At 34.9% G+C, this 121,896-nt stretch overlaps 17 protein-coding genes, 1 long non-coding RNA gene, 1 other non-coding gene and 1 pseudogene across 26 annotated transcripts in view; 12 read left to right on the top strand and 8 right to left on the bottom strand.

Annotated features, from left to right (window-relative positions):
• The window catches only part of LOC106366471 (sugar transport protein 10-like), a 5,007-nt gene extending 3,125 nt beyond the window's left edge, over window positions 1-1,882 (top strand). Inside the window, exon 3 of the mRNA XM_048737890.1 lies at window positions 244-1,882. Within this exon, the coding sequence (XP_048593847.1) occupies window positions 244-694 (451 nt within the window). The 3' untranslated portion in view covers window positions 695-1,882. The remainder of the gene's footprint in view (window positions 1-243) is intronic.
• Window positions 1,883-12,719: 10,837 nt separating this feature from the next.
• LOC125577115 lies at window positions 12,720-14,726 on the top strand. The gene is made up of 2 exons (XM_048737892.1): window positions 12,720-13,248; window positions 13,306-14,726. The coding sequence occupies exons 1-2, from the start codon at window positions 12,720-12,722 to the stop codon at window positions 14,370-14,372; spliced, it is 1,596 nt and encodes a 531-aa protein (XP_048593849.1). The 3' UTR covers window positions 14,373-14,726.
• A 189-nt stretch (window positions 14,727-14,915) lies between these two features.
• On the top strand, window positions 14,916-18,308 carry LOC106346286 (sugar transport protein 10). The gene is made up of 3 exons (XM_013785570.3): window positions 14,916-16,337; window positions 16,489-17,115; window positions 17,542-18,308. Exons 1-3 carry the CDS (start codon window positions 15,876-15,878, stop codon window positions 17,986-17,988), a joined length of 1,536 nt encoding a protein of 511 aa, XP_013641024.2. The 5' UTR covers window positions 14,916-15,875; the 3' UTR covers window positions 17,989-18,308.
• A 910-nt stretch (window positions 18,309-19,218) lies between these two features.
• Window positions 19,219-21,761, bottom strand: LOC106346273 (sugar transport protein 4-like). 2 transcript variants are annotated; one of them, XM_013785560.3, is made up of 5 exons: window positions 21,537-21,761; window positions 21,136-21,436; window positions 20,726-21,045; window positions 20,009-20,638; window positions 19,219-19,922 (listed from the first exon to the last, which is right to left on the bottom strand). In XM_013785560.3, exons 2-5 carry the CDS (start codon window positions 21,266-21,268, stop codon window positions 19,461-19,463), a joined length of 1,545 nt encoding a protein of 514 aa, XP_013641014.1. In that variant the 5' UTR covers window positions 21,269-21,436; window positions 21,537-21,761; the 3' UTR covers window positions 19,219-19,460. The 2 variants fall into 2 exon arrangements, with proteins under 2 accessions (XP_013641014.1, XP_048593854.1); XM_048737897.1 differs by having other exon boundaries at window positions 21,136-21,617.
• A 3,596-nt stretch (window positions 21,762-25,357) lies between these two features.
• LOC106366481 lies at window positions 25,358-28,780 on the top strand. The gene is made up of 4 exons (XM_013806085.2): window positions 25,358-25,672; window positions 25,750-25,930; window positions 25,991-26,519; window positions 26,617-28,780. Exons 1-4 carry the CDS (start codon window positions 25,358-25,360, stop codon window positions 28,778-28,780), a joined length of 3,189 nt encoding a protein of 1,062 aa, XP_013661539.2.
• A 1,839-nt stretch (window positions 28,781-30,619) lies between these two features.
• LOC106346296 (E3 ubiquitin ligase BIG BROTHER-related) lies at window positions 30,620-33,521 on the bottom strand. Its single transcript, XM_013785582.3, has 7 exons — window positions 33,094-33,521; window positions 32,709-33,024; window positions 32,588-32,625; window positions 31,815-31,856; window positions 31,498-31,619; window positions 31,302-31,410; window positions 30,620-30,816 (listed from the first exon to the last, which is right to left on the bottom strand). Exons 1-7 carry the CDS (start codon window positions 33,412-33,414, stop codon window positions 30,763-30,765), a joined length of 1,002 nt encoding a protein of 333 aa, XP_013641036.2. The 5' UTR covers window positions 33,415-33,521; the 3' UTR covers window positions 30,620-30,762.
• A 1,048-nt stretch (window positions 33,522-34,569) lies between these two features.
• LOC125577117 lies at window positions 34,570-35,697 on the bottom strand. Its single transcript, XR_007315429.1, has 3 exons — window positions 35,450-35,697; window positions 34,900-35,341; window positions 34,570-34,828 (listed from the first exon to the last, which is right to left on the bottom strand). It is a non-coding gene; the product is annotated as an uncharacterized LOC125577117 (long non-coding RNA).
• Window positions 35,698-36,115: 418 nt separating this feature from the next.
• BNAA01G25780D lies at window positions 36,116-38,232 on the top strand. Of its 2 annotated transcripts, none has more exons than XM_013785602.3 (6): window positions 36,116-36,281; window positions 36,496-36,771; window positions 37,050-37,184; window positions 37,469-37,525; window positions 37,707-37,841; window positions 37,996-38,232. In XM_013785602.3, the coding sequence occupies exons 2-6, from the start codon at window positions 36,499-36,501 to the stop codon at window positions 38,059-38,061; spliced, it is 666 nt and encodes a 221-aa protein (XP_013641056.2). In that variant the 5' UTR covers window positions 36,116-36,281; window positions 36,496-36,498; the 3' UTR covers window positions 38,062-38,232. The 2 variants fall into 2 exon arrangements, with proteins under 2 accessions (XP_013641056.2, XP_013641048.2); XM_013785594.3 differs by having other exon boundaries at window positions 36,122-36,310.
• A 1,854-nt stretch (window positions 38,233-40,086) lies between these two features.
• On the top strand, window positions 40,087-43,446 carry LOC106346318. Its single transcript, XM_013785615.3, has 12 exons — window positions 40,087-40,768; window positions 40,842-40,958; window positions 41,053-41,233; window positions 41,347-41,513; window positions 41,596-41,770; window positions 42,051-42,112; window positions 42,208-42,289; window positions 42,379-42,436; window positions 42,522-42,628; window positions 42,770-42,856; window positions 42,937-43,007; window positions 43,087-43,446. Exons 1-12 carry the CDS (start codon window positions 40,347-40,349, stop codon window positions 43,214-43,216), a joined length of 1,659 nt encoding a protein of 552 aa, XP_013641069.1. The 5' UTR covers window positions 40,087-40,346; the 3' UTR covers window positions 43,217-43,446.
• A 2,250-nt stretch (window positions 43,447-45,696) lies between these two features.
• LOC106346328 (AP-5 complex subunit beta-1) lies at window positions 45,697-52,078 on the bottom strand. Its single transcript, XM_048737920.1, has 3 exons — window positions 50,559-52,078; window positions 47,424-47,863; window positions 45,697-47,364 (listed from the first exon to the last, which is right to left on the bottom strand). Exons 1-3 carry the CDS (start codon window positions 51,939-51,941, stop codon window positions 45,876-45,878), a joined length of 3,312 nt encoding a protein of 1,103 aa, XP_048593877.1. The 5' UTR covers window positions 51,942-52,078; the 3' UTR covers window positions 45,697-45,875.
• Window positions 52,079-56,911: 4,833 nt separating this feature from the next.
• On the bottom strand, window positions 56,912-59,017 carry LOC106346338 (transcription factor bHLH121-like). Of its 2 annotated transcripts, none has more exons than XM_048737931.1 (5): window positions 58,819-59,017; window positions 58,245-58,353; window positions 58,035-58,162; window positions 57,393-57,842; window positions 56,912-57,310 (listed from the first exon to the last, which is right to left on the bottom strand). In XM_048737931.1, the coding sequence occupies exons 2-5, from the start codon at window positions 58,339-58,341 to the stop codon at window positions 57,137-57,139; spliced, it is 849 nt and encodes a 282-aa protein (XP_048593888.1). In that variant the 5' UTR covers window positions 58,342-58,353; window positions 58,819-59,017; the 3' UTR covers window positions 56,912-57,136. The 2 variants fall into 2 exon arrangements, with proteins under 2 accessions (XP_048593888.1, XP_013641091.2); XM_013785637.3 differs by having other exon boundaries at window positions 58,245-58,346; window positions 58,819-58,998.
• A 149-nt stretch (window positions 59,018-59,166) lies between these two features.
• On the bottom strand, window positions 59,167-72,630 carry LOC106346347 (cytosolic Fe-S cluster assembly factor NBP35-like). 2 transcript variants are annotated; one of them, XR_007315438.1, is made up of 5 exons: window positions 72,437-72,630; window positions 72,253-72,354; window positions 70,887-71,869; window positions 66,076-66,078; window positions 59,167-59,286 (listed from the first exon to the last, which is right to left on the bottom strand). XR_007315438.1 is itself a non-coding variant. In XM_013785649.3 (3 exons), the coding sequence occupies exons 1-3, from the start codon at window positions 72,471-72,473 to the stop codon at window positions 70,947-70,949; spliced, it is 1,062 nt and encodes a 353-aa protein (XP_013641103.2). In that variant the 5' UTR covers window positions 72,474-72,630; the 3' UTR covers window positions 70,762-70,946. The 2 variants fall into 2 exon arrangements, 1 of the variants encoding a protein (XP_013641103.2); XM_013785649.3 differs by lacking the exons at window positions 59,167-59,286; window positions 66,076-66,078 and having other exon boundaries at window positions 70,762-71,869.
• Window positions 65,381-65,487, top strand: LOC125579304. The gene has a single exon (XR_007317291.1). It is a non-coding gene; the product is annotated as a small nucleolar RNA R71 (small nucleolar RNA).
• A 6,823-nt stretch (window positions 72,631-79,453) lies between the features above and the next one.
• Window positions 79,454-82,444, top strand: LOC106346358 (BTB/POZ domain-containing protein At3g19850). 2 transcript variants are annotated; one of them, XM_013785660.3, is made up of 3 exons: window positions 79,454-79,705; window positions 79,782-80,963; window positions 81,872-82,444. In XM_013785660.3, the coding sequence occupies exons 1-3, from the start codon at window positions 79,643-79,645 to the stop codon at window positions 82,316-82,318; spliced, it is 1,692 nt and encodes a 563-aa protein (XP_013641114.2). In that variant the 5' UTR covers window positions 79,454-79,642; the 3' UTR covers window positions 82,319-82,444. The 2 variants fall into 2 exon arrangements, with proteins under 2 accessions (XP_013641114.2, XP_048593891.1); XM_048737934.1 differs by having other exon boundaries at window positions 79,529-79,705; window positions 79,795-80,963.
• Window positions 82,445-86,704: 4,260 nt separating this feature from the next.
• On the top strand, window positions 86,705-89,733 carry LOC106366490 (annotated as a pseudogene).
• A 2,438-nt stretch (window positions 89,734-92,171) lies between these two features.
• On the top strand, window positions 92,172-95,147 carry LOC106346367 (delta(24)-sterol reductase). The gene is made up of 3 exons (XM_013785673.3): window positions 92,172-92,411; window positions 92,850-94,113; window positions 94,523-95,147. The coding sequence occupies exons 1-3, from the start codon at window positions 92,284-92,286 to the stop codon at window positions 94,964-94,966; spliced, it is 1,836 nt and encodes a 611-aa protein (XP_013641127.3). The 5' UTR covers window positions 92,172-92,283; the 3' UTR covers window positions 94,967-95,147.
• Window positions 95,148-95,720: 573 nt separating this feature from the next.
• On the bottom strand, window positions 95,721-97,286 carry LOC106346409 (large ribosomal RNA subunit accumulation protein YCED homolog 2, chloroplastic-like). 2 transcript variants are annotated; one of them, XM_013785728.3, is made up of 7 exons: window positions 96,963-97,286; window positions 96,693-96,884; window positions 96,484-96,573; window positions 96,304-96,393; window positions 96,141-96,221; window positions 96,016-96,061; window positions 95,721-95,926 (listed from the first exon to the last, which is right to left on the bottom strand). In XM_013785728.3, the coding sequence occupies exons 1-7, from the start codon at window positions 97,095-97,097 to the stop codon at window positions 95,853-95,855; spliced, it is 708 nt and encodes a 235-aa protein (XP_013641182.2). In that variant the 5' UTR covers window positions 97,098-97,286; the 3' UTR covers window positions 95,721-95,852. The 2 variants fall into 2 exon arrangements, with proteins under 2 accessions (XP_013641182.2, XP_048593915.1); XM_048737958.1 differs by having other exon boundaries at window positions 96,478-96,573; window positions 96,963-97,240.
• A 285-nt stretch (window positions 97,287-97,571) lies between these two features.
• On the bottom strand, window positions 97,572-100,209 carry LOC106346393 (eukaryotic initiation factor 4A-III homolog). Its single transcript, XM_013785708.3, has 7 exons — window positions 99,819-100,209; window positions 99,431-99,752; window positions 99,144-99,251; window positions 98,920-99,039; window positions 98,356-98,523; window positions 98,121-98,207; window positions 97,572-98,002 (listed from the first exon to the last, which is right to left on the bottom strand). Exons 1-7 carry the CDS (start codon window positions 100,124-100,126, stop codon window positions 97,889-97,891), a joined length of 1,227 nt encoding a protein of 408 aa, XP_013641162.1. The 5' UTR covers window positions 100,127-100,209; the 3' UTR covers window positions 97,572-97,888.
• A 102-nt stretch (window positions 100,210-100,311) lies between these two features.
• Window positions 100,312-107,163, top strand: LOC106346416. The gene is made up of 24 exons (XM_013785741.3): window positions 100,312-100,521; window positions 100,730-101,300; window positions 101,382-101,506; window positions 101,585-101,679; window positions 101,777-102,001; window positions 102,173-102,263; window positions 102,440-102,491; window positions 103,392-103,543; window positions 103,653-103,723; window positions 103,909-104,103; window positions 104,178-104,216; window positions 104,306-104,413; window positions 104,500-104,589; window positions 104,681-104,756; window positions 105,127-105,223; window positions 105,303-105,372; window positions 105,449-105,625; window positions 105,706-105,828; window positions 105,922-106,005; window positions 106,103-106,287; window positions 106,379-106,517; window positions 106,598-106,657; window positions 106,747-106,821; window positions 106,946-107,163. The coding sequence occupies exons 2-24, from the start codon at window positions 100,762-100,764 to the stop codon at window positions 107,051-107,053; spliced, it is 2,976 nt and encodes a 991-aa protein (XP_013641195.1). The 5' UTR covers window positions 100,312-100,521; window positions 100,730-100,761; the 3' UTR covers window positions 107,054-107,163.
• A 328-nt stretch (window positions 107,164-107,491) lies between these two features.
• On the top strand, window positions 107,492-112,391 carry LOC106346425 (dynamin-like protein ARC5). Of its 2 annotated transcripts, XM_013785753.3 has the most exons (17): window positions 107,492-107,997; window positions 108,065-108,229; window positions 108,486-108,608; window positions 108,683-108,904; window positions 108,977-109,110; window positions 109,184-109,276; window positions 109,386-109,449; window positions 109,772-109,820; window positions 110,078-110,160; window positions 110,261-110,418; window positions 110,567-110,627; window positions 110,880-110,942; window positions 111,033-111,133; window positions 111,218-111,275; window positions 111,361-111,693; window positions 111,776-111,940; window positions 112,025-112,391. In XM_013785753.3, exons 1-17 carry the CDS (start codon window positions 107,629-107,631, stop codon window positions 112,142-112,144), a joined length of 2,361 nt encoding a protein of 786 aa, XP_013641207.1. In that variant the 5' UTR covers window positions 107,492-107,628; the 3' UTR covers window positions 112,145-112,391. The 2 variants fall into 2 exon arrangements, with proteins under 2 accessions (XP_013641207.1, XP_048593908.1); XM_048737951.1 differs by lacking the exon at window positions 110,880-110,942 and having other exon boundaries at window positions 107,534-107,997.
• The last annotated feature ends 9,505 nt before the right edge of the window (window positions 112,392-121,896 follow it).

Raw genomic sequence — 121,896 nt, forward strand, 5'->3', positions numbered from 1 at the left:
GGAAAGTGTTTTTTTTTCATAAAAACAATGACAAATTAACAACCATAATAATTTCTTGAATATTTAGATGATTAAATTAATTTTTTCTTTTTAAAAATCATAACAAACTGAACATGGAAACTGTAAAAAAAACAATAGTTTCTTGAAAATAATATGTAATTTATTAAGGTGTATATATAATTCTTTATTTCTTTTTCGTAAAAAAAGTCATACATATGATTGATGCATGTTTTGTTTATCTTTTCAGATTCTTGTTGGTTCATTTATCGGTTTAAAATTCGGAACCACGGGAACCGGAACCTTGACACCAGCAACAGCAGACTGGATTCTTGTTTTCATATGTGTGTACGTTGCTGGATTTGCATGGTCATGGGGTCCATTGGGTTGGTTAGTACCCAGTGAGATCTGTCCATTGGAAATCAGACCAGCGGGACAAGCCATCAACGTCTCAGTCAACATGTTCTTCACTTTCCTCATCGGTCAATTCTTCTTGACAATGCTTTGTCACATGAAGTTTGGTCTCTTCTACTTCTTTGCAGGCATGGTTGCCATCATGACCATCTTCATCTACTTTTTGTTTCCGGAGACCAGAGGTGTTCCCATTGAAGAGATGGGAAGAGTTTGGAAGCAACATTGGTTCTGGAAAAATTACATTCCAGATGATGCAGTTATTGGTGGAAATGATGAAAACTAAACCAATTAGTTTTAAGTGGAATTGGTTTGGGCATATATGTTTCTCAATTACGGGTTGTTGCGCTAGCCTTAATTTTTTATTATATCATTTCTTCCACTAATTTTACTCTCATTCTCTCTACGCTCGTTTTACCCAATCACACTCTATATGTTTATGGTTTAGGATTCCTCGAACTTGAATACTAACAATGAAACCATAAATCAAAATCCTATTAAATATACCCTAAACAGTATTCCTTAAAAGATAAATCTAAACCCTAAGCTCTAGACCCTAACAGAATAATCAGTAAAACCTAGACCATAAACATAATTAAAAAAGCATAAACTCAAACACTATCATGAATCCTAAACCCAAAGAAATAATCCCTAAACCATAAACCCAAACAAGATAATTATGCAGTTATATATCCGACTAATATAATATGTAGAGGTTAGAATATAACATTTCAAAGTACATATACTTTAATAGCCAGATTATTATCAAATGACTGGTGACATAAATTCATAAACTTTAAATACTAAACTCTTAGCAATATACCATAACCCTTGAAAGAAAATTATAAAACTCTAACCGTAAATCAGGAATCATAAACTCTAGATCCACAACATAATCCATAGGCTCAGTTATTGTTTTCAAATTAAGCATGAACATTACTTGTATAAATATGTTTTCTTGCTTAAAGCATGTATAAATTTTAAATGACAGATTATGTATAAATTAAGTATACTATATTTTTAATTACATAAAAACACTCAGACTAATAATAATGTGATATAGAAGGGGAAGGTGTGATGACTATATTTCCATAAAAAATTATTTACCATTTATTAGCTCAAACTGGTTTTGGTTTACCTTATTAACATCACCTATATCTTAATATGTACGATCTATTAAAACAGAATCACAAAATTTCATCTAACTTGATTCTAGGTAGAATATTTTTTTAAGAAACTATACTTTATATATTTCTCATAACTTATACTATTAGTCGATTATTAACTATTCACATTTAAATATAGGCTAACGATAGCTACAAATATCTGCAATTTTCTTTTTGAAATATTACAAACTTTCATATTTTACTAACTAAAGATTCTCAAATAGTCAATTAGATTTACTTAATCTCTAATATTATATTTCCTAAATCCTTTTAAAAACATTTCCAAAATGCGGTTAAAATGTTTACCACCAAATATTTAGTATATTTTAACATGAATATTTAATTAAAGTTTTCTAGTTTATACTCATATGATTTTATTAACATTTGTATATTTGATGTAACAAAACATTTTAAACCATTAATCACAAAATTTTTAATGTGAGATTTTTAATAGTTTTAGTAATTTATAATCGTTTTTAAAAATTCAATGCAAATTTCAAAATTAAAATATCCAGGTCTCAATATTTTTTTCAATGAAAATTTTGAAATTAGCATATTTATTTATTTTAATAGTATATAGTTTAATTTAAATAATATTAGTTTATACATATATATATATATATATATTTAATCTGAATATATATCAAATGATACTTCATATTCATATGATTTTTATGATCAATTGTATCTTTTTATAAAAAAAAATAAATAAAACCATTGTTCACAAAAAATTTCATTGTAAGATTTTTAAAAGTTTTAGTAATTTATAGTCATTTTTGAACATTCAAAATATAACTAATAAGAAAAAAATTGATTTTTTGTTATATGGTTAATGTGATTATTTAATTTTTTAATAATATATATTAAACGAAAAATGATGGAGGATACGAAAACTATTATCAAATTTTTATTATTCAAAATTATTAATTTTCATATATATATTAATCATATTATGTAATTTTGTATATGCACTTCTAATCAATTTGATAGCTAATTTAATAAAATGTACTTCTAATCAATTTGATAGTTAATTTAATAAAATGTATAATATATATTTATGTGGACCAACTTATTTTTCTAAGAATTTTTAAAATTATCTTAGTAATGATACGTGTTTATACTAAAAAGTTGTAATGTTTCTCATTTAATATATAAGTGATAAATCCAATTCTATATAAAGAGAAAGTCAGCGAAGAGAGTCGTTTGGATGATATAGTTGTCATTTGACTTTTTAATATTAATCGCTATTATAAAGTTTTCATCCGTTTCTAATAATCTATATACCAATTTTTTAGATCCATATTAAATGTATCATTGACGAAGTTCACATCACACCCATCCAGTAGACGAATCTTACCTTGCCTGATGGCGAGGAGGAAGATGGGTTGGTTTTTGTGTGTTTAGAGAGTCATACAAGGCTTAGTAATGTGCAAAAGTCTTTTAGAAAATGTTATCCAGTTGTGTCTCATTATCGGTTACGACAGATATTATCAGTCGGGTGTTTATGTATTCGTATTCATAAGTTACTAAAATACAACATGATTATATGTTTATGGTTTAGGATTCCAAGAACCTAAACACTAACAAATACACCCTAAACAGTATTCCATAAAAGATAAATCTAAACCCTAATTAAGCTCTAGACCTAACACAATAATCAGTAAACTCTAGACCATAAAAATTATTCGTAAAAACTAAACTCAAACACTAAACCATGAATCCTAAACTCCAAAAAATAATGCCTAAACCATAAACTCAAACTAGATAATTATGCAGTTATATATCCGACTGATATAATATGTAGAGGTTAGAATATAACATTTCAAGTACATATACTTTAGGACAATTGTCAATAATAGCACCTTTTGAAGTTTATGTCTCAAAAATAGCACTAGAAGGAGAAAGTCACAAAAATGACATTCATTAAAGGGTAAAATATCTATAATACCCTTGGTTTAAAATTAAATAAACAAATTAAAATAAAAATAAAAAAAATAATTTTTTTTTATAGTTTCAGATTATATGTTTTCAGATTCGAAATTTTTATAATTTTTTTTTTTTTAAAAAATTTCAATTTTTTTTTCAGATTTTCTTTTTATAATTTAAAAATACTTTTTGAAACTGTTTTTAAAATTTTTATTTTTTATTTTATTATTTATTATTTATAAAATTTTAAACCCTAATTCCAAAACCCCACCCCTTAACTCTAAACCCTAAGGTTTGGATTAATTAACCCTAGGGGTATAAGTGTACATTACCTCTTTAATGAAACCTATTTTTGTGACTTTGAGCCTTGAGTGCTACTTTGGGAACAAAAACTTGGTTTGGTGCTATTCTAGTCTTTTTCTCTATACTTTAATAGCCAGATTATTATCAAATGACTGGTGATGTCTAAAATCATACACTTTAAAGTCTAAACTCTTAGCAATATACCATAACCCTCAAAAGTAAATTATAAAATCTAACCCTAAAACAGGAATCATAAACTCTAAACCCATAACAATAATCCATACGCCCTAAACCGTTAATTTCATAGCTTAAGAGTTTTTGTTTTTGATTTGTTGATATATTTCAGTAAGATTACATATAAATTAATATATATTATTTAGAGAATCAAATAAAAATAAACTAAAGTATTGATCGATTTAAAATTACATAAATAAACATATAAATAACATTATAAAAAAAAATGTATATATATATTAATTTTACAAATGAACTTGATTTTAACAGTTTTTAATATTTAAATTTCAGTTATATATGTTTGAGCCCTTACATAATTTATATGTATAAAAATAAATATAATATACTTATAAACAAGAATATATTATTATTTTTTAGTTAAAGTTTTGATTTTGGGTATAACAATTTGGATCGTTCCGGCTACTCATTTTCTGGATTATATTGAAATCATTTATTTCTTCAGATTGAAGTATACTATTTTTATTTTAGTTAAGAAAATTTTGATTATTTTAATTCATTGCATTAGTTGAGTTCTTCATCTTAAATATGTAAACTATATTTTTGTAATTTCTTGGGTACAATTTGATGTATATTTGTAGAAAGTATATTAAAAAACCTAAAATAAGGATGAATACAAAGTTTCAAAAACGGATATAACCGATAAAATTTTGAAAGCAAATGAATATATAAAAATATTTATAAATAACTAAATATATTTTATAAATTTTAAATAATTTTACATTATTATTTATAAAAATTTAAACTTACAATATTGTAAATAATATTAAACATAAAAAATTATATTGTTTTACATATTATTGTTATATGTCTATTAGGTTGTAAAAATATATAATAAAATTATAAACCAAAAAAATGAAGACTTAATTAATATTTTATATTAAATTTAATTTAAGTTTGTATATTTTTTATTTATGTAGTTTGATAAACAAATATATATAAATCTCAATCAAAATAAATAATTTAACAAAACAAATTTAAGTAAAAATGACTAAACCATCTCAAAAATTGTAATTATGAATATTTTAATTCATCAAAGATATCTTGATTTATGTTATTTAAATTACTTTTAATATATATATATATATATATTAGTTTTTTAAAAGTATATTTTGAAGAGATGAGTAATTCTTTTTTAATAGTAGGATGGTTTCTTGTAAACTTTCCATTTTGTGAAATCATATTATAAATATTATATATTTTCATGCTCATGTATTTATAAAATAAAAAATTTTGTTTTGTAATATATTTTTCGTCTTTTATTTTATAAAATTTCCTTTTATTATATATATGTTATTTTGGAAATATTGAAAAGAAAACTAAAATTTAAAATCTTATTAACTGAATTAGTAAATAATTTTTAATAAAGGCAATCAGATATAATATTTTAAATTCACTAAGGTTACTTAGTAAATATGAATTGTAAGAATTAGTGTGATCAAAACATATAGTAAATTGACTTATCAAATAATATTATAAAGATTTTAAAATATTAAATATTAAAATAATATATTTTATCTTAAACATATATTTAGAGAAGTACACTAGAATAGCAATAAAAAATTTTTATCACAAAGTAGTTTCCAAATATCAAAATAACCAAAATAGGCTGCATTAAGGAGGTAAATAATAATTGACGACAAAAAAAAAGGAGGTAAATAATAATTATACTCATATTTTATAGATATATATACAAACAGGAAAATATTAATAAAAATTTGGAAATGAATATATTTTTGATTTTTTGAATTTCCTTTCAATTTGTTTTTAACATTTTTTGGAAAAGATTTTTATCAACAAAAATTTTAGGAATACCTTCTCGAATGTGTACGATATCCTTCTGAATTTGAGTTTATTAAGACATTCCTGAATAAATACAATATCATTCTAAGATTTAATAAAATATTGATAAATAAGTATAAAATTTTCAAAATATTTAGGAATTTTTTTATAAATATGTATTTAAAATACATTTAAATGCATATATAGTAAGACCTTTATGAATACAATACTTCACATGAATTATATGTATATTTTTGTCAGATATTCTTAAATATGTATAACATCTTGCCAAAATTTTTGAAAGGCCTTCCTATATTTGATATCCAAATTCTATAAAGATAATATACATATTTATAAGCATTTTTCGTAAGTTATTTAAAATGATATACTAAAGAATATTTTCCTAAATATGCATATACATCAAATATAGAAGATAACATACACATTTAGGAGAAACTTCTAAATTTATGTACAACTTTTATTCAATAAGTCTATTTACATAAAATTCAATCAAATGTAAAAGTAACCCAAAAGACTAGTGAAATTACAATAACCTCCTTATGACTAAACAAAAAAACATGTATTGAGTTTTAACATTATAACCCTCTGCGTGATAAGACTTACAAAGAAGTCTTCTCGTTTAGTAGATCTTAAAAATAATTTTATAAAAATTATTTTGAATGGGAAAAAATCAAAATCATGTAATAATAAACATTTCTAAATGATGTAAATTTATTTTTACTAAAATTTAATTATTTTCAACATAGATGAGTGAAAGTATATTAACTCATGATAGTCTTTTGTTTAGGGTTTGGTAACATATGTTATAATATTGTTGGTATATTTAGGGTTAGATTTTGAAATCTTATCTTTTGTTTTTTTTTACCTATATGTGTTTAGGGATTATCTAATAACTTGATTTAAACACTTTTTAAGTATCTTAAAAGCTTATGGAAGTGTTTTTTTTGTTTAGTTATTTGATTATAGGGTCTCGAAGACTCACATAAGTCTTCTGATATATCTCACCTAAATTTTAGTAGAATTTATGGTTCCCGCCTAAATTTTAGAAGAATTTAGGTTTCCCGTTTAAATTGAAGTCTTCCAGAAGTCTTCTAGGGGAAGTCTTCTCATGTATTAGATCTTAAAAGTAGTTAATCAATTTTATAAAAAAACTATTTTGAAAGAGAAAAAATCAAAATCATGTATTAATAAACATTTCTAAATGATGGAAATTTAGTTTTACTAAAATTAAATTATTTTTAACATAGATGAATGAATCTAGATTGAGTCATGATAGCCTTCGGTTTAGGGTTTGGTAACATATGTTATAGTATTGTTGGTATTTTTAGGGTTAGATATTGAAATATTATCTTTTCAATTTTTTTAATTTGACATATATATGACTATCTAATTACTTGATTTAAACACTTTTTAAGTTTCTTTTTAGTTTAAAAAAGAGTTTTTGCTTAGTTATTTGATTATAGAGTCTCGAAGACTCCTAGAAGACTTTGGTTTAGGGTTTAGTAACATATGTTATAGTATTGTTTGTATTTAGGGTTTAATTTTAGAATCTTAACTTTTTTTAAAAAAAATTGATCTACATGTGTTTAGTTTTGTGTATATTAAACGCTTTATAAGTTGGTTTTAAGTTTAATGAATTGTTTTTTTCTATCTTGTTAGTCATTTTATTAGGTTATGGTTTGAAAAACTTGTAGAAGACTTGTGGAAGTCTTCTGCCCAAGGTGCTACAAAAGAATGATGTCAAGTGGAGTCTAAGCTTATCTATGTGGAGGAATAATATATATCTCCATGTGTAATAGTTTTGTTTATGGTCTATTTTATAATTTGTATGTGTATTATTTTAGTTGTGAATTCTTTTGTAAACTTGAAGAAATGTTAATCAAAAAAATTTTGTATATATTTTCATGTTTTTCTCAAAGTACTTGACATTATTGAAGTTATTGATACAACATACAAAGAAAATTTTTAAACCATTCTACCCATTCATAACAAAACATAATAACACAAAAACATAGTCAAATTTACAAAAACTAAGAGAGAATACTTCACGAGAAAACTTAGTCAAATTCACAAAAGATCAAACTTGAATTTTAAGTGAAAGTTAAAATTTTAAATCTCATGTAAGTTAAAAATTATACCTTATAATCTAAGGAGACACATTAAACCACATGATTTTATATTCTTGAAGTTACTTAACACTTTTGAAAGTTAAAAGCATACCTTGAAGTTACTTAATACTTTTGAATAGGGGTGGGCGTTCGGATACCCGTTCGGGTTCGGGTTGGGTATTTTAGATTTTCGGGTATTTCGGTATAGGGATATAGAACCCGTTCGGGTATTTCTGTACTTCGGGTCGGGTTCGGATATTTTTAGTTCGGGTTCGGTTATTTCGGATCGGGTTTCGGATATTTAGATCTTAAAAGAAAAAAAATAAATTTTCATTTTTAAGTTTCTTGTATTTAAAAATATAGATTTCACTTCACTGATTTACTTTTATTTTTTATAAATTGAATGATTAATAGATTTGGAGATAATATCTCAAAAACAAATAGATATTAATTTGGCTATTGTTTTTAAACTTTAGATGTACCTTTTGTTAATACATTAAAAAAAAATTTGATATACGTTAAATTATTTTCTCCATAATTATAGATATACTATATGATCTAAAAGTATGTGTAACATTAATATAAATATTTTAAATAAAATGAGAGATGTAAACTAGAAATATAAGGGTAAGTATACATATGTTCGGTTATCTTTGGATATTCATTCGGATTCGGATATTACCCGTTCGGGTTCGGATATCCAATCTCTCCTAACTTAATACCCGTTCGGGTATTTTGCTACTTCAGTTTGGATTTCGGTTCGGGTTTTTCGGATCGGGCTCGGATGCGGCTTCGGGTATCGGGTAAAGTGCCCACCCCTACTTTTGAAAATCTTACATAGAAGACTTCTCCAAAAGTCATCTAGAGAAGATTTCTTAAAAAGTCTTCTCGGATTAACTAGAAATATTAGTAAACATAAATATTTGAAATCTCATAATTATCACCAAATAAGTTAAGAATTTCATCCAGAAGCCCTAATATTGACTAATAAACATGAATTAATAAGAAAATATTAAAAATTCGCTTTAATTGTAAAGAAAATGAAAGTTTATTAAACATTGACGTATAAGACTTCTTAAGAAGTATTCTATTTAGGTTATTTTTGCAATTGCAAATTTACGAAGGAAGACTTCTTAAGAAGTCTACTCTACATAAGACATCTTGAGAAGTCTTCCTTTGTAAATATTGGCTTAATTTTGAAGTTGAAAAATTCTCGAAAATGTCAGAGAAGACTTCTCGGATAAACATGCTAGTTTTGCAATTGACTGAAGTTTGTCAGAAACTTGACTTTTTATAGAAGACTTCTCGGAGAAGACTTCTATAGAAGTCTTCTCAATGTCGCAAGAAATCTACCTGGAATACTTTTGCAATTGACTATATATGATTTTTCCAGAGAAGACTTATGTCTTCTTTCGTAACCAAATGTTTGACCAAAAGCTGGAATAAAATTTGAGAAGAATTCTAAAAAAGTCTTCTTCGAGATCTTTTCATTAATATTAAATGTTTCACTATTATTTTTCAATTGCAAAGTAACCCACGCAGACTTCTTGCAACAATGAGAAGACTTTGGGAAAACTTTCTGAAGAATTCTATAGAAGTTTTTTCCGAGAAGATTTCTCGAGAAGTTTTATATAAAAAGTCAAATTTCTGACAAACTTCGGTCAATTGCAAAACTAACCTATTTATCCGAGAAGACTTCTCTGGGATTTTTTATTTTTTATTCTTAATAATGGAAAGTTAGAAAACTTTAAGAGAAGTCTTCTTGATGGAGAACATATCTAGCGAACTCTTCTGAAAGTCTTCCCAAAGTCTTCTGAAAGTCTTCGGGAACAGATTTGAGAAAAAAAATATTTCATATCTTGAGCCTGTGAGATTACTTGTTTTACTTCTCCAAGTACCCAGAACTTCACTACAAAATCTACCAAGTCGTTAATGACCACGAATCATGAGCTTCAATGTGTCTATGAACTTTACAAAGCTTGGAATCAAAATCTTAGTTTTTTTGGATGAATTTGAAAAGAAATGTGATTTGTGTGCATTAAGTAATGAGATATGAAGAGTAATCGAAACTTTGTGATATGATCATGGAAAGCACCAAGGACTGGAAGCATGAACCTGAACCTGAAGAGCTTGTAGCTGAGGATGCAACCTTGAAGAACATTTGGAAACAAGAAGAATACATTAGTCTTGGCCGAAGCTTGATCATCCAAGACACCTTAACCATCATTCAAGCTACTCCACCTTCAAGCTGATCATCATCTAGGCAAGTAGCTTGTGTGTGCTCTTTTCCTAACCTTTGGTTTTGTCCCACTGGGTTTTCCAAAGGAAGGTTTTTAACGAGGCCACAAGTCTACTTCTCCTATCTCCTAGATGATTGATCTTGGTCTGTCCACATGAAGACCTTATCTTATATTTTAAGCTATGCTTTTATGTTATTTAGTTTTCGAAAAACTCTAGTCTTTGTTGTGTTTCCAAGGGAGCCTTTGTCTTTATTTCCCTTGTATTTTCGAGACCTTGTGCATGTACAAGGCTTCTCCTTTATATTCTGGTCGTGGCCCCTTGTATCAGTATCCATCTTTTTATCAAAAACCTTTGTTTTCTCTTTTCTTCTTGCTTGTCGAGTTGATTGAGTGTTGGTGTGTAATATCCAACTTCTGGTGTGTAATATCCAGAGACTAAGGGCTCTAGTTTGGTGTGTCATATCCAATCTATTGCCTAGGAGTATCAAGGAGCCTTTCCGCAGCCTCTTGTGTCACCATTCGATCCACATACCTTGAGAAACTTGAGTCTTTTGATTCGTTTCTGCAAGGATTATCCCATCTGTTCCAGAGCATCATCCTAGGATCTCATCAAGTGGTATCAGAGCAACTCTGGAAGGGAAGTGTTTGATTTTTCTCTCTGATTTTCGATTTGATCTCTTCATATTCTGTTGAGATTTTGATCGATTTGTGTTTCTATTGTTGAAATCTGTTAGATCTAAGTGTTTTTGATCACGAATCTGGTGAAGTCTCTTCATATACTCTTTGATTTCGTGTTGATCTGTGTTCCTTGTGAAGAAATCTATCGAATTTGGGTTAATTAGATCTTGTTTTGGGTATTAGACTGTTCGGATCCTTGTTTATCAAGTTATCCGATTGCTTGATCTGAATCTGTTTGTTGATTGCAGTCGATCTGTTCTTATTGTTTTAGATCTGTTCTTGCTTGATCTAAATCTCATCATCTGTTATCATATCATCTCTGATCGTGTGTTGATTGATATTTTGAAACCTAATCCGTGTAGTGCAAGTTTGATTGATTTCGTTTTGATATTTTTGTTTTGAAAAATCTGTGCTTGAATCTGAAATCGAAATCTATCTCTCCATTTTTTTTGTTCTAGTTTCGAAATCAATCTGATCTGATAGGCTTAAGATTTCAATTCTGTTCTGATTAGTTTTGATCTCTTTTAAATCATTGGTTGAGTTTGAATTTGTTCTGAGAATTGTCTAAAGTTTTAAGCTTCAATTTGAATCTCTGATTTTGCAAATTGTTTTTTTGTTTTCTCTGTAGAACTATTTACTGGCTTAGTCTTTCTCTTGTCTCAGGTACCATGGCAGGAGATCAAAAAGGAGAACTCAGCAAGAAAGAAAAGCTTTTTCTTGAAGAATTCACAGCCAGTATGGATAAAGCCTGCAAAGATCAATTGAGAAAATTCAGACAAGACATACAGCAGCAAAGGAAAGGCAGATCATCCAGAGATGAGTACAAGAAAAAGGAGTTTGATCAGATGGACAGAAACTGGAAGCATGCTGGATTGAAATATCAAATTCCTTCTTTTCATGGCAAGGCTGATCCTGAAGCTTATGTGAAGTGGGAAAAGAAGATTGAGTTGATTTTCAGTAGTCAACACTATGCTGAAAAAAAGAAGATTCAAATGGCTACTGCTGAGTTTTGTGGTCATGCTTTAAGATGGTGGAATCAGTTGATAAAGTGCAGAAGACTTGATGGAAAAGAACCAGTGGAAACATGGCTTAAGCTGAGGGCTTTGATGCGTAGAGAGTACGTTCCAAGACAGTACCACAAGGAAGTTATTCAAAAGCAGCCTGAGACAAAGCTATGTTCTTCATTATCAGTTCAGAAACAACCAGACAGCAAGAGATCAAGTCCATCTAGTAACCTGGTTTCATCAAGCAAAACATCAACCTATTCCTTTGAAGATAGCATAAGGAAGGCAATTTCACAAGCGTTTAGGGATGTGGAGAAACAATTTAAACAGTCCAAGACTATATCTCCATCCTTAGAAGTACAGAACCAAGCGCCTTCCTCAACTGTCTCAGAACTCAAAGATGCAAAACCAGACTCAGTTGCACAATCAGACTTGGCTGCACTAGTTCAAGAAGATCAAACCGAGATTCCAACAATCACCATTCAGAAAGATGATCAACCCATCAAGGACGACCTGATTCTCTTCAAACGGGATGTAATAGAAGAAGAGGCACCCATGGCATCAAAATCAGACAGTGGAGTAGAGCATCTATTTGTCACTGATTCAAACGGTTTCCAAAGAACATTCTTGGGTACTTTTCTCATCAGTCCTTTTGTGTGGAACAAGACCAGAGCAGTAGAGCTTTCAAGACACGAACTGGGCATGGAACATGTTGTATTTGAGCCTGGATGAGAGTTGTGGAATCACAGGAACAATCCCATAGTGATTGAGAAGAAATCGGCAGCAACAACAATTGATTTTGGTGATCTTTTACCCTCTGAAGCTAAAGGGATGCACGTCTCAGCTCAGCAAGAGTTTCACTACGAAACCCATTGGAGAATGTTACACACTCTTTCCTGGATCCAACAAACCAGAAAACGCAGCAAATGGCCTCCTGATCATCAAGATATTATCAATTCCGCAAAACATATCGGTTTAGCCAAATTCTGTGAGCTGCTTATATCAGATTGGGGTGGAAGGATACAGTTCTACTTGTGGAAACTTGGAGCATATGCCAGCATACTTATCATCCTTGGAGAGTGCTCTGCACGTGGTAGAACCAGTTGGGGTAATAAAGAGTTGGAAGCTGATCAAAATGCCTTGCTTCTTGATCATGTTAAGGTGTGGAAGCCACCAGATTTGCAAAAGCTTCAATACCATTTCAGAGATTGTCAAACCAAGAGTGGAGATGGAGATTTCACTAGATTAAATGGTGAAGTGATTACTGGAATAGGAGGAGAACTCATGTTTTCTTCTAAAATCAAGGAGAAACCACCAGATGGACTCAGTCTACATCAATCTCCAAATAAACCAACCCGAGGTAATTATCTAGATTCAAAGAAACGCATGAAACCTGATTTGCTTTCTATTGGTACAGGTCAAACAGTTTTGAGTGCTATACTTTTCGAAAGGAGAGGCTATAGTAATGATCAGAGTATCAAGAATGGATCCTTGGCAAAGTTGGAGATGCAACAATCAAATCTTGGAAGCTGTCTAGCCGCCAACTCTGACATAGGAGCAGTCCGAGGATCATATCTCAGCAACCAGAAGGAATTAAGCAACAAACTCAACTGCAATGGAAACTACACTCATCAGGGTCTTACGTCGAACTGGAATCATGTCCAAAGCTTCTCAAATGAAAGAGTTATGGGTTCTACAAGACGGGTGATTCTGTGTTTGCTTTGTCTGAACTTTTCTGAGTGTAGAACATCTCAATCCTATCTATGGCGACCAGGTGAGCATGCTAAGGTAACTAATCATGTTTTCAAGAGTTATTTTATTGATTATACAGATATGATGCACTTGTTTTTGCCAAAAGAGTCATGTGCAGATTATATGGAAGCTTTGAAGAATGCAAAGAGAAAGAACAAGCGTGAGGAAGACAAACGTTTCAAGCCGCCTGATCTAAGCCAGGAGAGACATCATGACGTCACTTGCTTCATCCTCATCAAAGAAGCACCTCCAGATGCAGCATACAAGCCAAAACCGATAAAATACAACTTTGGGATAATACTCTTACTCTATGATGTTTTTGCTTGTGTTCACTTATCTTGTTTCAATGTATCAGGTTTAAGTAATGCCTCAGGAGTAAGGAGAGCCAAATGGATCAGTCCCTTCTATATAATAGAACCAGTCAGCGACAATGCCTATCAAAGAGGCTTGCAAGGTAAGTGTAATCTGATTATAAACTCTGATGTTACTGACTTGGTCCCTTCTATTGCAGGTAACACAGATTTGAGGACAAATCTTTTTGAAGTGGGAGGGGATGATATGATCATGGAAAGCACCAAGGACTGGAAGCATGAACCTGAACCTGAAGAGCTTGTAGCTGAGGATGCAACCTTGAAGAACATTTGGAAACAAGAAGAATACATTAGTCTTGGCCGAAGCTTGATCATCCAAGACACCTTAACCATCATTCAAGCTACTCCACCTTCAAGCTGATCATCATCTAGGCAAGTAGCTTGTGTGTGCTCTTTTCCTAACCTTTGGTTTTGTCCCACTGGGTTTTCCAAAGGAAGGTTTTTAACGAGGCCACAAGTCTACTTCTCCTATCTCCTAGATGATTGATCTTGGTCTGTCCACATGAAGACCTTATCTTATATTTTAAGCTATGCTTTTATGTTATTTAGTTTTCGAAAAACTCTAGTCTTTGTTGTGTTTCCAAGGGAGCCTTTGTCTTTATTTCCCTTGTATTTTCGAGACCTTGTGCATGTACAAGGCTTCTCCTTTATATTCTGGTCGTGGCCCCTTGTATCAGTATCCATCTTTTTATCAAAAACCTTTGTTTTCTCTTTTCTTCTTGCTTGTCGAGTTGATTGAGTGTTGGTGTGTAATATCCAACTTCTGGTGTGTAATATCCAGAGACTAAGGGCTCTAGTTTGGTGTGTCATATCCAATCTATTGCCTAGGAGTATCAAGGAGCCTTTCCGCAGCCTCTTGTGTCACCATTCGATCCACATACCTTGAGAAACTTGAGTCTTTTGATTCGTTTCTGCAAGGATTATCCCATCTGTTCCAGAGCATCATCCTAGGATCTCATCACTTTGGTGCATTAAGAGTTTCAAATTAGTTGTTCATGGTGGTTAATGTATTGATGGCAATGACAATATTGTAAAAAATTGGTGAAGATGAGGATGATAAGGTAAAAGAATCAATTGCAAAAAAAAAGAAAGAAAAAAAATGTAATGATATTTTCGTGAATTACTCAAAATTTTAGGGTGAATAGGGAAAAAAAGTTTCAAAAAAAAGCATGGTTATTTTTGTGTTTGACTTGAAATTTTAGGTCATATTTGAAAAAAACCCAAAAATATGTTTGAAAAACAAAAAAAAAATTAAAACAGATTTGATAACAGATTTTGAAAAAAAAATCGAAACAATTATCTTTAATTTTATCATTTTGAATTTTATAATATTTAATAATTTTCTTATTTAATAAATAATTAATTAAAATTATAAAATGAGGATTTAATTTTTATTTAACCATTAAATGAAATCTATTTTTTATCACTTTAACTTTCGAAAGCTATTTAACGAACAAAAACTAAAAAAGACTATTTAGTAGCACAACAAGAACAGTTGTAAGAAAGTAAAAGGCTAAAAGCCAATATTCTACTTTTCACGATCATTATGAATATATACTGTCTTATAATTTTATACAAATGAAAAGATAAATAGGTCTTAAAAACGGTATAACAGATAGTCAACTACAGTAAAAACTTGCATGAAACTTGGTGTCTAACGTTAACAAACTGTTGTTACTAACAAGCTACTTCTCCTAATCGTAAGCCAAACAAAGATAAGATCAAAATTTATTACACAATAAACGTAATCCAACCCCTAATTATAGTGTCATTACAATATCTATTTAAAGAATCGCAAAGTGAATCCCATTTTCAAATTAAGCCACACCATTCCTTCCTTCTAAGCACAAAAGAAAAAACAAAAATGGCAGGAGGAGCTTTTGTGTCAGAAGGAGGAAGTGGTGGAAGAGATTATGAAGGAGGAGTCACAGTTTTCGTTGTCATAACATGTATGGTTGCGGCCATGGGAGGTCTCCTCTTTGGTTATGACCTTGGAATCTCAGGAGGTGTGACATCAATGGATGAGTTTCTTAGCAAGTTCTTCCCACAATTAGAGAAGCAGAGGGTAAAGGCGAAGCACGAGACGGCTTACTGCAAATTTGATGACCAAAAGCTCCAATTGTTTACTTCTTCTCTCTACTTAGCAGCTTTGGCAGCTTCCTTTGTGGCTTCGGTTGTTACTAGGAAGTATGGACGAAAGGTTTCCATGTTTACCGGTGGACTTGCTTTCCTCACCGGTGCACTAATCAACGCCTTTGCCATTAATGTCACAATGCTCATCATCGGTAGACTTTTGCTCGGTGTAGGTGTGGGATTTGCTAATCAGGTTAGGTCTTAATTTGTTGTATATCATCTAAATATGTGATATGCCTCATGCAACATTATATAGACCAATGGTCCGGAACTTTGTGACCACAAAAATAAAATCATGTATATTGTCTAGGCTGATTCTCAATAATAATTGTTTTTCTTTTCAGTCTACTCCGGTCTACCTCTCGGAAATGGCTCCAGCAAAGATAAGAGGAGCGCTAAACATTTGTTTCCAGGTGGCTATTACGTCTGGAATCTTGGTGGCGAATCTGATCAACTATGGAACATCTAATATGGCTAAAAATGGGTGGAGGGTTTCTTTAGGTTTAGCAGCTGTTCCAGCAATTCTTATGGTGATCGGATCATTCTTTTTGCCCGATACACCAAACTCAATGCTTGAGAGAGGAAAATACGAGGAAGCAAAACAAATGTTGAAGAAAGTACGAGGAACAGAAAACGTTGACCATGAGTTTCAAGATATACGTGATGCATGTGAAGCTGCTAAAAAGGTAGAACATCCATGGAAAAACATCAGGCAGAGCAAATACAGACCAGCTTTAGTCTTCTGCTCGGCCATTCCCTTTTTCCAGCAGATTACTGGAATTAATGTCATTATGTTCTACGCTCCTGTTCTCTTCAAGACTCTTGGTTTTGGAGATGATGCTGCTCTTATGTCGGCTGTAATAACCGGTGTAGTTAACGTGCTCGCGACCTTTGTCTCCCTATACTCGGTTGATAGATTTGGAAGAAGGTTTCTTTTCCTTGAAGGTGGCATTCAAATGTTCATATGTCAGGTATACAAATCATTTTTACATTGCCTTCAATTCTTTCTTTTTTTATTTGTGTTTACATTAGCTTTTCCACTCTAATCATTACAACATCCGTTTCTATGCACAACAATCATAAATATAGCTGGTTCCGAGATTTAGGGGACCATAAATATTTTAGACATATGGAAAGTCTGTTTTTTGATAAAAAAAACAATGAAAAATTAACAACACATTTTTTTGAAGGACCATAATAATTTCTTGAATATTTAGATGATTAAATTACTTTTTTCTTTTTAAAAGTCATAACAAATTGAACATGGAAACTGTATAAAAAACAATAGTTTCTTGAAAATAATATGTAATTTATTAGGGTATATATTTACTTCTTTATTTCTTTTTCATAAAAAAAGTCATACATATGATTTATGCATGTTTTGTTTATCTTTTCAGATTCTTGTTGGTTCATTTATCGGTTTAAAATTCGGAACCACAGGAACCGGGACCTTGACACCAGCAACAGCAGACTGGATTCTTGTTTTCATATGTGTGTACGTTGCGGGATTTGCATGGTCATGGGGTCCATTGGGTTGGTTAGTACCCAGTGAAATCTGTCCATTGGAAATCAGACCAGCGGGACAAGCCATCAACGTCTCAGTCAACATGTTCTTCACTTTCCTCATCGGTCAATTCTTCTTGACAATGCTTTGTCACATGAAGTTTGGTCTCTTCTACTTCTTTGCAGGCATGGTTGCCATCATGACCATCTTCATCTACTTTTTGTTTCCGGAAACCAGAGGTGTTCCCATTGAAGAGATGGGAAGAGTTTGGAAGCAACATTGGTTCTGGAAAAATTACATTCCAGATGATGCAGTTATTGGTGGACATGATGAAAACTAAACCAATTCGGTTTAAGTGGAATTGGTTCGGTCATATATGTTGCTCAATTATAAGTTGTTTTCACTTTAATACTGTCTAGATAATTTGTTAATTACCCGATCCATTATCTAATATATACTATACCTTCTTTATAGTCTTTCAAAACCACAGCTAAGAAAGCCAAAGTCTAGATCTTAGAAAGAAAAAACACAAAGTCATAGATTCAACAAATCAAACCTTATAATCTAGAAAATGATAAAGTATGTATTTTTCTTTGAAAGTGTAATAATACTAGAAAATATTAATTGTAAAGCCGGCAAATCAATAAGATCTATTCAATACAAAATTTGAAGTAATTATATTTAAATAACATTTTTTTATTATTCACATATAAATTTGAAATCTCTTTTAAATTTTAATGCTACTAAATCTGAAATTTAAAATATGTTCTCCAGTCGCCTGCTATTAGAAATATTTTTAATAATATTTTTTTAAAGTGTAATTATTTTTAAAAAAATTGATGAAGTTTTTAGTTAAATACATAAAAATATAAATTTAATAGTTTTCCATAAGAAATTATGTTGTTTTGACTAAAATAATAGTAACTTATATAAATTTACTCAAAGTCATCTAAGACATCATTGAAAATTAAATCATTCAAATCATGCCAACAAAAATAGAATAAAGTCCAATATACAATATAAAATATATAAACTAATAGACACGATAAATTAGTTTTAAAAATCAGTCTCAAGTTAGACCAATGCAAAATATGATATAATTGATAAAATAATGAATTTGTAAAAATATCCCATGAGTTATAAGATTAGAATATTTTTTCTATATATATCAAATGAGAATTCATGCGTTGGATGTGATATAATATAAGGTTAGGTTGGTCAAAATTCTACTTGGTTCATTTTATGCACATCATAGTTTGTAACTTTTACAAGAAAATATTTTAGTTTAAACATATATCTTTCTCTTTTTCTAGTATTTCATAACTTTGTTTGGATAAACTGAAAATATATATTGATGACTTTAGTAATGAAATTTATTTCTAAACTGAAATATTTAGTTTAGAAACTTTAGTAAAGAAATTTATTTTGTGGTAATCCTTTTGGATAAACTGAAATATCTACTGTTGTATGGCTTTTTTAATCTTCTGATGACTAGTTTCTTGCTTTTGCATTATACCTCTTTAGTTCTAAAATAAAGATTCACAAAAATATTAAATAAGAATACAAAACATAAGATAAACTGATTTCACTTTTTATACGTATTTGTTGTTTTCTTAACTTTCTTTAGGCCCAACTTACAGTTGCAACAAAGAAAAATTGAACAAGAAGAAACTAAAATCTAAGTCTCTGCATAAAACAGCAGAGCAGCTTTCTTTCAGGAATAACATTTCATTATTATTTCATCCTCTTAATCATTACCTTTCTCTTTTCAATTTCTCCCTCTGTCATTTGCCCAAAGAAAATGATATTTCATCATACAGACTTTTGTTGCATCTCAGCAGCACTAACACCAACAGCTTCATCAGGTATAAACCTTCCCCAGAACCAGTGTGCCTTCCACACTCTGTTCATCTCTTCTATTGGTACATTCTTCGTCTCAGGCAACATCAAGTAGATAAATATCGTCATTATGAAGACAAACACCGCGAAGAAGAAGAATAGTCCGAACTTCATGTGACAGAGCATTGTGAGGAAGAGCTGAGCTACAAGGAATGTGAAGAACATGTTGACCGCTACGTTTGTGGCTTGAGCTGCTGATCGGATCTCTAGTGGAGATATCTCACTAGGTACCAGCCATCCCAACGGTCCCCATGACCAGGCGAAACCAGCTACATAGATGCAGATCAGTGCCACGATCAGATTAGCATCTGTTTTCCCTATGTCCCCTGTACCAACCGTTCCAAATTTGACTCCTATCATGACACCAATAGCAATCTGCAACAAATATGGTGATTTTTAAGATTGAGTGTTTGACAAGAAACATAAAATAGGGTTAGGGTTAGGTAGGGCTTTTGTGTTACCTGAGAGATAAGCATCTGGATACCTCCCTGGAGGAACAAGACTCTTCTTCCAAACCTATCCACTGTGAAAACAGAGACGAAGGTACACAAGAGCTCGATGATTCCCGTAACCATAGCCGATAAGAGCGAGGCTTTGCTACCGAACCCTAGGGTTTGGAACAGAACAGGCGCATAAAATGTAATGACATTGATTCCGGTAAGCTGCTGGAAGAAAGGAATGAAGCAAGTTATGATCAACTGTGGTCTGTAACGAGGGAGCAAGATGTTCTTCCACGGGTGTTTCACTTGCTTAGACTCTTCACTCGCATCAACGAGATCTTGAAACTCTTCATCGACTTCATTGGTTCCTCGGATAGATTGAAGCATTTGCTTAGCCTTGTCAGTGAAGCCACGTTCGATCAGCGAGTTGGGAGTGTCGGGAAGGATCAAAGCTCCGATCATAATCATCATTGCAGGGACACAAGCTAACCCTAGTGAGATTCTCCATCCGATGTTGCCTTTCAGCTGTGCAGTGAAGTAGTTGATGATGGTAGCAACAACGATACCGAATATAATCGCTACTTGAAACCCATTGTTGAACGCTCCTCTTAGATTCGGAGGGGCCATTTCGGACAGATAAACAGGAACAGACTGAAACCAACAAAACAAAAACAATTAGTACAAACCACACTGGTTGCTTCTTTGTCAAGTTACAAAAGAGAACGTTTTAAAGCTTACTTGGTTGGCGAATCCGACACCAAAACCAAGTAGAATACGACCGATGAGAAGCATGGCGATGTTTTGGGCAAAGCCATTGAAAGCAGAGCCGATGAAGAAGGTGAAACCACCGAGGAACATGGACCATTTCCTTCCGAAAACTCGGGTTATAGTGGAGGCGAACAAGGAAGAGACCAAAGCCGCTAAATAGAGAGATGAAGTGAAGAGAGTGAGGAGCTGACTATCGAAACGACAGTACTCGTTCTGGTGTGCGCTCTTCATCTTCCTGTGCACGTCAGGGAAAAACTCTTCCAAGAAGGGCTCCATTTGGGTTACCCCTCCTACAAGCAACAACAAACCCTATAATTACTCACCGATGATATTATCAGTAAAAAGAAAAGAGCAAGAGTTGTTGAATCTGAGAAAAAAACCTGAGATCCCGAGATCGTATCCAAAGATGAGACCACCAAAGGCACCGATGAAACATGTTACGAACACTTTCGGTGTCAGTTTGTAATTATAATTACGAACTCCGGGCGTTTGACTGACGAACCCTCCGGCCATTTCTTTGATTTTACAAAAGAGAGTTGATTTTACTTAAAACGACGTATTGCTGACTTCTCTGTTTAAGACAAGAGGAACAAACGGAGCCGATCTTGTTCTTCGTTGTCCTCTTCTTCTTCTTGGTGTTTGTATTATGTATCTCTCAGACAACTGGTGGTAGATCTGATTCTAAAAAAGAGCATTCGAGTAAGGAAAGAAAAGATTTGATTTTGAAAAATTGAGAAGGATAGTTGAAATTTATAGGATTGAAATTGAACTGTCGGCTTACTTTGTGGTCGGAAGAAAGAACAGCTGTTCTTTTTCTTCTACCACTTGCCTATTCCTCTGGATCTTATCTACTTCCACAAATCTCGTGTCTTTCTTTATACAGTTTTATTTCTTTATACAGTGTTATTTTTGTTGAAAAGTATATAGTATGAAGAAATAAATCAATTACTCAATTATACTTGGGACAGTTTACGAATTCAAATCCAGAAATACATAGTTATTACACAAAAGTCGTTATAAAGTCATAAACACTCTCTTTACTTTGTAACTAGAATTACAATCTTGACTCAGTTTGATTTAATTTTGATATTAATTGATTTTGTCGTAGTAAATGAGTAAACGCCCGCAAAACTCGGTCAATGGACAAGAAAGACCGCTACTAGTTTTGATTTTAGATAAGATTTGTTTTCTTTTTTGCTTGATAATAAACTCTCAACTTCCTTTTTGTCATTGAAATGAGGTAAAAGATCTTTGAATCAGATCTTCTTTTCCTTGTTGAATTACATTCAAAATATATTTTCGATTTTCTACCTAATAAAGATATCTTTTAGCTATTCTTTTTTTTTGAGCAACATATTTTAGCTACAGTATTTCTTTCTTATCTTTGCAGTTCAAAAAGTAGTACGGAATTGTCAAATCTCTATCCAGAACTTGAGGTCATTTGAAACGTAAATAACCTTTTTACTCGTGAACAGCCTTTCCATTCACATGCATGCATACGATCTCATTGAATGGTAACGCATTTGTATTATCCGGAATGGGACAAACTTTATTTTAAATATATATAATACATATTTCTTAATTATTAAGAGCAAATTGTACGTCATATTGTTGAAAGATAAAATTTGTGTGCCGGAGGATATTCAAACCTTGTAATTAAAAAGAGTTGGACCTACGGGGTTATTGATTACGACATGGAAACGAAATGTTGACGATCACTATTTTTTATGTGGAAAATTAATTATTTTGTAAACTAGTCGGACTGTCGTAGTCTTCGGTTGCTCTCTATTCCCATAGTGTACATTGAAAAGTCAGAAGTCGTCGCGTTACATTATTTTCATCATGTTTCCACAATCTTACGTCATATTTTTTATTTATGATGTAAAAGTTAATATTTTGTATATGCGATATTTTAAAAAACCTCTTCCTGTAAAACAGTGTGATATAGGCTTAAATTTGCCACATAGAATAAAGTGTATGGGTATAAAGTGTAGAGCTGATCCTTTTCAGTTTGCTTGCCGTCATGTACGATATACTGAACCCGGATCGGTCACAGTCGTCTTCGACTTATATCAGATATTGTTTCGTACTCCATTGACCATTTTCATAAGTATCAGCAAACTTTATACTCGGGTACATCTTTCATTTTATTATTATTGCTCTATATAGTGTTGATTGTTTATAATTTAAGCAGCTGATTTCAACACAAAGAGAAATCAGTTGAATTCGTTGATGCAAAGATTATATACGTAAAGCCTAGAACTAGACAAACTAGGGGTTCCAGTCGCATGGTAAAAGTCAACTTGTGTTCAAGTATTCCACCCATGTATCTCCTTTGGTGTAATGAACTATTACCAGTGAAATTAAGAAAAATATTTGCTGACAAGAAAAAACAGAAACTAAGAATAAAATAAAATAGGCAAACAAAAAATTAAGGGGAAGAACAATTTTTGAATGCGAGACAACTAAACAATCGTACGTGTATAATATATGCCCTTTTTAAACTAATTTGGATTGAAGTACCTTACCGAAAATAATAATAATAAACATGGGGTTTGGAGGTTAATTTTCCTTTTCTATATGCTACTAAGCAAACTTAGAACTTTCTCTCTCCTCTCTCTTAGGAGATTGCAAAGGCGATTAGGGATTTCTTATCCCCTTCTCGCACCGGCGGTTCTGGCCTCACGCCACCGCTGAGAATTCTCCCTTCCCTGTTCTTTACTCTCTCGTGTGCTCTCTTCTGTCATGGCAAAAGTCAAGAAAAAGAAAAAACAGTCCCTCCCTTTCGGTAAGGCTTCTTCGAGGCTCCTGTCTCTTATCTCCGGTGGGTTTTTCCGGAAATCTGCTCCTCCCTCCAGCGGATCCTCTGCTAGTGTGAAGGCTCCGGTGACTGTATCCCCTCCGGTGACTGTTACCCCTCCGGTGACTGTAGCTCCTCCGGTGACTGTAACTCCTCCATCTCCAACCTCGAAATCGGAATTGGTTTCATCTAAGCCTGATTTTTCAAAAACCAAGGTCTTAGCTACTGCTCAGGATTTCTGTGTCGTTGAAGGTTCATCCTCCGACACTGCCTCTCCTGAGGAATCGTCTCTTGCAACTGACGCTCCTCCTGTTGGCCCTACTCCTCAGGAACCTTCTCCGGTCCCTTCTCAGAAGCTTTCTAATATCATTCAGAAATCTGCTCAATTGGAGGAACTTGGCACTCCTACTACCCATGTTTCAGGGGCTCCTTTTGTCCTCATACCGGATGACAATATTGAAGAGGCTAAAGAAGAGTTTAAAGAATTCATCTTCGCTCGGTTCCGGGGGGATATCCCTTCTAAAGGGCGTATTATTGGAGTGGTGAATGCAATATGGGCACGCTCAGGACCGAGGATAATCGTTCACAAGGTCGGTGAAGGTTGTTTCCTCCTCAGGGTCACAAACTTGCGGACAAGGGAGATCCTGCTGAGCAGACCTGCTTGGATGATAGCGGGGAGTCCTATGTTCGTAGCCCCTTGGTCTTCTGACTTCTCTCATGATGAACCGCAGTTGACTACAGCGGTGGTTCCAGTGGAGATGCGTGGAGTTCCATACCTCCTCTTCAATCAGAAAAGCTTGAGTCGCTTATCAACGGCCATTGGCAAGCCCGTTTCCTTAGCTCCGGAAACGGAAAGGAAGGAAAACTTTGAAGTGGCTAAGATCTGGATCAAAGTGAGTCTTCTTGGTGAGCTTCCAAGTAGGATTGTTACAGGGTTCTCCAATGGGAAAGAAATCGAGATTGCTATCTCCTATCCCTGGCTTCCCACCAAATGCTCCCAATGTGACAAGTTTGGACATGATGTGGATCATTGCCCTCGCTCTGTTGCCTTATTGAGGAATGCTGACAGCAAGAAAGGTTCCTCATCACAGCGCTCGACTCCCCGCCCTAGAAGCAGAGAGTCAAAATCCAAGAGGCGCTTCACTCGTGATAAAACTCCTCCTCCATGCAATGACACTACTTTGCAATCTAGTGGTCCTAGCAATGAGGATGCTCCTGCTTCAAGCCGGGCTGTTGAGACTGGTAAACTTAATGAGCTGTCTTCTTCGCAATCACCGCACGAAGAAATCACCAATCTTGTAACTGCTGATCAGAGTGCGCCAGATGATGTTCTTTTATCTGAAACCTTGATCATCTCGGATTCTGCAGTAGAGGATGTTGTTCCCTCCCCAGTCTTCTGCCTCGACAGGCCTACGGGATATAATGCCTCTGTCATTGTGTTCCACGATGAGAAGGGTTCTTCTGCGGCTCAAATTCAGTCAGATGAGGACACCTCCAATAATCCTTTCTCCCTGGTACTGAACAGGAAGTGTAGCCGCAAGGCTACAACAAACTAATCCAACATTTTATAATGTTTTTTTGCGTGGAATGTAAGAGGGCTGAATAGCAACCAACGCCACATCTCGGTCAAACAGTGGATTACAACCCACGGGCCTCTTTTTGGTGCGTGTTTAGAAACACACATACAACCTAATAACTCAAGACGGATATCTAATGCTCTTCCAGTTGGTTGGAAGTTTTTTGAGAACTCAGCTCACCATGGTACGGCTAGAATTGTTGTTGTCTGGCATCCTTCGGTGATTATGACGCTTTATCAAGCATCAGCGCAGGCAGTTACTTGTGGTTTCTCTGTACTTGCGGAAGACATCAACCTCACAGTCACCTTTGTCTATGCATACAATGTGGCTGAGGAACGATGTTCACTATGGGAGGAATTATCTCTCCTAAATGCTTCTACTCCAGTCTCTCGCTTTCCCTGGGCTGTCATAGGAGACTTTAACCAAATTCTCAGATCGGATCAGCATTCAAACCACCCGGATATAGATGTTGATGCAGCAGGCATAGATGACTTCACACTCGCTATGCAGGAAGCTGAGCTTTTGAATCTCACACTAAGGGTCTCCCCTTCTCTTGGTGGAACAATCAGGATGATAACCCAATCTCTAAAAGGATTGATCACTTCTTTGTGAACCAGCACTGGGCTCAATCCTTCCCGAATGCCTTTGGGGAGTTCCTAGAACCTGAGCAATCGGATCATGCTCCATGCTTGGTCTCTATGCCTTCTCTCAGACGGCGGATAGTTAAACCATTCAAGTTCTTTGATCATATAGTTGATCATCCCAACTACTTGGATTCTGTGAAGGAAGCTTGGAACTGTGTCACTATCTGAGGAACCTACCAGTTTAAGCTCCAGAGATCCTTGAAATTGCTGAAAGGTGTTCTTCGTAGACTAAACAGGTCTCACTTCAGTGGAATCACACAGCGAGTAAAAGAGCAGACTGTCATTGTCACTGATCTTCAACGGCGACTGCTTACCAACCCTGATCCTATCACTGCCAGATCGGAGCATGATGAAAGAGCTAAGTGGCAGATGCTTCTCAAGGCGGAGGAGAAATTTTATAGACAGAAATCTCGTGTTAAATGGAACCACTTGGGTGATCGTGACACTGCTTTTTATCACAAAACTGTTATCCAAAGGGCGGCCAGTAACCACATACACTTCCTTCGTGATGCTGATGATGGTTACATTGGGTCGATAGACCAGATAAAGGCTCATTCTGCTACATACTTTGAGAACATCTTGGGCCACACGGACATGCCGGAATCTCCTACTACCATCAGAGAACTTCAGGAGCTCATGTCCTTCCGATGTTCTGATGCGCAATGTGAGGTGCTCAGTCGTCATGTCACTGCTGAGGAAATCACTAAATACGGTCTTTGCGATGCCACTAAGCAAAAGTCCCGGTCCTGATGGGTACTCTATTGAGTTCTTCAGATCGGCTTGGAGCATTGTGGGGCCTGATGTTATTGCTGCTGTGAATGAGTTCTTTCTAAACGGTAGGCTCTTAAAAGACCTGAACAACACGACCATTGCTCTCATCCCTAAGCTCCCTCGGGCCTGCAAGTTAGGTGATTTCCGGCCCATAAGCTGTTGTAATCTGATCTACAAGATTATATCCAAGATCATCTCAAACAGACTAAAAGGGGTGCTTCAAGACAGCATAAGCCCGAGCCAATCTGCCTTCCTTAAAGGTAGAAGTCTAGGTGAAAATGTTTTGCTTTCCTCTGAACTGATTAGAGACTATGGCAAGGCTAGTTGTGAAAAGAGCTCTATGCTGAAAGTGGATATCAAGAAAGCTTTTGACACTGTCTCTTGGGATTTCATTCTCAAGCTGCTTGAAGCACAGAATTTTCCTCCTATCTTCAGGCGTTGGGTCAGTGAATGCATCTCTTCCCCTCGATTTTCGGTGGCTATAAATGGTGAACTTGCTGGGTTTTTCCGGGGTAAAAAAGGCCTGCGCCAGGGTGACCCTCTATCTCCATACCTATTCCTCTTTGTGATGGAAGTGCTCTCTAATCTTCTCGTCATAGCTGCTAATGCAGGGCGCATCAGACTTCACCCGAGATGCTCAGATCCTAAAATCACTCATCTTCTATTTGCAGATGATCTCCTGATCTTCTCTAATGGATCTCGTTGGTCTATTAATGGGATCTGTTCAGTTATGGATAAATTTAAAAGGATGAGTGGTCTCAGCATTAATCCGGATAAATCTCACATCTTCTTTGGAGGGTATGCTGGAATCTCGGCTCAAGTGATTGCTGATATAAGCGGTTTCTCGATAGGCACATTTCCTACTCGCTACCTTGGCTTTCCTCTGAACCCGTCAAGGATAACGATGGCCACTTTGCAACCCTTTATTGACAAGATTATTGGGAAACTTCACTCATGGACGGTCAAGTTTCTATCCTTTGCAGGTAAAATTAGACTGGTGGCGTCTGAGATTTACGGCATGGTCAACTTTTGGAGTCAAGTATTTGTGCTCCCCAAAGCTTTCTATGCCAAGATTGACTCTCTCTGCGCTGCATTCCTATGGAAAAACAAGACCACTACTGCTGCGGGTTCTCGGGTAGCATGGAGAGATGTTTGTCGGCCTAAGGCCGAAGGTGGAGTAGGTATTCGGTTATTGGAGGATTTCCAGCTTGTATTCAGGCTCAAGCTAGTCTGGAACCTATTTTCTAACTCAGGGTCTCTTTGGGTAGCTTGGTTAAAAAAGAATGTCTTTGGGAGGAAGGGATTTTGGCTAATGCAAGATTCAAGCCGGTTATCTCCTACTGTAAGAAGTATGGTACAACTCAAGCCCATGCTGAATGATTTTTTGCGCTGTCAGGTTAGAGATGGGGCTTCTTGTTCCTTTTGGTATGACACTTGGACTCTTCTAGGCCCTCTGATCTCCGTTCTTGGCGATAATGGTCCTCGTACGATGAGAATTGGGAAGAATGCAACGGTCTCTAAGGCTGCACGAGAGGGCTCTTGGCTGCTACCACCAGCTCGATCTCCTGATGCAGAGACGGTTCAGATTGTTCTCACGACAATGGCCCCTCCAACTTCTAACAATGGTGCCGACCAATACCTTTGGCGGAAGCATGATGGAAGCTTTGGTCCTACCTTCTCTTCTAAGACTACTTGGGAGCATATAAGACAGACTTCTCCAACAGTATATTGGGCTAAGGTTGTGTGGTTTAAAGAGAACATTCCACGCAATGCTTTTATATCTTGGTTGGCTCTTCTAAGGAGACTTCCTACCCGTGATCGGCTGCGCCGTTGGGGAATGAATGTTCCTCAGGAATGTGTTCTATGTTCCACGGGTATTGAAACTCATCACCACCTCTTCTTTGAATGTGAGTACTCTTCCAGCATCTGGAAGCATTTTGCGCAGGCTATCCTACCTGCTACACCCCTTGATGTGCATTCAGCAGCTGCCATGATCTCTCACCTCCGCCACCCTTCCCAGGCTCCACCTGTCATCAAGCTTATCTTTCAGTCCGCCATCTACCTCATCTGGAAGGAACGCAACGCCCGGGTCTTTACCTCTGCCTCCACTTCTGCTGCTGCTCTTCGTTCCGCCTTAGACCGCCTGATACGAGATCGCTTGCTCTCCTTTCCATCCCCGGACCCCTCTCCGTCGCTGCTGCAGTTCTATTTTTCTGGCCCTAGGCCTCCTTGAGGTTGTTCTGTTCTTGAGTTAGGTTGTTTTGTTTCTTTTCTTTCCCCACAATAAGTTGTCCGCAACAGTTTAAAATCTCGAAAATGGTATAAATTTAACATTTTACCAAAAAAAAAAAAAAAAAAAAAACTTAGATTTGGTCTTCAATCATCACATTGTTTCAGCCTCCGACGTCTCTTCTCCGAAATTAATTTATCTAAAACGTTAGGATGCGAACGCTTCGCCGGTAAAAAGATGGAGAAGCGAGCATGTTTGTTGTTCCTCTTGTAGCTATCAGATATGCCATGTAGTCCACCACATGTGTTCAGGACCAGTTGTATACTTGCATCCCATACCCTAATTATTCGGAAAGACATCTTCTGAAAATTATTTGACCGTACCAAAAGATATCTCCAAACCAACAATTCATAATTATTCGAAAACATCCCAATTCCAAATCAATATGGTACTTAGAAAAATCAGTAAATAACCATTATCACAGAGCAGGAGGAAGGAGTGCGTTGGTGAGAGCCGGTGGTTCAGGAAAATAATGTTGAACTGGCGGTGGAGAAACTGGCTGAGGAGCTGTTGTGGATGACGGATAACCTAAGGCGTGATGGTGCGGTGGAGTTATTTCCGGCTTAGCTTCGTTGTCTCTCTCACGGCTGCTCCTAGGGTTATGGTTCCGGTTTCTGGAAGTATTTGCATTATTTATTCAATTGGACTTGGGTTTTATTTTCGACTTCGTGAGTTTTGGTTTCCTCGTTTGATGGTACTAAGACCATGCGCAATGGTGAGACTCATTGGAGTCCTTAGCACAAAGGTATTTCGGATTAATTTTGGATTTAAAAAAAAAAAAAAAAAGATGATCATTCACGGGCCGCCACGTAGTCAATGGGACCCGTGAACAGTGTAAGGATCAATCCTTACCAAAGGATTTTAAGGATTCTTTTTTGCACAAACTCTAAAAAAGTGGACTCCATGCCCTCTAAGTATTCCCTTAAGAGCTCCCATCGTGCATACCCTAAGTTTGGTTTCAGTGAACTTTTTTTTTTGAGCAACGGTTTCAGTTAACTAGAAATACACAGTAGTTCAGTTAGTTTGCAAATATAGTTTCAGTTCGATTGTTGTCTTAGACAAATTCATTTTAGTTTTGGTATGATAAATTTCCATAAGTTCACTTTTAATCTCAAAGTTCAACTTTCGTATACTCACACTCGACATGGTCCGTTGTTTTCTTACAAACCGTCACACAAGGCTTGCAGAATTGCAGCGCCTTTAATGGGAGATTTGGCAGGAGACAGCACACAACTTCCGACACAAGTGAAGTTCAGCCTCCTTTGCAAATTGGCTACCACTGTTCAGTCGCGCAAGGCTTGAGCTAGCATTTCCCGTTCTGACGGGTTATGAGAAGGTTGAGGTCGAACGAGCCATAGAAAAGTATATCTCGACATTGCCTGCATGGCTGCATTAGACCAAGAAAACTGGCTCCAAGATTTCTCAGTCACGGCCACTGAGTTGCCCCATCTCACCCCAGCTCACGACGGTTGGTGCCACTCAACTCGTCAGCTTGTCATGTAGACGACCAATACTATAGTCGGTATGTTCACGTGCCAAAGAGAACAACAGAACATGGATGCTTCCCGTAATAGCTTGGTGTCCAAACATTCATTTTAGGTAACAAGACTAGTTTCAATATAGTCAAAGATTCAGACCTAAACTTTTTTGATATCATCTCTCGAGTCTCTGAAGACCGAAGTTCTATAGATTAGATTTTCTTTCTAGCTACAAATAAAATAGACTGAGTCGTAGTTCCAATATCCCGATAGCGCAAATACAGAAACAGATGAAAGAAGATACTAGAGTGCAAGAAGATGAGATTCAGATTATTTGAAGGATCCACAGGAAATCTGATGATGGTTTTGTTTATAGTGTACAAACAGACAGCAAAGGTAATAGAGTTCTTAGCTTATGATCTTTTTCTGGATCTCTTCCTTGGCTCTTTAGCTTTGTCCAGCTGAGGATGTTGAAACTTCTGCGCTGCATACAGGGCAAATCTGCAGCAGGATCTCGTGTCAGTTGAGCAGATGATAATCCAATTTCTACAACTGCTTGTCTACAAGCTAAGAAACAAAAAAATGTTCCTAGCTCCCATGGAAGTTGATAACATGAGCGCATGCTGTAGGTAGTCTTAGTACTGTATTAACAAGTTCAAATCTCTGCTTACTAGCAACTAAACCCCTCTTCCAAGATGCTAATGAACACAATCGGCAATCCATAAACTCAACAACAACATGAGATTATAGTCTGTATGTAATACATTTCAACAGACCATAAAGTTTCCCGCTATACACAGTTGTTGTGGTATTATCAGCTGCTGTGGCGGTTTTCTAGCATGGATATATCTTATCAAAAAGGGTACATGTCAGTAGAAAAGACAGCCAAACAGTTCCTAATTGTGTTTTTCAGGTTTCCCATAGCTGACTACAATAACTGCATGATTTTATCTTTCTCTAACAGGATCCTTTTTTGAAAGACATACCTTGTTTATCTTCAACCAGTTATTAATGCACTCCGAGTGGTAAGAATGTTTGCATGGAAGCAGTATCAAGTCATCGTCATCCTCATAGTCTAGACGACATATAACACACCTGCATTAGCATCAGGAAAGTTAATTATCAGGCTACATGCATGAATTGTCGATGATTTACTTAAATTAGTTACAAAAAGGGCATTACGACTCATTGGTTCCGTTCTGGTTTTCTCCATCCTTATATCTTTTTGAAGGCAAAGATGCAATTGTATCAGCAGACAACCCTCTACTCTCCGTTCCCACAATGTCGCCAAGCGCAAGCAACTCCTACAAACATTGGATAGCGTAAAGACATAAGCCAACAGACGTGTTGGGCATCTAATTATTGAACATCGAAATGCATGACGGATGTTAACACTAGAGTCCCACTTTTTTAACAATAGTATTCACGTTAACTATAAATCGTTTCAGAAAATCATGAGAGGATTAAAAAAGGCATAGCACCTAAGAATGTTTTCATACCTCATACGAAAGCTCATCAGGATCCATCTCATCCCAGGCATCCTGCAACAAAATGAAAGTATACATAACGTGAGTGGAAGCAAATCAGATCACCTAAAAGAAACCTTACTTTATATGATTCTCTACCCTGAAATTATAATTTTTAGTTCCTTTTCCACAAAATGGACCAGACTCTATCTAACTTCAGTCCACCGCGAGGTCACATGCTGCAAGGTGTGAGCATAACTTTTGCGGATACCAGTGACAAATTAACGCTACCAGAATACAGTTGATTTGATTACCACACTGGTTAATGCATTTTGACCTCCAAACATACAGACAGTTGTGCAAAATTATAGTAAAATAAATAGTAAATAATTAGATACTACCTAGTACCAAAGCCCCAAACAATTTCATAGAGTAAGATTATCAAATGATTACATGGCACACAATAAGGTTGACTGGCTCAACTACAAACAATAAGTACCTTACATACACAGGGAAGAGTATCTAACTGGGCCTATGGACTAATAGGCTAGCACCAGACTAAACTGTCACGAAATCAAAACAAACTAATGCAAGGACAGAATGATAGCAGATATATTGAATCATGTATGATGTATCACTTCGATCATGTCACAACTTTTTCCTCTGGACACATATATGACTAAATAAAAAAGAAGGTTGGACAGTAGTTCTTTTCACATACTGAGGCAAAAAGGTTCATATTCTCAACAAGAAAAAGCTTACAGCTCAAGATCAAAAAGGGTAGTGTTGTAGAGTAAGGAGTTTACCTCAGAAGTATGATCATCATCCTCTAGAACTTCAACCCCTGCAATCAATAACAATTAGCACAATCCCAAACCAATTCTAAAACGCCCATCAAAGAGAAGTGACAGCAATAAGTGTACTCACGATTAGCTAACCCAGTCAAGGCAGACAACCTATCAGCCATTTCCCTTGCCTCAGCTTCCTGAATAGCTCTAGCAAAAGCTTCATCATCTGAATAACCAGCTTCCTCGGTCTCAGCGTTTCTGCCGCCATCTTCTTGATCGTCTCCATTCGCATTCACATCGGGCGCATCTTCCTGAGGATCATCATCTGTTTCATACTCGTCTTCATCGTCCTCGGGGTCATCAAACTCATCCTCCTCGTAGACATAGCTTCCAGTTTCCCAGCTCCCATAGTCACTGATTTCACTGTTCATCGTCAGCATCATATACGCCCGCTCCTGAGCAACAACAACAACATATTCAACAATCGAAGCCCTAAGATCAGATGCGAAAAGAAAGAGCCACACCTGTTCTTGTAGCGTGCGAGCGAGAGCAAGATCCGAATCGATTTGGCTCAGATTAGTGAACGGAACTCTAGCGGAGGAAGAAGATCGGGGAGGTAGCGGCTCGCCAACCGAATTCGATCCGCTCTCATCATCATCCACAGCCGCCGCCGCCGTTTCCGCACCTTCCTCTCCTTTCTCGCTGCTTCCGCTTCCGGATTCCGGTACGACGCCGGTCTGACGATTCTCCGGCGACCGTGCATCAGCGTCGTTGATCTTGGTCGCTTGCTCGGCGGTGACGGCGACGTTGCTAGCGTGGTCGCTGTTGTCCTTCTCCATGGCCATGATTGTAAGCTAGGGTTTTCGAATCGGGGATTTTCGTGGGGGCGATTGTTGTGTGGGGATTTGGTACAGAAAGGGGAAATTATTCAAGAATCGAAAGGCAAAATAGTGCTTCGAATTTTGAAATTATGCTATTTCTTTTAATTTGCAAGGATCCTACTTCTTTTTTGTTTCTTTCTAAAATCACCCAAAGTGTTTATTGTTATTTACACCTACCTCCCCCACATTTGTTTTTGATCATATCATCCCCCACTATTTTATTCTTGTTCTTCATTAGTTTTTTTATTTTGGCCTTTGAGACTTCGACAAATGTCACCACTAGGTAGTATGTATTAATCCAAAAAGCATGATTCAGATTGAGATTGATAAATTACTTTATAATACTTATATTATAACCTGCGAGTACTCGGTTAGCTTCAATTTCAACTTATCTATTATTTTCTGAAATGAACTTAGCTTACCGTGTATCCAAGTGAGCTAATACCCGATTCCAATTTGCTTCCGTGCACACTTGAATTTGGTTGAATATAACTCGAAGAAAAACAAGTTTATCAGTGTTGTTCTTTTTATAAGAAAAAAAAACGAGTCAAGCAAAGGCCAAACTGATATGGGAGACGTCACAACTTTACGCGGAAACGTGCAAGTAAACAAAACGTTGGCTTGATGAAAAAAAAACTTAGGCGTATTTTTTTTACAATCACTATAAGTTTTGGTTTTTTAAGTGTTAAAGATTAATTCATCATATATACTGCTTATTAGAATTAATATTTTAAAGTTTATATTGTTAGAATATAGAAACTTTGTTTTTAGTTTTTATATTGTTTTTATCAAGAATCTCAATGAGAAAAGTTTTTAGCTTTTATAACAACTAGATCTTTTGGCCGCGCTACGCGCGGCTACTATTTTAAATAAAATTTCCGATCATATTATTTATATATATAATATATTGAATTGTTAAACTTATAATTAAAAACAGAAGAAATAGAATTCTAAATTAAATAGAAAAAAAATAACGATTGAAAAAATCATTGTAGTTAATGCAAGTAAGAGTTTCATAAGTAATACTAATAATTAACAAAAGAAAATTACAAAATATAAATTTCTAGTTTTTTTAACAGAACCCTCATTTTATTTTTGGTATAAATAACTTACATAATAATTACTGGTTTAGGAAAAGAAGAAAGCATTAAGACTTTTCAGAGCATCATGATCTCTGCAACTAAATGATGTTAAGATTCAATTACCATTAGTGGTGATTCCACCAGCCGGAATGTGCATTCTTAAGGAGAAACACTGGTTTCTTTTTCAACAGTCAATTCTTGTCCGAACCAGACAGGTACTCAGTATCATTGATGAAACAACAGCTCTCAAGAGACGATGCAGGTGCACGGTAAATCGTACAACTTGTCTCAGACATCTAAAACACCATATAACAAAAACTTACATATACAGAACAACAGAAACCATATGATAAAAACAGTCTATTACCTTGTGTAATAGCATGGTTCTATCTCTTCCAAGAGTAAGTGCACGCTCCTTCCTCAGCGCATCAATGGCTAGGATCTCATCCTGGTGTCCGAAACTGTCTTGCACAAAAGCTCAACCTTGTACATTCCACGCCTTGACACTCCAATCAAAAGAACCAGAATAGACTTCTGAAATCCCGTGTCTGAAACATAGGCAAGAAACAGTGTTCATGTGACCTGGAAACGCCTGCAAACACATAACTATACAAAAAGCTGAGACTTGACGGAAGAAACCACAAAACAAAACAAAATAAGAAAAAACTCAGAACCATATGTTCCGAAAACATGATTATGATAATTGAATTAAACAAACTTTTACGGAAAACAATAGGATGTATCAATGACTATGAACAATTTGGGTCTTGATGGATCATGCGAACTGATAGAGCCACGATCCTAGATTCCTGCAAACAACACATGGCTTGACCAAATGAAGGTGTGAGTTTGAAAAAAGTAATCAGAAACAGATGATATATATATATATAAGGTTGTAGAGGGAATCTATATGTTACCAAAGTTAACAGACAGAGGATGCAGAAAGGTCGAGACTTGAAGCTTTCCAAGACGATGTGGGATTTCGCTGGTGTTTCAGTGCTCGAATTTTCTGGAGAAGTGGATCTGGCAATCATTGCTTTGGTTATATTAAAGCTGCATATTTGGCCACCGGCGATTAAGTACTCCCAAGTAGATGTGAATTTTCGAGAGGTTTGATTGCACAGAGATGGAGTAGTGTGTCAATTAGTTAGAGAAATTGAAACGACGAAGAACAATACTAAAGGGTCTGGAGTTCATCTTTCATCGTTTCTGGTTTTTAGGATTTTTTTTTATGATTGAGCTTAATGGGCAACATATATCAAACAAAACGGATTTTAAAAAATTAAAGCCCACAATACACAAACCAGTATGTGACGTGGCAAAACGAAATGTTTTGATTGGATGATTATTTATGCCGACGTGGATAGGTTCAATGGAGCTTATATCCAACTTTTAGTATTGTATTGATATTTATCTTCGACATTTATAAAAACAAAATATTTTTTTATAAAACAACCATGTCTCTTTTTTGTCTTCATATTTTGAGTCATGAATTTAAATTTTAGACGTTTTGGTTTTATAATTTTTAAAACAAGTATTATAATATGGCCGAAAGAAACTACTATTTAATAGGTTCTAGCAAAAAAAAAAAAAACTATTTAATAGGGAAATTTGCCTTGTTTAGAATTTCATATATATTTTTTTGTGGCTCCTCCTTCACCGTTCATTCACTGATTTTTTTTTTTATCTCTTGTTTCTCCTTCTCCTCATCTCCTCCTCCGCATCACCGTCGCACTCTTCCTCACGACGGTAAGCTTACGTGATCCCTCGACTTCTAGGTAAATTCTTAAAATGGTAATTTGTTCCCGTTTGATGAATCTCTCAAGAGATAAAAGCGAGTGTGTTAGGTTTCTCTGCTTAGTTTATGTATCACTGTGTTTACTGTTGGTTAGAGAATCATCTATGCTGATTCTTTAAAATTACAGAAAAAAACTTATGATTTGGCGTGTTTACCATTTAACAGGAGATGATGAGCATTGTTTCAAGTCACCATCATTGTCAACCATCGTTTACACACGAACAACGATGCGGTATAGGAACACTTTCGAAGGTTTCTTACTCGAGTCCGTGTTTCTCTGGAAGATTGGCTTTCTCTCATAGCCTCTGCATGAAAAGTACTTGTAAGGGACAAACTGGTAGGAGAAGATTTTCAAGAATCTGCAGTGTTGTGGATGATGGGATGAATCCAGATAGTTCAGATGACGAGGAAAATGAATCACCTGATGATAAATCTAAAAGGGTATGTTATTCTTATCACTGAAGTTATGAGTTGACGTTAAAGTGTTCAAGTGATGTGACTGAGACCTAGTTTCTTTGTGCTCAATGCTCATACGATAGAACTCTCTGTTCAATAGTCAAATAAAATGTTCATCGATTTCTGCTTGAACCTGAAAAAAAGGCGTGATCAGTTTGCTTTCTTGAGTTAGTTTGATGTTACAATCTCTGCCAATGCTTAAATACAGAACACACTAATAAGCATGCCTTTGTTTAGAGTTTATTGATTGCTTTTATTTTCAGGAAGCGAATGATATGAACCGGGCTAATCTTGAAAGAATGGTTGGGTCGGATGATTCTGCGTTTAACGGCTTAGATCTTGCAACTCTCATCAGGCAGAAGTATGGAAGATCTTATGATGTTCAGCTCATCAAGAAGGTATGCCCTTTCTGTTTCCAAGAGTGTTTTGTGATGAATGTCATGTCTTAAGAACTTCTGGATTTATACGCAAAAATGTTTTAAACGCCAAGAAGAAAGTTAGGACCTTTTCAATACTCTTCTTTTAAATGCATGAATATAGAACCAGCTTTTTCGAATTTCAAATTGTTCATGTTCCCTTTTGCATTTTCAGTTTCTTGATGTGCCCTCGATTATATTTGTGTGGAAAGATTCGTCTCTTTAGAAAATTATTAACTCATCTTTTCTAGATGTGATTAATGTAGGAGTTCATGGGGAGGAATCTTCTTGCAATGAATGTCATGTGGAAGTACAGAGAACAGGTAAAGATAATCACCATTTGCTATGTTTTTGATCGTAAAAGAAGCTTGTTGATATGATTACTATGATCTTTCGTTTTTCATATAAATTGCTATATCGTTGGAAAGTCTTTGCCACATAAAAGTGATAATCTTGTAAGCTAATTCACCAGACTATCTTTCTTTCGTCTTCCTCAATGCGTAGAGGTCTTTTCCTCTAACCGAAGAAGAATATATACTGAGACTTGACGATGTAGCCAACATGTTGAAATGCTGGGGAGCAGTCTCACATATCCGTAATAGCCTAGCAAAGTCCAAAGAGCGACCCAGGATAGGGAAGGTGAGCTTATTAAGCCTTAACCACAAACATATCAGTTAAATCACTTCAATGCATAGTATAAGACCTCTCTGAATCATTCAATTGTACTTAAAAAGGGCATTTTTGTGCGTTTGAAAGTCTCCGGTCTCAGGCTGATTTCTTTCTCTTCATGCAGGCTGTGAGCATTTTCATAGACATGGATTCAACAGGGGGACGAGCAAACGAATGGATTTACAAGTAGAAAGCCGACCGGTTTACCAATCCTAAACCAAAAAGCTTTTGTATCTAAACATAATATAGTCAGTCCATCAATTCATTTTCAAGGCTCTTCTCCTTCTTCTGTATTTGGTGTCTCAAATCATGTATTATATGTATTACATGTGTGTATAGCTTAAGTAGACACAAATCTTTACATGAACCCTCTCATCATCATCATCACTATACTTATCCACCCCTCCACGTCCTACATCATCATTTATTTGATCTCACAAATAGAAGAAAAAAGATTATCATCATTATCATAATTACTATTATTGATGATGTTGTCACATCACGATACACATCATGACAAGGTATGCTTCTTAACTTCATCATCAAAAGCATACATCCTCTCTCGCCTCATCACCACAACCACCAACAAGTAAAACATCATCATCATTATCATCATCACCCCTTATTGAGTGGTTTAATTGTTAAATTGTATTTGTCCACACGTTAATGCTACTAATTACTAAAAACTAATATTAGTCGATCATGATCAATAGCAAGCATATTCACCCCAGTTTGCAATTTCTTACAATTTCTAACACATGTTTTGTTTTATTTATTGCGCCGTGGAGTCATGAGAGAATTATTTTAAATGATAAATCAAATTTACATAAAACTAATTTACATTTGGGAAAATTGATTCTTTTTTTGTCAACGGAAAAATTGATTTTATAGCCAAAAAAAAATATTGTTCACGAACTCACCATATCATATCATCTCATATTTCCTCTTTTATCTTCCTACTAGGTTAAGACCCTCGCCTTGCGCGGGATAAATATTATATATAAATTATATTTAAGTATTATATATTTTTTACATATTATAAAATAATAAATATATATTGAATAATTAAAAATTTAGTAACTATTATGTATATAGTTAAATTGGTACAAATACTTAATAAATTTTATTTATCTAGACAAACACTTTTTTCTATTTTATATGTTATAAAATTAAGTTTAAATGATATTAACATAGATATATAGTACATTTTTAATATTGACATTTGTTAAAAAATATTTTATACTCATATTATTTTTGATTGTTTGTATTTCTGTATAACAAAAATTTTAAATCAATGATAACAGTAAAACATTTATGGGATGTTTAATAGTTTTAATAATTTATAATTTTAAAAACATTCAATGCAAAGTTTAAAATCTAAATATTAAGTTGTCAATAATTGTTCAAAATGTTTATCAAAAAATTTCTAATCAAATTCGAAATTAAAATACTATATATAATTTATTTTAAAAATAATAATAATATGCATATATATAATATTTATTAAATGAGACTTCCTACTTATGTAATTTTATAATCATTTATATCTTGTTATAACATAAATTTTAAACTATGGATCACAAAAATTTCAGTGTGAGATTTTTAACAACTTAGTCATTTATAATTCTTTTTTTAATTCAAAATATAACATATACGAGAAAATCTAAATTTTATTATATAGTTAATGTGGTTGTTTAATTTATTTTAAAATGAATTAAAAATGATAGAGAGTAGACTGATTTTTATCAAATCTTTATTATTCAAAATCATTAATTGTCATATATACTTTAGCCACATTAGGTAATTCCATAGTTTTTATTTAAGGAAACAATGAAGAACATTTATGATTAATTTATGGTTAGTTTAATAAAAAGCTTATTATATATTTATACGGACCAACATATTTTTCTAAGGATTCTAAGAATGATTGTGGTGATGACATGTGGCTACAAAAATATGTTGTAATGCTTCTCTTTTAATATATAGGGGATTTCTTTCTACTTTCTTACTACATATCTAAGTATTTTTTTCAATATGGTCATTCATAATTCGAATCCAAATATTTTGGCTGAAAAAAGAAAAGAAAAAAAAAATCCAAATCCAAATCGAATGAATGTATGTACGACTAACTAGTAAATCTTTGGAGTTAAGTTTGACCCAAAAAAGTAAAAAGTGAAAGTACAAAAAAGGCCTGCGCTTTTTATTACCTTACCCTCTCTGAACATTACAACAACACACCTAACAAAGCAAAAAAAAAAAACAGAGTCCCCCAACGTTCCCACCTTGAATCTCCACTCCATCGACTGCGATGAACCCATAAACATCGATTCCTCGTCTCAGTTCATCATCAAACTAGTCATCCCCCACCCATCACGGCCATCAGCAGAGAGAGAGAGAGAGAGAGAGTAAAAGTAAACCTTCCTTACAGTAAAAATTAAAAAAAAAAACCCAAATCCACCTCCGGAACGACGACGTATGATCGATTACCGCCACGTCTCGTCTCCGATCACGCCTCCAACCTTTATCCCCGCCCACTCTCCTTCTCCATCTCCCCGCTTGAACAAGCCCCATCTCATCACAGTGACGCCGCCGATCTCCGCTTCTCACCCCACCGGAGACTCCACGCCGATGATGTCGTCGTCGTCGGGGTGTCCTCTCGCTAGGGTTAGGTTATCAGACATTCTCCCTTACGAAGGAGCTCCTTCTCCCTCCTACGCGAAAGCCGTCGAGGCTCTGTCCGCGTCTCTGATGAGATACAACGCTTCCGTGATCGAGCTCGGGAGCGAAGACACCGCGCTGATGCGGTGTGGCCTCGAAGCTGCTCGCTTGTATTTCAGAACTCGAAGTAGCGTTTCTGGTAAACCCAATCGTGGCCTCTCTTTGTACAGAGCTGGAAGGTTAGGCTCTTTGATTGATTGTTAGTTATCACTTGTTATGTATATGTTGTTGTAATGTTTGACTTGTGAATAGATCTGTTGAGGATTTGGATTCGTCGCCTCCGTGTATGGCTGAGGTGTTCAGGTGTTTAGGTAAAGTAGCGAGAGCTGCTTTGTCTGCAGTTGCAAGGCATCTACGTCTAAGAAGCGAGTAGGATGGTGTTATGTTTACTACTATTACTATTATCATAGTATCACCTCTTTCCTTTTTTGGATGACAAGTGGGGTGGGGATCTGTTTTGCAGTGTGTTTAACCATATGCTCGATGACTTCCCACTAGCTCCGAACGAGGTTTCCTCCTCTGTGTTAGTGTCTTCCTATGCTCATGCGTCGATCCAAAATGGGAAACCTGCTTCTGGAGGTGGGAGTATTGAGATTGAGAAGGGTTTGTTGACACTGTTCTGCTCTGATGGCTCTGGCATCCAGGTCACCTTTCTATGAACTCTTTGTGTGTATCGAACAATACATATATATACGCTTTCAACAAGAGGATAGTTTCTCATATGAATCTGACATGATCAGCTTGAAAATACATTTAGGTATGTGACCCAAATGGTCGTTGGTACGCAGCAGATAGTGGATGTGGGATTGGTGATATCTTACTCATTACTGGCAAAGCGCTTAGTCATGCTACTGCAGGTCTCCGTCCAGCTGCCTCTTATAGAGCTACTTCTGATCATTTCTCTGGCACTGACACTCGCGGAAGGTATGTTTATAGAAGATAATATAACAAGACACGATTGCCTGCTTACATGTTTTAATTAGATCTCCGAACTTTTCACTTGCAGGGCATCACTAGCATTTAGGCTTATGCCGAAAAGTAATGCCATACTAGATTGTTCCCCAGTAGAAGCAGCTGGCCATGTAATTCCTCAAAGCTATGTGCCAGTATCTGTCAGTCAGTTTATGGATAACCTCTTGGCCGAGAATGAGACTCCAGTTACTCCGCCTGTGAAAACCAATGTAAGCTCATCTTCTCTTATAACAGTAGAGCTGATAGCCTAGATTGTTAAAGTACATTTAAACATGCAAAAATTCGATATCTGTGAATATCGATGCCAATAATACCCAAGTATAATGATATAAGTTTCTACGTTTGTGCAACGTACTGTACATATGTTTTGAGGATCTTATGATTGGCACTACCTCAATAGTATAATGGTATAAGTTTCTATGTTTGATGTTAACTTCTCTGAGCACAAGGTTTTATGTCAAGAGATCTTTTCTGAATTGTGGATATCAGGTTTCACGGGATGATGTTTGCAAAGAGCCTTCCTTAAGAAGCGTTCTCTCTGATCCAGTTTCGTGAGTACCAATTTTCCCTTCATATATTCTTATTTGTTCGTTTGGATGAAATCAGGGTTCTAATTCATATGTTCTGCAAACTCGTGGATGTTTAGCGGTGCGTTTCTTGAAGATGCGATTGTCGTCTCTTGTGGACATTCATTTGGTGGCCTCATGCTTAGAAGAGTCCTTGAAATGGTTGGTGTTTGTTTCCTTATGCTAGTTCCATGTGATGGTTCCTCTACATACCCAAGATTATTTCATAACCACGGTTATCTTCTGCACAGTCTAGATGTACGCTCTGCAATGCAGAAATCGAGCCTGGGTCTCTGGTCCCTAACCATGGTAATTCCCATTAAGCTTCACTCTCTTATTATCCAACAGTGTAGTCAAACAATCTTAACTGTTCTTTTTAATGTCAAACACCCAGCTCTTAGAGCTGCCGCTTCAGCTATAAAGCAACAAGATGATAAAAGACTTTTCCACAACGCAGCCATGCGAAGGCGTAGAAAAGAAATGAGTGATCAAATGGATGTGGTAAGATGATCTGACACTGCTCTGTATTGTTAATTGCTTTGTATGTCTTTGGTGGTTTCTAGTTACATAGTACTATCTCGAAACTTATCCCTCTATGTTCTGTTTACCTTAGCTTATATAATTGATGGACCTCCCCTGCAGGAACATGGAGATCCAGCTACGGATGATGGATTACAGCAGCGAGTGGTTCATTATCCATTTGCTGTAAATGAGAAAGTACTTATCAAGGTAGGCCATTATTGTTCATATCTTGGCTCTGATCTATTTCTTCCAGCATATACTCTATGAAACACATTTCACCATAGCAGGGAAACAGGAGAACACCGGAGAAGTATGTTGGAAAGGAAGCGATCGTGACATCTCAATGTCTCAATGGCTGGTAACTAAAACTACGCTTTGTAGGTTAAAAGAGACTTATTGAGTTCAGTTCCCAAGCTCATTTGTTTTCCTGATATTAGGTATCTATTAAAGATTGTGGAGAGTGGAGACAGTGTTCGGCTGCAATACAGATCCCTAAAAAAGATGACAAACGATGACAGAGGAGGAGGAGGGCTACCTGTTCAACCGGTTGAGAGCAATAGCTTGTAGAAATGTAATCATCATATTTGAGCCTTTCTATTTCTTCTAAATATTCTCTATTTCTAGAAAGAAAAAGAAAAAAAAGGTAATGTAGTTTGGGGTTTGAGACTGCTAAGTTTAAAATCATTTGGGTTAGAGAAGTAGTAAAAGACTGTTGAAAACTATATATAAGCCTCCCAAGTATTAGAGGTTTTGTACAGAACAGTGTTAAGATTATAAAGGAGAAGACTAGCCAACTACAAATTTGGTCTATGCATCAAGGAAAAAATTGTTCATTCATGACATTATCCACAAAGCTTTTATTGATCATCAGCAATGGAAGGAGGCCAAATCTTTAAATGACAAATCAGGGGAACAATATCAAAGAAAGTTTAATCGCTCTCTTACTTTGCCTCTTATGGACAGAGATAATGTTTACTTACTGTTACACAGATGGGTCATGGATTGATGAGAACTGCAGAAGAGGAATATGATGGTTCTCATAACAAACCAATTCCACAAAGCTCCACTTCGACATAAGCTACAAGTTCAGTACTTGAGATAGAGGTCTTGGCATTAAAAGAAGCTATCCTTCAGATGAACTGGTTAGCTTATCAAAATGTTATGTTCTACGGAGACTCAACTAACATTTATAAGGAATTGGAAAGAGCATCATCTGACCAACAATACATCTTTTCACTGAAACATGAATCTATCCAAACACATTTTGGACGACATCAGAAAGCTAATTGAATGCAGGAACTACACCTTCAAACATATAAGAAGAATGGAGAACTCTAATGCGGATAAGTGAGCATTTTTTTGGACAATAAAAGGTTTACAGCAAAAAGAAATAGAAAATTAATATAGCCGAGATACAACATAAGAATCATTGATATTCCTAGCTAAAGATGCTAACTTATCCACTTTGATAGTTCTTTTTGACAATATGGAATCATTGATTCCATAAATTCTTACGACATATTCGAGAGTTATTTTATTATTCTTACGACATATTCGAGAGTTATTTTATTTTACTTTTGATAATTTTGTGTGGAATAGTTATATCCGCGAATGTGTAACATCTTAGAGAGAAGAATTGTATTGGATAATTAATTTTTTTACATTGATATTGAATTCTTTCCCCTTTTTGTTAATTTTGTAATGAGGATTTGATATCCGTCTACTTGAGTATACTTTTAGCATTTTAAATCAATTAATGAGAATAGTTTTTTTTTTTTTTTTTTTTTGTGGATCTTTGAAATGGATGGTGATTTCTTGAACTAATAATATCTTTTCTTGTGCGGCACTTGGTCACATCATCACCGTATCAATAGATAGAATAACATGATTTCTGGAAGACTATTCAAATTTTAAGATACATTAAAACTACGACTGATTATACATATTTTTGTTAAATCAACTAATGATAATATTTTTTATTTAATTAAATTTTTCTTGATCTTTGAAATAGAAATAAATGGTGAGTTCTTGGACTAATAATTTTTTTCTTGTGCAGTTGTATTGGATCACACCATCACAGAAACACCATACATATGACCATCACCCCAGAAAATTATTAGAATATTAAGATTTCTGAAGCTCGGGCTATCGACATCTCAACTTTCAATTTGTGGTCATGCTAGACTCCATGTCTACAATACACTTCTATATAGTTAGTCAAAATATTTTTGTAAATTTAACTAACATTATATTGTAAGCAATGATAGACTGAAGAACAAAGGTTCTACATGATTGATTGCATGGCGAAGCCGTGTTGTTGGCAATCACACTGTTCTTATGGGTCAATCAAGAGGCTTAAAGAACTTGATGTAAGTTGGGCAATGGTGCACTACCGATATCTTTTGTAATTGGAGCTTATGAGTATAATTAATGAGTATGGTACTAATTATGTTTTGTGATTTTATATTTTAGTTTTTCATTTTCGGTTTTTATTCTGACTTTCATCTTGTGATTTTGGTCTTTGTTTTTTAGATTTAGATTTTAGTTTTTCATTTTTTATATTTAGCAAAAGAAGTAGATCATTACTCTTTTTTTTCTTTATATCATTTTTTTTTTTGCAATGTCTTTTGGACAAGACTAATTATATGGTGTTATTTCTCGTATTTGGTTTTAGTTGATCAAAAAATTGTTTTATTTTGCTCTCTATCTTCATTTTTTTTTAAATTTCAATCCCTTAGATACTTATTAAATAATCAAGTTTTAAACACTTGTTCAACTGCTCGTTTGGTCTCTATCTTCAAGGAACATATAGTAGCAATCTCTGGAACATTATATTACATAGTATAGTGAATTCTCCCAATGAAAACCCTAGTACTAATACAGTACATCAACACATCATCGAACCGGAAGCATCGTGGTTCTTGAATGGATTAACTATTATAAACATTCTTTTGTAGTATCAACAAGATAAAATCAATAATAGTGGTACAAACAGATGTAGAAGATACACATTAGCTTTAGAATCATTTCATAGGAAAAAACACATGTACAAGAAATGATAATTCACGACTTTACTTATTTTCTTCCAATAAAAAATAAATTTATCATTACAAACCAACACACTTATGGTTTTGTCTGTGTTCTGTGTTTGGGTTCATTTAGGCAACCTTTTATGTAGATGAGCACAAAAAGAATGAAAAGAGAGTTAAGAAAAAAAAAAACTCTCCTAAAGCAAGAACAAAGCTTCTAAGTAATCATCAACATAAGCTAAGCAAGGCCAATAATCTGTTCTTATATGCACCAATGTCGACCCTTCACCAACTTCCATTTCAAACAGCAGATGATATCTCGGCGGCAAAAACATCAGCATCTTTATCTTTCCCAACTTCCCTCTACTCCTACTCATCGGAACCTCTTGATCGTCTCCATAACCTATGTATGTAAGACGTAGAGGGTCTCGGTTAGATCCTGTTGGCCCTATCGAGGAAGAAGCAGTACCCTGACCTCTTCCTTCTTCTTCCTCCTCCTGCCACACAATGTTCTCGATGATTCCTCCTTCTCTTACAATGTTCACAAGCTGTTCTCCGGTGATAGCCACCACAAAGGGGGCTAAGTGAAGCTCGCTGGCTTGTATAACAGTTTCTGCAGGGATTTCGAGCAGTTTCACTGACCGTGTCCCGCTGATTGCTGCGGCGGTTTTGCCTCCTTTTAGTGCAAATGTTTCGTGTGCGGTGCTTGATGATGAACCGCACACTTCCCACAAAGCACTGAATAGATCTGAGTAGTAGCTCGGGATTGTATCTTCAGGTTCATCAGGTGGAGCAAGAGCTTTCAGGAACATATCTTCAATCCCCACAGGGACACTCTCGAGTTTCCCCTGAATCATCTGACCATTTTCTGCATTTGCTTCCATTGAAACCTCAACCAAACCAGGTGTTGGCTCTCTAGGTTCAAGTTCAACTGTTACAGATGCTCCTCCTCCCAAGCCATCTTTCTCCTCCTCTTTCGGCGCATCTCCTAACAAGACTATGTCCAAAGAGCCTTGTACATTCTTGTCCCAATGAGGCTCACCTAGAAGGAAAGGTATGCGGCAAGATGGAATAGAGCCATAAGGTGCTGAAGATGAGAATTTAACCACGGTTGCGAATAAAGCAGGAGGTGATGAGTCCACTTTATCCAACTCAGGACTCTGAGTTTGACTACCCCATATGCTGCTATATGGTTCAGCATCCAATCTCAAAGTACAGTTTATCCTCACCTTGATTCCAGGCATGTGTCTGAGATCAGGAACCACTGAGAAGTATCTCCTCAACCTTTCGAGAATCTCAGCTATCTTTGCATCCATCACTCTTAACGTGGGCTTTCCTGACTCAATCCTTCGAGACTCCGGCAAAAGCTGGAGGAGTTCTTGACTGCTACTATCCGTCTCAACTTCATCAACCTGAACTTTCCTTTCTATAACGCTATACCCATCGTTTCCAACGCCTAGTGATGGTAGAGACAAGGACCATGACTGTTTCACTAGTAGGGAAGTGACACGTTCAAGATGAATATATGATGAAAGGTTCCAAGATTTGTTAGGATCATGACGGAAACGAGGACTCTGGACAGTGAAGAATGCAGATGAATGTGTTGATGGAGAGACGGTATCTGCAGGTTTCAAAATGTTCTTCAACCTCCTTCCTGGTATACACACCAGCATCCTCAGATATATCCTGTAATTCACCAAGAGGTTCAGCTAATGCAATCATACAAGATTTGTTTAGGTCATTACCTGGCGTTGTCTCGGACATCTAGATCAGGGAAATAGAGACACATGAGAGAAAGAAGGCGAGAGAGTCCAAGAAACAGTCTAGAGCTCTTATGGTGACTCAACAGTGTTCGACAAATGCCAAGAACTTCAGTGCCTTGATCCCATAGTTTCAACCCCACATCAAACCCGCGCTTATCAACAAGTGTAAGGACAAACTTGGTGAGCAGCTCTATCAATCTAGAAGGAGGTATTGTATCGTTCTCCGCAATCCTATGGAGAAGCGGGAAGTACGCTGTTAATAAACAGCTTTTCTCAAGTTTGGGAAGCAGCTTCTCATCTATTGTCTGAAGAAACCTCTCTCCTAACCACTGGTGCTTTTCACAGTTTATCAACCGTTCTATAAATGACACAATGACAGGGACCAAGATTGGAAACTTTGAAGTCATGTCCACCAGCAACCCCTGAATCAAGTATAGAAGATAATCAAAACAAAGGAAGAGTAAATGTTCATGAAGCTCAGCAGATACATTATATCCATGATTAATGTTTTTTCCTATTGTCGTTAAAGGAAAATTTTCGTTACTGTGGTTTTAAAATTTCAATGCAAAATTTGTTAACGATATTCTCATGTTTATTTTCTTACTAGGATAAGATCCGCGCCTTGCGCGGGATTAAGTTATTATTTTTATTATATTTTGGAGAATGAAACAATAGTTTGGCTTCATTTGGACTACGGATGTTCAACTCGGATATCGGGTTGGTTTCGGTTCGGTTCGATTTTTTTCGGTATTTGGTTAGTAAAATATAACTACTATTCTAAATCCATATTTACTTTGACTTTAGTCTTTCACATACTTTTGAAAGATTTCAACTGGACGACTAAATTGATCAGCCAATCTTGTTGCTTTAAATCATTAGTGTTTATATATATATTATTTAGTTTGAATATTTATTAAATAAAAATTCATATGCGTTATATTTTATGATCATTTGTAACTTATTATAACAAAAAAATAATCTATTGATCACAAAATTTTCAGAGTGGGAATATTCAAATTTCTAATAATATATAGACGTTTTGAAAAATTCAAATATAACATATAAGAAAAAATATAAATGTTTTTATTATATATTTAATGTGATTTTTTAATATCTTTCAATAATATAAAATTAAAAAAAAAGAACTAAGATACCAAAATTGTTATCAAATATTTATTATTCATAATAATTAATTTTCATATATACGTTAATCATATTAGGTAATTTCGTAGCTTCTAATTAAGGAAAGTGCAAAAAAAATTTTGGTAGATTATTTATCAATTCGATAGTTAGTTTAATAAAAAATATAATGTAAGTCAAGATGGACCAACCTATTTTTCTAAGAATAGTATATCTTATATAGTCATTTATTAAATGAGAATTTATAATCATACAGTTCTATGATCATTCATATCATTTTATAACTGAATATTTAAATCATCGATAACAAAATTTTCAATGTGAAATCTTTAATAAGTTTATAATTTATAAATGTTTTTGAAAATTCATTGAAAGTTTTAATATTAAAATATTTATGTAATTTTATGGTATATAGTATAATCTATATATATATATATATATATATATATATATATAAATATATATGTTTTATTATTAAATGATATTTTTTACTCATATGGTTTTAAAATAAAGTGTATCTTCTTATAATATTAAATAAAAGTTCATATTAATACAATTTTATGATCATTTGTAACTTATTATGACAAAAAAAATAATCTATTGATCACAAAATTTTCAGAGTGGGGATCTTTAAATTTCTAATAATTTATAGACGTTTTGAAAAATTCAAAATATAACATATAAAAAAATTATAAATATTTTTATTATATATTTAATGTGATTTTTAAATATATTTTAATAATATAAAATTAAAAAAAGAACTAAGATACAAAAATTGTTATCAAATATTTATTATTCATTATAATTAATTTTTACATATACGTTAATCATATTAGGTAATTTTGTAGCTTTTATTTAAGGAAAGTGCAAAACATTTTTTGGTACGTTATTTATCAATTCGATAGTTAGTTTAATAAAAAGTGTAATATAAGTTAAGATGGACCAACCTATTTTTCTAAGAATAGTATATTTTGTATAGTTATTTATTAAATAAGAATTTATAATCATACGGTTCTATGATCGTTCATATCGTTTTATAAAAAAATATTTAAATCATCGATAACAAAATTTTCAATCTGAAATCTTTAATAAGTTTATAATTTATAAATGTTCTTGAAAATTCATTGAAAGTTTTAATATTAAAATATTTATGTAATCTTATGGTATATAGTGTTTGATATATATATATATATATTTATTTATTTATTTATTTTATTATTAAATGATATTTTTTACTCATATGGTTTTAAAATCATGTGTATCTTCTTATAATAAAAATGTTAAACCATTGATCATTAATTTTTAACATAATAATTTTAATAGTTTTAGTCATTTATTGTCGTTTTTAAAAATTCAAAATATAACATATACGAAAAAATCTAAATTTTATTTTTATAGCTAATTTGATTGTTTAATTTATTTTAATAATATAAAATTAAACAAAAAATGATGGAGGAGATATACATTGTTATCAAATCTTTATCATTAAACTCATTAATTGTCATATATATATTAGTCATTTATGGTAATTCCGTAGGTTTTATTTAAGGAAAGAAAATATCATATCATATCATTATATCATATAGTTTGACCAACTTATGTATCTAACAACATATAAAAATCGAATGTGGACCTACTTATTTTTCAATTGAAAGTAATTGACTACCTAATTGAGTGCCACCTATGCATTGGGGTCTCTTTTAATTAATACAAAATTGAGGTTACATCTTTTCAAATGTTCCTCAATTAATATATAAGGGATTGGTTGAAATATGGTTAGGTATATAGGTATCGAAGTTTTTATTTAGAAAGTATACAAAATTAAATGTTTTCTTAATCTTTATGCACAAATCTAAGACGACATTTCAAAATGAAACGGACGAAGTATACACCTTAAAAAAAAAAAGCTAAACAAGTTATGTTCCTTTCTCGAAAAATAATCAAAGTGAACCATCATCAAGCTAGATAGCAACAGACCTGCAAGTTTTGGAAGAGGCTAGACTCCATAAGGCTTCTAGTGGTGGAAGGGTCAGAGTCAGAATGCGTAGAAGCACTTAGCAGAAACTTGTGCAAAGTACGGAACGCTACACCAGTTTCTGAGCTCCAAGGAGGCAACCATTTGAAATCCGAAACAGAAACCAAACATTCCTGCAACAACTCCCCTGCAGATTTTCCGTTATCACCACCTCCACTCAAACCAACATAGCATTGTACCAACATATCAAGCTTCAAAGCCTTCAAAGCGAGCGGATCAAATACCCCAGGATGAAACTTTCGACCCATCTCGAGCACAGACTTCCTCTTCCCAACCTCCCCACTCAACATCACTTTATTAAACAAACCCATCAACCAGTGAAGCGCAAGCAAGCGGAAAGCAAGATAGATCTGAGTCTCCTTGGAGAGAAGCATGAGACGTCTCATGATATCTTTCTCTTGTCCCTCGAACGCATCAGGGAACTGAGTATACATAAGCAAGACAACATGACACAGCATCGGATCAAACGAATAAATCATCCCCAAGAACTGAACTTTCAACATAGAGGCTTGTAACTCCAATGCAGACGCAAGGGGCACCACCATCCCCATAAACTCCATCATAGCACAAGACGTGAATAGATACGGAGACTCCAACATAAACGCCAGCGTCCGTCTCAGCTCCTTCTGATCTGGCCCCAACCCCAGACTCTGACCCAGATTGGGAGGAGCATTGAAAGGAACCAAAGGCACAGAAGTACTAAGAAGCGAAACCTTGAGCTTCTGATTAACGACATTGTAAACAACGGTCGTGAACAAGAGAAGGTAAGCTTGCACGGCGTGTGTTCTCTCCGCTTGGCACAGCGACCAAAGATGCCCAGCGACGTCAGACAACAACCCAGGAAACGCTCTCTCGAGCTGACGTAAGCACTCGCACGCGACGGCACGTGCCTGTCTATCGAACCCGTGGTTAGGGCGATTCACAAGCGCGAGCAGCAAGTCAACGACGGCTTCCACGTGGCGCACGGAGAAAGAACCAACCGCCACAAGCACCGACGTGAAGGAGATCAAAGCCTGCTCCTTTAACCCGTTCGATCCGTCCGTCGGAGACTGCACGATCGCGCGGAGAGCGTCGACGAGGCGATCGAAGGTCTCGTCGCCGCGTTTGTGGAAGAGAGTCTCGGAGAATTCGTCGAGGAAGACGAGGATGGAGAGCTTCGATGGTAAAGGGAACTCCTTTTTGAGGAGGGAGGAGAGAGCGAGGTCGGGTAGAGAGTCGGTGGAGAAGACGGAGGTGAACCAGTCGCGAGGAGCGCCGGAGTCTTGGAAATCTTCGATGAGGACGTCCCAGTCGTGGACGGAGAGGGGTCTCGCCGGAGTCGTCATGCTCCGATCGAAGAGAGGATTTTGAATCTGTGGAGAAGTTTAAAAGGAAGACATTTGAGACGATAAGACAGCCTCTTGAGTCTTGTCGCCGGCAGGCAACAAGTACCACTCCGTGAAACAGAACAATTCACAGATGCTGACTCATTATTTACTTTCTTTATTCGTTTTTTCTTTATTTTATTTCAATTTTAATGTAAATCATTTTCTTGACAATATCTATTCTATTAAAAGGAAAACAGTCTTGATAAATCTAAAAGTTGTTTGGATATTTCCTTTTTAAATTTTTTGGTCTTCCTTATATATTATATGTTATCTCTATTTAATCTCACTTTGTTATCAGCAAAATAAATATTATTAATTGGGCTTTGGGTGTTTAACTTAAAAGGGATAATTTAACTGATACAACCTATTCAGAAAAGAAAATTATAAATATAATTAACTTTTGTTACAAGAAAAAAAAATTAACCAAATTAACTTTAGACCCTTTTTTTACAAAATCCCAAATTATGAAGACTATTTTATACATAAATACATATAAATGTAACATTATTTAAATTGTATGGATTTCTAATAATAAAATATCTGTCACAAACTGATTTTTTTTAAAAAAAATGATAATAGTTTGATAGAAAATTAAAAAGGGAAAAAAATAATACTTGCTTCACTATTTTGGTAGACTGATAATTAATATATTTATAAATAAACTTAACAATATTTGTTAAAAGAAATTTCTTATACAAGTGAAATATATATTAATATATCAAAAATTTATAAAACAAAAAACAAATTATATTTTTTCTCAGTGGGTTAATAACGGTCTTTTTGATTTTCAGATACTTTTATTATATTCATGTTATTATATTCTATTCCACTATATATGAGTTACTAAATCTTACGGTTCGACCACATGTCTCATTTGGATATGAAAACTCAATGAAAACACTGTACCCGACAAAAATAATAATAATAAAACAGCTTTAAATCTTTTAGATATCTAATAATAAACATAAATTCATTTAATATTTGAGTTTACGGTCACCAAAAAAATACCCGCGTTTCTTAAGTGCGGATCAAAATCTAGTATAATATTTAAATTATTTATTTTATTTTAAAATATTTGTTTTATATAATTTTCAGTATCTGTCAAGATAATTCATCATTTTATAGTGTTATTATCTATTCAGAGAATCTCCAAAAAAAAAACTCTATTTTGAAATTTTCAAAACTTAAAACCTAGCTTCAAAACTATTTATATTTTATCATTTGGTCCTTATATTTTTTATAACTAATTTGAATTCATAAAACTTTTATAAATAACTAGCACATATATAAACATATTACAATAATATTAATTAATAAAATATTATATTAAAATATAAAATTTTAAACGAAATAACTTAATTAATATTAAACTTCAAGAAAAATACCATATTATTCCATAAAGTGCATTTTGAAGTAAAATAGCTTTCATTATTTTTAATTTGTAGATTAGAGATAAAAATGGTTGAAATCGGATGATAATAATACTTTTAAATACATTAGATCAGAACAAGAAAGTAAAAGAGAAACATAAAATATTGTTAAAAGACTAATTTTTATCAATGATATTAATACTCGTGAATATATTCAATATGAACAAAAAAAAATTGTATGAAAAGACATCATTAACAACAACAACAACAACCATATTCAATTATACAAAAAAAAAGGGACAATATTTGGAAATTTTGAAGGTTTCGGATCATACTTACCTCACTATTAGTGCTGTTGTAATTTTTAAATATGTGTAATAGTTATGTCTTCAAATAATTTTTAAAAAGTTTTTTTGTTAATTTTCTTTTGTATATTTTTGTTATCTAAATCTAGTTTTAAATATTTTAAATCTTCTTTTAAAGTTTTATTTAATTTTATGTGTAAACTTAAATTTTGTAAACAAAACTTAAAATATTTATGAGATATAATTTTTATAAAGATTAAAAAAAAATGTATGAATTATAAATATGATGTGTAATTGTAGAGACCAAAATACAAATAAAAATATGAAACTTCAAATTTGAAGTTTTGAGTGGTAAAACTTCAAATATAGAGTTTCACTTTCTCAAAACTTCAAATTTGAAGCTTTGAAGTTCCTTTTTAGAGAACAAAAAGCTTCATAATCTGAATTTTTTTTTTGACATCCTTCATAATTGAAGTTATAGAGTATCTTTTGGAAAAACTCCCAATAACATAATCTACAGTTATTTGAATGGCGGTTCTAATTTCTATTTTAAAATCTACTAGATTTTTTAACCGCGCTACGCGCGGATAAGATATTATATGTATTTTTCAATTCTAAAAAAATAATGCCTAATATTGTATTATATTATTTAAAGAATATAAAATAAGACTACATAACATAATTATATTTTTTAATTTTTTTTGTGGAAATCATTATGTTGTTTGATTGTCGTACTTGATTCAAATATTTACATAGTTATTTGTGATGGATGAATAACTATATTTTTATTATCAGTACATAATATATATATTATATAATATAAGAAAAATAAAATTATTTACTTTTAAAACAAACTTGTCTCATGTTGGGGACTCGATTATAGACATATCATATTCAAATAAGACACTTTTACAGTTATCAATCTTCTTAACAGTCAAGAAACAAATTTGAATATTAAAACATTATCTCATACAATCTCTTTGTGAAATAACTGCTCTGAAAAAATTGAATTTAGGCATAAAAAAGGCTGGAAATGAATATGGAGATGTGTTATCTAAGTCAGCTTTACAAAATACTATTCATAGTTCATATATCATTTATGTCCATCCTATTTTTTTTGTCCATCCTTTCTTAAACATCTTGAAATAACTGATGCTAATTTATAATAAACTTTTGGCTGGAAAAAAAAATCAAATTTGTCTAATTATCACTTAATTTGTCTAACTGATATATATGTATTTCTCAATTCTAAAAAATAATGTATAATATTGTATTACATTATTTAAAGAATATAAAATAAGACTACCTAACATAAATATATTTTTTAATTTTTTTTTGTGGAAATCATTATGTTGTTTGATTGTTGTACTTGATTCACATATTTGCATAGATATTTGTGATAAATGAATAACTATATTTTTATTATCAGTAAATAATATATATTTATTATATAAAATAAGAAAAATGAAATTATTTATTTTTAAAGAAAGTTGTCTCATGTTGGGGATTCGGTTATAGACATATAATATTCGAATGAGACATTTTTACAGTTATCAATCTTCTTAAAAGTCAAGAAACAAATCTGAATATCAAAACAATATCTCATACGATCTCTTTGTGGAATAACTGCTCTGAAGAAATTAAATTTAGGCATCAAAAAAGACTGAAAATGATGTGCAGATGTATTATCTAAGTCAGTTTTACAAAGTACTACTATTCATAGTTCATGTATCATTTAAGTCCATCTTTTCTTAAACATCTTGAAATAACTGATGCTAATTAATAATAAACTTTTGGGTGAAAAAAATCAAATTTATCTAATTATCGCTTAAATATTTTATTAATATTGTCTAAGAAGCTTTCAATTGATATCATAGTTTAATTTTTATTAGTTTTTTTGTTAATTTTAGAGTTTTTGCATTTAAGATTTTTTCCATATTAAGCTTATATTTCTTTCGCATAATATATATATGTCATAAAAATTACCATCAAATCAAATTTACTTATTTATTATTTTGTTTTTAATGAAAATACACTTTTTAAATAATTTAATTTAAAATAAAATTATATATTAATTTGTTGTATTCTAACAATTTGATTGATTTAATTAATTTGCTTTGGTGGATAACTTAAAAAGTTTTCATATGAATTGGGGAAAGTAAGCTTATGTTGTTATATTATATTTATTTGTGTATATGGAATCTATATATAATGCTTGTGTAATAAAGGAAGAACAATATTTTTTTGTAACTTCAAAAAGATACATTATTACAGTATGAAATTATTCAAAATTGAATAAAATGATAATTAAATAAATCTAATGGTTTTTTAACCTGTTTAGTTGGATTCTCATGAAAAGAAATCGATAGGTTAAACAAATGTTTCAAAATTTGTTGTGTTATTCTTTTGTCTATAAATTACAAAATTTATTGAATTGATATATTTAATTATTACACCCTAAAATAATATTTTATTAAGACATTAGAGAACTATGTTTTGAGTTGTTTTGTCAAAATTGTACAAAAATCTATGCTTTTTCATATTTGTCACGAAAATTTAAATGTTAAACTTACTTTTACAAAATTCTTAGTTTTGTCACGAAAACAAAAATCTATGTTTTTTCATATTTGTCAATGTTCTAACACTTTCAAAGAATATATTAGCTTAGTCACTTATTTTTTTTTTTTTACAAAACAAAGTATCGGAGTCTTGAAAGTTGAATTCATATTATTGTAAATGTACATAAGAGTTTGTGATTACATATTTAGTGATTCTTGTATATGTGTTCAAGAAAGTTTCAATGGTTTAGTGGTATATGCCCTATATTTATATCATACTAACCCGGGTTCGATCATTTCCTTTGCATTGTTTTTTTATTTTTTACGAAAAAATAAATGAGATGACGTGGCAACTTCGGACTCTCTGATTGGACGATTTTTTGTGCTTATGTGGACACTCTAAAATGAGCTTATATCCCCTTTTAGTATAGTATAGATTGTTATTAGATATGATATTTATAAATTTTATTTAAAATCTGGAGAAATGAATGATTTATTTCCATTATTCTTTTCATCAATTTATTTGAAGTCTAGTATTACTCAACTTTGTAAAATTTAAAAATGGTTTGTCTTTTTGAATTGATTACAAACAATTTGAGGTAGAAACTAATGAATAAAAACTGATATCAAATCCCAAAATATTGCTGAGACTATCTTAAAATTTTGGTTTTGAATCACTGATTGAATAAACTTCCTAATGAACGATGTTTTTTAATGATACTATTTTTGTTACAATGTTTTAGTGATATTAACGTAATCTGACCTAATTTGAATATAAACCTTATTAAATTTATATAATTATAAACATCAGATGATATTACAAATCAGCTGTGTTTGTGGAACTAAGCATCAAAACGATGTTTCGGACAGCGAGCCCGGTTTTGTACTCGCATCATATACTCATCGAAACGTTTCGATCATCATTTTGCATCATCAGGTTTTAGGCCACCAGCTACGCTACTGGAAGAAGTGTTGTCTCGGACGCTCGGAGAAGATGAACACTTGCTTGAGTGGGAGCTTTCTTCTACAGAGTTGTTGTTGTTGTTGCTGTTTCTCTTACATCTCTTGCTCTTCTCTGGCCTTTGTGATGTATCCTACAAACACACAATTTTTCTAATAAATAACAGATGTCTAGCTTCTGACTGATCACAACTTCTTTTTCAATCTTTGTCTCACCTTGTCAGAAGTAGATCCAGGAGTCTTTAACTCTAACTGTGTTGCGACGTCATTTGAGTCCTCTGCTTTATCGGACCTGCTCTCTCTTGAAACCTTTGCTCTAGGCTCCCTGGAACGGTTGCTCTGTGGTATGTGCACGGACTGTTGCTCAACGACGGTATTAGGAGGCATATAGGGCATATAAGGCGCTGGCATCATGCTAGGGTTCTGGTTGCCAAAGTAAGTGTAAGATGGCATTGGTGGATGATGCATTGGGATTGAACCGGGAGGCATAGCCATTGGCATTGGGTATGGGAAAGAAGGCGGTGGAGCCATCATGACAGTGTGATCCATTGCAGCTCCCCATGGAGACATTGACCTTAGTCTCTGCTGGTATTGGAGATTGAGATTCTCTATATCTGACTTGAGCGACGTCTTTTCTTCTCTCAGGTCGTTTTTCTCCTGTGTCAGCTACATAAAAAACCATTGTTATACAAGCAACCACCAGTAGATTTTTGCCATTGATTAAAAAAAAAAAGTCCTATAAGCAGTTAGGTATCCTGATGAGTTTGCATCTTATGATCTAGGCTACATCATTAAAAGACAGAACACAAGTACATATCTATATATATATATAGGTGAGTAATGGATAAGAAAATGAACCTCGCGGGACTCATCTGTTAAAGCGGTGTACTCAGATTTGAGTTTGTTGACTTCTGAAGTGAGCTCTTTCAGCAACTGAAGAGTATCAGTGAGAATGGTAGCTTTGTCATTCTTGGGTCTTTCTGGATCTGCAAACAGAAGAGGGTATGTGAGGAGGATGTTAATGAAAATCATGTAATAAAACCATATGGAAAAAATAGAATAATTTACCGAGTACATTCCCAAGTTCAACAAAATGCTCATTCAGTTTCTCCCTCCTCAACTTCTCACGGCCTGCTTTCTGAGACTTTCTAGCTGAAACGTCCATGACCTCTGAAAACTACAAGACATGATAAACTCAGAACATAAATTTGCAGACAACGCTATCTGATTGGTGGCTCACAACAAGTGAGTCTTAGGATAAGCACAAGACTTCAAACTGATTCTCTGACTTGTAAACAAAGTATCCTACATTTACAGATTGTTCATACGAACCGGTTGCTAGGAGATTCTTAGTCTTGTGAAATCCACAATCTTTCAAAACCGGATTTGATATATAACTAACTAGCATCTATAAAAAAAAAAATCAAAAACTTTGTTTGAAGAAAGGAATCTGTAACTAGTCCATCTTAGATTTCTCTGAAGAACTTGTTACACTTAAGCTAAGTTCAAACGAGCAAAACCCTTGATTCGAATTAATTACTTTGATTGAAGAAGTACCTAGCTAGCTAGATGTGATCGAAACCCTAAGGAGGACGATGTCAATTGAAGACGATCTATTGGGGCAGAGATAGAACAGACTCACCGGCGGGGAGAATCGACGGCAACGGAGAGATCCGATTGAGATAGAACAAGACAAGGTTCGACGAAGAAAGATTCTTCTTGTTCGTTCGTGCTAGCCCCGCTCTCTGCTCACAAGAGCATTATGCCATTATCCCCTTTTTCCAATTATTTCACCTTTTTTTTTATTTCATACTACTTTTTTTTTTTAATTTCATACTACATTTAATAATTTCGCCAGCAAAGACCCATATTATTCCCTATAGATGACAATAAGTATAAATTGCTTTTTTCTATTTTTGCCTTGAATTTATTGATTTATCAAAAGAGACCTTCAATATTTTGATTGTGTTTTCGTTCGATCTTTTTTACATCTTCAAATATATCATAGATTACTAGAATTTAGGTGAAACTGATTTCCAAAATATTAGTGTGATTTTCGGATTAAAGTCTCTTAGCAACAATCTTATAAGACATGTGAAGCCAATGGCTACTTGTTACACAAAAAGCATTGTCTTTGCCCGAACTATAAAATATTATTATTTGAGGATTTTTTAAAAACTTGTAACCTCAATTTTGTATTTAATTATAAAATAAACTTGCTTAGGTATCAACTCATAATCACACAATTTTGCTTATGTGGCATCACTAGAATGAATTTGAATAAATGTTAGTTCAGCCATATATTTGCTAGGAAATATCAATATCCCCTATATATATTATATACACGTTATGCCCTATTTATTATCACTAAAATGAATTACACCTCAAAGCAATTATTTTTGCGATGAACCATTATAACATTTATAAACATCATCGACATCACTAGCAATTCAACATCCTTGACATCATTAAACATCCATGATGAAATATATATTCACTGTTCACTATGCCAAAATTCTTGCTACAGTCTCCTTATAATGAAATTATCAAACCTGATTCATATAAAAAGTGGTGAACGACGTCTCAAAGTTCTTTGAAAAAAAACTAGATTTTACTTGAACACAGTATCCAAGTTACATATCAATTCCCCACCCATAATCAGAACATTCTGCAAACCGCAAGAATTCAACAATAAATTATATGCAATCTCATCAGAAGTAAATTTGAGGTGCGACAAAAATTTAGCTTAAACAGAAGTAAAAGAATAGATCATACATTAGAGACGTTTTGTTCAATTTTATATATCCTCACGTAACCAACTGCCCATGTACATGAAGTATACTTCTCAAAAAAGTATGTGAAATATTATTAGCAATTGCATTTGAGAACTCATACAACTTCTCAACAACTGCGCCAGTACATGATCGATTATAATTTTTCTAGAGACTAGAGATCTCCATATCATGCTTACATATTTCTCTAGAAATGGTCCAAGTACATGATTTATTAATACCATTTGATCAATAAGATTAATGTCACTATTTTTGCAATTTATATATCAAGTTCATGCTTAGAGGTATCACCTAAACGTCAATTTAAAGGAAGCACATTGTTAACGTTACATCATGGTTTTGATTATTTTTTGTAATTGTATGATTTTGATCCCCTTTAAACCAAACCGTTTAGAAGAAAATCGTGGCTGGTTATTGGAAGTAGTGAAGTCGTTTTAATTTAGCTTCTTATGAAAATTTAGTGTTTGGAAATTTATCAGAACATCGTGAAATACAATGTTAACATCTCATGTAAAAAGAAATATTCACTTAGTACATAATCACTAACAAATATATTGCCTATATATTTTGTGACCAAATTTAAAAGATTTGGTGAATATATTCTTCTCATTTATACATCTTAAAACTTAGGGCAATTAGATATCCTTCTTGCAAAAAAATCCTTTAAATATTATATATGGTTCATTTGATGTACGCAAGGAATTACCTATAAGTTACCATACTGATATTACGTGTATACGCACACCAAATAACCTAATGTGCACACTACCACAATCGAATGGTATGTCGATGTAGCACTTTAGGATCGAATCCACAGAGACCAAATCTTACACTTTATCTTTATGGGATCAGAATCAAGCTAAAACAATATGGGGGTTTTAAAGTTGAGGAATCGTAACAAGCAAGTAATAGATTGAATTAAAGTTTTCAGATGATTAAAAATGCTAGCCTAGGATGGTTTGATCGGGTGTTAAACAAGTGTGAGCCAAACAATTATTCAAGTTTAATTAAGAGCAAGTCTAGAACTCGGATCACTCAAGTAGAACAGCCCACTGTCGTGGTACTGCTCCCTATGCTAATCGATCTTGATACCTAAACTCTTGTTTGGATCAAGATGCGACAGCAAGCAATAGAGGTCAAGTCCGATATGTTCACAAAACACCCTAACATCTACTTTCGCTGGTTAGGGATGCAATGCTCATTCAAGTTATGTCTAGCAACCTATAACACTTTTGATGAATAGATTAAACCTAGAATCAGGCACTAAGTGGTTAACTTGATGCAAGCCTTAAGAACAACAATGAATGAAGACAATCGATTTATAACTTATTTATGTCAAGCTCACGGATCTAACACCCTAACACCCTAGACTAAGCAAGCTGACTACTCAGCCATGGAGCAAGAAAACACAGAGACAGAGATATAAAGCAACATGAAATATGACTGAAATAAAGTAATAGGGTTCAGGGGGTTCTTCTCTATGGTGAGAGAGATGGAGCCTTCTCCCTTTACAAAGTATCAAATCACAAGTCTCCAACTCTAAAGTCTGGTTTCTTCTCCCAAAAACAGCGTAGAATGATAAAGAGAAACAGAAAATATGATATATCAAAGCCACAGGCGGCTGGGAGAGAAAATAGGGATAATTAGGGCAAATCCCGTAATGATTGTAGTTTCCTTAAAAATCTCTGCCGCTGGAACACTCACTCGGAACAATCACTCGGGTTGCTCCGCTATCCGGAACAGTCATCAAGACTGTTATGCGTGAAAACCACCAAATTGCATTGTTTTCTGCCTCTTTTGTTCCAGCTGATCCATCTCCCATCCAATGCAACTCCAGACCTGTAATGACTCCAAAAGGACTAGGAAGACTCGATAAAGACATGAAAACCAATTTAAAAGCATATATACAAGATGTATAAAACACCATATATCAATTCCCCCAGACTTAGATCCTTGTTTGTCCTCAAACAATGTCAAGTATCAAGAACAGGGAGAAAGGTTTGAAAGTGTGGGAACTCTCCTATTCTCAGCAACCATACTTTAACCACGAATCTCTGAACCATACAAGCAGTAAAACTAGGACAACACACCCTTACCGGAACCCCACTGACTGCTGTTCAAAAATCGGCTCCATACTCTTCATCTCAAACCTGAAAAAGCAACACTATCGAGACAGAACTCCCTACATTCATTTAAGAGTAGCGTGAGCTTCTCATCACAGGCATCATTCAGGGTAGACGGTCTAGGTGTGGAACAGGCTATTTAATGGTGGAGTTAAAAGTGTTTAGGGGCTACCATTTCATTGAAGAGGATGCAGGATATCACACAAAATGGCAAGAGAGGATAGATCCATTGATGTCCACAGCCTCTACTCGTTTTTGCTCTATCTGGTGCGACTGTTCTGATGACGGAACAGACAACTGATTGTTCTGCTTTCCACTTTCCTCTACACACTCTTCAATACTTGGTACCAACTTCTTGCTCGACCTTTCCAGTGGCTCCATGTTTTTTTTCTTTCTTCTCCTTCTCCATCACATTAATCTCGTTTTTTTTTTTTTTTTTTTTTTTTTTTTGAAGACTGATATGGTGATGTGACGAAGAAGGAGGTAATACATGATCGTTCTGAGTGCCACTGGTGGTTCTGATTTCGCGACCATTCTGGTTCTCCACCCCTGCTCTTGCGCAGTTCATTGGTTATGGAGCGGTTGCTCCCTTAATCTGCTTGTTCTCCTTTCTGACATAATTTCTGCAGCAGTAACGAGTAGGAGGCTGCGTTGATCCTTTCCTCTCCGACCTTTTTGCACATATCTGCACATATGACACTGAAAAACAAATGCATGAAGGTGGAATAAAGGCTAAGGTGCAGGGTGGGAACTAGCTAAAGATGAGCTAGCCACTCAGGATCAGCAAGATGGATAAAAAGGATAAGAAGTCCTGAGTGTGTTCTCGTTTCCCTGATCTAATGCCCATAACAAGAAGAATTTCAGTCAAGATTAGGTTCAAGTAAGGTGGAGTTAAGTCTACCCAGTGTAACCTGATCGGCTGAGAACTTCTGGAGAATCAAGTGAGATATGTCAGGGTGTTCCAGGTCCACATGTGTGTCTTTCGCCACTGCTAAGGTCACTGAATAAGATAACTAAAGCACGAGGTGGTTAGTGATCAACACGGAATAAGGTCCTAATTCCCACAAAATTTTGACTGACTCAATAAAAACTGGCTCAAATTGACCCAAAAGAAAAACAAAAGAAAGAAACGAGTTAGTAAACGACGAAAACCCTCCCCCAGACTTACTTCACAACGTCCCTGGTGTGAAAATAAATCAGAGAGAAGGTGAAATCAAGAATAAACATTTTTTTTGTTCGAGATACTTACCTGGCGCGGAGCAGCCTGACAGAGCAAGACGCGGTTGCTCCAGCAAAGGATGCTCTGGAATGAGAGCAGCCAGCTGCTTGCTCCAGTCAAGGGTCTCGGATTTTCTGATTTATGTCCTGAGACTCAACAAACTAAAAACAAAAATAAGTAAAAAGAAAATCCTAATGTTAATGATACTTACCAGTGGGTTGCCTCCCACCAAGCGCTTGGTTTAAGTCTCTAGCTTGACTTGGTGACTGGGATCAGTCGGGTTGAGCAGGAGGGCTTGTTCCAAAACAAGCTCCACAGTCAGACATGTTCATCTTCAGAACTCTGCTCAACAACCCTTTCACAGCATCTTCTCCTTTCTCCTTCAGCTCATGTGTGAGAATGGCTCTGACTTTAGAGAAAGGTTTAGAGGTACCCTTGCACTTTACCTCATACTCAATGGAGTTCTCATCACACTTGAGAGGTATCAAAGTCATTGTAGGATCTCCCTTGATCCTTTTCTTCTGGACTTTCTGTTTCACCCTTGAATTCCCTCTGAATTTAGTAGGATCAGTGCTAGGATCTTCATCAGATAACAGCCTGCTCTCACCCTTATCACCATGCTTCTTCTCTGGAACAACCTTCAGCTTTTCTACATCAAACACTGAGATGCGAGAGGCGTGTGATGAGGAAGATCTGGTGGGTACAGCCTTGTAGAAAACTTTCTTGTTGATGTTGGAGAAGCAGACTCTCTTGTTGGGCATATCGATGGTTGCTCCAACAGTAGCCATGAATGTCCTTCCAAATATTAAAGGCATCTCATGATCCTTGTTCATCTCAACAACTTGAAACTCAGCAGGAACAATGCATTCCCCTACTTGAACATGAAGGCTGCGGATGGTTCCATATGGGACTGCTCTGGAAGAGTTTGCAAAGGTCAGGGTCAGCTGAGAACGCTCAACATCAGCAATACCCAAATCGTCTACAATAGCCTTTGAGACGAGATTCACACAAGAACCAGAGTCACAAAGAGCATCCTTGAAGGTTGTTCCTGCGATGGAACATGGGAAAACAAACTTTCCAGGATCATCAACCTTAGGCAATACCTTCAGTGCTGGTGTAGACAGTGCTTTGGTATAGAGGACCTTGATCTCCTCTTGAGTCTCTCTACAGTGTTTAAAGAACTGGAGCAATGGACGAATCTGCAGAGCATCTTCGAATGCAAGTTCTTTAGGAAGCCTTCTCACCATCTTGTTAAAACCTATCAGCTGCTCTTCACTAATGGGATCCATCAGATGTCTAGGTGGAATTGGATAGGGAACCTTGGGAACATAGACTCGAGATGGTGGAGTCTCAGCAGGTTCGCTAGGAGCAGTCACTCCAGAGCTAGCAGACTGCTCTGCTCTCTCTTCTGCGCCTGAAGCAGTCTCAGCAAACGGCTGCTCTATTGCATTACAGTGCTCAGTCCTAGGATTTTTATCAGTTCTTCCAGGAAGCGTCTCTTGTTGCCTCTTGACACTCTCAACTGTTTGAGCAAGCTGAACATCGATCTTTCTTATATGGATCGCAAGATTGTCATACTTGTTATTCAGCTCAGTGAACATGTTGCCCATCCTGGTGTCAATTTCTGTGGTTACCCGATTCAACACCTTGGCCTGAACCTGCTGACCCTGCAACAGCTGTTGCATCATCATACCCAGACCCTTCAGCTCATCTGGTTGACTGTTCTCGTTAGCTGAAACAGCTTGCTGATTGCTCTGCGGTTGTCGCTGGTTCTGAATATGCCCGGCCGTAGGTTGTTCCATGCTGAAAACGTGCCCTTGGTTGTTTTTCAGTAGCTGATCAACCTTGGCAGTCAGCTCATCTATTTTCTGGGCGTCAGAACTGTTTCCTTTCTTGGAGCAATCACTCTCCTCTTTCTTATTAGCTGAGCTAGCAGCCATGTTCTCAATCAGCTTAAACGCTCCAGCTGTGGTTTGAGTCATGAAGTCTCCATTGCTCGCAGAGTTTAGAGCACCTTGGTATTTCCAGTCCACTCCATCATAGAAAATGTCCAGGATATAATCATCATCAAATCCATGGTGAGGACATTCTCTGCGATAGTCATTGAAGCGCTCCCATGCGTCGCAGAAAAGCTCATCAGTGAGCTGTCTGAAGGAGGTGATCTTGTTCCTCAATGCAGCTGTTCTCGCCTTAGAGTAGAAATGGCTGAGGAACGCTGATCGGACCTGTTCCCATGAAGTGAGAGAGCCGGTAGGGAGAGAGTTCAACCACCGTGCAGCTTTTCCATCAAGAGAGAATGGGAATAACATGCACGTGATGTAGTCTGGTGGAACACCATTCACGCGAGTGAAACTGCAGACTTTTTCGAAGCTCTCAATATGCTCCATTGGAATTTCTGTAGAGAGACCAGAGAACACCTTTCTCTGTACTAGACCGATCAAAGCAGGCTTGATCTCGAAGTCCTGCCTGGTGCAGAGTGGAGGAACAATGGCAGAGCGCGTAGTAGGGATGTTACGCGGAAGGTTTCTCTGCCCGATTGGAACAGTCTGCGCCTGTTGTTCTTGCTGCGCGAGAGCAGCCTGTTCAGCAGCATCCTGCTGAGCTTGGATGGTCTGCTGCATTTGTTGCATCTGCTGCTGCATGAGTGCCATAGCCGCAGCGAGATCATCCTGATTGGCGTGATCACCCATAGTGGTGTCAGTTTGCCTTGGCTGTTGACGATTTGTTCTTTCTAACCTTGCTAGCTCCTGGTTGGTAAATGTAACTAACTCTCCTTGTGCGTTTCTCCGAGTATGTCTACTGGTCATGCACCTGGAACATTAGCTGCAACAAAAAGGATAAGGCAAGTTAGAGGTCTTAGACTAAATAAATAACCGAAAAATAAAGGTAAAAAGATGGTCCCCGGCAACGGCGCCAATTTGATATTACGTGTATACGCACACCAAATAACCTAATGTGCACACTACCACAATCGAATGGTATGTCGATGTAGCACTTTAGGATCGAATCCACAGAGACCAAATCTTACACTTTATCTTTATGGGATCAGAATCAAGCTAAAACAATATGGGGGTTTTAAAGTTGAGGAATCGTAACAAGCAAGTAATAGATTGAATTAAAGTTTTCAGATGATTAAAAATGCTAGCCTAGGGTGGTTTGATCGGGTGTTAAACAAGTGTGAGCCAAACAATTATTCAAGTTTAATTAAGAGCAAGTCTAGAACTCGGATCACTCAAGTAGAACAGCCCACTGTCGTGGTACTGCTCCCTATGCTGATCGATCTTGATACCTAAACTCTCGTTTGGATCAAGATGCGACAGCAAGCAATAGAGGTCAAGTCCGATATGTTCACAAAACACCCTAACATCTACTTTCGCTGGTTAGGGATGCAATGCTCATTCAAGTTATGTCTAGCAACCTATAACACTTTTGATGAATAGATTAAACCTAGAATCAGGCACTAAGTGGTTAACTTGATGCAAGCCTTAAGAACAACAATGAATGAAGACAATCGATTTATAACTTATTTATGTCAAGCTCACGGATCTAACACCCTAACACCCTAGACTAAGCAAGCTGACTACTCAGCCATGGAGCAAGAAAACACAGAGACAGAGATATAAAGCAACATGAAATATGACTGAAATAAAGTAATAGGGTTCAGGGGGTTCTTCTCTATGGTGAGAGAGATGGAGCCTTCTCCCTTTACAAAGTATCAAATCACAAGTCTCCAACTCTAAGGTCTGGTTTCTTCTCCCAAAAACAGCGTAGAATGATAAAGAGAAACAGAAAATATGATATATCAAAGCCACAGGCGGCTGGGAGAGAAAATAGAGATAATTAGGGCAAATCCCGTAATGATTGTAGTTTCCTTAAAAATCTCTGCCGCTGGAACACTCACTCGGAACAATCACTCGGGTTGCTCCGCTATCCGGAACAGTCATCAAGACTGTTATGCGTGAAAACCACCAAATTGCATTGTTTTCTGCCTCTTTTGTTCCAGCTGATCCATCTCCCATCCAATGCAACTCCAGACCTGTAATGACTCCAAAAGGACTAGGAAGACTCGATAAAGACATGAAAACCAATTTAAAAGCATATATACAAGATGTATAAAACACCATATATCACATACATATACATCACATTAACTTACATATAATAATTAGGGGTGGGCGTTCGGGTATCCATTCGGGTTCGGCTCGGATTTATTCGGATTTCAGGTTTAAAGATTTCAGTCCCATTCGGGTATTTCTAAATTTCGGTTTAGGTTTGGTTCGGATTTTTGCAGATTTGGTTCGAGTTCGGATAACCCATTTAAATTATTTTTACAATTTTAATATTCATTATATGCTTAAAATTTCTCAAAATCTATAAAATAAAATAATATATTACATATAAATTTGTACAATATATGTCAAAATATCTAAAATTAACATATAAATTGGTTTGATTTGAATATTTGGATAGAAAATCAATAGATATTTCAAGTATTTTGGTGTTTTGAATATATTTTAGCTATTTTAGACATTTACTTTTGACTATTTACGTATATTTTCAAGTATTTTAGACAACTTAAAAGTATATTATATGTTTTGGATGTTTTTAATATATATTAAATCTAAAAATAAGTAATATATTTAGGTATTTAAATCTATTTCGGGTACCCGAGATACTTTGGTTCGGGTCGGGTTTGGTTTCAGATCTTTAGATACCAAAATTTTGAACCCGTTCGGATATTTAATCAATTTTGGTACGGGTTCAGTACTACTTTTCGGATTGGGTTTGTTTCTTCATATCCGGGTTTTTTGCCCAGTCCTAATAATAATTGTAAAAATATCTTATATGCAAGTAAGATTAATTACATAGTCCATTAATTACATATGCATACCCAAGCTATGATCCTATATTGCGTAAGGATGATAAAAAATGGTATCATCACACCTCCTAAATATATTGCTCTCTTACAATTAGCTTTTATACAGTACTAGAGGCCAACCCCCGCGCTTGCGCGGAGATATTGATTTTTTTTGTTATTACCCTTTAAGTTGCCAAGGATTTGCAATAGTTTGTAAAGTTGTTATTGAAACTGTGCAGTAGGTGTGAGACTTTGTGTTAAATTGTGTATTGTTTCGTGGGTTTTTTTAGTAAACTGGAAGTCGCTTTGGTGACTAAAACTGGTTAAATTGTGGTGAGTTTATGAGCGTTATTTTTAGTGTTCAAATGGCTGAAGGTATGTTTATATGTTTGATGTTTCTCTGAATTTGTTAAAATGTTTTTTTAGTAGTTTTATATGTGTTACAATAAGTTTATTGTTCTGAGTTTTTTTATTTGGTGCAAAAAAGATTATTTTAAATTGGCAGAGTTAGTAACTAAAATTGCATCTTTTATTTTTAGCCTCTAATCTTCACTTTTAAGTTAGATAGTATAAAAAATTATATTTACATGACCAAACCTACGTTTATGCATTGTTGACGTTAAACTTTAACGGTTAGATGGCCTTGCGTGAATCACTTACAGGGACGTTTGTTCTCGTTGGCTGCATAACCTGTCAGACTTGCTTCACCAACTCCCGGTGATATCTCCACCAACCCATGGTGTTGGCAGATTCTGTTGCTTCTCCAGATTCCATATCCACGACTGGAGGTGGGTTGCTGATGTCACTGTAAGAAACAGTAGGACCTGTGTGTTAATTAATATCAGCAATCTTAAAAACTTTGAAAGCATATATTATCCTACCCCTGCCTGAGTGCCAAATAAGAGGTCTTCACTAATTGCTGAGACGGTGAACATGAACGTACGGTGATTTGGAATGAAATTGTAGGGAGTCACACGTAGCTGAGAAACATATTCATAGCCAGCTAGATCCTCAAGATATTCCTCACCGCCACTCATCTCAATTAGGTAGGTTGGGGGCTTTGTGCGGCTTTAGAGTAAGAGAAAATATTATATGCCAAATTTAAGAGAAATTATGAAAGGAAAACGTACTTCCTCAAGAGCCAGATTTGTTGCCTCTTTCTTGATGAGTTTTGTCATCTCTTTGGCAAAGACCACAAAAGTGGCACTGTCCTTTCCGTCATCGACAGCTAGTTCAACACGAAACCTGGATCTGGAGGACGTGAACTGTTAGCAGATATTTATATTAGGCTGATACTTTGAAAATGTATCGGGAATGAAAGTTTAGACCTGATGACTCATGTCAGGTTGGAAGAAAGATATCGGTTGCAACTGAAGGAAGTGACGGATTTTGAAAGCTTCCTGCTGCAACTGATGCAAGAAACAAAGGACCATCCATTTTATTTGAGGACACCAACAATCTGGGCCTTGCAAAGAAAACCAGTTTCCTATGTCTTGGGGAGGACAAAAATGCTAACCTTAGTTGAGTCTATCCTGAAACAACATAAGAGCACTAAAGTATGTTTGAAGAATGAGTGTTACCTGCTCATTGGAGTTGGAGATGAACGTGTGGAGGTCTCATATTGCCCGAGCTCTTTCTTTTTATCCCTTCCATGGTATCAACTCTCTGCTGCTTCAACTTCAAAGCTGCATGGAGTAAGTATGTGTAACACACATAAATTTGCTGGTAAGATAGGTTTATGTAAGTCGTGACTTACCTGTTTATATAATCTTGATCGCAGGGATGGTGTTATCGAATTAAAAATGGGTAGGTTTAGATAGAGATTTCCTTCATAAGTCCAAGTGTTTCTTAGAAAGTAAACTATAACATGTTGTAGAATTTATTTTTGCAGGAAACGTGTACCATATACATGTTTATTTCTTAAAAGTTTCAGAACCATACCTCCCAATATTTTTGGAGGAACCGTAGGACCACCATTACAGACTTGGATTCGACTTGGATTGACAACCCACCTGATCCCAGCGGCGCGGGCGGCGGAAGCACCGTACCAGTGATGGAATTATGTCAAACTTTCCATGTAAAGTCACAACCCCTGCAACTCCGGCTCCAGTTCCGCAATTATTCCCATGAACCGTCACCGGCTGACGGAGAACGACGTTAGCCACCATGCCGTTACTACTGAGCACAGAGACACCTCTCCCTCTCCGGCGAGCGTAAGTGTTGACGCTCTCAATTATGTCGGCTCCAGATGAGACTTCAAGAACATTAGATCTAAGGACGTTAGGGCATGAACTCAGAGATTTGGAGAAGACGAACTGGAAGAGTCCGAGAGAGAATTGCAAAACTTGGCACGAAAAAGATTTTGGGGGTGGAGATGGGCCGAATAAAAAAATTTACATAGCCCACACAAAATGTCGAGTGATTGTGACGTGTCAAAATACATGTTCCTGATTGGTCTGAATAAACTATCCTACGTGGCGTGCTCTCTGCTCTATATATCGGGCTTTTAGTATTGTATTGATGACATGGATCAATGATGTTGTCTATAATGAGTAGACAAAATTAGTTTTGGTCTGATTAAACAAAAATAAAATTCGGTTGCACATAATTATTATTGGTTTAATATGTAAATGTATAGAAAGATTGATTGCATACAATTTATTTAAATTGAACATTCTTTGTATATATGTAATATTCAATACTTTCACATGTTTTCACCGTCTTGTTACACAAAAAGCATTGTCTTTGCCCGGATCCGACCGAATGATTTAAGTTAAACTACTGGGGTGCTTCATCTTTGATCAAAGCAACGACTTTCTCTATAATGCTCTTAAGCGCTGGTGCGCTAACAGAACACTTGTTGTCACCCTCAAAGCACGACTTCCCCTGCTCGGCTGCTTTGCAAAGCTGTGGATCCAAAGGAACACTCCCAAGAAACGGCACTCCCATCTCCCTACACATTCTCTCTGCACCGCCTCCACTGCGGTCAAACACTTCGCTGTAAGCCAAGACGTTGACAAGCTCTGGCGCGTACTTTCTTAAGCAAGAGATCACGTCTTGCGTCACGTCAACGGATAATCCAAGCTCTGACTGCAACTTCATGAACGTCACATTCGCTAACGGTTGACACAAACCGCTCATGTTCTCCACTACTCCTAGCACCGGGACGCCAACTTTCTTGCAGAAGCTAACCTCTTTTCTCACATCGATCAATGAGACTTCCTGCGGCGTCGTGACGATGATTGCACCGTCGATCCCAGTGGCTTGGAGGTACTGGACGATGGAGATGTGCTCGTCTGATGTTCCCGGCGGGGCATCGACCACGAGGTAATCGATCTCTCCCCAGTAGACGTCTTTCAGGAACTGTTTGATGAGAGCGTTCTTGCGGGGACCTCTCCAGACCACAGCTTCGTCTGAGTTGGGGAGCATGAAGCCTATTGACATGACGCCAAGGTTGTCCTCCACGTAAACCGGGGACCACCCGAGGTTGCTCTGGTGAATCTCGTGCCCTTCAAGGGCTAACATTTTCGGCATGCTGGGACCGCATATGTCTATGTCCATCAGACCTACTTGATGGTCCATTCCCGCGAGGGCAAAGGAGAGCTGAGCTGAGAATGTGCTCTTACCAACCCCACCTTTCCCAGACAAAACCAGAATCTTGTGCTTTACAGTGCTCATTCTCTCTGCTATGGCCACCAAGTCTGAAGGAAACACAAAAACAGCACAAAAAGAACATTATGGGCAACAAAAAGAACCCACAGTTCTAATGAAGAACACAGAGATCACTGAAAAGTGAAAACGTACGCTCTCAGTTAGCTAAGACAGTAACTTGCATGTAGTTCTAGAGATCTAAAGCCTCTAATACAAAATATACACACACCTCCAAGTAAAAAACAGATTCAGAAGCAACCCAAAAATGAATTATTCAAATAGGAGATACAAAAAGCATCCCATTTTTATCATAAATGGGCTAAGGAGAAGCTGTAATAATCTTCAAACACAGATAATTCAACAATAACAAAGCTAATTCAAACGTAATCGATGATAGCATGATCGAGAGAGAGAGAGAGAGAGTAAACCGAACCAGGATCAGGTCCTTTAGGAGCAGTAGCACATACTTCCTGATTAGGGCAACCTGCGCAAGAATCAGACTTTCCAGCAGTTTCCGATTGAGGACCTGGGCAATCTATTCACCAGCAACACAAAACGCAATTAGGTTCAAAACCTACAGATGAGCTGAAGAAAAAAAGTGGATTGAAGTTGCTTACGTTCATTGGCGTTCTCTGGAATCTCTCCGTTCTCCATGTCGACGACTTGTGTGATTCCTCTCTGATTCGTCGCCGGAGATTTTGTTTATACGTTAAAAGTTAAAACTCGCTTAAAGAGAAAAACCAGTTTCTCTTGTGAAATGTTCTTAACCAAAGCCCATTAACATTATATGGGCTCGACTATTATTTCTCACGGGCCTTACGTGTATCTTTATATAATAAAGTTGACATGCCTCTCTCCTCCTGCGTCCACGTCAGCACAGAGGATGGAGCGTTTTTGGACACTTGACAGCTCGGGAGTGGACCAGTGTTTCTCACGCTCTCTCTTGCTTCTCGCGCGTCGTAATGATTACGTATGCGCGTATCCAACCCTTTCGTATTGATTTTTCTTGCCTCTGCGAAACTTGAACGTCGTCCGTTACAAATCAAAGGCATCACCCACTTCTTCCATTAATTAATTATATATTCTCCTCTTTTAAGTTTGTAATCGATTTAGAGATAGAACTGTTTTTAGAAAAAGCTATACGAATGGTTAAGGGATTTGGTTTTTACGATCCCGAATAATCTGAGAGGAATTTTTAACTACGATGGCGACTAACCCGGAGACAGAGGATTGGCTGGAGATGGAAGTAACTTGGGTAGAGAGGACGCTGGATGAAGTAGTATTGGTGATGAAGCTAGCTTGCAGCAATGAAGTAGCGGACAGAGATGATTGCGGTCGCACGTGTGTTGTTGATCATAACATGAGAGGTAGGTATTTCCGTGACTGGGTGATTGAATGATTATGATGATAGGTTATTTTATTTGAAGTAAATTGTCGAGAGTAATACTGAACAGCTTTTGCAATGTCTCCACCTGCTAAAAAAGTTCTTCAAAAGCAGAGGAAAAAAGATCTAATGCTCAGTAAGGTTCAAGTGTTTGAGAGCTGGTTATTGACTCCAATTTTTTTTTTGTTTTTACAATTATTATGCTTGCTATCTTTGAATCTTCATTATCGTCCTCAGTGTTCTATTCCTCAATTTTTGACCAGCTGTGGATTTTATTGACATAGACTGAAGTCTTGAGAAGTTGTTCCCATTGTAAAAAGGGATGATTTTTTAATAATATGTAAGATTCCATTGTTACCTGCAAACAAGGACATGGAAAAGGATATGTCAACTTTAAGTCAATACAGATGATGATCCAATGGATTTTGGGTTTGGCTCACCAGCAAATAAAGATAAGAAGAAGAATTCGTTCTAAGCTGTGAGTGTAACATACATCACATGCTTCTTAGACCATGTATACGCCTAATCTCATGCGGTTCAATCATGGATTTTTTTCTCCTTCATTATGCTTCTTAGATTACTTCTCTAAGATACAGTTGCTTGACAAAAAGGCCTAATGTCTCATATCAAACATTTGACTAACCACCCCTAATCAATCAGGTTTCATCTATTTCTCTCCCTCTCTCTATTATGTATCTTCCCTCACTATTTCTAACCAATTTTATGATACCTTCATTGGAGCTGACTGGTAGATGTGTAATTGCGGAGTTGCAGGAAGTGGGTAAAGTTTATTCTGCTCAGATGCTTAGTACACTCACAAGAGCTTCCCATCCTGTTCTCGCTACATTACCTTGCTATAAAATTGATATGGTAAGAGCTTAATGATGTATAGAATGTGATTATTATTTTTTAAGTTGAAGACATGGTTTATGTATGGTGTGTTTATGAAATTCATATGTATAACAGAGATGATGAGCTTTCTGTATTGAATTTGGGAAAGTGGGGTCATCTTTTGATATCCCAGAACTGGATGTTGTAAATTGTATATCGAATTAATTTGCTTTAATTTGAGTTGTTAGATGTGACCACGAGGAGGCAAATTCAGCAGACATGTGTTTGTCAGGGTATTTGGAACCAAAAGTTACATGCATTTCTTTCACGATTCTCAGGACAGTGACTTGAAAATGTTTTAGAAGGTTAGTTTGATGGGCTTTTATTTATTTATTCGGAGGATATGATATAGATATATTCGGTGAGGGTTTGAGGAGTCTAAATTTCTGAGTTTCGTATGAATGTGAAAAATATAATCGAGCTTTGATTTTAATGAGACTGTGGAGTTTATATACTATTAGTGTTGGTTATTGTTGTGGAGTTTCTAATATATCACTTCTTTTGTGACTTGAAACTTGATACCCCAGAAAACAGAGGTGTTCTTTCTTCTTCTTGAAGGTAAAAACATAATCCAAACTGAAGAGAAGTATCAGAAGAGCAAGGGTTGCAAGATAAGCCATTCTTTCGCTTCTATTAAGAGAAATCATGTCGTCTGAAAATGACAAAACATCTACCAAAGCCTCTTTAGTTTGCTCTGACTCTCCATCGACAATATATGAACTCATGTTGTCTCTCAGTTCTGACTCATGTCTAACTCCCCCACCACAAATTCTTACACAACAATAGACAAGAATAGCTCAAACTTTATCTGATCACCGGACATACAGGTTTGATTAATGGACTACGCCCTACATACTACGGCTTCACATCACGAGGTTAAAACTTACCTACCATTCTTCTGATATTTTTGCAGTAATTCCCCATGAAAGAACATATGCAATTTATGTTTTGGTCAATATTTCAGGCTCTGCAATAGTTCCAAGTTTATGAAGACAACTTCAAACTCCCCATTGAGATCTCAAAAATATTCATGCACTCCAAACAGAGGTGATTTTAATCCCTCCCTAAATTGTTTACCCTAAATTATTTACACTCTATTATATAGAGACAAGTTTGTTCTACTGTATAGTATAGCATGGTGATATATTCATATTTTCATTCATACCATGTATTCAACTGATAGTGAGAACTAAGTGAATATACAATTTATACAAACGTCATCCCCAGTCCAGTACCAACCAACGATTCTGATTCTCCACAAATACTCACCGACATCTTCCAAAACAGGTGAAAGTCTGAAAATTTCTTTGAAAATATTAACTCATTTGCCATTAGTAAGGAATATTGTTCCCTATTTAGTACCAAACAAACACATTTAAGCTTCACTTGCTTGGAACCAGTAAATTTCTTTGTTTTTTTGTTGTTTTTTTGCTTGGAATATTGCTAACTATAAAGAGCTAGATATAAAGAAGAAGATCTTAATCAGCATCAAATTTTGGATACTAATTCTATCTGCAAAGCTCATGTTATTTTTTTATATAATGTATTCCATGTTCTTGAGATTGCACTTTCTTTGGAACAGGCGATCCAATGGGCGAAAGGTATGAGAGAATAGAGATATCACATCTTTGATCACGGCCGCAGAGAAAGACATGAGCAAGAATCTCCAAGAGAAAGATCAGGAGATGATGACCAGTGGTTAGAAGTGTTAAGAACAATTCATAGGAGGCTATAGGCATCCATTAGTTTGGTGTATGCTGTAGGAGGCTGATTTATATAGCATGATCCATGAATAACGACTTGCACAGTATCTGAAACAATGATTGTAAATTTTAGAAACTTAGAATCAATATAATAATGATTTATATTATTTTCTTGAGCATTTTGAATAACAATTAAAATGTACTAATATATATCCAGGAAGAGCAAGAAGTACTCATTGAGCAACTTCGGAAGAAAATGGCTTAAAGCAAAATGAATATTTATGTTTCGTGTTTATCAGAAAGAAATAGATCCTTAAATACACAACAACCGAAAGCATGAATTGCTCTTAAGTTATACTTTCATCATTTGTTTCATATTTTAAAATTATACTATCAAGTTAGAATAAGTTTATTTCTAAGAGATTGAAACAAAATCCCTACTTAGAATTGGTACTTGGTCAATTTTTTTTAACCGTAAGCTTCATCTCTCTCTCACATGTGTTTTATAAATCATTTAACTTCAAACCTACATACACCAGATCGAATTGTATTTTCCCTTTATGAGCTGGATCCAACCTGTTGTTTGATGTGTGACAAGAAACATAAGACTTTGGAGACCTGTATGGTTCACATGTATAAGCACCATGGTTTTTTTGTTCCAGAGGTTGAGTATCTAATCTAGAAGGGCTTTTCACTTGCCTCGGTCTTAAGGTTCGGACTCATCAGTTTAGCATTGCTGTAAAGCTTTGAATTTTCTTAACTTTTATTTACTCTTATCCTACTGCTGATCATGATTCAGGTCAAGAGAGACTTCATGTGTCTCTACTGCAGTGAGCTGTGCCATGCATTCAGCAGCTTAGAAGCTGTAAGAAAGCATATGGAAGCAAAGAGTCATTGCAAATTGCATTATGGTGATTTTGAGGAAGATGCTTTGTTGCATGTTTCCTTTTATAAAAAAAAATGTCATTTTTTACTTCACTTTTTAAAGACAAATCTGAATTTACATTTCTTCTATCATGAGTATTTTTTAAAAGTTAATTTGTTGTTTGCTACTTTTGAAATTCATTAATACTCCCCCTCATGTACTAACTCTTACCATCAACTTTCCGTTTAGGATAAACCAATAAACTTCAAAAAAGAAAAAAAAAACAAATTCCCTTATATATACGAACCATAAACCAATAAAATGCATCGCCTGCCAAAACTTTTAACATTTTCACTCAGTAGGAGTCAAAAATGCATTCATATACCTTCGAAAGTTAAGGATTCCAGGCTTGAGATCTCCTAACATGCACTCAGAAAATCTAATGACTCTCGATTCTTAATTGTCAAGAACTAATAATTATATGTTGATTGGACTAACAACTACCAAATGAAAAATAAAACTAATTTAATTCAAAAAAAAAACAACGTCCGAACCCGGTGCGTAGCGCCGGAATACCCCTAGTTGTTTAATAAAGGATCATATTTGACCAACATTTTTGTTGTAACACACTATCAAAAAAGAAAAAAAGTATCTATCTAATCAAGGAGTGGCAATGTGCACTGAGAGAGTGGTGTGTGTGTTTTCTAATGTATGTATTCATATATCGTTGTCAAATACATGGCAGATTTGGATAATGATGCAAAAGCATGTAGTCGACTTTATTCACAAGCGTAAGAGTCATGCTCATCAACCCTACCCATTCACATGCAATGAAAATGAAACACCCAACTTTGCAAGCAACTGCTTTTTTTTCTTCTTATAAATAAAAGAGGAACAAACTCTGGAAATTATAATTAAATTTGGAAAGTGGTTTTACAATTCTATACTAATATAAGGCCAAGATAGAGGGAATATTTATAATTCACGTAAAAACAAAGGAGACACACTCATCATATGCGTGTGAGTTATGTATAAAACAGCATATAAGTGCATACGAAAAGTATAATACTATTTGAGTAGCGTAGCATAGTCCTTTATGCTATGGTCAACTCAGAAGTGAGTTCATGAAGCAGCATTTTATGTGGTTGATATGCATATTTGATCAGTTGTAACAAGGGATGCAAAAATATATACAAAATCAAATAAATAACAGAAAATAAATAATACAAAAAATTAGTGTGGTTCACTAATTAATAATGTTCACGAGTAAATGAATTATTTATCAATAAATACTAGAGATATTTTTAGAATATAGCTATATATATATATATATGTGTGTGTGTGTGTGTCATATTTGATTCAATATATTATATATATCAACATCAGTTTTCACTACTGGCAACTCAGATACCAATGGTTTATAACAATATATATTCTTAGTTTTAATTCAAACATGTATTTTGGAAGTGATATTGTCTCTACTATTAATCCACCTAGTTTTGGGGGACACCTAATTATTTTTAAATTTCATTTAGTATATATTCTTTGTCATCCTGAACAATGAACATAAAGAAATCAATCTCGCACCTAGTCTTCGCAAGTGTACGCAACCGCAAGCACCTGGTTTTCACTTTTCTGGTATCACTATTTTTGGACTAATCTCTGATTAACTGTTTAATTCATATACAATTATTTGATAATAAGTGATGTTGGACCGAAAACAATGACACTAGGAATCAAAATAAGTTTTGTCTAAGAATATGTCTGCATTTGTTCTCTGAGGAAGACACCTTTTGAATTGATATACTTGTTCTTACATATAATATTTAAATCTCCCGATTTAATATTTAATTAGCTACACTCTATAAAACCTTTGTTTTCTTTTCTCTGACAAAACCTTGTCATATCGGTTTGTGCTATGCACACTAAAACATATGGCTTTCAAAATAAGTACACGGTCAATGCATTTTGTAACTTTTAAGTACCTTTTAAAAGGTTTACTGAGGAGTAATAGACCGAAGCCTATACAGTATATTATCACGAGGATGTAATAACCCTTGTGCACAATGATAGAATCGGAAACTTAGTAACGCAAACGATAATGAACTTACATGTTGTTCATTATTGGATGTACTCATCAGCCAGTTTACAAAGTGAAACTGCACTGACATGACTATTATACTTCACTAGTTTATATATATGTTCTATTTTTTTTCCAACTAACTGGATTTTATTTGTTAATAACACCAAAAAGGTAATTTAAGAATTGATGATTACCACACACCTACATCTATTGATTCACAATTTATTCAATTTTTATATGAGATTCAAATACACATCTATCATTTTCGGAATCAGACACTTGAACGTGAAGTTTGTGGAACTAGACATCTACATATGAACCACAACCGATCAATTAAAATTTTGGAACTTCAATACTATATTACTAATATGCTTAACTCACCTCTAATTAAACTATATAAAAATGTAGGCTATCAGACATTTATATACTAATCCACAATTTACTCAACTCTCAGATGTAATACTCCAACAATTCTGACACATTAGGGAGTCAATACAACTTACCATGCTACTAGTCCATGTTTGATATTCTACTTCAACTAGGGTCAAAAGTTCATTCATGGGACCAATTTTCGTTTGTAAAATTAATTATAATGTACTTCTATGTTTGTTAGATAATTATATTGTACTTATATGTTTGTGTACATAATTATATGAGAGCTATAATATATACAAATATCCCTTATATTAATATACAGTAATAAAGACGCCGAAATAAAAGATATATTTTTTTTTGTCAAACAAATGAAAGATATATAAATAGCCGTTTCCATGTGATAACTATTATTGCTCTCTCAACAATCCAAAAAGATAAACAAAAGAAGAAGAACACGAAAAGCTCACAAGAGTCACTAGTTACAAGCTTCATTCATCACCAAATGCAAAAGAAGTTCACACAATGTCTCTTCTCTGTGATCTTCAAATCAATCTCGATCATGAATTCACTTTCTTCGTCAATCAGGTAACAAATTAACTAATAAACCAAATCTAACTTCCTTTGTGTGTCTTTGATCTGAATGAAACTTTATTTTTCTTAGGATTTGATGTCAGAGTACTCAGGGTTCTTGAAGAAGACGATAAAACAGAGTAGCAAGAAGAAGAAGAACCACAAGAACGGTAGAATCATCATCCAACTCCAAGACTTTCCAGGCGGACCAGAAGGGTTCAACTTGGTTTCAAGATTCTGTTACAGCAATGGCGGAGGAATCTCTATCGATGTCTCAAACGTCTCCATCTTGTATTGCGTATCTCAGTTTCTTGAGATGACAGAGATACTCTGTTCCTCAAATCTCTCTCTTCAAACAGAGAAGTTTCTTGAAGGAATGTTCTACTGGTCATGGAACGACATCGTTTCATGCCTCAAGAGCTGCGAACAAGTGTTCTTGCACGCAGACTCGTACGGTCTTGTGGATAAGCTAGTCTTCGGTGTTTTAGCCAAGATCGCTCAGAACTCGGACATGAGTCAAGTCTTTGCCTCATCGTCAACGTCTTCCTCCGCCTCAGCCTCTTCCATGTCGCCGGAGACGGCAAAGAATAGGTCTGATTCAGACAAAAGATCCACTTCGAGATCGTTTTCTTGCAAGACAAGCAATGAGTGGTGGTTCGACGATATGTCAAGTCTCGGGCCAAAGATCATAGAGAAGCTGATAAAGAATCTTGGAGCTTTCGACGAGAACAACGACAGTTTAGTCCTAACAAGATTTCTCCTCCATTACCTCAAGACAAAGGTCCACAACAAATCAAATAACAAGCTCGAGTATTCGGGTTTGGCTAATACAGCGGTTCAGGGAGTGATTTTTGCTGCGAAAACCGCATTTTCTTGCAGGAAGATCTTCTGGGTTCTTAGAGTTTTATCTGGTTTTAGCATCAGCAAGGAATCAAGAACCGGTTTAGAGAGGGTTTTAGGAGAAATGCTGGATCAAGCGAAGCTTGATGATCTTCTGATACCGACCGGAGGGAAGAGAGAGAAAGGGTTTTACGATGTTGATTTGGTGGTAAGATTGCTTAAAGTGTTTGTCAGAAACTGCAGCAGCGCAGAAGAAGAAGATGAGAGTTTGAGGATAAGAAGAATGGGGAAGTTGATTGACGAGTATCTGAGAGAGATATCACCAGACCAGAATCTTAAAGTGTCAAAGTTTCTAGAAGTTGCAGAGAGTTTGCCAGATTCAGCTAGGGATTGGTTTGATGGATTGTTCAGAGCCATTGATATCTATCTTGAGGTCAGTTGTTTTTATTCAATTATGATTTATGATTTGTTTTTCTTTTCAAATTATTGCACATTCATGGGAATTTCGAAATAAAAAGATATTTTAACAAAATGAGACAAAATGAAAAACAAATTCAGTAGAGTGAAATAGAAGATGACAAGAAGCGAAACAACTTTCAATATAGTTTGGCTTTTTACAGTTCTCAAGAGATGTAAAAAGCTTAACTTTTCTTTCTGTCTTTTCTTTTATTTGCTGTGTGATATCTAAAGATTCGAAAATTTTGGAGATTTTGCATACATATACACATTCATACAAGTTGAAGTATAATAAGTAGATCTTATTTGGAATTGTTTATGGTGTCTTAAAATAGAATAATACTCCTAGAAGATTTTCAAACTACAATCATTTACATTTGGATTTCTGTTACATAGTTCAGATATTTTACCTATTTTTCATTTTCACTTTTTATTACCTTGTTAAGATAAAAATGCTATTTCTCTTTTATATATCATACATTTGCTTAGAAAGTGTATTAACACGATTTTCTTCCAATTTCTTTTCATGTTTGCGTTTGAAATTTTTTGAAAAATGTTTGATGAAAACCTTAAAATGTATTGTCCAGCTTACCGCACATTGATGACTAATAACTGTGTAATGTATTTGTCTTCTTGTCTATCTTTTGTTTGATTAGTTATCATTAACAAGTTTCTAAACAATAAAAGCAAGATTAGTATCACGTGAACACTAGATATGATTAATCTAACTGTGATTTCTTGGAAAAGAAAAAAGCTGTTACCGTCAGCTTGCTTTTGTGTACTTGTTAAATTTTTTCACTATATAATCCCTGTGCTTAGTCAATACATTATGAATATAATTTAAGAGAAAATTAACTAAATCTCTATGGTACTATTTTTTTGCAGTCTCATCCAAATCTATCATCCGAAGATAGAACAAAACTATGTCGATGCCTAAACTACAAGAGACTAACATTGGAGACATGCAAACAACTTGCAAAGAATCCCAAGATCCCTCCAAATATTGCAGTTCAAGCACTCAAGTCACAACAGTTATCGAACGAAGCTCTACCACACTCGAGAGAAGACAAGATTAAACTAAACAAGACCAGGAATTCGCGCAAATATGTTGAAGAGAAACCAATACTGGTGCGTCTAAAAGGATTTGAGATGTCAGAGAAACTAGTTGATGGGTTTGAAGATGATATAAGGGTAAATTTAGAGAGGAGGCATTGGAATAAAGTGATGGATCATTCTGAAAAAGTTTGTAAGGAAAAGAAGAGTGAATTAGTGTCAAGATTGGTGAGACATGGGCATACCCATACAAGTTCTAATTTTCCAAGGCTATGTTAATGAACTACTTCACCATATATTTTTTGCTTCTCTATATGTAGATTGAGATGGTCATATAATCATCACACATGTACGTCTCATGTATATTACAAGCATTTTCATGCAAAAAGATTGTAGTTTTGAGAATGCCTGTTATTCTGTGTCTTTTGGAAGCAAATAAAAGGAATAAACTATGTTATAAAAATAAACTTTTTGAGTCTATAGGGTATCTTTACATGCCGTGGTGTTTGGGTCATTTGGATTATGATAGTTCTTAATAGTTTTGTACCAAAATATTATATAAAAATTATTGGGAACAAAAGTTTGTACTAGAATTCGAATAGTTACTCTCGTATATTATTTATAGTATAATATATATATGGTAAGGTTAGGTTTTCATAATTATTCTCAAATTCGAGGAAATTTCCAAGGGATCTAGAAAACTATCAGTTTCCGCTATACCGACTCACTGGGAAATTTACATAGCAGGTACACATTCCGAATATTATAGATTTTAGATTATCTGGTTATGTATAAAACAAAATAAAAAGGCTAATGAAACAAACTATTAAATCAACAAGTTGGCCTTTCAAAATCATACATTGAGCATTGCATACAAAACAATTCAAAATCATATCACGGGAGAAATTATTTTCTTGGCTATATACGTCACATGCCCCGGCCCCTTAGAGTTGATATTCTTGGAAATGAGGTTCATTGATGAATATTGAGATTTAACCACAAACGTAGGCTGAAACTGGTCATATCCTAATATGCCTACTTTGTGCATCTTCCTAAAAATGTACTTTACAGAATCTTAGTTTTCTGTTGATACAAAAATAAACGTTTCACCATGTAGACCGAATTGTAGTAAAAGTCATCATTAATTATATGCTGTCGGAAAATATTTCGTAGCTACAATCATAACATCTGTAATTCTAATGTATCAGTAACTACATAAAATATGTGATTATTATGAACTTATATCAACAAACACATATTATATAGTAAACAACATAATCATAGTTTTTTGTTGCTAGATTTTTTTTTAACGTCTGAATTGATTAATAGAGGAGGGGTGAACCTCAAGGAGTAACAAGCCTTTAAACATAAATACATAATCATAGCTTTTTGTTGCTAGATTAGACGTTGCAATCCAACCTAGTAATAAAAAAACGACATTATCCAAATAAAGAACCAATAATAACTAACTTAATTGATCCAAACCAATTAAAATATCTAGATTGAATATATTCAGTTTTCTATTCGAAGTGTGTCCGATTCACTTTTCCAACAATTAGAAATATGATTATAGCGTTAATTACATAACACATAATAGTTTTTTTTTAAATCAAAACGTAAGTCATATTTGATGATCAAATCCAGGAATCTTAGGATCAAACAAGTATTTATCCAGCTGCTGCTTGGAAGCCTACTCAACTTCTTTATCCTACCAAGTTACAACAGCTCCCCAACTACCAGCACTAGCATACAAACTGGATATAAGAAATACATTCCCTGGTGCGGCTAAGATCATCTCCAACTCAAACCTATTTTTTTCTCTAAAATAGAGTAACTATATTATTAAATAATTTTTTGCTCTAATAGTTTATTCTATAGTAGAGTATTATAGAGGAAAAATAGAGGGATTTCACTTTTTTACTCTATATTTGGGGTAAAAAGGTGAAATCTCTTTATTTTCTCCTCTATAAAAGCATTTCTAACTTCACTCTATTTTTCATTTTAAAAAATACTTGTTACTTGGTTTGTAATCGCTACTTGACTCGTAAAGTCGAGTACTTGGTTTGACCAAGTCGAGTATCAAGTAATCTATTTAAATTACTCATAAGTACAAGACAAGTATCAAGTATTCAAATCAAAGTAACTACTTGGCGCTGTTTGGCTTGTTACTCATTTTTGTTGATGAACAAATATACATTTTTTAAATCATAGTAAAATAACTTGTTTATATTTCTATTTCCATAAGTTAATCAAACATATGTGATATATCTTGACCTTTTTTTCCTTCTTAGATATTATTTTTCTCGAATTGACTAAAATATAGGAAAACAATGAAATATTTTGTATGCATAATATATTTACATAGTTTTGAATTTCAACGAATTAGCAAAAAAAAATACAAATAATTATTAAAAACTTGCAAATTATTTACAAGTAACAAGTAATAAAACAAATCAAGTAACTTGCAAGCCTGTCAATTTTTTGTTCAAGTAACTTGCAATCCATCTCCTACAACAAATCTCCCTAGTTCAACTGTGAGAAGCTCAACCGGTCTCAGTGAATTTATGGAGTCAGGTTAAAAAAATAGAAGATTTGGATCGGAACTCAAGGGTGATTTCGTATTTTACTCAGGATGGCATCTTACATTACTCGGGTATCTTACAGGCTACTGCTATCATCGGCGGTTGACCGACCAAGTTATATTCATTAAGGTGGAGCATTGTCGCTAGCCGAGGTATGGCTGATCTCTATAAATTTGTAGGATCAGGTGCTGAAGAGAAGATTTGGGTCTGAGTCCCGGGAGAAGGACCCTGAGTAGAAATATCGATATGACCCGCTGCTTGAGCGCGAAAACTCTATAATAGAGATAGATTTGTCTCCAGTATATTCTTTTATTTTCTCTTTTAAAAGATAATATTTTTGATATATTATTTTTTAGTTTTACAAATAATACCTTTTATTTGTGAAATTTAAAAGTTAACACAATTATTTAAACATTTCATAAATTATTATATTATTTAAACTAAATATTTTTAAAAACTATTATGTACATAAAGGTATAATTCTATTTATATAAAAGGTGTATTTCACAAAAAAATATTTTTTTGGTTATAATTATTATAGCAGAAAGTTAAATGACCATTTTATAAATAAAAAATATGTTTTTATTGTAGATGTATGCTATTATTTTCTCTCTTTAAGATATAGAAGTGAAAATAACAATTTCTATTTTAGAAGAAAAAATAGAGGTGGTTAGAATGAGATTTCCTCTATAGCATTTACAGTTGAAAATAAAATAGCTATAGAATTGGAGATGTCCTAAAGATGTATTTAAAACAAATGCCTATCAATTAATATGTCAATGACTTGCAGTAAGGTCATACCTTCGGTGCTGTTGCCTACTTTTACTTGCTTCTCTCACATGTTAGGTAGTCAATGTGCTGTGGAAGTGAATCAAAGAGTGGGATTGTTCTTATTTGGTTTCAGTTGGTATTGTTTGTCATACAACGAAGCTTCATCTACGTTATTCAATAATGAGTTTAAAGTAGATAAAGTTAAACAATAGTGACAATTTTCGGGCCTGAATCATATGGATGTAATACGATATTGCTCACTCCTTCACTGAATTGCCTCTCTCTTGGGTTTTGGATACTTGAGATGGTCTATTCACGTCTCAGTTAAAGGTTGCTTATGATGTAGTTTTTTTCTTCTTAATAGGTATCAGATTGGTCTTCGGTATACTGGTGGTGCCCGCATGTTGTTAAAGCTTAACTTTAAAATTTGGTATCATCCCAGTAGTCGTGCCAGTCGGTATTCGGGATTTTGACATTGATGGCGAGCTTTAGTTAAATTAAGACTGATACCTACAGCTCCTTGGGTTGGAGCTGCGTCATGGGCTTTTTTGTATCACTTCCAAAGATCAAATTTGAGCTGGCACCATTCCGGTTGTTTAATCTAATGGGTATGTGTTAGTCATGATCGTCTGGTGCTTTCTCGTATCCCATTTATGCCACATCGTTTCATATATATCTTATTAAAGAGTGGATACACTATCTTTTGTTTCGTGAAATTTTTTGAGTTGCTGATCATATAAAATATGCAGTGGTTATGCTATTAACTATTGCTGAATAATGTGGAAGACACATCCCATTTAATTGAAAAGGAAGTGCAAGAGTAATTGCTCATATCGTTTTCTTCATTTTGCATGATTCTATCAATGTAAGTCTTACTATGGCTGTCTTCATGCATCTTGTTTGCTAAACTTAGCTGTTTTTATTTTCAACAGAGGGTTCAATGCATTTGCTTAAGTGCTTCGTACATAAAAAGTGGTTCCCTGTTCAGATGAGGTATACAGTTGTAGAATTAAGCATATGTTTTTTTGTTTTCCTTTTCTTCTGTGAATTTTGGGAACATAAACTTTAAGTTGCAATACTGTATAATTTTGAGCAGATGCTGGTATTCGTTTTAGCTTTTCTCTCTGTTGGTTGTTCACCCTCTTCGATGTTTTGATATATCAGTTGCTTGTCTCTTTTCTCTGCTTCATCTCTTCTAGGTTCTTGACCAAACTCCTGACAGAAGATTTGCCTCGATTATTTGTCTGCCCAAAGAAAATTGTATTGGATTTCCAGAAAGGAAAAGCTGTTGGACCTATTTCAGAGGACCTAAAATCTGGAGACATGCAGGAAGGGAACAAGGATTTGTTGGAGAGCTGTCTGTTACTCTTGTAAATGCCCTGAAACTTCCATACATATTCTCTGGTAAATTATACTCCTTCCACATCTTCCCTTCTTTAATTCATTATTTTCTGACACTCTGTGTTGTTTTAGGGTCTATATATACCCACAAGTCCATTTGAATTCGTTGAGCAATAAAAACCAGCTATCTGTAGCATTCATCACATGTACTAAAGTCTTCATCACTTTACTTTTTCCTTCATTCAGCACATTTTGTTGGATAATTGATAACAGGACATATGTTATTTTACGTATGGCTGATCAAGTTATCCGGATAAGAAGAACAGTCAAACTACTATTATTGGGGCTCCTGGTCAGGCAATCTGGAATCAGGTGAACTGCTTAAAATATCTCAATAGCTTATTCATATTCTTTATTGGTGAATTAGTTCTTGTGAAATTGCTAAAATTATTCCAAGTCCTCGTTTCAAATCCTAGAGAGCAAGTATTACAAATTGAAGTCAACGACTGTCTGGGATTCGCTGATATGGCTATTGGTACCGGACAGGTAAATCATCTTTCTTTTTTTTTTTCGTTTTTTCTTGTTTGTAATCTGCGTAAGACAAGCTTGATATGTTATAGCAAATGACTTCTCAAGACGATGATCGCCTACTTCATTCTCAAGCTTTTTCATGTTTTAAGTGTCTCCTTCTCTATAACTCTGCTTAGTGCTTAATATCAACATAAATTTCATAATAGAAGAACCCAGTTTCATCTCATTATTCTCTGAGAACTAGCACTAATACTGATAAGATTGGAGCTAGCTTTTAGTTTATGATGTAAAGACCATGTGATTGAATGAGTAAGAAAAACAATCGTTTGTTGATCTTCTTGTCAGTATACAAAGAAAGGGCAACTTGATTCACTTAGCTATCCCTATATATATATTATTTTTTTTCAGCACATATATTTATTGATGCTGTAGCTTTAGTAGTCAGCCTCTGCTCTTAATAAATTGTTATCAGGCGACTGATTGGTTGTTCACCTATTAGTCTTCTCTGCATTAAACACCAGGAAACGGTGCTGAATCCTAAATATGATATATTCTGTCCGGTAACCTTATTACTTAATAATACATCCAGGTTGACCTTGGATCACTGCCAGATACGGTTCCTAAAGACAGAGTAGTTGTTTTCCGAGGCGGTTGGAGTTTGTTTGGAAAGGGATCTGCTGGAGAGTTACTATTGCGGCTTACATTCAAAGCGTACGTGGAGGATGAAGAAGATGAGAAACGCAATGCAAAAGCCAATGTTCCATATGCATCCGATGATGAAATGTCTGATTCCGAAGAACCTAGCTCATTCGTGAAGAATGACAAGATTCCTTCTGATGATCCTAGTCAAAGAGTCGTTTATGAATGTGCTGTCTGCATTAATTTTGAGCGAGGAATTTCAAGGCATAGTTTCATCAGAGGCTGGGGACAAACTATATGAAGGTGAATCAAGCGTGTCACCAGTACCTTCTAAGGCTGGGGAGGACTCGAAATCTCAACCGGAAGATTTTGGCAGTGGGGGCATATCAGAATTTGAAGTGAAAAATGTGAATTCTGATGGAGGTAAGTCGAGGCTCTTGTCGTATAATTATTTTGCTTCTATGGTTGCTTGGTCTAAAACTATTAAGCTTCATAATTTCAGGAATAGCATTATTGTGGTTCGGTGTAATAACTTCTGTATTGGTGCTCGTTGCTATCAACATGGCCGGCTCAAGTTTCTTCAACCCGTAACATGGTGTTGTATGGATCACTAGCGATTTCTTTTGCCCAAGTAAGTCTCTCAACCTAGAAATGGAAACTTAGTACGTTCTGTCTATGGCTGTCAGTATCAGCTGAATTCACTTGAATAGAAAAATGGAATCTCTGCATATAGTTGGGAAGCAGTCTTGCAATCCCTTATGGAATCACGCAACCGTTTTTCCTTAGATTTTTGCTGGCATAGTTTCTGCTTTGGCCTTTCCTATTAATAATGATACTCAGAAAAAGAGTTGCCAGTTAGATAAAACTATTAATGGAAGTTGAAAATGAAGAACCAAAGTTTCTGTGACCGAGGAAACTAGAAAACGAATGTAGTATTTTGTAAAAGATTGTGCGATCTACTCAGTGCTGGTGGAGTCTTCTTTCTATTTAATATGACATAGTTCGGTCCAAATATTTTCAGTTCTGCTGTTTGCATGTATTAGTGCTCCTTTGTTGATTGACTGACCAAGGCCCTCTTATTTAATGGCAGGTTGGTTAGTTTTTTCTTCTCGTCCTTAGAGATGGCTTATAACGAGGTCTCAGTTTTGTGTTTACATTTTAATGCCGTTGCATGCACTAGAAGAGGGGCACTTATTGGCGGCGGAAAGTTTTAGGATATAGTTGACCCAATCTCCTACAACTATGAATCAACGTGTATACCCGTGGTTTTTATAGTAAAATTATTTTCCATTTAAACAAAGTTTATCTTTTCTGCAAGGAAACGATTCTTTTTACCATAACATGTAGCATAATGACGCCTGCTATTATCAGTCACCAGCTTGTAGGCTTTGAGAAAAGCGTTCTACTGGGAACTTGTTGGTAGGAGTTTTGGAACTAGTGATAATGCTGCTCAGTTTAGTTTTGTTATCATTTTTCAGATACAACAACTGAAATACGCTGCCATGGATGTGCTTTTCTAGATGAGCAAGAGTCTAAACAAGGTGCATTTTGTTTGTTTTCCGCTTTATTCTTCCTTTTTTGAATTGTTTATGGCTTTTTAAAGTTCGTCATGCCTTCATGGCCCTCAAATAGCTAATCTCCCTATTCAGGACTGTTCTCTTCCCAATCTTCTGATCACCTCTCTCAACTTGTTATTATTCAAGATATCATAGCTTGAAATTCCTTGCTTTTATTGTGTTTCAAATAGCATTTTACAACCCGCAAACGAACGGAAAGAACGTGGTACACTATATAGTGTATATATATATATAGCTATGATTGCTTCTCTTATTTTTTCTGGCTTTTGCGGTTAACAATTTGCGATATTCTAAATGGTAAATGCAAACACAAGTTCTCTCTAGGATATAATATCTATTTTATTACTGCTATACATGCTGGATAATCAGACTGGACTATGTTTATTTATCAGTTGTAAAGCCAAACCAAGCCATAGGCGCAAGAAAGTTCCCACATGGTCATTAACACTGGGTAAGTAGTAACATAATACCGTCTCTTATGAAAAGCCACAAAAACTAAAAAAGATCTGTTGCTGGAATGATTGATATTGTTACTGCTAGAATCATGCTTATATAATGTTTAAACAAACAAACAAAAAAACACCAAACAACGTACAATTAATATAAAATCATGTTTAAATGTATTAGTTAATTGCACGATTAGATCTACGCTTAGTATAAAGGATACATGCAATCAAACAAATAATTAAACAAACAAGGGGATCGTGGGTGCATTAACATAAAGTGTCAGTAAACAAAACAGTAATCGATGATAAAGAAAGTGATTAACAAGTGAGGAAAATTACATAGGAGGATTATATTACCAAAAATAAATCAGAAGTAAATCACGTGAAGGCGTTGAGATCACACGTCAGGACATGTGGTGGACAGTGTTTGTTTGTTTTCACCAGTCTCTCTTCGGTTTCTCCGTTATCATTTGTCTTCTTCCTTCTCATTTTATTATTTTTAACCACACTCACTTTACTACAATATTTCTGTAATATAGTAACGTAAGATCTTTCAGTAAATTATAATACCTTTTTCATTTATTGAAACCCTACGAGATTGAAATGAGGAATGATCCTTTCAAGACAGTGTTTCATTATGCGCTCCCGTCACTTTTCTACTGGTTATTCTCATCTCTGTCTTAGTTAATGGAACTACCACGTAAATTTATATACGGAATTAAATTGGACAATGACATTTTTTTGTTGATCATGACATGGGGGCACGCATAGGTCTATTTGTTGCACTGGACCAAATAGTAATGTCATGTATTGGATATATATTGTATAATGAAAACTCTTGTATAAATACAAAATTTTGAGCTGTCAATAACAAAAAAGTGGCTATTATGTAAACATTGGTGTCCCCATTTCCTTGTACATTATGCAATATACCAATCTTTGGAGATATGAAATTTCAATTATTGGAGAAAGAACAAAAATGGTTTGGTGTTTCCATGATTATGACCAATCAACGAACCAAATTTCATTTTCTAAAATTGTTTATTAATATATTTGCATTCAAAATACGAGGAAACATAACTTGTCAAAGAGTGAATCGAATTTAACGGACGTCAAAGTCCAACATTTCCCTATAGTTGTTTAGCATTATAAATATGGCTTGGATTTGTAAACGTGAGTGTTAATGGTTGTTGGCAGTGGTACATAAAAAATATTTTATGAGATTGTGCAAGACCTGGATTTTCTTCTCTGTAAATTTGAGTATAAGGTATTTAAATAATATGTTACATTTATAAAAGAATTGTTGGATATTTTCCCACTTGTGTATGAAAATAAAGAAATAAATACTCATGGCCTATAATGAAAATGTCATTATTTGTAAATTAAGTATATTCTTTTTTTTTTTTTGAAAGAATGTTAAATTAATTCAAGCAAAAAAAACTGTTTTACACTTTGTGTTACATTGGAGCTGAAGTTTTTAATAAAATCTAATCAAAAGCTGAGCCTTGAATGGTTATCTAGTGGCAAACCATTTGGTTAAACCTCCTGAGTGAGCCTTGTCACGGATGGAGGAGAGCCTGTTACGAACAATCTTGTCCACCATTTGAATTAGTTGGTCAGGGGTCCTTGGATTCTCCCCATGTTTACGCAGGTTTCGTTCTCTCCATATTGCATATAGAGTAGCTTGGAACACATATCTCAGTAGGAAAAGGAAAATTAAGTATATTCAGTTGTTGCCTTTTTGGTTAGTTGTTGTTTTTACTATAAGATGTTTATTATTTCGAAATGTTAATTTAAATTCATATCAACTAAAATCTAACACAATTTTTTAAAAAATTTCAAAATGAAACATAGCTTAATCACTATGTTAAATTAAAATTTAGAAATTGATTCAACAACAACCATAGTATATCGAAATTATCAATATATAATATTATGGTTTTGGATTGGTTAATAGTTTTGATTTCTAGTATAAAATTAAAAAAATTCAGCCATTTTTATCAAGTTATTTTTATCAATTAGAATTATAAATTTTATAAGATTTAGACTTACACGTTTAAAATTAACATTACACTATATAAACTGAACTAATCAAACTAAAATGTAACTATATCTGAGTATATTTTATTAAAATATATTTTCATTTATTTTTGGTGTTGTTATATTTTGGTATGATAGATTTTGTGCTAATAAATCAAAAACCAATTACATAATCCCATCAAAACATAATTACCAGAAAAATACAAAAGTCAAAGACATTGGCATAACTTTAGATATTAGCACATTGGCATAATGTAGATACTAATTAATTACATTCTATATATTTTCGGGAAAATATTAAACATTTTAATAAAATAATGGGAAATCACCTTGTTTTGTTCAATAAATACAAGAGAATCATGCTCCTCACACTTTTATTTTATAAAGATAATCCCCTCTCACCATCCATACACTTTCACTTCTCTATCTCCTTCGGATTCTTAAGGTAATCTCTTCCCCTCTCACTCACTGGTTTATCTTTTAGTTTCTTAGATCTCTCTAACTTTGTTGATAGTTGCTACATACCACAAGTGAACCATGTCGATTTTGATTCCTCTGTCTTCAAACTTCAAACAAAGTTGCAGAACCTGCTCACCATTTTTATATCTTTTGGTGGTAGAAAATAGACATTGGTTGGCTTTGTAGGAAGTCTAGATGTTCAGATCTAAAGACTTAAAACCAAAACTGAAACTAATTTATAGAACATAATTAGAGGTCTTAACCTGGTATAATGGCCAAAACCTCCTAGTATTTAGAAAAAAATAATAATTATAGAACATAAACTGCATGTCTCTTTGTCTGTTGAGTAGATTACAGTCTCCATGAAGGTTACACTATAGTGTTTACAAGGACTTGTTTTTTGTTTCTTGTGTGTTTGATGCAGTAAGGAGAGGAATCTCAAAGTAATGGCGGATCTTAAGGCACCGCTTGTGAGGCCAAAGAGAAAGAAGACATGGGTCGACTACTTCGTCAAGTTCAGATGGATCATCGTCATATTCGTCGTCCTCCCAATCTCAGCCACACTCTACTTCCTCATCTACCTCGGCGACATGTACTCAGAGTCCAAATCCTACGAGCAGCGCCGCAAGGAACACGACGAGAACGTCCTGAAAGTCATCAAACGCCTCAAGCAGAGGAACGCATCCAAGGACGGTCTTGTCTGCACCGCACGCAAGCCCTGGATCGCCGTGGGGATGAGGAACGTCGACTACAAGAGAGCTCGCCACTTCGAGGTCGACCTGGGAGAGTTCCGCAACATCCTAGAGATCAACAAGGAGAAGATGATCGCTAGAGTCGAGCCTCTTGTCAACATGGGACAGATCTCTCGCGCCACCGTCCCCATGAACCTCTCTCTCGCTGTCGTCGCTGAGCTGGACGATCTCACCGTTGGTGGACTCATTAACGGATACGGTATTGAAGGAAGCTCTCACCTCTACGGTCTCTTTGCGGACACTGTCGAGGCTTACGAGATTGTTCTAGCGGGTGGGGAGCTTGTACGTGCCACTAGAGATAATGAGTATTCAGATCTTTTCTACGCGATCCCTTGGTCGCAAGGCACTCTTGGACTCCTCGTTGCTGCTGAGATTAGGCTTATACCGGTTAAGGAGTACATGAGGCTCACTTACATACCGGTCAAGGGAGATCTTCAGGCCTTAGCACAAGGCTACATGGACTCTTTCGCGCCCAAAGATGGAGACCAGTCAAAGATCCCTGACTTCGTCGAAGGCATGGTTTATAATCCGACAGAAGGTGTGATGATGGTTGGTACATACGCGTCTAAGGCAGAAGCCAAGAAGAAAGGGAACAAGATCAACAATGTGGGATGGTGGTTCAAGCCGTGGTTCTACCAACACGCGCAGACCGCGTTGAAGAAGGGACAGTTTGTTGAGTACATCCCAACGCGTGAGTACTACCATAGGCACACGAGGTGTTTGTACTGGGAAGGGAAGCTTATCCTTCCTTTTGGTGATCAGTTTTGGTTTAGGTTTCTCTTTGGTTGGTTGATGCCTCCAAAGGTGTCTCTTCTCAAGGCTACTCAAGGTGAAGCTATTAGGAACTACTACCATGATATGCATGTTATTCAGGACATGCTTGTTCCTCTTTACAAGGTCGGTGATGCTCTTGAATGGGTCCACAACGAAATGGAGGTAAGCTAAAAGCTATATCTTAAAGTTTCTCGGTTTCGGTTCGATTTTTTTCGTTTTTTTTTTGGTATTTCGGTTTATAAAAATTAACTGCCAAACTAGAACCGTATCTAATTTGGGTTGGTTCGATTTATATCCTATTGGTTTTTGGTTTATTCGGTTTTATACCAAAAATGGAGGTAAAGTAAAAGCTATAGATAAACAATTTGGGTACGTTCGGTTTTTTCGGTTTATTAAAATTAAATGTCGTATTAGAACCACATCTAATTTAGTTTGGTTTTCGGTTTATTCAAATTTATACCAAAAAATCATAACTATATTTATCTTTTATATTTGGGATTATATGGTTAGAAATCAGATTTATAAAAACATAAATATATATTGGTGATTCAAACGGTTGTATCCTTTTCAGGTGTATCCAATTTGGCTATGCCCACACAAACTCTACAAGGCACCAATCAAACAACAAATTTATCCAGAACCAGGGTTTGAGTACGAGAAGAGACAAGGAGACACAGAGGATGCTCAGATGTACACTGACGTTGGAGTCTACTACGCACCAGGTCCTGTCCTAAGAGGTGAAGAGTTTGATGGTTCAGAAGCTGTGCGTAAGATGGAGAAGTGGCTGATTGAGAACCATGGGTTCCAGCCTCAGTATGCAGTCTCTGAGCTCGACGAGAAGAGTTTCTGGAGGATGTTTGATGGTGACTTGTACGAGCATTGCCGCAAGAAGTACAGAGCTGTCGGAACGTTCATGAGTGTTTACTACAAGTCTAAGAAAGGAAGGAAGACTGAGAAAGAAGTTAGAGAAGCAGAGCAAGCTCATCTTGAAACAGCTTATGCTGAGGCAGATTAAGCAATGAAAATGAAGTTTGAGAGAGGTGGAGAATATTGTTATTGGGTTGTTGTAGTCTGTCGTTTCTTTTGCAATTTGTCTGTTATGTGTTTTTTTTTCTGTTTTCAGTTTAGTGTCTTGATGATGACTTTCGTTGTTGGTTGTTTGGACTTATGGTTTGAATAAATGTTAGATTTTGAGATTTGGATTTTGCTTATGACACCTTTGTTAGAGATGAGCCACGTTTCATATGAATTTGTCACTTAATTTGGTTATGGTTAGAGTGAACCGGGAAAGATGTCACATTGAGGTCTCTAAACCGAGAGCTTCTGCAGTGGGACTAAGAGTGACAGATGATGCCAAGGATTATCCAGACGGCACACGGTTCAAGGTTAGGATGATATCATAAACAAGAAGACACTGAGACTTGATGGGATTGTCAGGACTGTTGTCACATTTGGCTGCAACTGGTGCTTTCTTATGAACTCATCAGAGCTTCTTTACTTAATCTTGTGCATCCACTTTCTTAGTTACCGGTTTTCTCTTATGTGTTTGAAGAAACTGTGAGCCAGCTGCAAGTGAGAGCATGATGTGGCAGTGATGAGTAGGATTAAGGATATGGGCCTCTTGGAAGCCTGAGGAAGCAACTGCATCAGAAAGAGGGTCTGAGAAACTAAACTCAACACTTCTTGGTTGTATCTTTTATGAATCTTGGAGGTCACAGTTTTAATCTTTAGTTAATCATTTGCACAAAGCAGAAGCTTAATACCATCTATGAATAAACACAATGACATTTTTGGCTTTATATTTTTTATACTTTGGTATATGTTTGAATATGAACAGTTTCGAAATCTTTATGAGACTTTGAAAAACAAACTGATAAACAAGATTCAAGATTTAAAGGTTTCTACTTCTTCCTCTTTAGTTCAAGTAGTCTTGACCATCTTTTATGAACAGAAGCTGTATTTGTCTCTCCAACATCTGCAAAAACCAATATACAAAACCAAACCTCTTTAATCAAAATCCCTTATGAACAATTAAGAAACAAAACAAACACAAATGTTTCTTACAATGCAGTGTAGGTTCCGATTTTTCGCAGGAATCCGAGCATATATCCTAGAGTCAGTTTTATTTTTGTCAGTTGAGCTTATGTACATCATGAAAGTTCAATATAGTTGTAGTTGAATCCTCTTACTTTAGCATAAGTTGTGAGCCTGATAGTGTCTTGTACAAGGGAATCAAGATTAGCTTCATATCCAGGCCTCACATATATAACCTACACCAAAACAACATAAGACTCTACTCATTTCATTCTGTATATGTAGAAGAGCCTATGATGGAGTTCCAGGAGTGCTTACAGAAGGATCATCACCACCAATATCTGGGAGTGTTGAAGCTCGATTCTCCCTACTTGATGGCAATATCCAAACAGTGAAAGTTGTATCAATCTGGTCACAGATATTTCATCAAAATACAGTTGTTTTCTTGCTCAGATGCCTTCACTTTATTTTTAGAACGAAACAGTTATATACATATACCAGTCGAGGATAAGCAGAGGAGCAAATGCTGCACTTTCTTGAGAAAGATGTTATTATTCTTCCATCTACTGAAAGTCCCATGCTTGCGTGCTATACAAGAAACAACACTATCAAAACCTAAAATGATTTTGGTTTAGGTAAGAGACAAGAGAGAGTCATGCAAGCTCTAATGCTTAAACACTGTCAATGTAACACATTCACAAAGCTACCCTTTGGACGGAGAGATCAACAGCTACACGGGGATTAGTAGGGCCATCATCTTCAACAAGATCTTGGAGGTGAAGATCACGGAGGGAAACATTGTAGTGTGTGTTCCAGCTACCGTTCCATTTGCCTTCAGAAGGAGATAAAGTTATCAGACGCTTCACTGTTCGTGAGTTCCCTCCTCCATTGATTGCTGCCTGTATGTGTTAGTTGAAGGCATTGGGTACGAATAACTAAAATGAGCATCAAAACGAAAAGAATAATATATACTGTACCGAAGAAGAAGAAGAAGGTTCTTGTTTCCTTGAGAGAGAATAAACCGGAAGTAGATGAGGGCGTTGAGATACTTTCTTCTTAGTATTCAGGAGATTTGGTGAGACCAAACAACGTAGAGAGGATGATTCGGCCATGGATTATGATATGATGATTCTCCAGACGGAAGCTCTCTGGTGGTCTGAAACCATGCAAAATGTCACCAAACCTTATCCACTATATATATAACACTCTCACCACCACATCTTTTTGGGGCGCTTGACGTGTAACTTTCTCATAAACAAATTTACATATTAAAGACGTTGGAATACAAAGCTCATATAAAGCAATCTAACTAGAGTATTTTGGACGCTTTTCTTAGCGTTTTGATTTAGTGTGGTGTGGTGGTCACTGTTTTGATTACTACACTTTCCTTTTGCTTATTACAGAGAATCGAAATCTCAGTAACAAATAAGCCTATGCTTTACGATTTCATTCTAGTCGGACTAGTGTGTCCCAATAATGGTGTGTGGGATATGATCGCCTTTATTAATTGCAACGATGGCTCATATTCAGCTTATCAAAGCTGATTGTGTAAACTGCATGTTTTTGCAAAAACAAATAATACTTGATTTAAACAAAAAGAAAACACTGAACCATTTCAACTCTTAACCATAGTCTTACAAGTAATGATAGTTGAGAGATTTGAGCCACAGTCAAAACCAATTACGACGAAAAGAAGACCCAACTCTTAACCGAAATCGCTTCACAAGACATTGAAGATCTACCACAGATGAGTTTAAGTTGTTCAAAAGAACACAAATAAACATCAAAAGGTAGAGCAATAATCTTACACAAGCTCTGAACAATACAATACTTTATTATTCAGACGCTTCTCACTGAAATCTCAAAAAGGACCATCACAAAAAAAATTCTCAGGCAAGGTCTTTTAGATAAGATCAGCTACATTCATTGGCATCTCGTCAATCTGGGTACTGTAGTACTGCTCAATGTCCCTGAGGATCTTGATGTCATCGCTTTTAACAAAGTTGATCGCAACACCCTACAATGATGATCATAAGGGTAGTTAACAGAGGTATTATGCAGTATTCCGTGTTGAGTTCACAACTTGACAGAATAATCAACTACAAATAATGCAGAGTTTATAATAAATCAGTTACCTTGCGCCCGAAACGACCAGATCGTCCAATACGATGGATGTAGAGCTCACGGTTGTTGGGGAGATCATAATTGATGACGAGAGAAACCTGATAGAGAAAATTCCTCATGTCAATTCAAACCTCTACCATAATCTTATGACGCATAATCTGAGACCTAAATAACAGAGACTAAACATTTTTGCCTGCATTATCATCTATACGGAAGATATATAGCGAATAAGTTATAATGACTTACTTGCTGCACATCAATCCCACGTGCCCATACATCTGTCGTGATCAATACACGACTGTCGCCTGACCGGAACTGATTCATGATTTCGTCTCTTTCCTTCTGAGGCATGTCACCGTGCATTGATGAGACTGTGAAGTTGTTAGTCCTCATTTTCTCACTTAGCCAATCCACCTATATCAAATGCAGAGCTAGAGTTGAGCGATACATTGAAAAGAAAGACACAAGTCGCAGAAACCTAATTAACCAAAACCGTTGAAAGCAAAATTGCAAAGTATCAGGATTTTATGGCATCACAGAATATTTTAAGAAGCCAATGCAATTTACAAATCTGCAGGTGAGCACATATTGTAAGGAATATAGATCAGTGGAGATGTATTCTTTAACTCCTTTCAAGAAGAAACAACTACATATAGTCACAAAAGAGTAGAAATTTGAAGGACGTTACAAGCTTACAAATCAAGTTAAGATAGCAGTGCTAGAATCTTAATGCTAACAAAATGTAACCTGATCACCTAAAACAACTCAAATAAACTACAGATACTTAACTCAAGATAGCACCAGGATTACCTTTCGTTTAGTGTTGCAGAAGATAACAGCTTGAGTGATAGTAAGCGTGTCATAAAGATCACAGAGTGTATCAAACTTCCATTCCTCCTTCTCAACAGCAACAAAAAATTGTTTAATGCCCTGAAAAGGATGTACACGAAAGTTAGCCAGCGAAGCCTACGAGTGTAAACCTAACGTAAAACTAAAAATAAACAAGCACATAGATGCAGAAGAAGAAAACGTACTTCAAGAGTCAACTCATCACGCTTCACAAGTATCTTCACTGGCTCCGTCATAAACTTCGATGTCATCTCCAAAATCTCGTGAGGAAGAGTTGCAGAAACCAAGCAAACCTATACACATAAGGAATAAAGTTAAGAGAGATGTCAAATAATGAAAATCTAGCTACCGAATTCTCACATGGATCAACCAAGCTACTTAACAATGTTCTGTAACAAATTAAGCAAATCCAATAACAGTCAATAAACTAGGAGTTAGGCACCAAACAATGTTCTAGGCAGTGAAACTTCACCTGAAGATCAGGTGGAAGATATCTGTAAACATCATAAATCTGGTCCTTGAACCCTCTGCTCAGCATCTCATCAGATTCATCAAGAATCAAAAGCTTAATACCCCTGGTACGCAGACTCCTCCTCTTAATCATATCACATACACGCCCAGGCGTCCCAGACACAACATGAACACCATTCTCCAGCTTTCTAATATCCTCACCAACGCTCTTCCCACCAATACACGCGTGCGCCTGAATATTAGCGTGCAACCCAATAGCTTGAATAGTCTTCTCCGTCTGCGAAGCCAGCTCCCTCGTCGGAGACAATATCAACGCCTGAACTCTGCAAATCAAAACCATAACATAAGAAACAATCAAAAGTTCAAAAATTTGAAATTAGGGTCCATACTCTCTAGAGGAAGTGTCAACGATTTGGCAGACGGAGAGAGCAATCATGGAGGTTTTTCCGGTACCGGACTGAGCCTGGGCGATTACATCGCGGCCCTGGAGAATAGGCATGACCGCTCTCTGCTGAATCGCGGAGGGCTTCTCGAAGCCGTACTCGTAGACGCCGCGGAGTACGTCTTCCTTGATCCCCATGTCGTTGAAATTGGTGATGGGCTCGATCCCTTCGGTTGTTTCGAAGACTAATTTGTCGTCGTCCATTGGTCCGCCGCCTCTCCTTCCTCCTCCACGGCCAGGATTCGCTTCCGCCATTGCTCTCTATCTGATTTTTCTCTCTCCTAGGGTTTCCGATCGTGAAATCTCTCTCTCTCTAGAGGATGAGCTGTTCTGAGATAAGCGCGGCTCGATGTGGACTTATTTGGGCTTTTATTTAACAATGGGCCTGGCCCATAATTAAATGCCCAAGTTGAAATGAGGAAAGTAAGCCTCAAAACGACAACGCTTTATCACGAAGCCGAACTCGCGAACACAGCTTCAGAAGAACCTAGTTAGATCGGTTTCTCTGTCGGAATTTTATCTCTCCTTCTTCACGGACCCTATCTCGCTCCTAATTTTATCCTCTCCTCTTTGCTCAGAGCCTGATTGGAATGTTTTTTGTATAGCTCTGGGGAATGAAATAGAACTTATTCTGTTCATCTCTGTTGAAGGTTCGTGCTTTGTAACATTCGAGAATTAGCTGTTAATTCACATCCTTCGTTGCCTTTCGTTAAATGGGATCTCCTGTTATGTGGCAAAACCGTATCTTTTGATTTTCACTTATCTCTTTATTTCTGTTTTGGGTTGTTTTAATTGTGCAATGCATAAAGTTTGGATGGTGCAAGATATCGACTGTGTAATATGTTTGTTTTTTGGCAGTAATATTAGATTTTGAGAGGAGGTGTGTTGTGATGTATACTAGAGCAATAAAACGGAACCAGAGATGGGGTTTGGTATTGCAGCAAGCCAAATACTTAGTTAGACCAGCCATTCGTGACTACACTGTGTCCAGATCTTATGGACTCACTAATCATTTGACCAGTAATGCAAATCTGACAAGAGGGTCTCTCTTCCGTTTGTTTTCTCTCCACGGTGGTACTAGTATTGCCTCCAGAAGTAGTTTAAGACTCTCGAAGAACATCCAGCTGCGTAGATTTAGTTCTGAAGGTGATGATAAACATGTCTCTTTGAACAAAGGGAGTGACATTGGTGATGGAAAAACCGGGAAGGAGAAAACTAGTTGCGGTGTGGGGCATTTAGATTCGCATGCTCAACTCGGAGAGCAGGACCAAATAGAATGGCTCAGTAACGAGAAGCTTGCTAGTGAATGCAAAAAGAAGGAGTCACCTCTCCTTACCAAACGAGAAAGATTCAAAAACGAGTTTTTGAGGAGAGTCCAACCTTGGGAGAAGATACAGCTTTCGTGGGAGACCTTCCCTTACTATATCCAGTAATAATCTACACGATACTTTTTTTTTCTTTGTTATTGTGTTTCTGCTTATGGATTCTTCTGCTCATGCTCATTTCACAGCGACCACACGAAAAACATTTTGGTGGAATGTGTTAGCTCACATATAAGACAAAGGAATGCCACTTCAATGTATGGTGCCCGTTTAGATTCTTCAAGTGGAAGAATATTGCTCCAGGGCCTTCCAGGTTTGTTACTCTTTTGTTATCAAAGTAATTACCAAGGAAACATAAGATGGACCAATAAGAAACCTTATGTTTGTTCAGGCACTGACCTCTACCAGGAGAGGCTGGTACGAGCACTTGCTCGAGATGTACAAGTTCCTCTGTTGGTTCTTGACAGCAGCGTTCTTGCCCCTTATGTGAGATATTTTTTATGAGTAATTTGCCTGTAACAAGTCACCTTTTATTGTTCTGTTTTTTGTGTGTGTTATATAATCTTTCTCGGTTCGGGATCAGGATTTTTCTGATGAGTACAATGAAGACTCTGAATCTGATGGTGAGAACGCAGAAGCGGAAGCAGATGAGGGCACGACAGAGTCTGAAGCTGAGGAAGATTCTGGAGCGAATAGCGAGGAGGATTCTGAAGCGAAAACAGATGGTAGTGACAATGAGGAAGCTCGTCTCGAGGTTACTGAGGAAGATATCAAGAAAATTGTGCCAAAACTTGAGGAGCTCGGAGAGGTATGATTGTATTATGAGGTTCCTAGTTATTTACCGTTTGGATGCTGTCTCTTTAGTTCTACATGGCGAATGATGATTGATGACTCTTTGCATTGTTCCCTCTTGAACTTCTAATTTATCGAATTTCAGAAATATTCTGAATATTTGCTTATCTGCTCTAAATCGTGGCAGTTAGTAGCGGAAGAACTACATGAAGCTGGTGGAGCTTGCGAAGCGGCAGCTGTTGAGCATTCTGATAAAGCTAGGCGCCCGGCAAGGAAAGGTAACCATCCAGTAGGCATATTCATCATTATAAGTGCTAGGTAGAGTTGACTTAGTGATACGTACCTGTCTAATCAGATTTTTCACTTTCTCATCATTCACTTGTTAGACTTTTATTTATTCTCTGTGTTGTTTTTTACTTTTCTTTATTTCTATTTGTGGTTACATAATTTGCAGGAGATCGAGTCAAATATGTTGGACCTTCTAAGAAGGGTGATGCAAAGCACAGGTAGTTTACTGATTTACTTCTCCGCAGTTTATCCTCTAGCCATGCTACTTAGATTTAAACAGTTCCAACACATTTTTTAGGAATGAGTTCATTGAAATGTTTTAGAATCTTATACATGGGTCACTCGTAATTCGTAAAATGTCAGTCTATTATGCCAGCAACAAGATACAACAGTATGTTTAACTTCTGTGTTATATTGAGTTTTTCAGTTTTAAGAAAAGGCATGTTGACCTTGTGCCCTGTTTGTTTTTATTTGAGCATACCATTGATTGTAATTGTAGAATGAGTATATACTGTGTTAATGTCTGTTTGCTACTAAGGGAAGGCCAGTTGGTTATTCGCTTCGCAATTGCTGCAGTTTGATACTTTGCTTTCATCATTTCCAATTTTTATTAGACAGTTTAAATAGGGCTGAGCAGTGCTTGTCTGTAGCGCTCCATCCTTGTTTAAAAGTTAACGCATGTATCAAAATTCTTGAAAGCTTATCACACATTATTACCTACCTAATTGCAGTAGATGAGTCCTTCGAAGTTTATCACTTGGTTGGCTCCATATGTACTATAGACTCCATCCATTATTACTACATGAATACATGCCAATGCTAGGCTATAACACCGTCTAGTAGCGTAAACATGTGGCCATAAAGACTGTCAATAACTTGTAGTGCTGTTAGCGCTGCCTAATTATATCAGTAGTACTTCTCTTGTCAACTGCGAGACCTTAATTGTGATTGGTTGGATATACCGTTGGTAATGCTTCTAGCACGTTTAATTTGAGTAGTTTTGGTTGCCACAGTCGTTTCCTATATGATGTATTGCTTTATTTGTGTGCTTAACTTGGTGAGTGGATTTGTATGTTGTTATGCCCTATATTTGTCTTCAACCATTTGTATACTTACAGGCCATTAACTACCGGACAGCGTGGAGAGATCTTTGAGGTGAATGGGAACCGAGTTGCGGTCGTATTTGACAATGAAGGTGATACATCATCAGAGGGAAGCGAGAAGAAACCAAAAAAGCAGTCCCAGAAGCCCAATATACACTGGATAGATGGTATGTTTACTTGATAAACCCATATATATATTTGAAAAATTATCCTCTATGCAGACAATATACATCATACGTAAATGTAGCTAACCTCCATATTATATCATCTGCGCAGTTAAAGACCTGAAGCATGATTTGGATATGCAGGCAGAAGATGGCTACACTGCCCTGAAGGCTTTAAATGAGGTATGTTTGGAAGCGACGTGATGTTTTCTTGTTGCTTGTACATGTTTCTTATCCGATAGATCAGATCTGAATATGTATCCAGCAGAAGCAAGTGTTCTTTAAGTTTAAATTTTCTTGAAACTTAACATATAAGGATGGTTCAGCTTTTGCACTCATGTATCCGTTTTTGTTTCCTGTGTTTGTAGGTTTTGCAATCAACACAACCACTTATTGTCTATTTTCCAGACTCGTCCCGGTGGTTGTCTAGAGCTGTACCCAAGGCAAAACGAAATGAGTTTGTAGACAAAGTTGAGGAAATGTTCGATAAAGTGACAGGTCCTGTTGTAATGATCTGCGGACGGAACAAGATTGACACAGTCTCCAAAGGGAGAGAGAAATTCGTAAGCCTTTCTCTTCGTTGGCTTTACTTTTGTTATTGATCAGTAAATTAATTGTATTTTTTTTTTGTGAACAGACGATGATACTCCCAAACTTTGGCCGCATTGCCAAACTGGTATGTTGGCTAAAACATAAAAGTAACTTTTGATTATAGAATCTTAGTTTGGTCTCATATCAAGTTATTGGTTCATTTGTGTCTTGCAGCCCCTTCCGTTGAAGCATCTTACTGAGGGACTCAGCGGAAGGAAAAGTTCAGATGATAATGAGATATACAAACTATTCACTAATGTTATGAACCTACTTGCTCCTAAGGTATGCCTTATGTCTTTGATCAACTCTCTTATATAAGTTTGGATAACCGACAAAAATTGGATAAACTTTCTTGTTTCTGTGTGCAGGAGGAAGATATCCTTGCAGTATTCAACAAACAACTTGTAGAAGATAGAAGAATTGTTGTATCACGGAGCAATTTAAATGAGATACTTAAGGTACACAGATCTAGATCGATTCTCTTATACAGCAGTGGAGTCAATTTGTGATTATTCTCGTAATCATTGACTTTGAAAACCTTTTTCCCAGGCACTTGAGGAAAACGAGTTATTATGCACAGACTTGTACCAAGTGAACACCGATGACGTCATACTGACAAAACAAAGTAACTCCCTACAAAACACATGTTTTGTTATGTATATGTTTGCTTGTTATGTCTTTAGCAATGTTGTAAAGACCCTTGCTCTATGTTTTGTATGACATTTGTTACTATAATGGCAAGAATCAGGTTGTTCGGAGACATATATGATAAGGCTTTAACTTGCACGTATATGTTTAGATCTATCACATTCCCTTGCTCTGATTGTCCTTCTTTTCTGAAATAGTTATAGTTGATGTTATGATTATATATTAAGTTGAAACAGGATACAGCTCCTTGTTATTGACGTTGATCTCTGCCACTGTCTTTTATTTGTCCCAGTCACTTATGGTGTGACCAAGAGAGCTCAGAAACTTGTTTATATTTGATTGTACAGGGGCAGAAAAAGTTGTTGGCTGGGCCAGAAACCACTATTTATCTTCTTGTTCGAAACCGTTGATTAAAGAAGACCGCCTGATTCTACCTCGTGAAAGGTAATGGCATATAGTTGTGGCAGTATCTTCGAAGTTTATCATATATCTTTTAATTTGATTTTGTCTTCCTCTTTTGTAGCATTGAGATATCAGTTAAGAGGTTGAAAGCACAAGAAGATATATCTCGAAAGCCTTCCCATAGCTTGAAGGTTTTAGTTTCTTCCTCGTGTTGCGTTTTGAAAGTTGATTACTCCTATTTAATTAACAGAGATCTTTTTCTTGCAGAACATAGCAAAGGATGAGTTTGAAAGCAACTTTGTCTCAGCTGTAGTTGCTCCTGAAGAAATCGGTGTCAAGTTTGACGACGTTGGTGCCCTCGAGCATGTGAAGAAGACACTGAACGAGTTGGTTATTCTTCCCATGAGAAGGCCAGAGCTCTTCACTCGTGGGAATCTCTTGCGGGTACTCTATCTCTCGCATTGTTTTCTTTTCCTCAAGAGATGGATCTTTCTGATTGTTTAGTTTTTTTGGTTCTTCTCCAGCCTTGTAAAGGCATATTGCTTTTTGGTCCTCCTGGTACTGGTAAAACGCTACTTGCCAAGGCCCTTGCTACAGAAGCTGGTGCAAACTTTATCAGCATAACTGGCTCATCCCTTACATCAAAGGTATATACCTTTAAACTATGTCACTCGTACAGAATGAGTCTGTTTCCAAATTTATATGTGATTGGTTCTGACTATGTCCATTGTTTGGTACAGTGGTTTGGAGATGCAGAGAAGCTCACGAAAGCTCTCTTCTCCTTTGCAAGCAAACTTGCGCCTGTGATTATTTTTGTCGATGAGGTTAGAGATTCTTCATCTTTTATTGATATCACTTTACTATTTCAGTCATTGCTTTCAAGGAGGTAATGAAGTGGTTTTTGTTGTGTCTTATGAGTAGGTTGACAGTTTGTTAGGCGCTCGTGGTGGCTCTCACGAGCATGAAGCAACTCGGAGGATGAGAAATGAGTTCATGGCAGCTTGGGATGGGCTGAGGTCAAAAGATAGCCAAAGGATACTCATACTCGGTGCCACCAACCGACCTTTTGATCTTGATGACGCTGTCATTCGCCGTCTACCAAGAAGGTATAAATACCATAATCCGAGTTTCAAATTTTTTTCTTTACAAAAACATTGGTCTCACTGAAGCTTTTGTTGTTCTGCTTTCTGTTTATAGGATATATGTGGATTTACCAGATGCTGATAACCGGTTAAAGATATTGAAGATATTTCTGACTCCAGAAAATCTTGAAACCGGTTTCGAGTTTGAGAAACTTGCAAAAGAAACCGAAGGATACTCAGGAAGCGATCTAAAGGTTTGGTTCATTTACTTGACAAGTTTGTAGTATTAGTAGGATCTGTAGTACTTTAAATGATATGTTTAAAAAAATGGCAGAATCTATGCATCGCTGCTGCGTACAGACCAGTTCAAGAATTATTACAGGAAGAAAACAAGGTAAAAAGACATGAACAGATCTTTCTTGATTTGCATGAACACAGTTTTGTAACACACTCGATGCTTTTTTGCAATGTTGGTCTCCTCAGGGTTCGGGAGCAAATGGTGTAGCTCCTGATCTACGGCCTCTGAGTTTGGACGACTTCATCCAATCTAAAACTAAGGTAGTTGATTGGATCCTCAATGTCCAAAGAAAACAGCATCTATGTTTATGCTTCTTCTATTTTGTTAATGTTTTTTTGTCAAATATATTGAGATTGCATCAATTTTTTTTTAATGCAATTGCAGGTAAGTCCGTCTGTGTCATATGATGCAACGACGATGAACGAGCTGAGAAAATGGAACGAGCAGTACGGTGAAGGTGGTAGCCGGACCAAGTCTCCTTTCGGCTTCTAATCCAGTTTTGTTAGATTCATCATATATTCAATTTCTCTTCAACAATAAAAAAAACTCACCAAGATTTTTTTTCATGTCATAAGCAATGAAAGTCGCTATTTAAATTTTAATACTCAGTTTCATTTCATAAAAGTAACCAATAAACCAATTCCTAGTCCCTATCTTGTACCTCATCCAGCAATCACAATTTTGTATTACACAGTTGATTTTAGTCACACAAAAAGTAATAAACAAACATTTTTTTGATAATATTTACAAATATAATAAACAAATTCTATTGGTCAGCCAAAAAGGAAATGGGAGAACACAGCAACAGATATATCCTTTTCTTGAAATTGAATTAAATTATGTGATTCTCCTCACGCGCACATTTTTCTTGTTTAGCCGAAAACTATTCCAACGTTCCAAACATGCGCGTGGGGAACTATTTTGAGAGAAAAGAAAAAAGAAATTCAAAAATTGAAATAACCGTATCTACTAATTTCAATCAATGGCGGAAAGGAACGGCGAGGAAAAGTAGAAAACACTCTCACGCACTCGTACCCTTCCTCTGCTCTCAACCTTCGAACAAAACGATGTCGTCGGATTCGTCAGCGCCTAAATCAGTGACCGTTGAGGAAATGGCGGCGGAGGAGGATGCGGCGATCGAGGAGCGGTACAGTCTCTACGAGGCGTACAACGAGCTACACGCTCTAGCGCAGGAGCTGGAGACGCCGTTCGAAGCTCCGGCGGTTCTCGTGGTGGGACAGCAGACCGACGGCAAGAGCGCGCTGGTTGAAGCACTCATGGGGTTTCAGTTTAACCACGTCGGCGGCGGAACCAAGACTCGCCGCCCGATTACTCTCCACATGAAGTACGATCCTCAGTGTCAGTTCCCTCTCTGCCATCTCGGATCCGACGACGATCCTTCCGTCGCTCTCCCCAAATCACTCTCGCAAATTCAGGTTGACTATACGGATTTTGTTTAATTGCTTTTAGTTGAACCGATGCTGATGTTTATAGGATTTATAGGCGTATATTGAAGCTGAGAATATGAGGCTGGAGCAAGAGCCGTCACCGTTCTCTGCTAAGGAGATTATTGTGAAAGTTCAGTATAAGTATTGCCCCAACCTTACCATCATTGATACACCTGGACTTATTGCTCCTGCTCCAGGACTCAAAAACCGAGCTCTTCAGGTTCTTTTTTTTTTTTAATAAATAAAAATGATTATCAGTTACACGAATTTTACTTCATCACATGGTCGGTCATACATCTAAATGAAAATGACTATTTGAATGGTGTTGATGATGTTATCAACAAAACACTTAATAATTAATTCATAGTTTACAATGTGGTGGTTGGTGTCTTGTTCGTGTAGCTTCCAATGACTTTTCATTTTTTTTATTTGGCTTTGCTTGATTTGAGAGTGCGTTTCTTGTTCTTTTTTAATAGGTTCAAGCGCGAGCTGTAGAAGCTCTAGTCCGAGCAAAGATGCAGCACAAGGAGTTTATCATTTTATGCCTTGAAGATAGCAGTGACTGGAGCATTGCAACTACTCGAAGGATAGTGATGCAAGTATGAGACTTGGCCCTAGCCCCCATTGCGTCTAGCCTTGTTTTTGTCTTAATAGAGTTTTTGTTTATTGTTAGGTGGATCCTGAACTTTCTAGGACAATTGTTGTTTCCACAAAGCTTGACACCAAAATCCCTCAGTTTTCATGTTCATCCGACGTGGAAGTTTTCCTCTCACCTCCTGCAAGCGCACTCGACAGCTCCTTACTTGGCGATTCCCCTTTCTTCACGTCTGTGCCTTCTGGAAGAGTCGGCTATGGACATGATTCAGTATATAAGTCCAATGACGAATTCAAACAGGTGTTTGCTCTGCTGTCTGATTCCTTAATCTTTTCATGGATTCTAAAATATGTTTGTGTGTTTTTATTGCAGGCTGTGTCACTTAGAGAAATTGAAGACATTGCATCTTTAGAGAAGAAGTTGGGCCGTGTGCTGACAAAGCAGGAAAAGAATAGGATTGGTGTCAGTAAACTGAGGTTGTTTCTCGAAGAACTACTCTGGAAGAGGTATATAACCAGCTTCTGTTTCCTCTACAGTTTATTTTTTCTCGTTATAGTCTTGATGCCATTCTCTTTGCAGGTACAAAGAGAGTGTTCCGTTGATCATTCCCCTCTTAGGAAAGGAATACCGCAGTACAGTCAGAAAGCTGGATACCGTTAGCAAGGAACTTAGGTGGGAACTTTTTTCGTCTGAAAATTTCTTATTTATTTTAGTAAGCTTAGTTTTCCTCTTCTGTTAAGAAATATAACTTATTGATGGTAGATTTGTTTTCCTTTTACAGCTCTTTAGATGAAGCAAAGCTCAAAGAAAGAGGCAGGACTTTCCATGATCTCTTCTTAACCAAGGTTTTTGTAGAGCGTATTTGGATCTTTAAGATTTCTTTTTATGCCTTCAAGTACTATTTCATCTGTTCATGGACTCATGAAATAATATTATTTGTGTAGTTACAACAAAGTTCATTTGGTAATCTACTCCATTTCTTGTTTATCGACTATTGACACTAAAAATATATTAGCGACAGTGAATCATATCTAGGACTGAGTAGTAGTTCAGAATTGCTTTGTTGGATATATAGGACATATTCTCTGATTAACGTAGAAGTTCCTTTGTTTGTATTGATCCAAGTTGGGTTTTCTCACCTGTTTTTTTTTTTTTTTTTTTTGCCAGTTATCTCTGTTACTGAAAGGAACAGTTGTGGCCCCTCCTGATAAATTTGGTAATGTTACTGTCTGTTCTCTACGACTCAACTGTCTTTAGCAATATTTTCTTTCTTGTTTCTGGTTGATTTGAATTTTGCAAGATAGTTTCGTTAAATGCATATTTGGTCATCAGACTGCGATGATTGCACATAATATGATGTATGCTAATCAATCAATAATTTGTGTATAATACTTTGGGAAGCACATTGTATGAAGATGTTCTCTTTATGTTGGGTTCTTTGATAATTTATATTTCCTCCGGATGTTTTTTCAGGTGAAACATTGCAAGATGAAAGAACGCAAGGTGGATCTTTTGTTGGTACTGATGGTCTCCAGTTCCCACATAAGCTAATACCAGTAAGCATTTATGGTCTATAACGGAGAACGAAGAAAAGAGATCATATATAGGGCCTTCAAGAATTATGAGGGAAGATAACCATTTTTTTTTCAATTGCAGAATGCAGGGATGCGTCTTTATGGAGGTGCACAGTATCATCGTGCCATGGCTGAGTTCCGTTTTCTAGTTGGTGCTATTAAATGTCCCCCAATAACTCGGGAGGAAATTGTAAACGCATGTGGAGTGGAGGATATTCATGATGGAACAAACTATTCCAGGTTTCATATCATCTGCTGAAAAGCAACAAATATTTTCAAATTTACTGTCTTTGCATCTCATATCCATTTCAGTATCTAATCTGCCCTGCAATGTTTGTAATGTTTGCTATGGAGCCTCTTATTCTCTTTTGTTTACTTGCTTTTGTAGGACAGCTTGTGTTATAGCAGTTGCAAAGGCTCGTGACACGTTTGAACCTTTCCTTCATCAGGTGATCTACTATTTTCTTCTTCTTTCGTGGATGATATAAATAAATCTTACTAATTAGTTAGTTATACATGGCAGAAAATATTGAAATATAACATCAGATTTGCTATAACTATATTTGTGCTTAAGAGTTATTGAGTAAACATGTTATGTTTGGAGAATATCTTTGTCTGAATTTTGTTATTCACATGTTCATCATTCCGAAAAGGAAAGTGTTTTTTCATTTCTCATCTTTGTTGTTTTTGTGTTGGTTTAGTTAGGAGCCAGGCTGCTACACATTCTTAAGAGATTGCTTCCAATTTCTGTATATCTTCTTCAGGTGGGCACTGTTCTCTTTGGTTTGATGGTATCCTAGTAATTTTTCCTTCCCAGCAAATTTCTGAAGGTGTGTATTGCTATGTTTGAATAGAAAGAAGGTGAATACTTAAGTGGACATGAGGTGTTTCTCAAGCGTGTTGCTTCAGCTTTCAACAGTTTTGTGGAGTCCACAGAAAAATCATGTCGTGACAAGTAATTCAATTTTCGAATGCCTTCTACTTGTATTCTAGTGAGTTTCAGTGACCAATCTCCCTCTGGTTCTTATATTGATTGCAGATGTATGGAGGATTTAGCAAGTACAACTCGCTATGTTACGTGGTCTCTTCACAACAAGGTCCTTGCTACTGCTTTTATAGCTATGTTTCAAATTTGGCATCCACTCACTAATTCAGTAGTCTTCTATTCTCAATGTTATGTAGAACCGAGCTGGTCTACGTCAATTCCTGGACTCGTTTGGGGGAACAGAGCAAGTTGCTACATCAGGTAATCCCTTGGGTTTTAGTCTTCCCCAAGATGCACCAGGCGGCACAACAGATACAAAGGCAAGATCAGATGTAAAGCTAAGCCAACTCGCCTCGAACATCGATTCAGGTTCCAGTCTTCAGACAACAGAAACGCGGTTGGCTGATCTTCTAGACAGCACGCTCTGGAACCGCAAGCTAGCTCCTTCCTCTGAGAGAATTGTCTACGCATTGGTCCAACAGATATTCCAAGGCATACGAGAATACTTTCTTGCCTCTGCTGAGTTAAAGGTTTGCTCCATCTTCGGTTTTACTCAAATTCTTACTTTTATTTTAGAGATTGGCTTTCCTTATGAACTGTTTCATTATGCAGTTCAACTGTTTTCTTCTGATGCCTATTGTGGATAAGTTACCTGCTCTTCTTAGGGAAGAGTTGGAGAATGCATTTGAAGACGACCTCGATAGTATTTTCGACATTACAAACCTCAGGCAATCACTTGATCAGAAGAAACGGAGCACGGAGATTGAACTGAGAAGGGTAAAGCCAAACTTGAACTCTCAATCTTTATGTTCATCATGCTTGACTTTATGTTAATTTTGATTTTTTCTTCATGTTGGACAGATAAAAAGGATCAAAGAAAAATTCAGAGTGATGAATGAGAAGCTGAACTCTCACGAGTTTGCTCAGAATCTAGACCCGTCTTCGTTGCAGACTTGCAGCAGTGACTCAAAGTCATCATAAATCTCACTGTTCAATATGTTTATTTTCTTAATTGTAGGTTAAGAAACAGTCCAAGAGTGTGTTTTCATGAGGGAACATCTTATGCCTGCGAACTTTGGATGTCCCAAAGAAAAATCAAAAGTTGTCTTTACAATTTGAAGCAAATATCAATTAGTAGTCGTGTAATACTATGTAATCAAAATCCAAAACCAGAAGTTGATAACAAAAAAACAGTTACAGAAAAGCATACATATATGTTCTTAAGAAAGATCGATGCATGATGCACTCCAGAGATTGTCTTAAAAATTGTGAAGGATGACACAAAACCAGATGTAGAGATACATGATATTCATTATATGCATAATACAAAATTACACTTTGATCTACGCGCCCGGACAGATTTATTTTTCCAAAATATGTTGCTATTTGTTTTTCATGTCACTGTATATATCATATATGTGTCATCGTATAATTAAACTTATTTTATATATACCATCATATAAGTAATCATATAATTAATAGTATTTTATACGTACTGTCATATAACTAATCACATATATTATATTTTTTAAAAAGTTAATGTGAAATATAAAAACCATAATTTAAGTTGGTGTTTGAAATTGAGCTTTGTATTGTATTGATTTTTTTTATAAATTGAATATATTTTTTATAATGGTTATTGGTAAATATTTTGGTAAAAATCAATTTTTGAGTATCTGTATATTTTTGAATCAATTTTTGATATAAATAAATTTTATTTTATTATTTTAATTTGAAATATGTATATAAGGTTAAAATTTTGTTTTATGTTTATTTGAGATAAAAGATAATTTTAGGTAATTTAAGTTACACCCAAATAATGGGTGTAAGTTATTAAAAAAAATGGACCAGCTTTAATATATAAAAATGGACCAGTTTTAAAACTTAATGTGAAAAATAAAAACCGTAATTTAAGTTAGTGTTTGAAATTTTGGCTTTGAATTGTATTTTTCTTCTATATACTGAAAACATTTTTATAACGGTTATTGGAAAATACTTTAGTAAAATCAATTTTTGAGTATATGTATATTTTGAATCAATTTTCGGTATAAACTAATTTAAAATTAATTTTTTATTTAAAATATGTATATAAATTTTAAATTTTGTTTTATGATTGTTTTAGACAAAAGATATTTTTATGTAATTAAATTTGGTCATTTTCATATATTAAAGCTGGTCCAAACATATAGTTTTTCATAATATAATGGAATTCTAATTTTTTTTTATTAACCTAAGCCCATTGCATTTTTTAATATATTGATATACATGTTTAAACAACATTATATTCCTTTTTATACTGCTATTCATGTTTCCAAACGAATCTCAAATGTACTTTAGTTTTAATAATATAGATATATTATATTTTTAAAATTTAATGTGAAATATAAAAACCATAATTTAAGTAGGTGTTTGAAATTGAGCTTTGTATTGTATTATTTTTTATATATACTGAAAATATGTTTTATAATGGTTCTTGGAAAATATTTTAGTAAAAATAAAATTTTGAGAATATGAATATTTTTGAATCAATTTTTGATATAAATAAATTTTATTTTTATTATTTTGATTTGAAATATGTATATAAGGTTAAAATTATGTTTTATGTTTATTTTAGACTAGATAATTTTAGGTAATTTTAGGCCGAGATAGTTTCTCATAATATAACAGACTTCCAATTTTTTTTAAATAATTTAAGCCCATTATTTGCTAGGTAATTACATTGGGCTATTTTCATATATTTTAAAACTAGTCGAGATAGATAGTTTCTCATTATTTGTTTTGGTTTTATTTCATGTTATTTTGGAATTTCAAGTATTTTCTGCTTTTATACGCATCATCATATAAATAATCTTACAATTAATAGTATTTTATATGTATGATCGTATAAATAATTACATACATATTATGTTTTAAAAACTTAATGTGAAATATGGAAAAATGCTTTGAAGATGAACTTCTTCCCATGCGATAATCAAATTTTTTTGCTGGTATCGAGCAAAACAATAATTTAAGTTTGTGTTTGATATTTTGGCTTTGTATTGTATTTTTCTTATATATACTGAAAATATTTTTTTATAATAGTTATTGGAAAATATTTTAGCAAAATCAATATTTTAAAAATATATGTATATTTTGAATCAATTTTTGATATAAATCAATTTTAAATTATTTTTTATTTGAAATATGTATATAAATTTTAAATTCTTTTATGATTATTTTAGACAAAATATATTTTTAGGTAATTAAATTGGGCCATTTTCATATATTAAAGTTGGCCCATACATATAGTTTTTTTCATAATGTAATAGACTTCCAATTTTTTTTTAATAACTTAAGTCCATTACTTTTTTAAATATATTGATATCCATATTCCCAAACAACATTATATTCTTTTTTATACTACTATTCATATTTCCAAACAAATCTCAAATGTGCTGTAGTTTTAATAATATAGATAGATATATGATATTTTTAAAATTTAATGTGAAATATAAAAACCATAATTTAAATAGTTGTTTGAAATTGGGCTTTGTATTGTATTATTTTTATATATATTGAAAATATTTTTTATAATTGTTCTTAGAAAATATTTGGTAAAAATCAATTTTTGAGAATATGTATAGTTTTGAATCAATTTTTTATATAAATAAATTTTATTTATTATTTTGATTTGAAATATGTATATAAGGTTAAAATTTTGTTTTATGTTTATTTTAGAAAAAATAAATTTTAGGTAATTAGATTGGGTTATTTTCATATATTTAATGTTGGCCCATATAGTTTCTCATAATACAAAAGACTTCAAATTTTTCTTAATAATTTAAGTCCATTATTTGCTAGGTAATTACATTGGGCTATTTTCGTATATTTTAAAGCTAGTTCAAATAGATAGTTTCTCATTATTTGTTTTTGTTTTGTTTCATGTTATTTTGGAATTTCAAGTATTTTCTGCTTTTATACGTATCATCATATAATCCCTTTCTTATTATTTGAGGAGCATTGTATATAACTAACCTTTCATTCATGTGTTTATTACATGTGTGCCATTTCATACGTGTCAGCATCACAAGCTATCTCACCTCATATATTCAAAAACCCTTTCTTAACTAGACTAATTACAATATTTGCCATTGATCATTACATTAAAAAATTTGAATATACTATAAGCTTATTGAGTATTGACTAACAAAAAAAAATAAACATGCGCCTTACTTGCTAAGCTTCAATTACAAACGGTTGGATCTTTAAATACGCAGAGATTTTATTGCCATAACCTGAGATTCTTTGTAATGATCGATTTTTTTATATAGTCTGACTTAAATATTAATGCCTTTCTATATAGTTAGACTACATAAAATTCATTGTCTACGTATGTATCAACATATCTACTTATATATGTGTTGCTGCAACTCTTCTCCGTATTAGATAAAGATACCAATCACAATCGCAATGTTGAAGAATTACTACATAATGGCAAAATGTAATAGATATATACGTACATTTTTTTAAAATGACATAAAACGATCTAATATATTATATTTTTAAGAGCTAATAATAGTTTCAAATCTTCTCCATTGCATGTTAACCATGTTTATCGTTTTCATAATTATCAATGAAATTGTAGTCGACGATCATTTTATGATAGTTTAAATTCAAGGCAATACAATTTAATACATTACCATTTTGATTTTTCCCATAACATATGATTCAAATTTGAATTGTCAATCACGGGATCAAATACATTATTGTCAATGGCAATGTTAGCGTGATAATGGAAACAAAATTGACGTGAAAAGAGGAGTTTCCTATATAAGGGATTTAACGGATATTGCATAGTTGTTATTTTTTATTTTTTTTACAGCAAGAACATTTACAGACTCATATAGACTCTGTAAACCATATTGCATAGTTGTTATTTGAATACGGTTTTATCACGTCAAAGTTATTACGAATACATGTTGTCCATCGTTGATTTATACATACTTTTTGCAACAGAAGATATTTTTACATTAAATTTGCGTGACTAGATCATATATTGCTTTAAAAAACATAACAGATTTATGAAGTGAACAATATTTAATTCAATACTCTTTTTCAAAATACTGTGATAGATATTCGTTGAAGAGATCGTTTGATTTTGTGAAAGACTAAGTGCAACATTTTTACATCAGATTCGGAAAAAAATTCTCAAACATGTAATATATTGCTTTAAAAATATTTATAACAAAGCTATGAAGTGAACAATATAAAAATAAGAATTCTTTAAAATCAATTTTTTTTTAGTTTAATACTTCGAAGATCATGATCAAGTTATGCATAAATCTATGCAATATTTCGACCAATCATAAAACTATGGAATATTTGAAACTACATATATGTTCAAAATTATTAATCTTAGTTAGAAAAGCAATTAAAATCGACAGTAATTTAGGAAAATACATTAAAGTTTCGTAAGCAATTCATAATATTTGATACGATCAAATTATTAATTATCAAAATCATCGGAAGAAAATCAAAGATTTGGCCAGTTCAGATCTTAAATTCTGGAGTCAAGTGTGGAATCAATTCATAATTTATTTTCTTCCGATGATTTTGAAAATCAAGTCAATATTTTTCCCTTGGCCTACAAACAGTTTAATATTTAGATTGACAAGGTTTACTTCCTCAGATTTCCTTATTTTATACGTCCCAAATTTAAGCTGTTTCTATATGGTTTGAATTAATTTATTATTTCTGGTATAAATATTTGTAATTTATAAGCTATAGGGAATGTGAATATTTGGTCATATACTACAAACATATTAATGCTATCGGCTAACTTTATTTCCTCAGATTTCCTTATTTTACAAATTAAATTTATTTGGGATTACCTAAGAATATGGATACTGAATATTCTCTTTCGCCATAATGCAAACCTTGCTGTACAGTACTATTTATCAAGTTTATAATCAATTCATAATCTTCACTAAATGAATTGTTAAAACCATCAAGTAATTTACCTTAGTTATAGTCGTTGAGAAACACGTTTCCATATACGATTCAAGATCCAAATTTTGCCTAATTTGAGAGCTGCGCTTTTTTTAAAAAACATGTGAAAAGATCAGTTTTAAAGTAAATTGTACGGCAAGTATAGAAATATTAATTAGTAAATATTTGCGACTATAATTTTGGCTATTTGTTTTCATCATTAAAACTCTATATAAATACGCAGTGTCTGCAACACAGCTCCTCACCACATCACTCTTTCTAAATCATCATTAACAAAACCAGAAGTAAACCAATGGCGGACTTTATAGGATTGTAAACGAAGAGTTTTGAAGACACTTTTCACAGCAGTCGCAATTTTCTTAGTTTTTTTATTTATTTTGTTTCCTTATTATATAGGATATGCTTTCACATTTTATTTTATTTTATCGTCTATGTTTCATTTTATCTTATATTCATATTTTATTTTCTGAAAGCAATAATTATATTGCATATATTTCGTTTTATCTTTATTTCATAATTAATTTTATATAAGTTTTTGTTTACTCTTATAGATTTATTTTCTCGAACTATACTTCAATCACACAAAACAAATAACACAAGTTTTAAAAAACTTTGAAGCTTACTTTATTTACATATCCACAATTTCGTTGAATCCCTTAATATAAATAACATGTAATATTTGTATCTATGACTTTTACATTTCTAATATCTATATATTCAAACTTATAATTTCTTTAAGTTTCCTCACTCCGCGCAGGGCGCGGGTGATCACCTAGTTAATAGTATTTTATATGTACCATCGTATAATTAATTACATATATATTATATTTTTAAAACTTAACGTGAAATGTAGGAAAAATGCTTTGAAGATGAACCTCTTCCCATGCGATAATCAAAAATTGTTGGTGGTATCGAGCAAAACCATAATTTAAGTTGGTGTTTGAAATTTAGGCTTTGTATTGTATTTTTCTTATATATACTGAAAACATTTTTATAACGGTTATTGAAAAATATTTTAGTAAAATCAATTTTTTGAACATATGTATATTTTGAATCAATTTTTGATTAATTATTTTTTGATTTGAAATATGTACATAAATTTTAAATTTTGTTTTATGATTATTTTAGACAAAAAATATTTTTTGTTAATTAAATTGGGCCATTTTCATATATTAAAGCTGCCCCATACATATAGTTTTTCGTATTGTAATAGACTTCCAATTTTTTTTAATAACTTAAGTCAATTATTTTTAAAAATAAAAATTTAGTAGAATATTATTTATTATTATATTATTACAATAATTACAAATTTAAATAAATATTTTTAAATGTAGAGTAAAACCTTTTTTAAAGATTTTGTTATAACAAGGTATACCATATATATATCAATCATTAAATCAAAAATATGATAATATATTATAAACTAGTTAAGTTTATAAAATTAAGTAGTTAAAAATTTATTTGACATCATTAGCTTCAGTAAATGTCTAAAAATCTTGAAATTTTAATGGTACAATTCATAAATAACACGTAAGGTTAAAGTTGATTATGTATTGTGTTTTCTTTAAATAAAATAGATCGATAATATACAGGCTAAAGTTGAAACCTTATATATATACATATATAACTATTGATTATTTTTGTGAAACATATAACTATTGATTTAATATTAAGAATAAGTATGAGTAGCAGATCTTTTTGCAAAAAGCTTTCAAATTCTTTACATTTTTATCTATATCTATTAGATTTTAGTTCAAATGTACTAATTACTAAAACTGTTTTTGTCAACAAATTTCTCTGTTCATGCATTTAATCAATTTAGATATTGAATTTTAATATTACTAAGGTGACAAATTCTAACAAATAAATCTTTGAATAGAAAGACATGTTCTAACAAATAGTATAGATATTGAATTCTCTGTTCATGCATTTAATCAATTTAGATATAAATCTTCGTATATCTATACTATTAAAAGAGTTATTTGTTAGAATAGTCATATTGTCTACCATAAGTAGGTAGATACTAAATATTTGCATTCATTTACAGATACTATAAAGTATCTCAATTCAAGCAGTTCATACGATCACATATTTATTTAATCTAGTAAGTAACAAAAGGACACAAAAACCAAAATATGAAAGGTTTACTTGGAGTTGCAGTGTTTCTGTTCTTATTTATTACGTTATCTTTAGCGAGTCGCGAAAGTTTAACAAGTATTGGATCGAAGAGAAAGGTTCCAAGAGGTCCAAACAATATAACATCTCCACCTACACCAGTAATCCCACCAGCTTTTACAAAAGATATTGAAATAAAGAGATGGGTTATCACACCACCGCCTACTCCACCAGCTTATGTAGCAAATTTTGAAATGAAAAGAAAAGTTCCAAGAGGTCCAGACAATCGGACATCTCCACCTACCCCAGTAACTCCACCAGCTTTTTAGTGGATATAGATTTTAAAAGTTCAATAAATTTATAATCAAACACTTTCCATCATTATAAACTAATGTTCGTTTATTATGATTGTTTCAAAAAAATAAAAATTAATAAATAATAAGTATTTTTTCTATACAACTATATGGTTCATTTTAAAATCAATAAACAGAAGTGCTGAATGTGAAATATATATTTTTGAAAAGTATCCTAATATCATTTTTTTTAAGAATCCTAATAACATTTGATTAACTTCTTACCTGACTTCCCGTAAAAAAAATTTAGTATTAAAAACACTGAATTATACACCACTAAAAATATGTTTTCTGTGCGAAAAAACAACAAACACATATTTTCATTCATGATCCCTCATTTCTCCTGGGGTGTTCCCGTTGCCGATCAACGACAGTTTTCTTAGACCATAATAAATGTTTGGCAGTTATTAAGGAGTAGTTAAATATAGTATACTTTGTGCCTTTGATTTTCTCTTGTGATCAAAGTTTAAACAAATACATTAATCTGTTTTTGTTATTCATGGCAGACAAATTATAAAAAAATTCCAAGAAATTACGTTGAGTATCACTGATGAAGTCATAACTTTACCCGACAATTTATGTGCAGACGCATCAGACGAGAATAGCTAGGGATGTCAAAATGGATAAAAACTAATGGGTTGATCCAAACTAATCAAAACCATGGATCTTTATGGATAGAAATGAATTAATAGATAAAATGAGTTAATGGACTTAGTGGATTGGGTGAAAATGGCTTGGATTGTAATGAATAATGACTTATCCATAACCAAAACAATAAAAATCTATAACAAACATAAACCTCAAATCAAATATTTAAAGGAAAAATAACCAAACCAAATTTCTAAACCAGTTTTACTAAACCAAATTTTATTTACTTTTCACATATAGATAGAAATTAAAATAAACTAAATCTCACTCAATTACTAATATATATTGGTTTTTTAACTTTCATCATAATTTTTTTTTGTCAAAACCATTAAATCAAATTTTTGAAAAAACTATAAATTGATTTTTTTCCATCAAAAGCGCTAAATCTCTTTTTTTTTGCCAAAACCGTAAAATCAAATCGTATTTTCACCAAATCCACAAAATCATGTATCTCTTTAGCACTACTCAGATAGTTTTTATACATGTATACAATAAGCATCAATCCATTCAAGTTTCCTTTCATTTTGTATGATAATAGGTTGCTGTCACAGAGGTACTTGGAGGTGGTCGCTTCTATGTTCAATCGGTTGGAGACTAGAAACTAGCTTCGATTTAGAACCATCTTGCATCCATGTGTGTCAAAAATGCTCCCATCATCGCATCCTTCAACCCTAAGAGAGGACCTCTCATCGTTTTTGACAGTTTATCCTTGACAACTTCTGGGACCGTGCAATGGTAACTTCCAGTCCACCTTCTTAGTTTTTATGCTTTGTTTTGCTTCTGTTTATTTATTTGATTGATACCTATTTTCAGATCATGAATGCACCACGAGGAGCTGTTGAGATGATAAATTTGAAGTGTTCTACATCGATAATGGAAACCAAGAAGTAGTCCCTATAGCGCAATCCGACCAGTAGACCTTCGGTATCATTAGCACCGGGGCATGCTCAGCTCTGGAGACTTTCCCCTACATTAAGCTTCCAAGCTTGAAAGAAGACTTTGGTCCTGAAGAAGGAAAGTATATATATACAGTAACGTTGGGTAATGGTAAAGATTTTAACGCACTGATAGAAGAAAAATACACATATGGAACTGAGAATACTGTCACTCTCATGGCAGTCGACCATGAGATCTCGGTCAATGTTGCAATGCTTCTGGTGTTTTCTTTCTGTCACGGATTAAGAGTACCCTCCATATGTGTTTAAAACTCTCATTGCAGGATATACCAGGCCGGACCAGGTATATCATCTATTGATATCATTTAGTTGCTCATGAGATGTCCTTTGTTTTAGAATTTCATTATTTTACAGTTAAAATATTCAAATATTAGCACCTCTTATATGGGGTTATTGTTCAGATATTTACCTCTATTATGTTATCCCCAACTATCTGGTTATATGTTCATTTCAGTTTTATAAGGAAGATACAATAAATAGAGGGTCTGAAACAGATGTTATTACTTGTATCCTCCCGAGCAGCTTAAAACTTAAAAGAGCCATGTTGCTTGCATAGAGCCAACATGATTGACAAATTCCTAACGTTCGAAGAAGGATAGATGGCCAAAGCTTCTGACTTATGAAGAAGGTCTAAAGCCACCAAGGTTGTGAGGTCTCAGTTAGAGAATAATAA

This window comes from Brassica napus, chromosome A1, assembly GCF_020379485.1.
Source record: "Brassica napus cultivar Da-Ae chromosome A1, Da-Ae, whole genome shotgun sequence".
Taxonomy (NCBI): domain Eukaryota; kingdom Viridiplantae; phylum Streptophyta; class Magnoliopsida; order Brassicales; family Brassicaceae; genus Brassica; species Brassica napus.

Coding starts and splice junctions, on each gene's coding strand:
- LOC125577115 (XM_048737892.1), top strand. CDS start 12,720: ATGCACGTCTCAGCTCAGCAAGAGTTTCACTACGAAACCCATTGGAGA. Junction 13,249..13,305: donor TCCAAATAAACCAACCCGAG/GTAATTATCTAG, acceptor CTATTGGTACAG/GTCAAACAGTTTTGAGTGCT.
- LOC106346286 (XM_013785570.3), top strand. CDS start 15,876: ATGGCAGGAGGAGCTTTTGTGTCAGAAGGAGGAAGTGGTGGAAGAGAT. Junction 16,338..16,488: donor GTGTGGGATTTGCTAATCAG/GTTAGGTCTTAA, acceptor TTTTCTTTTCAG/TCTACTCCGGTCTACCTCTC. Junction 17,116..17,541: donor TTCAAATGTTCATATGTCAG/GTATACAAATCA, acceptor TTATCTTTTCAG/ATTCTTGTTGGTTCATTTAT.
- LOC106346273 (XM_013785560.3), bottom strand. CDS start 21,268: ATGGCCGGAGGGTTCGTCAGTCAAACGCCCGGAGTTCGTAATTATAAT. Junction 21,046..21,135: donor ATACGATCTCGGGATCTCAG/GTTTTTTTCTCA, acceptor TGTTGCTTGTAG/GAGGGGTAACCCAAATGGAG. Junction 20,639..20,725: donor GTGTCGGATTCGCCAACCAA/GTAAGCTTTAAA, acceptor TGTTGGTTTCAG/TCTGTTCCTGTTTATCTGTC.
- LOC106366481 (XM_013806085.2), top strand. CDS start 25,358: ATGACGCTTTATCAAGCATCAGCGCAGGCAGTTACTTGTGGTTTCTCT. Junction 25,673..25,749: donor TTTTGAATCTCACACTAAGG/GTCTCCCCTTCT, acceptor TTTGTGAACCAG/CACTGGGCTCAATCCTTCCC. Junction 25,931..25,990: donor TGTGAAGGAAGCTTGGAACT/GTGTCACTATCT, acceptor AATTGCTGAAAG/GTGTTCTTCGTAGACTAAAC.
- LOC106346296 (XM_013785582.3), bottom strand. CDS start 33,414: ATGGCCATGGAGAAGGACAACAGCGACCACGCTAGCAACGTCGCCGTC. Junction 33,025..33,093: donor CTCGCACGCTACAAGAACAG/GTGTGGCTCTTT, acceptor GTTGTTGCTCAG/GAGCGGGCGTATATGATGCT. Junction 30,817..31,301: donor ACTGGTTGAAGATAAACAAG/GTATGTCTTTCA, acceptor ATCCTGCTGCAG/ATTTGCCCTGTATGCAGCGC.
- BNAA01G25780D (XM_013785602.3), top strand. CDS start 36,499: ATGATGAGCATTGTTTCAAGTCACCATCATTGTCAACCATCGTTTACA. Junction 36,772..37,049: donor CTGATGATAAATCTAAAAGG/GTATGTTATTCT, acceptor TTTTATTTTCAG/GAAGCGAATGATATGAACCG. Junction 37,842..37,995: donor AGCGACCCAGGATAGGGAAG/GTGAGCTTATTA, acceptor CTCTTCATGCAG/GCTGTGAGCATTTTCATAGA.
- LOC106346318 (XM_013785615.3), top strand. CDS start 40,347: ATGATCGATTACCGCCACGTCTCGTCTCCGATCACGCCTCCAACCTTT. Junction 42,629..42,769: donor TGAGTGATCAAATGGATGTG/GTAAGATGATCT, acceptor CCTCCCCTGCAG/GAACATGGAGATCCAGCTAC. Junction 43,008..43,086: donor TCTCAATGTCTCAATGGCTG/GTAACTAAAACT, acceptor TCCTGATATTAG/GTATCTATTAAAGATTGTGG.
- LOC106346328 (XM_048737920.1), bottom strand. CDS start 51,941: ATGACGACTCCGGCGAGACCCCTCTCCGTCCACGACTGGGACGTCCTC. Junction 47,864..50,558: donor GCCTCTTCCAAAACTTGCAG/GTCTGTTGCTAT, acceptor TACTTGATTCAG/GGGTTGCTGGTGGACATGAC. Junction 47,365..47,423: donor GATGTCCGAGACAACGCCAG/GTAATGACCTAA, acceptor GGTGAATTACAG/GATATATCTGAGGATGCTGG.
- LOC106346338 (XM_048737931.1), bottom strand. CDS start 58,341: ATGGACGTTTCAGCTAGAAAGTCTCAGAAAGCAGGCCGTGAGAAGTTG. Junction 58,163..58,244: donor TGAACTTGGGAATGTACTCG/GTAAATTATTCT, acceptor TTCTGTTTGCAG/ATCCAGAAAGACCCAAGAAT. Junction 57,311..57,392: donor CTGGATCTACTTCTGACAAG/GTGAGACAAAGA, acceptor GTGTGTTTGTAG/GATACATCACAAAGGCCAGA.
- LOC106346347 (XM_013785649.3), bottom strand. CDS start 72,473: ATGGAGAACGGAGAGATTCCAGAGAACGCCAATGAAC. Junction 72,355..72,436: donor TCCAGAGAACGCCAATGAAC/GTAAGCAACTTC, acceptor GCTGGTGAATAG/ATTGCCCAGGTCCTCAATCG. Junction 71,870..72,252: donor TCCTAAAGGACCTGATCCTG/GTTCGGTTTACT, acceptor TGTTTCCTTCAG/ACTTGGTGGCCATAGCAGAG.
- LOC106346358 (XM_013785660.3), top strand. CDS start 79,643: ATGTCTCTTCTCTGTGATCTTCAAATCAATCTCGATCATGAATTCACT. Junction 79,706..79,781: donor TCACTTTCTTCGTCAATCAG/GTAACAAATTAA, acceptor TATTTTTCTTAG/GATTTGATGTCAGAGTACTC. Junction 80,964..81,871: donor CCATTGATATCTATCTTGAG/GTCAGTTGTTTT, acceptor ATTTTTTTGCAG/TCTCATCCAAATCTATCATC.
- LOC106346367 (XM_013785673.3), top strand. CDS start 92,284: ATGGGAAATCACCTTGTTTTGTTCAATAAATACAAGAGAATCATGCTC. Junction 92,412..92,849: donor ATCTCCTTCGGATTCTTAAG/GTAATCTCTTCC, acceptor TGTTTGATGCAG/TAAGGAGAGGAATCTCAAAG. Junction 94,114..94,522: donor GGGTCCACAACGAAATGGAG/GTAAGCTAAAAG, acceptor TATCCTTTTCAG/GTGTATCCAATTTGGCTATG.
- LOC106346409 (XM_048737958.1), bottom strand. CDS start 97,097: ATGGCCGAATCATCCTCTCTACGTTGTTTGGTCTCACCAAATCTCCTG. Junction 96,574..96,692: donor TTGATCTCTCCGTCCAAAGG/GTAGCTTTGTGA, acceptor TTTCTTGTATAG/CACGCAAGCATGGGACTTTC. Junction 95,927..96,015: donor ATCGGAACCTACACTGCATT/GTAAGAAACATT, acceptor TGGTTTTTGCAG/ATGTTGGAGAGACAAATACA.
- LOC106346393 (XM_013785708.3), bottom strand. CDS start 100,126: ATGGCGGAAGCGAATCCTGGCCGTGGAGGAGGAAGGAGAGGCGGCGGA. Junction 99,040..99,143: donor GTGATGAGTTGACTCTTGAA/GTACGTTTTCTT, acceptor CATCCTTTTCAG/GGCATTAAACAATTTTTTGT. Junction 98,208..98,355: donor GTGGGATTGATGTGCAGCAA/GTAAGTCATTAT, acceptor TTTCTCTATCAG/GTTTCTCTCGTCATCAATTA.
- LOC106346416 (XM_013785741.3), top strand. CDS start 100,762: ATGTATACTAGAGCAATAAAACGGAACCAGAGATGGGGTTTGGTATTG. Junction 101,507..101,584: donor ATTGCTCCAGGGCCTTCCAG/GTTTGTTACTCT, acceptor ATGTTTGTTCAG/GCACTGACCTCTACCAGGAG. Junction 104,590..104,680: donor ATTTAAATGAGATACTTAAG/GTACACAGATCT, acceptor CCTTTTTCCCAG/GCACTTGAGGAAAACGAGTT.
- LOC106346425 (XM_013785753.3), top strand. CDS start 107,629: ATGTCGTCGGATTCGTCAGCGCCTAAATCAGTGACCGTTGAGGAAATG. Junction 108,230..108,485: donor TCAAAAACCGAGCTCTTCAG/GTTCTTTTTTTT, acceptor CTTTTTTAATAG/GTTCAAGCGCGAGCTGTAGA. Junction 110,628..110,879: donor TTGAACCTTTCCTTCATCAG/GTGATCTACTAT, acceptor GTGTTGGTTTAG/TTAGGAGCCAGGCTGCTACA.